Source organism: Vicugna pacos, chromosome 3 (genome assembly GCF_048564905.1).
Source record: "Vicugna pacos chromosome 3, VicPac4, whole genome shotgun sequence".
Classification (NCBI taxonomy): Eukaryota; Metazoa; Chordata; class Mammalia; order Artiodactyla; family Camelidae; genus Vicugna; species Vicugna pacos.
This window is the reverse complement of record NC_132989.1, coordinates 50,619,301-50,726,571: the sequence shown is the minus strand read 5'-3', so window position 1 is coordinate 50,726,571 and position 107,271 is coordinate 50,619,301. Positions and strand designations below refer to the sequence as shown.

General features: G+C 34.7%; 2 protein-coding genes across 19 annotated transcripts; one reads left to right on the top strand and one right to left on the bottom strand.

Moving 5' to 3' along the window:
* Positions 1-16,288: 16,288 nt before the first annotated feature.
* GIN1 (gypsy retrotransposon integrase 1) lies at positions 16,289-36,825 on the bottom strand. 8 transcript variants are annotated; one of them, XM_072958320.1, is made up of 9 exons: positions 36,499-36,545; positions 29,976-30,148; positions 29,741-29,886; positions 27,926-28,119; positions 26,409-26,714; positions 24,504-24,695; positions 24,232-24,408; positions 23,449-23,734; positions 16,289-16,993 (listed from the first exon to the last, which is right to left on the bottom strand). In XM_072958320.1, exons 3-9 carry the CDS (start codon positions 29,880-29,882, stop codon positions 16,719-16,721), a joined length of 1,572 nt encoding a protein of 523 aa, XP_072814421.1. In that variant the 5' UTR covers positions 29,883-29,886; positions 29,976-30,148; positions 36,499-36,545; the 3' UTR covers positions 16,289-16,718. The 8 variants fall into 8 exon arrangements, with proteins under 8 accessions (XP_072814421.1, XP_072814423.1, XP_072814416.1 ...); XM_072958322.1 differs by lacking the exon at positions 36,499-36,545 and adding an exon at positions 36,284-36,314; XM_072958315.1 differs by lacking the exon at positions 36,499-36,545 and adding an exon at positions 30,933-31,074.
* PPIP5K2 (diphosphoinositol pentakisphosphate kinase 2) lies at positions 36,769-107,040 on the top strand. Of its 11 annotated transcripts, none has more exons than XM_031673201.2 (31): positions 36,769-36,904; positions 44,654-45,040; positions 47,909-48,104; positions 50,721-50,811; positions 52,098-52,183; positions 53,211-53,365; positions 54,612-54,713; positions 55,581-55,742; positions 57,135-57,256; positions 58,464-58,565; positions 59,678-59,764; positions 60,277-60,352; positions 60,436-60,545; positions 61,391-61,476; positions 63,760-63,885; positions 64,031-64,149; positions 64,410-64,592; positions 69,162-69,303; positions 69,896-70,119; positions 78,023-78,150; positions 78,714-78,828; positions 84,155-84,262; positions 84,353-84,469; positions 86,996-87,163; positions 89,517-89,690; positions 91,018-91,090; positions 92,705-92,824; positions 93,705-93,767; positions 97,168-97,308; positions 100,584-100,709; positions 104,962-107,040. In XM_031673201.2, the coding sequence occupies exons 2-31, from the start codon at positions 44,927-44,929 to the stop codon at positions 105,072-105,074; spliced, it is 3,729 nt and encodes a 1,242-aa protein (XP_031529061.1). In that variant the 5' UTR covers positions 36,769-36,904; positions 44,654-44,926; the 3' UTR covers positions 105,075-107,040. The 11 variants fall into 11 exon arrangements, with proteins under 11 accessions (XP_031529061.1, XP_015097882.1, XP_031529063.1 ...); XM_015242396.3 differs by having other exon boundaries at positions 64,028-64,149; XM_031673203.2 differs by lacking the exon at positions 89,517-89,690 and having other exon boundaries at positions 64,028-64,149.
* Positions 107,041-107,271: the final 231 nt, after the last annotated feature.

Below are 107,271 nucleotides of genomic sequence, written 5' to 3'. Positions count from 1 at the left end.
AAAGAGAGACAGAGAACAAGAGAGAAAGGAGACAGAACGGATAGATTCCTTGTAATTATTGCTTCAGGGTAGTTATTCCCAGTACAGTGAATGGCTGACATCTGGTGGTAAAACTTAGCAAAAAATTTACATGGATTTGTGCACTTATAAAAGAGGGGCTATTTGGTGACAGATGGCTGTCTTCAAGAAGAATATTTAAAATGTTGCCGGTCATCCAATTTTTATGACAATATCATGCTGAATGGTCAGGCGCCTCAGGACGGGGTTTCCTTGCTCATTGTACATCCCACGTCTGACCAGTCCCTGCTCCACCTGTAACCCTACTCACACGAACGAGCTGCCCCCTGCCCCAGCTGGTGATGGTTCTAATCCTTAGGCCAGAATGGCTCCACCTACTAGTTTATTAAAGAGAAACATCTGCCCTGGTGATGGTCATTAACTTGAGGGGCTGGGGGCCATGCGCCCCGGCTGCTGGTTTCCCTGGTAACTGATGAGCCGACCTGATGTCAGTTCTCTTGGAAACAGTAGCCTCCTTTTCCCCAAGTGGTGAGGATTCCTGTCCTGTTCTGCAGTTGCGGTTGTCACACCACAACCTTGCTCTTTGGACACGTAACATTCCCTTGAACCAGTACACCACTGATGGCTCTGTTGCTGTGTCCAGGCTCTTACTTGGGTCTCGTGGCCGGGCAACTATCACAAGGCTCGCAGGCCTGCGCGGCGCAGCCCTACAGCAGGCAAACCCGAGAGGAGGTCGCCTGGGAACTCGGGAGAGCCGAGATGTCGGGAAATAAGGACGGGAACGAAAGCTGCAGGGAGTTATCTCGAGGTGGCTGCCCACCAGCATGTGCAGCCCTGGGGCAGCTCTCTTCCATGAGAGGTGTTTTTCTTGTCCGTTATGTGAATGAAACCTCAGTTTCTTTTAATTTTAGAAGGAATGGCCCCTCCCTCACGGCTCATCTGCTTCCACAGGGACAGCTGGTGAACGCAGACGGCACACAAGGACCCGAGTACTCACAGAATACAAGCATGCCCCCCACCCGTCACCCCCAAACAGCTACTGACACAGGCTTTAGGGATATTAACTCAAGGACAGGCTTGTGAATTTGATGCGGCCAGTTACCCAGAAGGGTCTGGCTGGCTCCTGTGGCAACAGCAGAATAATAAGAGCACCCTTGGGCTTCTGGTGCCAGCTGTGGAAGAGGGCAGAGCAGTGATATGTGATGGGACAACAGCTATGTGCGGTCACAGTGCCTTAGAGCAGGTGGAAGGAGTTACGAAAGGCCTACCCAAGTCATCTAGCAGCACAGAAAAAAGCCACTTTGGAGTCCAGAAGAGCTGTGTGTGACATACTCGACCCCCAAGGACATCTGCAGTGACCAAGGAACCCACTTTACCAGCCATGAGGTTCAGGAATGAGCTGTTAAAAATGCCAGACACTGGCATTTCCACCTGCCTTACGAACCCACTGCTGCTGGGTTAATGGACAGGATGACTGGATATTTAAACAATTGAGATGGAAACCTGCTCTCTCAACAGGAGGACCGGGAGGCTCACTCAAGCCCTACGAACTGTAACTGAACATACCAGGAGCAGTTGGCAGCATCTATGTCATGTTAACACGGAAGCAGCTAGTCAGCACCATCCGAGTTCAGCTGTTGACCCTGGAGGGCTGTTGCCAAGTCAGGACAATAACTCAGTTTTGTCCTTGCCAAGGATCTGCCCCCGGAGGACATATTGTAAAGCGGCCTTGGGACTGGCAGGTAAGTTCCAGGTACTTTGGTTATCCTGCCCTGTGGGGATAGGATTAGAAAGGAATTTACAAAATTTCACCTGTCTTCTACCTGCAATCCCCAACCCCTCCCGGAAACTAAAGTAATTAATCTGGGCCCGCGACTGCAGAAAGGCACCACTGGATTAACCGTGTGGTCTGCTACACCGCCTCTCCAGTGTCCGGCGCCAGCTGTGGGGACCGAGGGTGGACAGGCGGTGTGGTGCTGCAGGCCAGGACAAAAACCACAGGCAGGGGTTATGGTATCTCAGCCTGCTGTCACTGCGTCGTATTTCAGTCACGATCTTCTGTGTATTGTAGCTGTTAAACATCTTATGTTCCTAGTCCGAGTGGAGGAAATTGGTTCTGACTGGGCAACAACAGTGGCCTCTCTGAGAAATAAGTTTGATTGCTGGGTCTACAGTGAGATGCTGCTGTTGTCGTCTGAAATTCCATCAGAAATTGACCTGATAAGCGCCAGGCTCTGGAGTTTGCCCCAGCTCTTGGACTCTTGACACTGTTTAGCTGCTGTGGTCTGTATTTGGCTGCAGTGCACCTCCACATCCTGACTCCAGGGACACTGTGGAAAAGGGCTGGACCAAGATGGTAAGGGCTGTGCATGTTGTGTAGGGGTGGAGTGTATGATCAGGCCACTCAAGACGGCAGGTTCCTTGCTCATTGTACATCCTGCGTCTGACCAGTCCCTGCTCCACCTGTAACCCTACTCACACGAACGAGCTGCCCCCTGCCCCAGCTGGTGATGGTTCTAATCCTTAGGCCAGAATGGCTCTACCTACTAGTTTATTAAAGAGAAACATCTGCCCTGGTGATGGTCATTAACTTGAGGGGCTGTGAGCCACGCGCCCCGGCTGCTGGTTTCCCTGGTAACTGATGAGCCGACCTGATGTCAGTTCTCTTGGAAACAGTAGCCTCCTTTTCCCCAAGTGGTGAGGATTCCTGCCCTGTTCTGCAATTGCGGTTGTCACACCACGACCTTTTGCTTCGGACGTGTAAGATTCCCTTAAACCAGTACACCACTGATGGCTCTGTTGCTGTGTCCAGGCTCTTACTTGGGTCTCGTGGCTGGGCGACTATCACAAGGCTTACAGTCCTGCGCGGTGCAGCCGGACACGTGCGAAGCAGGTATCGGAAAATGCATGGACCACGAGGTGTCACGTAGATGTCGACAGTATCCATGTCTGCTTTGTAACAGACTCACTACTCTAACCAGAGAACAGAAAATCATAAAATTACTTAAATAGTTTTTCACTTAGGGAGGCAAAAGTAAACGTCTACTGCCATCTTAGGAAGTAAAGGTAACACGGTGGCAACGCCACGGCCCAGCCCCGCCTGGACCGTGAGTCGGATCTTAGGCGCACAAAGCAAACCTTTGTGCACTGGTAAGTAGGGGGAGGCATGGAGCAAGGAAATTGCTCTGAGGCCCAGGAGGACCTTGCAGCTCTGGAGAAAGATTACAAAGAGGTGGGCGTGGGCGCCGTGGAGGCAGAGGCAGCAGAAGGGGAGGGGTACTGAACACGGAGGGCAGCCGTAGCACGCGCGCCTCTGCTTGCTCCCTCCTGCCCCGTCTCTGCACGGCTGGTTTCAAGTTGTTGACAGTTAAAGTTTCCATATTAAATGACAAAAATCACAACTCTGAACACGATAAAAAAAAACATTGAATTTTCACCTTAAATGAGTGAATTGTATGGTATGTAAATTCGATCTCAAAGCTATTCAACCTTGTAGTAATCTGCAAGCCAGGGAAATCATTGTCCATCTGCAAGCCAGAAAACTCAGTCACAGCTGGGCCACGTAGAAATGCATTCAAGGCTTGCAAAACTGAGTCATGGCTCCTACAGATATGGAATCATTCCTACTCCTCCAGGGTCTGGCTAAGAAATTCCTCAGATTCACCCTGGTGAAAACAACTCAGGGGTCTATTTCGACCAGCTGTATACCCTTCCTCAAGGTGTCCTGCAAAAATGCCTTCTTTGCTTAGGGAGAGGCTCACAGATAGCGGGTCATTTTTGTTGTTCGGCAGTCTGTGTCCCAGAGCAGAGTCTCCCTGACTGGTGGTACCCACTTGCCTTGGACTAAACCCCCCGTCCCACTGTCAGGCAGATCTCCTTCCCAATTCAGCCTCGTCAGCTCAGGCAGCCATAGTTTGAGGTAAGAAGTCTGAAGGACAGCAGGTCCCCCGGTGCAGAGAGATGAAAAGCAAAAGACTAGCTGTTGGAAGAGCTAAGTAGGTGTGTGGGGAGAACAGAAAATACCCAGCTTCCTGCCTCTGTGCGGCCTCCCCTGCTCACTCTGTCTGCCTAGCTGTACAGGACCTTCCAGTCGTTCCTCCCAGGTCGCATCATAACACTGCTGGAGCCAAACACAGCGTCGTCTTCTGCGTGAAGGGCCATGCTGCTTCAGCAAAGCCCTGGATCCCAGTGACCTTGACAATGCAGGTCTTTTTAGTAAAATTAGGTACAGTGCTAAGACTTTTAGATTGTATTAGTCACCGAAGGAATTCAAAGAAATATTACAATTAAAGGTTAACAATAACTTCAAGTTTGTGAGGTGGTAAAAGAGATATTCCAAAGAATTTCTGATAGTTACTCTGGGAAAAACAGATTCTACAGTTTTCAAATGCACATTGGGGTGGAAATAGGAAAGGGATATGAAAACAATCTCAAACTCTGTATGTATTACATTGGACTGTAAATTCCTTAGTGAACATAAAGTAGTATGTGATTGTGAAATAAGTTGGTGCAGAAACTCGTGTTCTGCCTAATTCGGTTTCCACTGGCAGATGAGAATGAGATTCTTGAGAACTTGCCTGCTTTATTTGTAGTCCCTTAAATGTGGTGTTTGCATCAGCTCTATACATCCAAAGGGGGAAGAGGGCTGAATGCTCTGCTACCATCATTCATAAAGCTAGGAAACTTGATTAAGCACCTCTTTGCACTGCCAGGTAATAATGCCATGGACTATGTGTAATCAGTCACCAGATGCTTTGGATCTCAGCCTTAGTGATAATTAACGTGTGTGGCAGGTCAACAGCAAGTGCAGATCTCTGCAGCAAAGAGTGTCTTGGCCTCCCCAGAAGGACACATATTAATTAAAGTTTTATTTTGGAGAGTTCTGAGCTGTGCATTAATGAATGCTGAATTCCTCTCCCCCGAACCTCTCAGACTGTTACATCCAAATGTGTACCCAACAGATTCATTTTGAATGTGTATCTGAAACTCAGCATGTTCAAAACTGAACTTCTTTTCTTTCCCCAACCTGCTCCTCTTAGTCTTTCTCATCTCAGTTAGTGGCAACTCCATCCTGCTGATTACTCACTCCTCAAAAGTTTGCAGTCATCACAGACTCCTGTCTTCCTCTAAATGCCTATAATCAATGTCAGCCAATTCTGTGTAATCTAGCTTTAAAATATAACAGATACTAAGCATTTCTTGGCACGTTCATTGCTACCAATGCCATTTTTCTCTGTCACCTGAATTATTGCAACAGCCTCCTAACCAGGCCTCCATTGCCCTTTCTCATTCTAGCTTCCAGAGTGATTATCTACAAACTTGTCAGATCATGTCACTTTCCTCAGATGCTTTCAGTGAGTTACATATTATTCAGACTAGAAACAGATTCCATACCATGTCCTACAAGGCCTCCAACAGTTTATTGCACCCCCTTGCCTCTCTGATCTCCTGTTATACTCCTCCTTACTATTCCGCAAAACACTGAACCCAGAGTCACCACAGCACCTTTGCACTTGCTGTTTCTTTTCTCTGGATTGCTCTTCCCCCAGGAACACACGTGGCTCCTTTTCTCACTTTCTTCAAAACTTGGCCCAGTGGTCAGCTTCTTCTGTAAGATGATTTTTCTGCTCCCTATTGTGTTCCTGACTTCCTCCATGCCTTTTATGTACCTGTAGTTTTTTAATTTTCATTGCTATTTAGTATTCCATTGTATGAATATGCCACAATTCATTTATCCAGCCTACTGATAGATATCTATGTTATTTCCAGTGTTTTGCTGTTACAAAAATTCCTCCCATCAACATTCTTGAACATTGCTTTGGGTGCAGAATTGCTGCACTATAGGCTTGTTCATCTTCTGTTTTGCTATGTATGTAATGCTAAATTATTTTTCCAAAATAGTTAACTTATATACTCACCAATAATGTATAACTGTATTGTTTGCTCTCATCTTTACCAATAATTTTAGTTATTCCCAATCTGGTAGGTTTTAAATCATCTTTAATAATGGTTTTAATTTGCATTTTCTCTGGCTATTAATGAAGTTGAGCATCTTGGAATGTATATTTATTTATTCCAGCAGGGAACACATGACAAGTTAGGATAATCAAAGTGACTAAGCCCAGAGAAGGGAATGGGAATTAGGAGAAACCCAGGCTGTTAATAATAGAGCTGTTTCTACACCTAGATCCAAAAGGACAAGAGGAAAGAGGGGTTACTGGAAACCCAGGAGAACAGAGTTTTGTAAAGCAGGGACCTTTGGTTGAAAGAAGCAGCCAGAGTGAGGAAGGGAATAAGGAAAAGAAATATCTCAACTTCTTTCTCCTCCTTCCTCCTGATCTGCCAGGAATCCCCACTGGCCAAATCTACCTGGAAGTCAGTGGGAATGGGAACTCTGCTGATGCCAGGCTCCTGAACAGAGCACCAGGTGAAGAACAATGGGAAGCTGGGGCACAGGGGCAAATGAAAGATACTTGCAGGAGTCATTCACTTTTCTCTTCTATGAAATGCCTATTCAAGACCTTTACTGTTTTGATATTAGGTTATCTTTTTCATATTGATTTATATTAGTTCTTTATGTGGACAGTTATTTCTACTGCAAATAATATCAGTTTTCTTCTAATCCTTATGACTTTTCTTTCTTTTTTCTTACCTTCATGTGCTGGATAGAGCCTCTTGTACAGTGGCAGTAATACTTGGCTTGTTCATGATCTTGAAGAGAACACTTTTAATGTTTTCTTCATTCAGTATAAATGCTTACTATAGTTTTTTCTTGATAATATGCCCTTTATCGGGATAAGAAAATGCCTTTCTGAGTTTGCCAAGTTTTTCTTTTTTAATTTCAAATGGATGTTAATATTTAGCAAATATTTTTTCTGGATCTACTAGATCAGGTCTACAAACTACTACACCACAGGCCAAATCCAGTCTACTTTTTTTTTTTTGGCAAGCAAAATTTTATTGGATAATAGACCACACCAATTTGTTTAGTATGTATATACAGCTGTGTACACTACAATGGCAGAACTATGTAGTTCCAACAGAGAATGCGTGATCTGCAGAGCTGGAAATATTTACTCTTTAGCGAAGCCCTCTACAGAAATGTTTGCCAACCAGAAGACGACGTAACTTTTCTTTCTCACCACCGATCATGTGGTTTTGCTGGCTCTTCTGAAATTGCATGCCCAAATCCAGTCTCTGCCTTTTTCTGCTCTGTTTCAGGAGGCTGACCTTTACTGCTTGCATCCCCAAGCTCCCTTGCCACTGATTTCCCATGGGGGCTGACAGAGGAAAGGCCCTAGCAGGAGATGGAAGAATGGTACCCTCCGATGGTTGCAGTTTTGACAGTGGTTGTCACACTTGTCATGGTTTTGGCAGACGTTGTTTCCCTCTACGACTGCCACGACCGATGGTCAAACCCTCTTCCATAAACCATCTCTCACTAGGCATTTCCTCTCCTTGCCTCTTCAGTCCTAGAGGTTTCTGGTTATTGCTGGTTACCAGATGTCCCACCATCCCTCGTGGGTTCCATTAATCTTTCTTTAAACAGTTCTTTAAATTCTTTTCAGCTAAAACCATTTTGTGTGTTTCATCGCTTTTTTTGCCAGGTCTCTTAGAAAGGCAGTTAATTAAACCAACCTTGCACTTTGGGGACTCACTTAATTTGGTCATAATGCATATTGTTTTAGGTCACTGGATACAGTTTAGTAATTTTTTTAGGCCTTTGTTTTTGTGTTTATGAGAGAATAACTTGTTATTTCATTTTCTTATTCTGTCAATTTCAGATATTGATATCAAGATTATATACCCTCATGCCAAGCTTTAACATACTTCTATACCAAGAATAATTTGTGTAAGATTAAAATTATGTGCTCCTTACATTTTTTTTAAATAGTAAAATAAGCTGGTTTATTATTTCCTCTTGAACCACTTTTGCAGGTTAACTTTTTAAAAAACACATATCAATTTCATTAAGGTTTCAAATTAATTGGAATAAAGTTATATTATCATCTATATTTTAAATTATTTGCCCTATATGTGATTCTGACCTTTTTTATATCACAATTTTATTTATAAATTCTCTAGGTATATTTTAAAATTAGGGTTGCTAGATTTGTCTCAATTTATTAGTGTTTTCAAAGAAACGAATATTGGCCCTATTCATCCTGTTATTACAAGCTTATTTTCTGTTCCATTAATTTCTATTCTTCATGATTTCAAACCTTCTATTTTTTTAGGATTATTCACTCATTCTTTTTATACCACGTTAAACTGGATGCTTACTTAGGTCATTACTTTATAACCTTTACTTTTTCCAATATAAGCATGTAAGTCATAAATTTTCCTCTAAGCACAATTTGAGCTGCATCCCACAAAATTTTAAGAACAGTTTTATTGAGGTATAATTCATATACCATACAATTTACCCATTTAAAGTGAGTAACTCAATAGGTTTTGGTATATTACATGATTAATTTTTTAATTACATTAATTAATTTAATTTTTAATAGACTATATATAACATAAAGGTTGTCATTTCAGCTAATTAAAGTGTACAATTCAATGACATTAATTATATTCACAATGTTGTGCAACCATTAGCACTATTCCCAGAAGGTCTTCATTACTTCAAGCAGAAACTTTATAGTCATTAAACATTAACCCCCCATTTCTTCTCCTCTATCCCCTGGTAACCACTAATCTACTTTCTATCTCGATTAATTGCTTATTCTATATATTTCATGTAAGTGGAATCATACAGTATTTATCCTGTTATATCTGATATATTTCACTCAGCATAATAGCTTCAAGAATTAATTATGTTGTAGCATTATTCAGAACTTCATTCCTTTTGATGGCTGAATAATATTCCATTGCATGTATATACATTTTATCTATTCATTCATCTGTTGAGGGACACTTGAGTTGTTTCTACCTTTTGGCTATTGAGTAATGCTACAGTAAACACTGGCACACAGCTTTCTGTTCCAGTCACTGTTTTCAGTTCCTTTGGGTATGTATCTAAGAGTGGAATTGCTGAGTTGTATGGTAAGTCTATGTTTAGCTCTTTGAGGAACAGGCAAACTATTTCCCATAGTGGCTGCACCATTTTACATTCTTTCTAGCAGTGTGCAAATGTTCCAGTTTCTCCATATTCTCTTCAATACTTGTTATTTTGGGGGGTTTTTGTTTTAAATTTTTATAGCCATTCTAATGAGTGTGAAGTGGTATCTCATTTGTGTATCTTTGGAGAAGTGTGTAATCAAACCCTTTGCCCATTTTTAAATTGGGTTGTTGTCTTTTCATGTGTTGAGTTCTGGGAGTTTTTACATATTCTTGATTTTGTGCCTTTTCTCATTACATAACTTTAACCCATAACATATTGGCTACCTCAGGTAAAATTAGTGATTATTAAACATAGGTTGTGATTAATATGGCTTAATAGAGGATTTACTGTTAAGTCCTATTCTCAAAGTCTAGGCAGATTTATCACTGATTTGCTTCTAGCTATGACCAAGTTGCATAAACCACCACTATGATTATTTTATCACTGTTTATTTACCATGTAAAATTGAAAAATAAATAATACATGTATATTATTTGTAAGGATGGAATTTTAAATGACAAGTGAAAAAACCCATAATAAAAAATATTCCCCAGAAACCCAGAGACTGTAGATTATCTATTACAGTGCAATAGGAAAACTCATTGGAGAAATAGAGCCATTTCACTTAGTATTTTTCTCTGCAGCACTATTTGGAAAATGGTAAAGGAGGAGTGAAGTCAGACTTCCCTTTTCTTCAGTTTCTCCTCTATTCTCCACTTAGTTCCTGGGATCTCTTCTCTCAGAACTAACAGAGGCTTCACTGGGATGTAGGAGAGGGGAGTCAAGTTGTCACTGGCTATCTGGTCTCCTCCAGCTATCCACCAGGCCAAGGAAATGGCTCTCCTCCCTGTGTGATCTTCGCAAGGACCTACAAAGTTTGGACCTTGAGGTGTTCAGATAAGGGAAGTCCCCTGGACCCAGTCCCCTGGACTGTTAACCTCTAAACAAGTTGTGGTGGGGTACACAGAGAAAGTTGTGTTAATGAGGATGAGGAAGTAAGAAAGGGGGCAAGGAGGACACTGAGGGGTTAGAGGAAGCAGAAGAATCATTTGGTCTGGGCCTCATGCTCAGGGCAAGCTACCAATTTATATACTTTAAAATTTGATGGCATCAAATTGATCTTTGCTTCTTTAACATCAATTGTAACATTGCACAAAGCTGGCATTTCCCTCTCAATAATAAATGCATTTGTAGAAAACAAAAGTTTGGGGGAAAGAATTGCATCTTAAATGCTTATTTTGGTTTTTAATTACTAATCATAATGGTTAAAAACTCCAACCAGAAGTGGCCCAGTCCTTTTTAGAACTCTGAACAAAAAGATTGCTAGAACTTTCTACACAGTCAAAAAGTGAGTTGAAGATGCTTAAGGTAGGGATCCCAATAAGATGTCTGTGCAAAAGGCTGTCAATGAGAGTCTAAGATTGGGTATAAGTAAGGAAATGTTTTCATGAAGAACTACTGGTCACTATTTCACTTCCCTGTTGGAATGTAAGTCCTAGGAGGACAGAGATTTCTGTTTCTCACTGACACATCCTCAGTGCCAGGGCAGTACATGGAAATAGAAGACATTTAGTGCATACCTCGTTTTGAGCGAATGACTGAATTCCACAACAAAACATGTAGTAAGTTTTGTAGATCTTAGTGAGTTACTTTCAGATGGTGATATAAGAAAAATCTTGCACTTCAAATGTTAACCATGGTATTTAAAAACTTTTCAAACAAGGAAATTATTCTCATTCAAAATACTTTTCCTTTATTGTAGCTCGGCATTTACGTTTCCTTCTGTATCATGTTTTTAAGTGTTCATAAAAACACCACAAGGTGGCATACAAAACCTCATAAAGACATTTCTGGAAATTTTTGGTCAAAATTTTACTATATACGTAGAGAAAACCTCCCCTAAATCCAGGTAAAAGGGACCCCACTCTGGACCCTCTGCCTGAGGCTGGGCTCTGTTCCCCTTGAATGTATGTCCCTACCTGGAGGGTGAAAAGGCCGCAGGACCCAGGGACAGGTCCTTCCTCAGCTGGAGAACCGCTCCTTGCTGTGTTCCAAGGGGCTGGACAGACAGCGTAGAGAAAACCTCCCCTAAATCCAGGTAAAAGGGACCCCACTCTGGACCCTCTGCCTGAGGCTGGGCTCTGTTCCCCTTGAATGTATGTCCCTACCTGGAGGGTGAAAAGGCCGCAGGACCCAGGGACAGGTCCTTCCTCAGCTGGAGAACCGCTCCTTGCTGTGTTCCAAGGGGCTGGACAGACAGCTGGAGAGCACAGCCCAAGGCCTGGGCTGGTCAAAGGGCGCATCTGCAGGAGCAAGGGTTGGGGAGAGGGGCAGCGCGGCTTAGGGGAGGTGTGGGCTGTCCTTGCGAGATGCAGGGGTTGAGGCAAGGCTAGGACTGCTCTCTCTGCTTTGCCAGTCACTAACGTGAGGCTTGAGGAGTCCATGGATTCCTGGAAAATTAAGGCATATTTGCCAGGGTAAGAACAATTTATTAGCTCAATTTATAACTTCTGAATATTTAGGTGTGTGGTATATGGATCTCCATTTCCACTCTTGACGGGGCCCTGCAAATATTAGACAAGACTATGCATGTGTATATAATTTGTAGGTATTTTCTGTGTGTCTTTATTTACTTATAATCTGTATGTGGAATATCTACGTGAGAATTCTGAGATTTCAGTAATAAAATTGGATTTATAGTAGTTTTTTTAATTTAAAAAGTTTTAATACAATTTTTAGAGATTAGTTTCCGTTTAGTTATTACAAAACATTGGCTACTTTCCTCATGTTGTATGATACATCCTTGTAGCTTATCTTACACCCAGTAGTTTGTACCTCTCACTGCCCCAACTCTATATTGCTGCCCTCCCCTCAAAACTGGTAGCCACTAGTTTGTTCTCTATGTCTCTGAGTCTGCTGCTTTTTCGTTTTATTCACTAGTTTGTTGTATTTTTTAGATTCCACATAAGTGATACTATACAATATTTGTCTTTCTCTGACTTATTTCACTTGGTGTAATGCCCCCCAAGTCCACCTGTGTTGCTGCAAATGTCAAAATTTCACTTTTTTTACGGCTGAATATATATTCCAGTGTGTGTGTGTGTGTGTATATATATATATATATACACACACATATATAAATACCATATATATATAAATACCACATCTTCTTTATCCATTCTTCTGTTGATGGACACTTAAGTTGCTTCCATTGTCTTAGCAACCATAAATAATGCTGCTATGAACACTGACTGGGGTACATGTATCTTTTCAAATTAGTGTTTTTGTTTTTATCGAATATATACCCAGAAGTAGAATTGCTGGGTCATATGGTAGTTCTACTTCTAGTTTTTTTGAAAAAACTCCATACTGTTTCCCACTGTGGCTGTGCCAATTAACATTTCCACCAATAGTGTATGAGGGTTTCCTTTACTCCACATCCTCTCCAACATTTGTCATTAGTGGTCTTTTTGATGATAGCCATTCTGCCAGGAGTGAGGTGATACTTCATTGTGATTTTGATTTGCATTTCTCTGATGATTAGTGATGTTGAGCATCTTTGCATGTGCCTGTTGGCCATCTACATTTCCTCTTTGAAAAAATATCCATTCAGTTCTTCTGTCAATTTTTAATTGGGTTGTTTGTTTTTTGATGGTGAGTTATATGTGCTGTTTATTAATTATTACGTTGGATATTAATTCATTATTGTCTATTTCATTCACAAATATTTTCTCCCATTCAATAGGTTGTCTTTTAATTTTGTCAGTGGTTTCCTTTGCCTTGCAAAAGTGTTTAATTAGATCCTGTTTATTTTTGTTTTTATTTCCTTTACTTTAGGGTACAGATTCAAAAAAATACTGCTGTGATTTATGTCAAAGAGTGTTCTGCCTATTTTCCTCTACAAATATTATAGTATCTGGTCTTATAGTTAGATCTTTAATCCATTTTGAGTTTATTTTTGTATGTGGTGTTAGAGAATGTTCTGTTTTCATTTTTTTATATGTCGCTGTCCAGTTTTCCCAGCACCACTTATTGAAGAGACTGTCTTTTCTCAATTGCATATTCTTTTCTCTTTTGTTGTATATTAATTGACCATAAGTACGTGGGTTTATTTTTTGGCCTTCTATCCTGTTCCATTGATCTGTGTGTCTGTTTTTGTGCCAGGACCATATTGTTTTAATTACTGTAGCTTTGTAGTATAGTCTGAAGTCAGGGAGTGTGATTCCTCCAGCTCTATTCTTCTTTCTCAAGATTGTTTTGGCTATTCAGAGTCTTTTGTCTTTCCATACAAATTTTAAAATTGTTCTAATCCTGGGGTATTTTGGTATTTTGATATGGATTGCATTGAATCTGTAGATTGCCTTGAGTGGCATGGTCATTAACCATATTGATTCTTCCAATCCAAGATGGTATGTTTTTCCATCTGTTTATGTTATCTTAAATTTCTTTTGTCAGTGTCTTATAGTTTTCCAAATACAGGGTCTTTTGCCTCCTTAGGTAGGTTTATTCCTAGGCTTTTTTGTTTGTTTTGTTTTTTGATGCATTGGTAAGCGGCATTTTATTTGAATAGCTTACATTGTCAATTTATCAGGGAATAAAAATAACTTTCATCATAAATGGCCTTTACCAGAATTTGCAAACAAAGATGAGAATGGCAGCTATGTAGCTATCTACCAATAGTCTGGTCTTCCTCCTTCAAGGAATATAGTAAGATTATATTAGGCGTGGCTATGTGGCAAGTTTTTTTTTTTTTAACTTTGGTTTAGACTCTTTTTATAACAGTTTTGAGACATACGCATATAAAATTTACCCTTTTAAAGTATACAATTTGGTGGATTTTAGTATTTTCAGAGTTATGCAACATCACTATTAACTTTAGAACATTATTATCGCCACACACACACACACACACAAGCCATACCCATTAGCAGGGTGTGACTAAGTTTGACCATTGTAATCTGAACAGAAAGGATGTGCATAATTACACACCAAGTCTTTTCACAGCTAGTGCTCAGCTCACCATGTTCTCCCCTGGCCATGGTGATGAATGTATTCCAGAGGTGAGGTTTCCTGAGCCTGCATCTCAGTGAAATGCAGTGAGTGAGGATGAAAATGGAGCCTTAAGGAACCAAAAGGGTGATTAAGGAATAAAGCTCTGTTGTCTCAAGCCACTACGATTTTGAGGTGGTTTGTAAACATGGCAAGATGTAGCCCAACATGACCAAAGCACACAAGATAAAGGACTGCTTGGTCAGAAAGCATTTAGGGGAGGCAGAATTCTTTAAAACATGTTTAGAAATTGTGATTCTAAAATGACTCATTACTACTTACCCTTTTAAAAATGGAAAAAGAGTCAGATGATCATTGAAAAAAATTGACTTCATTTGAGCTAAGAAAAGGACACTTGATAACTTACACTTACCAAAGAGAGGGTTCAATATGACTCCATCATGAACTTTGTTTTTGCTATGGGAGCAAGATAGGTAGATATCACTGTTTGAGGTTTCTTTCTGGAATTCTACCTGGAATTTATTTGGACTGTGGTATAGGATGGGGTCCTTGATTTCTTTCCTCTAATCACTTATTCTTCAGCTTATTAAGCATAATGTAATCTTTCTTCTTAAATGAGTAATTCCAATACCTCAGGTCTCCATTTTCAATATTACTGTTTAGTGTGATAAAAAATTATGTGAGATATTCTGTAGATCTTAATTAATAGGCTCCATTCATTATTCTTGCTACCAGCACGGCTGAGGTTCCAATTATACATCGTCACTTCAAAATCTTACCATTTAATCCTCCATGCTTTTCCTCTCTCCTCCTGTAATCAATTCTATACTAGCTGCCAGATTAAACTTCCTAAAATGTAGTCCTGATCATGACACTTCCCTACACGAAGACCTAAAGTGGCTCTCAGAAAATATAAAATAATTTAGACAGGTATTTGTATTACTTTGCTAGGGCTGCTGTAACAAAGTGCCACTAACCAGGTGGCTTAAACAAAAGATAATTTCACAGGTCTGGAGGCGACAAATCTGAGATGAAGGTGTTGACAGGGTTGGTTCCTTCTGTGGCTGTGAGAAAGAACCTGTTTCATGCCTCTCCTTTAGTTTCTTGTGGTTTTTTGGTAATCTCTGGCACTCCTTGGCTTGTGGAAGAATCACCCCAATCTTTGTCTTCATCTTTACATGGCTTTCTCCTTGAGTCTGGGGCCAAATTTCCTCCCTGTATCAGGTATCAGTCCTATTGGATTAGGGCCGCACTCTACTCCGATATGACCTCATCTCAGCTAATGTTACTGCCTGCAATAACCTCATTTCCAAGTAAGACCACATTCTAACGTACTAGGGTTTAGGACTTCAGCATGTGAATTTGGAGGGAGGCAGACACAATTCAACTTATAACAGTATTGGAAGCCCCCTATAAGGTTTTCTATTTTCTACTTCTCTTTCAGCTTTATTTCCTCATACCTTACTACTTCACCTACACCTGAGGCAATGTAGACAACAAAAAGCCCTGCTTTTGTGGAAACACAATACTTTCCTGTCTCTGCATTTCTTTTCCTCTAGTTCTCTAAACCCTCTCATCAAATCCTATTCACTCTTCAGGGTCAAGCTCAAATCATCCTTCTTCCTGGAGCATAAACCTAAGTTTCCCATCCAGAAATAACTGCTTTCTTTTTTGCCTTCCTAAGTATATTACTTGCACTCTCTTATGGAATTTAGCATGTAACTTGTAACTTACGTTGTATGTGGCTTATAAGGTCTTTTTTCCTTACCTGACTGTAGGTCCCTTATGAGGATCAGGCACACACTAGTGTTATTTTCCCCAGTGTTCTTCAAAGTGCTTTACGACAAATACTTATTGATCAAAGTTATAACTATCATAGAAATTACAGTTTAAAATCTTTATCAGTTATTTTATCATTATTATTTACTTAAGACGGGAAAAAATGTTACTAATGGAAGCTTTTGACTTCAATATACATTATGGAAACACACATATTTTCAATCCAGTCCATAGTTTTAGATCCTAATCCTGAGCCTGTCTAACAAGGTGAAATTACCAGAATCCAGTAAGAGCCCATTAAACAACTCTAAACTTTTTCCTTTAATACTGTTTTTAGAAGTTTCAATGACACAGAAAGAAGTTTCACTTAATACATTATTATGGTTGAATAAATATTTATTAATCCCATTCTAGGTAGTTCAAACTTATTTTTTTAAAAGGGGAGAACATTCCAAAAAAAATTAAAACTAAAGACATCGTACCAATACCAGACAAATATTTGAGTGTTCTGAGCTAGAATTTAGTTTACTTCCTAAAAAGCAAGCATGCTTTGCCTGTTCCTTTTTTCAGAAGAAAAAGTGAATTCTATATATTATATGCTTCCTTCACCTTTATATATATATGCACTGACATTCAAATGAGGTACAACTTTAGATAAATAAATAGTTATAAAATAAATCTTCTGAATTTAGTCATTGAGAGTGTCAAGACACTTTTTCTATGTAACATTTTTGAATGGAAAAGATACCAAGATTCAAGGAGATATACTTTCTAAACAAGCACTTAAAATAAATGTTGGCATTTACTAACTTAAGTACTCAAGGACTTGGTTTGAAGAGTCCAATAGACTAAAAGTCTGCTTTTCAAGAGTACTATGATCGCCTATCAATGGAGAGATTTTGGCATTTCTGTATTCTAACAGTTCACGATCCTTGCTTGATGTCAGTAGTTCATTATCGACTACTCCAATAGTTGCATCTTCTACCAGAATATTTGCTTGGTATGCTCCAACTGGAATTTCAGGCAATCCAATGTAGTCATGATCTGCCACTACTGAACCTTGTAAGAGATAAAGACTGTCTGAAAGAAGAAACATTACAATTTAGCCTTTTAGAATTACAATTAAATATCATTTTAAAATTAAACAATGTTAAATGAGGAACAAAATCCCAAGTAATAAAAATTAACTATCAAGATTAATTTCAGGTGAGTTCTCCTGTCTACCAAATAAATCCACATGTTGAAAAAGGAATAAAATGAGATACAAATTTGGCAGTTCATATATACAGAATTCAGGAGAGACCAAGAAATTAAAAAGATCCAAGCTTTCCTGTTCTCTTGACCTGTCTTTGGTAGGTGTGGGTGAGGGGGTGGAAGAGGCTGAGAATTATGGTACAGGTTAAAAACAAAAGTTATAAAACTGTATTTTTGATGTTCATGATATCCTTAAATACTTCTGCAAAGCATCTCTGGTGAATTATAATGGGGTCTTGAAAGATATTTTGACAAACAGAATTGTTAAATCCATACATTTTCAATTTTAAGTAATTTGCTATTCTTTATAGAGTCCATATTAGGACAATGATATCAAATTGTTATAATATGAAGTTATAAACTAAAATGAAGATAAAGTTCCTAGAATCAGGCTATGTGATAGGAATGTGAAAGTAGAAAGGCTACAATGAATCACATTAAAAAGTTTAGCTTACCTAAGTGTAACTTAATACCAAAATCCTCATGAACTCTTAAGGTGTAGCTAAATCCATACGGAAATATTGACAAAAAATTTTCCTTGTCAGCATTTTATTTTATTTTGGGCAAATTTGTCATCACTATCAAAAAAGGAAAATGCTTCAAATGGATGTTAAACTGATGGCAAAGCAGCAGCATCTTTATAAATAAAAGGTTAATGTATATGAAAGAATTCCTCCTTACTTGATATTTTAATTCATTACAACAAGGAACTCTTCCACCACAGCTGATTAACTTCCTGAAATCCTGCCGTCTCTTTCTGGATTTTCTCCCAAAACATTAACGGTCTTTTAAAGATTTTAATAGCTTAGTCCTCAAATTTTAAGTTCAAGAAATAGCAAAAGGAACATTAATTGCCCATTCAGATTAGAGATCCATGAAAGTTTCTCAAAAAAGATAAATTTGCTAACATATCCTAGAACATGATTCCAACCTACCCATGCTCATACTAATACGTGAAAAGCTCATGAGCCTATTCAACCCCAGAAGTTACAAACTTAAGAATTTTAAATTTACAGACATCAAAAGATCAAACAAAGCTATGCTTTATCCCAAGATACGGCCTAAGTGGACTTGAGTTTGTATGGGCATTGAGTTCTGCCCATTTAGTTCTTCATCAGTCAAAGTGTACTCGGTATTTTAGTTTTGAGAAGTTTTCCAAGTTTAATCCCACCAATTCTTATTAATGCAGAAGTAGTAATTAGATTAAAAATGCTGTTAAAAAGATACACATGTAAATAAAAGTATAGATAACTGACGGTAGTAAGAAAATGCTTTTTGTACATCCATTGGTAGGGGATGAATTGCTGGACAAGAGAACAATTCTTAAAGATAAATAAATCATGCTACCCGTGAGGAGTGCTCTGTTCAACAGCAGCAAAAAAAGAGAAAAGATGATCAGTGAAACTGAAACACTTTTAGGATGTGTTGCTAGAGGTTTAACAACAAAGTTTGCTATTCGCCTGTGAACAGTGGAGAGGGCGAGGTAGTAATTTAAAGGAGACCTGAAAAAGGCTAAGTGTGGTAAAAAGCATTGCTAATATGCTAAAATATTTCTAATAATCTGTGGAGCATTTGATAGGTAGGTTCGGGGTCCGCACGGTGCTGTGAAGTACTAATGACAGCGGCTGCTGCAGCACTTCAGGTATATCCAAATGTCTTTGCAGAGATCATCGATGAAGGAAATTTTTTTTTTTAAGCAAGGAAATTTTCTATCTCAAAAATTTTTTCCCATACAAATGAAGCAGGTCTATTTTAGAAGAGTATGTCCAGTAAACATGTATCAACAGGGGAAATACAGATAGATGTAAAGCTCTTAGAAGTTATCACTTTTATTTCCTAGAAATGCATTTAAAGACCTGGAGCTTAAGCACCTCCAAGTTACTTGAAGAAACAAATGGACTTTACCAACCTCACTTGTTTGTAAGAGGAGAGCGTCTTCATGTAAGTAAGCGAAAGCAATATATATCTTAATACACACACACAGTTTTTCTTTTAAATAAGTGAAACTTTAAAGTAACTTACTGTAATATAACTGTAGAGAATAAGGATTATACTCAGCACATTCTACACAAATCACATTATATGTAATGGAAAACTACTCTGGAGATTTTAAGCCTTGTTTGTGTAGGAAAAAAACCCAAAATACTCATTCATTTGGAAAGGTCAGGTATGTTTCAACTCCTACTATGCTCTAAATCTAGTGGAGCCAACAGAAATGCTCTTTAACTTCAAAAAAGATTACCAAAGATTGCCAGAAAGAGACTTTTGAGGCCTTGTATACATGTTGAAATCGTACTATATTAGATATGTTGGGTTATAAAATCTATTATTAGAACTATCTTCACCTGCTTCTTTGTACCTTTTTAACATGGCCACTAGAGATTTTAGATTACACATTACATAGTTTTTGCATTATATATCCACTGGCCAATGCTAATCTAGAATAATCCTGAGTTACGGCTATAGAAAGGAACACGGTAAGTTTTTGCTCCCAAGATACAGAGAGAGGTGAACACACCATACTAAAGGATCTTTTCTACTCAGTCACACTACATGATAAACTTTGCTTAAGTATTTTTATTTTCTCATTCTATTGATTTAGTTACAATTATGACATGTTTGATGGAAGCATTATTTCAGTTTTGATGAGACTGAATAATAAAGTCTTTAGTTTCTTAGAAGCAGAGGTATTTTCAAGACATTTCAGGAAGGTGTCACCAGCAGTTTTGACATACTTTTCCTTATATAGTTTTAAGGAGTGAAAAATGAGATTAAGAAATAAATTTAAAAATTTCCCTAAGGAGAAAAAGAAGTTAAAATCAAAGCCTGAGAAAGGTCTGAGTGATTTGGATTAATTTATTGCTCCAAATAGAAAGAAAAGTGCAAGGTTTCCAGAATGCTTAATTGTTTTTATTCTGAAGAGAGGTGACTAAACTAATCCTATATATGGCCTGATACTCTAAAGCTACTACAATGTGTTGCCATATTAGTACATCTTTTCTCATGATAAAATAACAACAAATAGCTATAATTTGATACAAATAATAGTCAATTATAATAGATAACCAATTCTAACACAGAGAACTAAGGGGCCAAAGGGAGGTGCTTTGCAAAAACTACAGCTGGCACTCCTTACTTCAAGGTTTGCATCCGAGGCTGGGTGAACCTGCAGTTGGTGGAAGCTGTGAGTGCAGGGGCTGAGACGGGGGGGGGGGGGGGCAAGGGGCTAGGGGAGGACTGTCCTATGCCATTTTGTATCAGGGACCTCAGCATGAGAAGGTTTCGGTATTCGTGGGGATCCTGGAACCGATCCTCTGTGGATACAAATGCAGATACTACATATTTATAAGAAAGTCAAGCTCACGGGCTTGATAACATAGAAACTAAGCTTTGTTTTGTTTTGTGAGTGTAGCCTGTAACTGTGGTAGGCAGAATAACAGGCCCCTAAAGATATTCGTGTACTAACTCCTGAAACTTGTGAAAACCTTAACTTACATGGCAAAGGAGAATTAAAACAGTGATGGAATTAAGGTTACTAACCAGTTGACCTTAAAATAGGGAGGTAATCCTGGATTATCAGAGTGGGCCCAACGATAAGGGTTCTTAAATGTGGAGGGGGAAGGAAAAAGAGGAGGGTGGAGTTCTGAAATATGAGAACTCTACCTCTATTGCTGGTTCTGAAGACAGAAGAGGACAACCAGCCAAGCACTGTGGGTAGGCTGCAGAAAGTGGAGAAGGCACAGAACAGATCCCCTTCTAGAGCTTCCCGAAAGGAACTAAGCCCCACCAACACTTTGATTTTAGCCCCATGAGACCTATGTTGGACTTGTAAGTATAGAATTGTAACTAATAAGCTTGTGTTGTTTTAAGCCACTAAATTTGTGGTAATTGGTTATGGCAGCAATAGGAAACTTATAAAATAATGAAAACCAATTCACAAACTATGAAGAGCAATCAGACCAAAACCTCTGGTGGAGTTGGGGGAGGCAGACACAAATTTATCACAGTAATTCTCACTCAAAACAAAACAAACATAAAACTCCTCAAAATCTATGTCAGACAGAATAGTGGGTCAGTAACAGTTTTCCTTTCAAAGGGAAACATTATGATCACAAAGAAACAGTATGGTATGTCGTAAAGTTTCTTGTTAATTAGTTTTGAATTAACACGTAGTTTTGAAAAGGTGCCTGGTATTGAACTAGACAAAAAGGCAAGTAGGCCTGCTTAAAATAGCAATGAGGAATATTGTTGACCAAGTACTGAATGTGCTCCCTTTACGTTATATTCTAGATAAGAATGGATAAGCAGTTGGCAACAGAAGTGTATCTGCTTTGGACAGTGAGCTTTAACAGTTATGAAATCTCAAGGCTGGGAAGAGCAGCAATGCAGATAGACAAATTCATAGTTCTTTAGGCTACACTGTGTTCAAATCTATGTCAAATAAAAGAATGGGATGACTACTCAAAGACATTCTGTTTGCTTTAAATTTAGTTCTAAGACTCTTTAAAATCAGCTTTTGAGGTGACAATTTTCAGGGAAAAAAATACGTGGTACCATAGAAAAAGATGATAGGAATCACATTTGTTTTGAATTTCTACAAATAAGAGAAACACAAAACAAGACCAAATAGTAAACAAGAACAAGACTCCAGGATAGCCAGATCAGCCTTTGATTAACAAAAACAAAACAAAACAAAACAAAACAATTTTATCCATCAATCTCAGGTTCTTTATATGTACACTAGTACTAATACTTCAGTTTCCTTTATTTTACTGGAAAAAGTATCTGCAGAGAATTCAACCATGAAGCAAAAATGATACTGCCTCTGTTCAGAAACCGTTCTAGTCAATCGGATTCTGAAATACTCCACAGTAGCAAAAAGTCTGGCCTCCTCAAGAAATTCTTTGGCAAGAGCAAGTTGCAAAATGTTGAAACGGATCCGGACATGGCAACACTTTATGCATAAATTTTGTATTAATTAAAGAAGGTAGCAAATGCTGAAAGCCAAAGATTAAGGGGAAACTCATGCTGAAGAAGAAAGGACAACCTGTACCTGTATAATCTTTTGTTCCCACTTAACTTGCAGAACGGAGAAATCATAAAGGGTAGCTCAGAACCGAGAAGAGGCACAAGGAATGAAAGTGCTCATCTCCTAACTAAGGGAATGAAGGTACTACGAGCTTTGTGAATTAGAACAGTGCAAGATACGTTTATTACTAGAGCACAACTGTTCTGTCATACGCAGAAAGAAAGGTACTAAGAGCTTTTAACGTGAGAGCTGTGACCCGGATGAGAAGCAGAGCTGAGCTGTTACAGAGCCGCCCCACGGGCTTCATATCCAGAGAAAGAGCATTATCTATTGTTGTTCTTACAATAATTTCCTTAAGACTGTTAAATAACTCAGTTGTTTACGTCGTTCAAAAGTGTACTAAATTATATCTTCCATTAATTGTTACATTCGAATAATATTCATGCTTTACCTTTCTTTATAGAAAAAAATTAACTGGCTAAGGTACCAGTTCACTCCCTCTCAGTTACCCACTCCAGAGAAACTCTAGGGAACAGATACGACAGGACAAAATAAAAGTCTGAATGAAGTGCAATTTAATCTGAAAGCCATGTCAGTTAGTTCTAGTCTATGAAAAATGGGATTAGAGAGATCAGGGTATCTTGAATATTCAGAAGCTTACTTGGGGGCACATATCACTTTGTATAGGATGCTACCACCTCCTCTTACAGTGCTTTTTAGCATTCTGAATACCTCCTTCTCTTTGTATCCCCCATGATGTGCCTATGATGTAACATTAAAAATTAATCACATTTTTAAAGTCCCCTAATATGTTTTATCTCACAATAGAATTCAAGACAGTATGTTTGTTTCTGGCATTATTTTAGTTGTTATCTTTTCATGCTTTGTTTTTTGGCATTATTTTAGTTGTTATCTTTTCATGCTAAAAGTGACAAAATATTCTGAAAATGAAAACAGAGAAGATAGAATTCTTCCTTCTGTGAAACACATTCAGTGTCTCCCATATGAACAGTGGGAAAGTGTATGGAAAGCACATTAGAAATCAAAATAAAATCTCTTAGGAGTCTGACGGTTTCAGGACGCTAATAAAAAAGACTGCCTGGGAACTAGAACTGTACCAAATTTTATAAAAAATGAGAAGAGAAAACCTAACCAAAGAGGGAGGAAGGGAGGGAGATTTCTTATATTTTTAACTTTTCTCCTCATTCAAAGAAAGTAAAAATGTCAAGAAGTAAAAATATCAGATAATTACCTTGCTCACTGGACTCTCTTACATAGGGCTTGAGGTGGGACATTTTGATAGGTCTTTTAAGTCGGGTCCCAGTGTTGTCTCTCAGAACAGCACATCCATTCTCTGTAATGTAGTCTATGACACAAGGACCAACCCATTCAGACTGGAAACGACCATCCTTCCACCAATTTTTCCTTTGTCTTAAAACTTCATGACCCACTTTTAGATGAAATGGATTTAATTGCTTTGGTTTCTTTTTAACAATGACTTTGTTTTTATTTAGTTCTTTGAAATTGTTGTTCTCCATCTGCAAATGTAAAAGAAGAGAAAACAAAGAAATGAAAGAGCTACAGTTTCTTTAAGATAAATGCAGATATTAATAATATAACAATGGTTATTTATTGAGGTGCTACTAAAAGGTAGACAAGAATCTCATTTAATTCTTAAAACAGCATTTCAAGGTCAGTGTTATTACCCCAACTTTATAAAGAAAATAAAGTAATATGAGATAAAGTAATATGCCCACGTCAAACAACTGGAAAGCAAGAGCAGGGATCTGAATTCAGTTCTACCTTGATTCCAAAAATACATGGTATTGCCATTAATGTCTGTTTGAATTTCATAGCTAATAAGCACACTGTTTAACCAAGACAAGCAGAATTCAGTAGAAAAAATTTGGTTTAAGGGTATATCATATCTATGTCTGTGCGTGTATGTGGATCGTGGGTGTGTATATGCTGAAATTTTTTTTTAAATCACTTCACAGATTTTTTTAGATAGTTTTTTTCTATTAAATAGAATCACCTGTCCTGCTGAAGTTGTCTTATTCGCCATTATTTTATCAGCTTCTTTAACTGCACCTAGAATTTTGGCAAACATACTTGTACTATCACCATCCACTTCACGAAGAATATCTGAAGTCTCAGGCATGTAAGGATTTCGATTAAACATTTGAAAATATGGTGTATTTTTAGTAGGCTCCTATTTTAAGGAAAATAAACAACAATTTGTATTAAAACATGTAGCCAAGAAAATCGTCATAACTCAAAAGTATGGAATTCTCAAAAGGCACCTACCAAGTGAGTAGCGTTGAAGGCAAATGAAACAGCTGACAGGTGATCATCCCAGTTGTTCGGGTAATCAGCACAATGCTTGGAAAGAAACGTTCTGATCGTGCTAGGTGTACTTTCAGTGGGAGTAACAGTTTGGGAGGCATGAGAAATTACAATCTGCTTTGTGCCAAACAATTCATACAGTTCAACATTGATCTGAAAAATACATAAAAAATAAAGCTGATCTGGAAATTTCTATTTGATTTTTCATTTGTTTAAATTTATTAAATAATCTTTCTCTAACTCAATGTATATGTGGTATCAGCTCTATCATTTTAAACATGGTTACCAAAACCTGTGCCAAGAGGCCCCCTTAATGCCTGTTGGACACCCTGAAAACTACTAGCTTAAGGCAGTTTATGATTTCAACCTTATATAAGGCTACATTCCTTTTGATGATGTTTTATCTTTACAGAACTGGTATTTTTGATAGGTGCTATGATAAAGCAACTACTGTGTAAAAATCAACGTGAAACAGGAAGTGAGGATGGCAGTATCCAGTCTGATTCCAAGGTTTCAGAAGCTGAGCAGTGTTCAACAGGTACACACATCTCATTAAGTAATTGTGGCTTTTTAAGAATGAAATGAAAATTGGTTTTCTTTCAATTTATGAGTTTTTTTTTAAATGGCTAAGTGGTTAGGTCATAAATATTAAGTTGTTTGGACCTGTGCAGAAAAAGAGTTAACACAGCAGAACTGAGGCTTCTATCCTTTGAAAGACCTGCTTACAAGGCTGGCCCCTGGCTGGTGTGTAGGAACTTGGATTTTGTGAGGGTTTCCGCCATTCCCTAATAAGGGTGGCTCACAGTGCCTACACTGTTGATACAAACAAGATGGTTTATGCTGAACACCTTCTTTTCTTTGAGTATCTAGAATTTTTGGTACATGACAGGTAGAGGGTGTCTATGTACCAGCTTCCAATAAAAATCCTAGGACCCAGTCTCTAATGAGCTTCCTTGCTAAACAACATTTTACATGTGTTGCTACAACTCCTTGCTGGGAGAATTAAACATGTCCTGTGTGATTCCACTGGAAGAGGACGTCTTAGAAGCCTGTACCTAACAAGGATAGGTCCTCTGGACCTATCCCTATGAGCCTTTTCTCTGATGATTTTGCTTTGTAGTCTTTCATTGTAATAAATCTTAGCCATGAGTATGCTGTTCTGCTGAGTTCTCCTAGTGAATTAGAAAACCTGGAGATAACCTTAGGGACATCCCTGGCACAAGACCTAACTACTTGCTAAGTATAACTTTAGGTGTTTCTTTTGGACTGAGATATCAAAGGTGATGTCAACCTAGACAGTTTGGCTATCTTCTTATCCCAGTACCCTGTCAATTATCAAAATTTAAAAATATGCCTCAAGTGTAGTAGTTATATTCCTGTTTTTGAATTTTCACATATATTCCTGCCTGCTTATTCTTTCAGGTTAACTTTAATCTGGATAAAGGCCAGGGCAAGGGGAAAAGCTCCCTCCTTTAATGCTGATTAAATTCGTTAATTTTATAAATTAATTTTGATTTTGGAAAAATTGATGTTTTTCAATATTGAATAGTCTCATTCAAGAACATGATATATTTCTCCCTCTACATTTCAATCACAGAATTTTTAAGCTAGAAGCAAAAAAAGACTATTTGATCCAACCTCCCCATTGTAGTTTGCAGAAACCTGAAGATAGGTTTTCAATTACTTAGTGGCACAGTAGGTACTAAAATCCTGGTCTCTTAACTCCAGTTCAATTACTATACAATATTTAACTTCTATATCTGTAGGAATTTATCTAAACTTACTAAACACCAGATAATAAGGTGTGCTGGGCACTGAAACGTGAGTAAAAGATGCTCCTGGATCTAAGTAGTTTATTTGTCTTACCTGATGAATGAACTCATCTCTTTGGTCCATTATTATTTTCTGAGGAGGTCCATATAAGAAAAATATATTGATAATAGCTTTAGAAATTTCTGATGCTGAAACATCACACAGAGGCAAAATCACAACCCATTTTGTGAACAAATCTGTCATGATTATAGCATATACATGACTTCTGTTGCTTGTATGATATGGGCCCATCAGATCAACAGTAACTATACTCCATGGACTCTCCACCTTGAGATGGTGCTGTTTAGGTGCTAGAATAACTGTATTTTTTGCCACTTGGCAATGCTGACAAGCATACACCTATAAAACAGGCACACAATAAAGAAAAGATACACAAATGTTAATGTGTTCAACATAATAAAAGCAGCTGTATAAATCTGAACTTTAAAATGGTTGATAGGTACTTTGTGTTTTGAAGGAGAATCTTCTGGACTATTCTCAATAAAATAAACCCTTCTACTCAGAATGATCAGCAAATATCACTTGCTACTACTATTCAATGACCATCTTAAGGGGTCTTATTCATATGGAACAGAATTCTGGTTTACAATCAATAAATATTAATTGAATAGACCTTAAAACAAGTTTGCTGTAAGTTTAAATCAGTATGTGAGTATATAATTTCTGTAAGAAAGATTTTTTTATTTTAAAGTTACCACTCTAATAAGTTCATTCATCTACTGAATAATATTTAAAACATAATTTTACTCAAAAAATATTTATAGATGCCAGAAACTCCTCTAGGTCCTGGGAGAATAGATACACAAAAACAAAGCACAGGCTGTCATGGTACTTTCATTTGAGTGAGATGAGAAGAGGGCAACCGATCAACTATGGATGGTGCCACTCACTGTTCAACATATTTCTGGAATTCCACTTTGGAAACTACTTTCAAGCCAACTCCTGAACAAAGTTTTTTAAATGATCTTATTGTACTATAGTTAGTTTTGATCAAAATTTTTATTTTCTAACTTAATCCTAATGGGTTATAAAGTTATAAAACTCAGACTAATTTCATTATCTTCAAAACTTGATTTTGCATTTGGCTGGTTTTAGATTTCTGCCATATTTGATATTTTCTACATCAAAATGATACAGGCACAAAAGATGAGAGCACATACTAGGCCTGACTTCTTTGAACATATGCTCCTCTCCAAAAAAGACTGCCATTAGAGAGGTAATGATTTATTTTTAGTCAAAAGAATTTCAGCCCCATTTAAATTCTGCCTACACAAAGTAGTTCAGTGATGAAAATTTGGTCTAAATAATCTCCTATCTATAGTATTTTCAAATGTTTAAATAATACTTTGTTCTAGTTCAAATTATACTTTAGTGACTTTAAAGTCTGAAAGGAGAAAAAAAAAACTCCCTTTCAATGTCTTTGTGCAAAAACTATCCACACAAAAAATACCTAATGAAAAGTGATATCTAGGTTAATCTGGAGCAATAATGAATTTTAGATATATACTACAAAGAAATTATTCAAAATATTCTAAATACAGAAGCCATACCCACTGTTTGACATCATTGGTCACAGAAGTCCAATAGTAACTGGATTCCACTAGAGTAAGGGTTCTGGATATGCCATGATGGGCTCCAGTATCATTTTCATGGCATTCTCTTAGGACTTTCTTTTTTTCTTCTTCTGAAACAATTACCAAACGATTTTGTTTTCTGTCTTTTCCAACATAAAACAGCTTTTTTTCTGGAATAAATAATACCAAAAAGATATAACTGCAGTTTTTAGAGATCTATATAGTTTTAAGATAATCATAGCCTATTGTCAAACCATGAGGGTATTTTTGTTAAGTCTTTTTCTCTCTAAGACAGAATATTTGTAATAATGTTACCATACAATCTGAAAGGGCCTCAGCTGTTACACTTAATAGAAAAGTAGGAGAACTAACTGCTGTGTTTTGTAGCTGTCAATACAAGCAGTGCTAGCTGTTCATCAAAGCACATGATAAATATGAAAGTGTGAAATAATCTTTCTATGGGAGTACTCAATCTAGAGAATAGAGTGCTTGCAGCAGCACCTCCTAAAAATGGCATGAATTAGCAAAGAAATTATGTACAGATAAGCAACTTCTGGAATAGAATTTTCCAAAACAGCATTTTATCATCACTGTAGTTTTGTAAGCAACTACCTCTCAAGTTTTTCTGGATTTGAGTAGGAGGTAGAGTTGGTAAAGCCAAGAAAGTGGGAGGACCTTAATCCTCAGGACAGTTCTCTGTTTCCCTCTGGAGACTTCTGAGAAGGTTCTATGGCTGGGAAGCAACCAGGGCAGGGAGAGAACCGCCACCTCTCCAGTGTTGATAAGTAAATATTCAAACTCCAAAATACATCATTAACCTACTAATGTGTTTAATTAGGAACATGCTGAGTGGAACATTCCTTACCTGAGTTAGAAAGTAAGCAACTAAGGGCAGGAGCCTTATCTATCTTATTCATCAACTATCCTCAAGGCCTAAAATGTGACTAGCACATAGTAGGACCTCTGTAAACATTGTTGCATAGATGATTAAATGAATGAATGAATGAAAGAATCCTCTCTTCAGCCTCGGATGTAATAGGTGTGCCTGTACTTAAGTTTAAGGGAGTTATCAGAAGAGGTATACATAGGGAGAAATGAGCAGGTGTTTATTTATTATCTTAGAATTTTCTTGACCTGCTTTGAGAGAAGTCCGATTCTGTACCTATAGGTGAAACTCTCATTAATAACACCAACATTCATTTAGTCATCTGGTGACTGTACTTCTTGTTTATCTTATTCCACACTTCTCTTCTCCTTTGGAGGAGGAGGAGAAAGAGGGGGAAATTATCATACTCTTTCACGATAAACAGTCTACCTTTCAAATATTTAATTCTTTCAGAGGAATTAGGAGTTCAAATATAAATATGATTCTGAGACTACTTAATAGCAGTGGGAGGGAGAAACTACAGAAATAAGTATAGTAAGCAAGTTAACTTTGTCATCACTTCCATGTTACGGATCAAATAAGTTCTTCATTGAGAGTGACATGAGCACTTGAAAGTGCACCAATAGAGTAGGACCTACCTGAGGACAAAAGCAGGAGAGGTTAATTTAGTTATTTTGTCTTTTCATGTTATCATCTATGACTTAAGATGCCCTTTTCAGGCTTACAGGCCTTCAGTCAGCTTCAATGTGATTTTCATTTTGCTCTAGACTGAGTGGCATTATCAATTCAACTGGTAATTGTTAAGCAACAACCAATTACTACAGAAATTCCCGGGATTCCACAAAGTACACGTATGGAGAAGCACTCATATAACCCCTATACTAAAACTTGGGGGCATTAGCTACCTTTGAAGAGAAATTTTTTTGCTGCTCTTCTTATGCCACTTCTCTCACTCGGCAGTGTAGATGGATGATATTCACCAGTTCGTTTGTAATATGCAATCTGTTTAAGATGAAGGTCACCATTTTTTCCATTACGAACCATCATGAACCTAGGTAAAAGGTATTTAAAGATATAATTTGAATGATAAACTAAGTCAGTTGCTATTTAAGTTCAAGCCTCTGTCATATTTCTGCTTACGTGTGAATTGAACATTCCCGGAATGTTATCTGTGACAGAGATAATTGTAGTACAGAAAAGGAACTGTGTGATGTATATGAACTAAAATATTCAAATGCTATTTTTGAGATAAAACATGACACATTATCTTGTCTCTTCCCATGTGAAAAGAATGACTGAAAATTTTCCACATTCTGTGAAAAAAGGAAATGAACAAGTACACGTCAAAAAGTTTTGCTTAAAGTCTCTCATTACCATCAGTTGAAATGTTACTTACATGGGCTGATTATTCTAAGTTTAATTCACTTTCAATTAAATATATAATTTTTTCATTTTATGATAAATGGTTATATGCCCAAATCAAACAAATGCACCTTATCACAGTTTTTAAAACATCTCAAAAATGAATGGGTCAGATTTTAAGACTATCTATAAAACTACTGTAAATAAGACAGTATTGGCATGAAGATAGACAAATAGGTCACTGAAACAGAACAGGGAGTCCAGAATTAAATTCACATGCATGTAGTCAATTAATTTACAACAAAGGTGTTAATACAATCGAGGAAGAGATGGTATTTTCAATAAATGATGCTGAAGCAATTGGATTTCTGTATCAAAAAATGAGTATAAGCTACCTACCTACCTAAATCTTCCACAAAATTAATTCCGGGTAAATTACAAACCTAAATGTGGAAAGTAAACTATAAAGCTTCTGGAAGAAAACATTATAGAAGTTCTTCAAAACCTTGGGATAAGCAAAGATTTCTTAAACAGGACACAAAAAGCACTATTCAAAAAGAAAAATTATACCAAATTGGATTTCATTAAAACCAAACCTGTTCATCAAAAGACATTATTAAAAAAAAGCGGAAAGGCAATCCACAGACTAGGAGAACATATCTCTAAAATACACATTTAACAAAGGTCTCATACCCAACATATATAACAAATCAAAAAGAAAAGGATAAAACTCACCTTAAAAAATGTGGGGAAAATCTTACATGACATTTCAAAAAGGAGAATACCCAAATGGTTAATAAGCAAGTAAAAACGTGCTCAACACCATTAGCTCCTTGGGGCAATGCAAATTAAAGCCACGATGATTTATAACTACTCACTGTCAAAAAAGCTAAAAATTAAAAACATAGACAACACTATGTTGTGTTGTGAGGACAGGTAACTGAAACTCTCACACATTGCAGAAGTGTAAAATGCTAGAACTACCTTGGATAGTTTCTTAAGCTAAACAAATGTCTACTCTAAGAACTTGGCAATTCTATTTTTAAGTTTATATGCCAGTGAAATTAGTGTATGGCAATCAAAAGATGTGTACAAAAATGTTCAAAGATGCTTTATAGTCATAACCCCTAACAGCAAATAGTAAAGTCATCAAGAGGTTATTCAAGTCCTTGTTCCGTAGACACTTCTGTTTTCCAGTTCCATGTTGCTCTAAATCTTGGTGTTATTTGAACCAACTATGGTGAAGCACGAGTTCTCCCCAACCCTAATCTGGCACATAAGACCCCGTGATGCCTTTGTTTTCATGCCATCCTATCTACAGCCTTTCCCTCTGCCAAAGGATTCTCTGGCAAACTTCCACCCTTCATCAATTTTCAATTTAGGAAGGCTTGTGTGGTTTCAAGTGGGGAATATAGACTGCCGGACTACCTATCCATTCGCCTGCCTGTCACTCTAGCTCTGTATTAATTCTCCTTAACTTTTAAAAAGGCAACCAACAAACAAGCAAAAATCACTCTATTTTATTTTCATCTCTAGGATACACTGACACAAGCTCTTCCAAGTCCAAGAGACAGACTTGCCTTTCCTCAGTTTAGATTAATTCATTATGGTCTATATTCTGTAAAATTTATAATATATATGACCCCAAATTATTTTTTTCTCTTAATGGCTTTGGGGACTACCAGTGTTCTAAATCATCTAAAAGAAAACTTTAAAACATCCCATCTTAGCCACTGGAAGCATAGTATCTGAAGGAAGACAAGGTTTATTTTAAGAAAAAGATAAAATCTTTTGTTGCCTCTTTTCCAAGGACCAGCAAAGGTTGAAAAATCTCGTGCAAGACATTAAAAAGAAAAGTGGAGAAGCCTTTTCAAGCCTCTAAAAACCCTTCAGGAGCAAAAGACCAAACACTCACACCTCAAAGGAAGTACACGTCCCAAAGCACAGAGGGGTGGTTAACTGTAACTAGTAGAAAAAAAACTGACCACTGGAAAACATCAGTGTCTTCATAAACCACAGCGATGTCTATACTTTACCCTTATACTTAAAAACATCTCTCTTCTAAGTTCCCACAGCAACCCTCCCTGCAGTTTCCCTTCTCTGGGGTCTTAGTCCATTTAGTCTGCTCTAATAATACCATAGGCTGTGTTGCTTATTAACACCAAACATTTATTTCTTACAGGTCTGGAGGCTGGGAAGTTCAAGAGCAAGATGGTGGATTCGGTATCTGGCGAAAGCTTGCCTACTGTTCACAAATGGTATTTTTGCTACGTCCTCACATGGTAGAAGGGGCTCGGGAGCTCTCTGAACTCTCCTAATTTTATAAGGGCACTTATTCCATTCCTGAGGGTTCTACCCCATGAACTAATTGCCTACCAAAGGCCTCACCTCCTAATACCATCACATTGAGGGTTAAGACTTCAACATACGAATTTTGAGGGAACACGAGCATTCAGTCTATAGCACTGAGGTAACTATAGTTACTTACTAATGGCATGCATGCACCTCTGGTCAGTGTACAACTTCTCAAACTTTGGAATTAGATTAGACACTGCCACCCCCATTTCCTTTTCCATACTGATTTTTATGCAGTATTTGCATTATTATTTCCCCAAACCTACTTTTGCAAAGATATGAAGAAAGGAATGCAGTGTGACATAATGATGAAAATGTGAACTACTTCAAACTTACAGTCCACACGGGATATGATAGATGTTAAATTAAGTACAGTTCTGTTTCCTTTGAAAATTTAAAATGTTCCATGGCATCCTATGAATGCACTATGATGTTCTGGGAAGCCTTGGCATATAGTTTGAAAATTGTGAGTTAAGGCATTTAACAAGTAAATACAAACTAGATTTATTAAGTTAAACTTTTGCATGTTAAGAAAAGTTTGTAGACTGATAACACTGATGTTTATAAATTATAGGTCACTCAAGAGGTACAGACAAATTTTTTGGCAATCTTTTAACTGGAACCAAAATAACCTAGCAGATAACAATGTTAAGTTCTCTAAGTGTATAACAAAAAGCACTTATCAGGTCAATTCCTTATATTTCTTTTCTAAGCACTGCCTAAACAAAGAAAAAAAGGCAAGAAGTAATTTCACAGAAGAATTAGGTTTCCTACTTCAATTTCTCTTTGTAAAGTTAATTTTTATACTTTTTAAAACATGCATATCATTCTTGACAATGTATATTTCTAGCTTCTAAAAAGTTTAGGAAATAAGACTTTCTAATATGGAAGACCAACTGTTACTAACAGGAGATTTAGTTTATTTCATTGTTTCTATTCTTTGGCATCTTTCACACAAATATAATATAGCAAAGGATATTAAAAATATATTAAGTGGGGAGGATATAGCTCAGGGGTGGAGTGTGTACTTAGCATACATAAGGTCCTGGGTTCAATCCCCAGTATCTCTATTAAAACAAACAAACAAACAAACCTAATTACCTCCCCCCATATATATATTTAATCTTCAAGAAGTAGGGATGTATGAACAGCTTTTTGAAAAATTAAATATACTGAAAAATTAGATCTTGACTAAAGAACAAATGAATATAGTAACGCTGAAAGGAGGCCCAGAGATTATAATTCAGTCTCCCACTTCCCAGATAAGAAAAAAGACTTCAAGTGGTGAATTTAGATTGAAATTGACTGGTAAATTATAATACTCAACAATGGAAGTAAATTACTCCTTTCTGAAATAGCATTTAAAAATTCCCATGTAGGCTTCTGTCTAGAACATAGAGAGCTGGAAAAAGAGTAATTCCCGCCCTAACAATGAGAAAAAAAAAAAACTGGATAAACTCACTAAGATACCAGTTCTCCCCAAATTGGATCTATAGAATCAATGCAATGCAACAAGAAACCGGGTTTCAAGACTTCCTTATATGCTCTAGTAATCAAGACTGTGTTGTGTTGGCAAAATGACAGCCATCAATCCACGGAACAGAACAGTGTCCAGAAACAGCCACACAGAAACAGTGAACTGATTTTTGACATAGGTGCCAAGATAATTTAATAGAGGAAGGATAATATTTACAACAAATGATGCTGGAGCAACTAACCAAATATCCATATGAAAAAAGATGAATCTGAACTCATACTTTACACCTTCTGTAGAAATTAAAATTAATCACCATGAGTTAGACCTAAATGTAAAACCTAAAGCTAAAGAACTTCTAAAAGACAACAAAAAAACTTTGTGAGCTTGAGTTAGGCAATGACTTCCAGATAGCACCAACAGAAAGAACCATACATAACAGAAAGATGAAAACTTCTTGGTCTTTTGAAGATACTGCTAAGAAAACAGAGAAATCACAGCCAGGAGAAAATATATGCAGTACACATATATATTAAATAACTTGGGTCCAGAATTTATAAAGAACTCTCAAAGCTCAATAATAAGGAAAAAAATCCAATTTTTAAAATAGGCAAAAGATGTGAACAGACACTTCATCAAAGAAGATATGGTTAGCAAATAAACACATGGAAGATGTTCAGCACCATTAGACAATGAAAAATGCAAATTAAAACCACAACAAGATATCACAATACATCCAACAAAATAGCAAAAACAACAAAAACAAAATAAAACCTGGCAATACTCAATACTACTAAGGATGTAAAGCACTGCTGGTAAAAATAAAAAAATGGTGTAAATATGGCAGAAAACAGCTTTAACCCAAAAGAAATGAAAGTATATGTCCACATAAAAATCTGTATATGAATATTTCTAGAAGCTTTATTCATAGTATTGAACCCAGGACTTCCATTAGAAAAACAAAAGTCTAAAGAAAAAAAAAAAGTTTCCTGCTAATGTTTGGTATTTACATACAGGAATAACTTAAAGAACTAGTAGTTTTTTCCTTTTCAAAAGTACATTCGCTATTTGATCCCGAGAAACCGCCCATGAGTAGTCAATATGAGAAAATGGCTTTAAGCTGGAATATTCGGAATAAACATAAATATCTTCTTATACTCAAAATATTATTAAACAAAGGTATCATTTATAAGGGAGAATTAAGTGGTTTGAGTTGTAAAAATGAAGTCTACATTACACCTTCTTTGGATATGCTCATATTTTCAAGTATTCTTTTAAAATAATTACTCATGTATTAAAATATGTAGAAATAAGCATAGGTAGGAAAAGTCACTGATAACAACTCCTAATTTTGCAAGAGAAACTGTCAGGGTTAAAGTTGGTTGAGCTTTTTACACTATGGCCCTGACACAACATTAAATGAATTCAATAAATACTTGTGTAAATACTTATTACTTAATTTCTTAAATAATTTTATCTTGTTTGTACAAAAAAGGTAGTTAAGATCACTTTACATAAAATCAGGATTTAACCGTGTTTCACCAAGGGCAAAACCTAATCAAGACAACCAATTTAAGCCTCTAAAAGGTCACAATATGCTTGTGTTCCAACTTTAAAACTAAAAATCTGTAATATTTTAATAAATATGTTTATTTGGGCTCATTAATTTTACTTCTGAGTTATTCTTTCTAATCTCTGAAAAATGGAAGAGCACAATTTTATGTCACGATAAAAGACTGGGAAATCTAATTACACGAGACACTTCGCTATAATCTGCTTGACTTCAACGTACAAATTCACTTAACAAAAATGCCTTCATCTCCATATGCATACACATGAAGCCACATAAATGGATTTCCACTGTAAAAAATATTTCTCTAATTTGGCTTAGACAAGTTTATTTAAAGAAAACCCACACCCGAGATTGTCATTTTCCTTTAAAACTACAGGACAAAATTCTCCCTTAAATTCACGTTTCTCCCCACCACAGCAGATTTTAATTGGGGGCGAAGATGTAATAGTTCAGATTAACTGACAACTTTGATAAAGTAAGGGGGAGAATTCTTTACTGTCAGCCAAGTGCCTCACTCAACTTTTGAACTTGCTGGGAATCTTGGATGCTACGTTAAGTGAAGCAGCATTTCTAGAGCGTTTTGGCTACTCGTTAACCAATTCTGAAGGGAAAGGTCTAGCTAAACTTAGCATAAACAGGAAAACAACCAGTAAGTAAAACTCGGTTACACCGAGTGGGCCTCACCCCAGGCCCGACAACGGAACTCGCCGCTTTACGGCTCAGCTGGCGCGGGCTTAACGTCCGAACAAGGCCCTCCCGCCCAAGGCGCCTGCGCAATCTCTACGCAGTCAATTAAAGCTTTCCTTAAACCAGTTGACGCGATTGGTTTGGAAATTAATGTCAGGTTACGTCTTGTTTTAATAATCATCAAGTGTGAGCATACAAGAACGACCACTCACCGAAGTGGCCCTAAACGCAAGCGTCAAGATTTGAGCTTCCTCTCGCGACTTATCTGGTGCTGCCGGAAGCGGAACTACCCGAGTGGTTAAGAGGGGAGCCTCGGTCGGAAAAGGTGAGGGAGGATTATTTAGCTCTTGCCGGAAATTGTTCCGGCCGGAGAAGTTTCTATGTGAGACCAGAGGCAGGCAGGGAAGAGGCGTGACCAGGTTTCGAGAGGAATAGTAGTGCCGTGCAGTACCTCTGTGTGGCCCTTCAGCTGCAATTGAAGAGAGCAGGACCCACTTTCAAGCTAGCAGCTGGAGTCTCTTGACACCTCACTCCTGCCCCCAGGATTAAAGGGGAAACCGAGACCTGAATGGGCTCGGTCATCTCCAGCAGCTCGCGTGGCGACCGCAGCCGTAGCAGGTGAGGGCCCCGAGACCCAGGAAGAATGGAGATATGGAACCTGGTCCCCCGAGGTTTGCGCCGCTGCTGGGCAGTCGCTTTGTCTCCTGCTGCGCTCTGCGGAGCCAGAGCACACTGCTCCTAGGGGCTTGTGCCAGAGTGAAAGGCAGCATGGGCACGTAGGAATGACAGTACGGCCCTAGGGGGTCCTTTCATTTATTAATTTCTCCTCCTTCTCTTCTTCTATTGCTTCCCTTTTCCATTTTTTGGGTTTGAGATATGGGAGGTTTCATCTTAGCTGGAAGAGAACTGCTGAGCTCTGGCTGGCACGCCAGGCTGCAGTCTCGCTCCGCCAAAGTAGGCGGTCTCGAATTTGGGGACTTCTATGGGTAGAGATGGTTCTTTTCATTCCTCAGCCTTTATCCCTCTACTTCTTGGCTCCTCCAGGGAGATCAAAAGCCCCGTCCGTTGCAGCATTCCAGATAAGGAAGGAGGCTGCAGGTTAATGCCGCACCTAATCGGTTGGAGAGTGTTGCATTCTCGCACGCTCCGAAGGAGAAGGGGTGAGGGTGGTGACCATTGGGTCTTATTTACCAGGTTCGACTTCCTGGAAGTTTGCGACCTTTGGAGGCCCATGGGTAATGCTTGTCTGGGCTTTAGCGTGCTGGAAAGCTCAGCTGTGCAAGTAGGAAGCTTCCTGGATGACTAGCACCTAGCGTCCTTGCTATACATAGGGATAGGGTTTTGTTTTGCCTCTGAAAATTCTTCATGAGTAATATAGTTTTTGTTTCAAGCAGATAAAAAAAAAACACGATAGCTGCCATTAACTGAGTTCTTATGTGTGCCATGTCCTTTACGTATTTTCTCATATCGCTCAACAATTCTATGAGGTGTATTAAATTAGGTTTATCATTTGACAGAGGTGGGAACTAAAGCTTAGAGAGGTCACTTAACTACCCTAATAAACTTTTGCTACTAGTAAATGTTTGAATCTGTGTTAGAAACCAGATTTTTCAGACTTCAAAATCCATGTTCTTAACTATTACACTCCCATTGTCCTACCATTATGCTTCATCGCTTTCAGTTTCTTCACTAACATTTTCAGGGGCTTGAAAGTATTCATTTAAAAATATTTGGTATGCTTACTTAGGTGTCTCACAACAGACGCATGTGATCTCTGTCTTCATGCAGCTTCAGTATTTGAATTCAGAATTAAATAGTTCAGAAACCAAAATACTTAAAGTTGTGTGGGCTGGTAATTAAACTGATGGGCAGAAGGTGTACGTTGTACAATCAAAGCTTGCTGTTTAAGTTTTAAACTCATGGCTTGCAGAGTAGTTGTTGTGAGGTTATTAAATTTAACAATTGGTGAAACATTTTATTCATCACTCAAATTAGTGCTATGCATCAATAAAATACTGGGACTATATTGATGAGATTCTTGTTCTTCAGAAGTTCCCATACAACTATGTATAAAGGTGGAACTATTGATTTTCTTAAGTGGAAATGATATTGTGGATATGTAAGAGCATGACCTTATTTTTAGGAGATGGATACTAAAGTATTAAGAGATGCCATGCATTGATGTCTACAACTTACTTTCAGGTTGTACAGCAAATATATATGTATATGTGTGTGCAGAGAGAGAAGGTAAATATGGCAAAATGTTAGCAGTTGTTAAGTCTAGTGGTGGGTTTATGGGTGTTTATAGTAAACTCTTTTAGGAATATTTCTGAATATTTGAAAATTTTTATAAGAAAAAGTTGGGAAGAAGACCCTAACTCAAATGGAAACAGAGTTTTGTAAAGATAGATTCAAACTGCTCTGGAGCACAGAGGATGGGAAAGAGTGTTGATGTGTATGTGGGGGTTGGCAGAGGCGTGATAGTTGTCAAAAAAAAAAAAGCATTCATTGAGGACTTTGCAGTTGGTTATTGAAGGAGAAATTGGGACTTTCAAGGAGAATAATGAGTACCAGATAAAAGAAAAGGCAGTCTCAGCAAAAATGTGTTGCATAAATGTTTGAAGAAGGAAAAAAATCAATGTGAAGATAGTGAGGACCTTGGTATGAGCTTTTTTTGCATAAATAATCTTAAAAATGACATTTGGTTGCTTTTGCCAGCCTGCAGAAGCCTATTTATGTAGCTGAGTTAACGATGCTCTGGAAGAGAGTCACCATTTTTACCAATGTTTCCATGGAAAATGGTCTTAGAATTTCAAGAAAGCTAGTTAGGTGTCTGTGATCAGGCTCAGCAATGGGGGCTGGGACTCCCATTTTCTCTGATTTTGGGAGTAGAGATTTACTCCCAGATATATAGCTGGGCTCCTGAGGAACCTGTAGAAAGGGCTACACTGATGGCTGGAAAGATTTTAAGCCAAGTCAGGGGCTATTTCTAAATACTATATGGAACTGATGGATGATCCACAGTGTCATTTTAAGGGTTAAATAGCTTTAACCATGACCAGTAAAGATGTGAAGGAGATGACTGTTTATTCCAGACAGTGGCATTCATGATAGTCTCAAGTAGTGTGGTCAGACTGGAAAAGAGGTAATGAGGTCTCCAGTAGCAGCAGTAGCAAAGAGGAGTCTCTATGGCTTCATTACAAGGAGGGAAAATTGGTACATTCTAAATTAAATTATTTGTATTTGTTCTGTACCAGTTAAGTTTAGATCAGCAATCTCTGTCTTAATTACAACAACTGCTGAGAAGGTATTTAAACAGCTAACGTTTACTGAATATTTATCATGTGCTCATTGCTGTGATGTTGCTTCGTCATTCAGTCTTCAATCTATGAGATTTATCATCCCATTTTACAGCTGGTGGCTAGAGAGTTTCAATAACTTAAGGACACAGAACTGAGCAACTATCAAAAAAGCTTTCTAATCCCATATTGTCAAAGTCTACAGCAGTGGTTCTCAAGGTGTAATTTCCAGACCAGAAGCATCAGCAAACATTATCTTGGAACTTTTGAAAAAGCCAACTATAAGGCTCCTACCCAGAGACTTCTTAGTTTAGTGGTTTAACAAACCCTCCATTCCAGGTGATTTCTCACATTCTACAGTTTGAGAACCGCTGCACTGAATGTGGATCTTTGGTAGCATGGTACTGATTTCAAAATCAGAAGTCAAGGTAAAGAGGTCTTTGTCTTTTGAACAAATTTAAACAGATTCCCAAATGTGGCTGCATGTGCATTTGTTAAAATATAAATTATCTAGTTAAGAAAATGCTGAACTTTAGAAAATTTGTGAAAGGTCTAGTAACTGAATTATTATTACAGGTACCTCAGATAATTGTGATGTAACCAGTCCATTATGGGACTACTACTATAGAAAGAATGTTAAAAATAAGAAAGGCTCAGCTCTGATATTTGAATAATGTAATATTTTTAAGGGCAAACAGTTGCACATTTTGGAATTCATGATGGAGGATGTAGGTTGATTGAAATGCTGAATAATGTGGAAGAGTGTAAGTCATATTTGGTTTAATGTCAGAGGTTCATGTGAAATAGCAGTCCATTTAGAATGTCCTGGATCTCCTTTCGTGTGCATGAGATTTCGTCTTGTACCACACTGTATGTATCCCACATGGCAAGAGGGGAACAAAACCGGATTTATTTCACACTTTCAGTTTTCTAAGAATTTATTAAATATATGTAATGCTGTGATAAGGACTGTGGAGTCCAGATTTTTGCTCTTAAGTGATCATGAAGGCCTTGGGCTGAAACAGACCTGGATTTGAGTTCTATTTGCAACTTGACTTGGCTGTGTGATTATGGTCACATTTCTTGAACTTTCTGAGCTTCAAGTCCTTGTTTGTAATCAAGTGATGGAGATTTATCCATATACTTCAAACATTTATAAAATAAGGCAAATAACCCTAATCTCAGGATTTCTGTGAGAGTAATTGTTAAATCACCAAGTCGTAACTGCTTCCCGACTTTCCACATGTTAGAGCATGCATAGAAGATGATAGTATTTGTACAGAATTTACAGAAGAAACTGGAGAGAGTGCTGCTGGAGACAACTGGCCAGGGGGTTCCAGCTGCCAGAAGGCTGAGGCAATCTTTTGGTGTACTTACAGTACTCGTTCATGACTAGGCAGCATGTTGGGATCCAGGTTAACAAATTAAGTACTTACCAGGTAGCAATATTTAATAAATATTCATCCTTTTGAAGCTTATCATGTTTTGAAGGGATATACATAGCCAAAACAGTTAAACAGTGCCAAGGTTGTAGGTGTCCAAAGGTCAAAATGAACGATTCAGAGAAGAAGAAATCTTGGAAATTGTTAAGGAAAATTTTATGGAGGAGTATTTTTTGTGCCAACCATCAAGAAGATGAAGGCTCTGCTTTATCAGTTTTATCTCCTTTTTCTCAGGTCGCTAGATCCCCTGTAACAATAGCATACTTTCATAACGATAGCAAGCATATATGTTTTGCTTACCGTGTGCTTCTACTGTTCTACATTCCCCCTCCTCCTCTGTTTGAGTGGTTCACTGGTTCTCAGACTTGGCTGCATGTTGGAATCTTTGAAGCCTTAAAAATAGTTGGGCCCTACTCCCAAATATTCTGATATGATTGGTATGGAGTGTGGCCTAAACAGTGAGATGTAAGCTCTTTTTTATATATCATCTTATTTAATCCGTAAAGCAAGTTGTAAGATAGGTACAGTTTACTGAGGCCCTGAGGGGTCAAGATCACACAGCTGCTGGACCTAAGATTCAACACCAAGTATTTCTAGCTTCAGAATCCATGCTGTGAACACCAGGCTGTTCAGTCCTTTTATAGTATCTGCAAGTATCTCTTATAAATTAAAAGAAAAAACAAAGAAAGAAAGCCTTTGCCTTCCTTTATAACAAAGCCCTTCAAAAGAATTGTCATATCTTGTCCCTACATTGTCTTCTGTTCTCTTAAGTGCAATCCAGTCACATTTAATAAAATTGAAAACTGGTAAACATTTTCTTCCCCATCCTCTGTATGCATCTTAGCTACTTCCCCGACTTTATTTTCTACCATTCTTTCTTTGCTTGCTTGCTCTGCTCCAGCTGCAGTGGCCTCCTTTCCATTCCCTAAACATGGGAAATATATGCTTATCTGCTTTAGGGCCTGTATCGTTTGTTTCTTCTCTGGAATGCCCCTACCATATAACCCCATGGCTGATTTCCTCATTTAATTTAAATTTTTGCTCAATGTCACCATATCAGAGAGGTCTTACTAACATATTTGTTTGTGATTGGTCTATTGTCTCTCTCCAAGTGAGTGAATGGGACATGGTTTCAGACCTTAACATAACCAGATGGGGGACATATATCTGTACTTCAGGCAGCATTGAAACATGAAACAAAATTTGACTAAGTGAATAAGAATGGGACAGATCAGTCATTAACTTACACTCCTGAAAATGTACAGGATACACATTTTTTTTCAAAAGCTGATTTCTTCTCACACATAATGCATGTGTAAAGTAGCTCAAAAATGTGAAAGAATATATAGTAAAAGGACTAGTAAGAAATAAAACTCAACAATTCCACAACCAAGGACCGTAACTAGTAGTTTTGCCGCTGGATTGTGGCATTATTGATTTTTTAAATTTCATTTTTATGCATTTTAGATTTTTCATGATGGACACTCTGAAATAACAAAGTTCTAAAAAATTACTATTTAGCTCTGTGACTAGAACAGAATTATTGTCACTTTCGTTAGAACACCTCAATTAGAAGGAAGTCCAATTTTAAAATAATGCCATAAAGTGTATACATCTGTGTACATATAAGCATAGATATATTGATACATGCACTGATTTACATCTTTCGTTGTTTCTGTTCTGTAGTGAATAGTGCGATGCATTATTGCATATTTCTATTATCAGTTTTGTTGGTGCATTTATCACCCTAAAAGGGAAAATGTTAATTTACTTGGCTGTCTTCCTCCTAGACCATAAGCTCCTTAAGAAAAAGGGTCATGTTTACTTTGACTTTCTATTGCCAACACCTAATACTGTGCCTTCTTATATAATGGGTGAAAGTATTTGTTGAATAAATAGATTTATTTCAACAAATATTGAACAATATTCATTCTATTAGATTTGCATGTTATTGTTAATAGGGAGCTTGGTTTACAGAGTGCCTATAGGGGCTAAGGTTTATCAAGTGTTTAGTATATGGCAAACACTTAATGTTACTTAGTCCTCACAAAGTTACAGGGTTTTATGATACTCCCTTTTTATAGTGAAGAAACTGAGACTTAAAGAAACTTGTGTAAGTTGCTTGTTATGTACTCACAGATTTAGATAAGTATATCTGACTCTAAAACATATACTCTTTGTATGAATAAATATTAGGTTGGTTTTAGGTGGATGGGAGGAGTGAAAACATGAAACCAAAGATGTTTGCCTTTTGATACAAAACAGAAGAACTGAGATCAACTTAGTACATACTATCAAGTTTTACAAAAATTCAAAACTTTCTTTTGTTCTTTTTTAGCAAATATCTTTTATATATAAAACAGTACAAAGAGAATAGGGATAAAAAGCATTGATATATAAAGTGAATTATTCTGGCTTTTATTCTTTAATCACAAACTGTTTTAAATTTAGTAACACTGTAATTTTAATATTAAAGATGGATAAAGTCAAGCCTGGCTAGGTAAGCTAGTTTTAATGTTTCATGGGAGCCACCAATTAAACTGGATCTTTAGAAATAGGGCTTTTGTTTTTACACTTTGCAGTTCTAGCTAGTATTATCAGTCACCTCTTAAGAATATTTGATCAAGTAATTACTTATATTACTAGTAATGAAATGAAGTGTTTGATACGTGGTTTCAACTTGGTAACTATAGTTTTAATATGACCAGGGAACCAAGTACATGTAAACAGCTTTAGTAAAGAATATTTTGAGATTATATCACTGTTATATGATAGTTCTTAAACTGATCATGGGCATCAGTTTATGTGAAAAGTTTAGATGTCAGTCAGTCACATAAAATTACATGCAGAATTTAATGTACATGTGCATATGTCTGCGAGGGGAGGATTGATAGATTTTATTGGATCTACCAAATAGATTTTTCTTTTCTTTTTTTTTTTTGGCTTTATTTTTCTTTAAAAAATTTTTTATTGAAGTATAGTTGGTATACAATATTGTATAAGTTACAGGTGTACAATATAGTGATTCACACTATAAAATTTTACCAAAGGGTTTTTGACTCTAAAAGTTTGAGAGCTACTTTTACAATGAAATCTTTCTTTCATTCTAACCTTGTTTTGTCAACTTATATATGAGACCAAAATACAGAATGGTTATATTCCATTAAAAAAACCTGTTTACAAATTGAACTTTTACAAATGAAGCCTTTAAAAAATTGATTTTATGTAATTTCAAATTGGTGTATAATTGTCAGTGGTTTTTAAACCCAAGTTATATTTTATCTATTCTTTTGCATTCTGTTCAGGTATTACTGAACTTTGTGCAGAGGGATTTAGCTTTTAATGTAATTTTGTATTAATTTGAATAATTTTCTCTCAATTTGTTAGCTATTAAGACTTGACGAATTTAGTATGTAGTCTTTTTGTTACTTTGTATCAGTTTGCCAAATTGCCAACATGTGTGTTATTGAAGGTCAGAGTCTTACTTTCTTAAATTTATGGGAGAAAGTATCTTTTTATTCGAAGGTTATTGGTAACGATTTTTACAAGTGTCATTTAAGATTGTTTTTACCTGAATGTTTTTGAAGTACAGTCTCCAAAATTAATTTTTTTTTACTGCATTTTAGGTAAAAAGATGGTTGCATCAACTCACTAAAGCAATAGCCTTACTATCTTTGTTTTTTAAACTGCACCAACAATGGAGCAATGATATCTGAGAACAAATGAACATTTGCCAACTAACTGTCATCACAATTTCAAGTGATTGTATAAGCAGAAGCAAGCTGCGACAGACCTATGCGTCAACCGGTATAGAGAGAATGCTTCTTTCTGGTGCTGTTTATTTAGAAACAGTTTTAATATAGCACATTTAAATTCTGTCTATATCAAATGAAATAAAAATGAGTGAAGCCCCCAGATTCTTTGTTGGGCCTGAAGATACAGAAATAAACCCGGGAAATTATCGGCATTTCTTCCACCACGCAGATGAAGATGAGGAGGAGGAGGATGAGTCTGTAAGTTGTTGTTTGTTTATTTGGTGAGAGAAGTCCCAAACAGGCTCAGCTTTTTACTGATCACTGTGAAGGGAAACTGATACTACTATCTTAAATTGTGGAGACATTTTTTTCATAGAAATTTGTTTGAAAGTTTTTAAACTGAAAAAGCATATTGTGTTTCATTAGTGACATCATTGAATCTATGGTGCTTCAAGAAATACAATCAGGGGTCACATTTCTAAGTGGTTTAATGATGCCTATCTTAGTATCTTTCATTGATACACCTAGCATAACACAGGGTTGGGTAGAAAAAGTGACAAGGAGAAAGCGTAATTAGGGTCATAAATCAAAAGGATTTCTTGTATGTAGAAAAACACAACAAAACATTAAGATAAAGAATTTTAAAAGTACTGATTTTGAAGGACAGCTTTAATAAGTTTGTCATGTTGTCAACACAAGTGATGGCTGACCTGAAGATAATGCTATTTATTAATATTCAGAAGTCTGCAAACTGTGTGACTAGAAGTTACCTCAAATATCTTTGGGGGAGGTGGGGTGTGTGTATGTCTATTTCTCTTTCTGATCTGACCTATTAGAAAGTATATCCATACTGGATCTTTAGGAAAAACACGCATATGTTTATTTTGCTGTAGTTATGTTAACTTAGTATGTTTATTCCTCATCTTTATTTTCCCTTTACAAATAAAGATTGCTTTACTCTGAGAACTGATTTAAAATACAAACTTAAAGTATGTTTGTTTTTCTTACATTTCCAGTTGAAAAGAGAATTTTGTTTGAAAACAAAAATCTGTTATACTTCATGAAATTAGTAAAAACAAACCCCAAATGTCTATTAGATGACTCTTCAAATCCTTTTTCATAGTTATTTAACAACACCCTTCACAGTGCAGTTACACTTACCTGAAATGCAAATCATATTGTCACTCATTAAAAACCACACCCCACCTCAGCTCAGAAAAAAAAATGATTTTCACGCTTTTCATACCAGCCAGAACTTTCCTTCCTCTGAGGTCTTATGCGGAAGTCCCGTAAGTAAAACATAAAAGCAGAGCTTCTCCGGCTGCTGTAGACCAGGCAGTAGCACTGCTTCGGCCTCTGCTGCCCGTACCACTTCTCTCTGGAGTTCTGAACACACTGTGAACACCACTGAGAGCCCAAGTGCAGTCTTCTTCCATATAAGGACTTTTATCTTTCCTCTGTGTCTAGAACTGTGCTTGTCTCTGTACCTTCTCCCTTTCATGTTTTAGCAATATCAGATTTTTATTTCCCACGTATTCCATGTTGCACCATGCCTCTTTGCTATTGTGAGTACTCCTTTATCTCTCTGAAAAGCCCTTCCTTGTTGGATACCTTGTGAATTATTTTTCCTTCTTCAAAACCTTTCTCACATTTCATGTTGTCCACTCTTCCCTCTCTCCTTGCTCTTGTCCTTCTGAGAAACTTGAACATTTCTTCCTCAACACCGTTTCTGTACCTTGACATACGTAGTTCTTTTTTGTGTATCATGTACTGTTACTACTGTGTTCCCTGTTAGACTCAACATATCTGAGGACAGGCAGTTTCTGTATTTCTAACTCTTCAGTGCTTAGTGTAATCCTTGGAGTATTGGTACTAATTACATTGAGTTTACATTCACGATGCATAGTTGTCACTTTTGAGAAATTTGATTTGGTTCATTTGACCTATAGCTTAATAAAATGATTTGTTCCAGATCATTCTCCTGTTTTTAAGAGTTCAAAGACGTTGAGTTGAATACGCTTGTTGTCTGGGGAAATCTACTTTAGGAACATCATAATGCCTTATGTCCAGGCTTTTAATCAGGAAAGAATAGAATAAGGGAACATAAGAGTGGATCATCAGAGGGGGAAAGACAGCAGATCCCAGGAAGGTTAGGATTTAGAACCTTTGATTTACCATCAAATCTAATAACAGTTTGAACTCTAAATTTCATATGAGTTTAGAGGAGGCAATAAAGAAATAAAATTCTAGGCATAAAGAAGAATAACAATTCTGTTGTTATCCAGTTTTGTTTTTTGACTTATATAGTAAGAGAAAGTCTAATAAAACACTTTTGGGCCCAGATTATGATGTGATATGACTTACATAAAATATCATGAAAGAGTAAAGAATTGAAAATGGAAAACTGGATACAGCTTTATAATTGATGAAACTCTAAATACCTGGATGCAAAGACCTCACAGTGAATCTTGAGTAACTTTATAAATCTGTGAGCAACTCATAAATTATTTTTATATCCTGCTTTTTAAATTTCAGACTGAATCTTTGCCTTTGAACTGTAGCAAGGGAGCCAGAGATGAGCAACACTGTAAAATAGGAATGTTGATATGAAGACTGGGGTGTCAAAGAGCACTAACACATTTAGCAATGTGGCTTTCTCCAAAATTTCCTTCCAAGTTGTCATTGGTGACCAACTCATATTCACGCTCAATCTACTAAAATAGCTTAATACTGTATAGCTTTGTAGTGAGAATTCTTTATCTCACTCTCATTGGCCTTTTTACTTAGATTAGGTAGATTTTAGCCCTTATTCCCCGCCTTACTGGTGTGAGGAAGGCAAATAAATGTTAGAGACAATTAAAGAAGTTTTTCATTTTGAAATCTGAATGAAAATTGTAACAGTGATCTGAAACTTTAAAAAAAATTTTCACAGACCTTTGTAGAAAACTATCATTTTTAAGTATTTTATTATAACAACAGTATAATTTTGAAAAATGCCTTTTTGGTTATTGTGTCACTTTTATTGATTCATCACATGCCTTCTCTAGTTCTGAGGAAGATTTAGGATCACTGTAATTTGCAGTTCATATTAAGTCAACCTGATTTTTTGTTTTCTTTTTGTTTCAGCCCCCAGAAAGGCAGATTGTGGTTGGAATATGTTCCATGGCAAAGAAATCCAAATCCAAACCAATGAAGGAAATTCTTGAACGGATCTCCTTATTTAAATATATCACAGTGGTAGTATTTGAAGAGGATGTTATTTTGAATGAACCAGTGGAAAACTGGCCTTTATGTGATTGTCTGATTTCTTTCCATTCTAAAGGTATTAAAGAACACAGGTGGAAACCCCTTTATCCTCTCTGACTATAAAACTAATATATATTAACTGTAAAATACTACATAAAATAGAAAAAATTTAAACTCACCTCGTGTCACAGATAAGTGATAGTAACATTTTGATACATTTCTTTACAGTTTTTTCCTGTGTGTATTTTTAAAAACAAATTTAGTGTCGTGTATATGTAATCTTATATTTAATTTTTTACTAATTATATAGGAGGTTTTTCTTCTCCATATCATGCTTCAAAAATCTGATTTTTAATGGCATCATAGTGTGTCATCCTGTGAATGTACTATAACATACTTAGCCAGTATCCTAACAGTTAGATGGTTTCCAGTTTTCACTATTAAAAGTAAGGTTGTGATGAACTTTTGGACTGCATATCTTTGTTTGCAACTCTAGGTTTCTTAGAGTAAATTATTGAATTCTTGAATGTTTTAAGCCCTTACATCTTACCACATAGAAAATGATCTATCATTGCTCATATGCATGTTCATACTTTATTTTTTAAGAACTTAATATTTGAGTTTTATTTTTCCTTTCAGTTTTATGAATCAAACTGAAATATCAATTAAGCTTAAGTATTACTTCATAGTAAACTCCATAATCACATTATTAAGTGTACATCTGAAAATTTATAACCTAAGAATTTGTGAATTAAGTGAGTTTTCACTAAGAACTCTAAAAGATACGCATTCAGTTATAAACATATTCATATTAAAACATTTTTTATTACCAACGTATGTAGTCTCCAGCTGTGTTACGGTCTCACTTTAATTAGGTGCTTAAAGAGCATCCCCTTCAGCAAGTAGGGGATGGAGCATGGTTGGTACTTTTTGTGCTCCCATAGGCTGTTGATCTCCATTATTTTATAGAGAAGCCAAGGCCCTGGTCGTCTTTACAGACTGAAGTCCCTCATTTCAGAGAATCTTAAAATTTGCTTATCCTTGAGAGTAAGATGTTCTTCCTTTGCTATCAAATGGTTCTTCCTATTTCTTAAATAAAAGCTAGTTATTTGTTTGTAAAAACTAGGTACTGCCTAAGATCATATCTTAGACAGCATATGAGTATGCTGTCTCTTGGTGAGGACAAAATTCCTTTTTAATGACAACAGAAGCAGGGTAATGACTGTATAGGGGTTTCTTATTTGCTGAATTTTGTTAGGAGGCTTGAAACCATAGATAATGAGACATTTTTACAGTAAGTGATGAATTCTGAGAGTCTATAACAGAAGGGTTTGTAATTTGTTGCCAAGTGATTCTTGATACAGAATACTCCTATTTAAATGCTAAAAGCTATGTGGAATTTAGGAAAAAGTCTTCCTTTAACTGACCATAGCTTTTTGTTGTTTCAACTTTAGTATGCTTTAACACTTCCTTCCTCTACCAACTATTCTGATAATGTTACAAAATACAGTGTCTTCACAGGTATACTGTGGTATGCTATAGTTAAATGCTGTAGTTGTGCATGTTTGCTAATTGTTAACGTTTTCCTGAGATACCTATTAAAATACTGTCATTTAGGGACAACTAATAATAGTTAATAATAGTTAACATTTATTGAGCACTTAGTATGCCTAGTATTGTGTTAAATGTTTTATATACATTCTTTTATTTAATTTTTCAAAAACCATACTAAATAAGATTGTTATAATACCCCTTTACAGCTGTGAATCAGAGGCTTAATGATGATAAATAAATTTGCCCAAGATTACATAGCTAATGAAAGATGGAGTTAGGATCTGAACCTTAGTTTATGCTCTTAACCTCTGTGGTAACTTCCTCTCTTAATAATATGTGTTGCTAGAGTCTTTTAATGCCAATACAGAGGGTGAATTACAATCATTAAAATTCTTTAGATGTATTTTTAGACCTCTTCTTACTGTATCTGCCATTTCATTTGTTTTCATTGTAATTAGTAATTTTACCAAAGTCTAGAAATTTTAGGGAGTTAATTTCTGATGTGTTAATATTGATCTAGTAACAACAGGCATGATCCTGCTTATATATTTTATATTTTGAACATATCTGTTTTATGTGAATTAATTTTTCTTCTGCTATTTTTAAAGTTGCATAAGTTCTTTGAATTATTATCTAACTTATATGTGTAAACATCAAAGTATCTTAAGTGAGAAGGAGTTAGATAAATTTTTAAAAAATCACCAGTTGATTGTGATATACTTATGTTACTTATATATAGATTTCTGTTTCTATGTGAGGTAATCTTACCTTCTGTTAGGTGACTTTCAATAATCAGACATCAACTAAAATGTCAGTGGTCTAAATTTGGTTATATAACCACTGGGTTCCTGTACCTTATGAGTCAGGTTAACTGTGCCTTATAAAACAAATTAACAAAGAAAAAACAAGATTTATTATTATCAATATTCTTATTAACCAAGTAAAAACAAGATTTATTTAATAGCACTTAATAGTATAAGATAAAACAAGTTTTATGTATTCATTATTCCATGCCTTTTATAGAAAGCAGTTATATGAATAATGAAATTAATCTTTTATGGAAAGTGGCATAAATTCAAGTTAAGATGTCAACTTGCTTTCGGATTGTACAGAATATGTTAATAACATGTGTTCTTAGGATTTCCACTGGACAAAGCAGTTGCCTATGCAAAACTCAGGAATCCATTTGTAATCAATGACTTGAATATGCAGTATCTCATACAAGATAGGTGAGTGGTGAAGTTGGCTGAATTAAGGAGGGAAAATTAACATTTATTTAGTATCTCCTTTAAGCTGACATGGAATCAGGTGTTTATATATATTAATTCATGGTATCCTTGAAATAATACTTAGAAATAGGTATTTATAACCAGTTTTACAGATGAAGAAATGTGAGAATCAGAGAGATTAACTATTTGACCAAAGTCACAAGTAGTTCCTTAGGTAGTGGGACAAGGACTTAAACCAAATTTGTTTAATTTCTGGAGCCTACTAAACCACTGAAAATTTTGAACAATTTTTCTATTATGTGACTGATGATGAAATTAGGGCTTTATCCATTGTAACTAGATTTTTTAATGGTAAAGTATAACCATTTTGAGAAATATTTTACTGTATATCTTAGCAACTCATAACAGATCAAAAGCATAGGTATCTAAGAAATTGTAAAATACAAATGCATTTATATATTGCATTTAATTGATGTTTCACCTTAATGGCTACCATTATAATTTCACCAGCCTTCTGTTTTTCTTTTGTGTTAGCATTACTATATGAAATTATATACATTAAACTGCCGTATGAAGTATAAGGCCCTATAGTTTTTTATTTTTCTATTTTTGTTTTTTCCCCATTCTTCCAGATAGTAACATTATTAATATAGAATGTTTTATAACATTAATATATAATGTTTTGTGACATTCTTCCTTGGTTTACATATTAATACATGTTTATATATTATAAATATAAACATATGCATGTGTATATGCATATTTATTTTAAGAAATTTAGAAAATAAAATCATAAAGAAAGGCATTTAACCCTGACACTACATCTGCCACATTTTCCCAAAGAAAGGAGTACATATATGCACTCAGATTTTACAAAATTAGGATTACTTTTCTCTTAAAATACCATGAACATTCTTCCATGTCACTAAATATTCTCTGAGTATAAGGTTTTTAATACTTAGATAATATTCTGTCATTGTGATATAGTAACTTTTTTTAACCATTACTTTTTATACATTTACATTCCCAATTTTAAAAAATTAGTGTTTTAATGTGCCACAAAAAGTATTAAGCATATACTTTTTCAATATTGCTTAAAATGCATTTATAATATTTCCTTAGAATACATTTTTAAATGACATACATTTATTTAAAAAATAAAGCACTTTGATATACATGCCTTTTTTAGTGGTAGAACAATAATAGTGTATTTTATGAACAGTACAGTAGTATACTCAGTGTGAAATAGAGCGATAAATTATAAGGATATTTTCTTTTTTCTTCAGGAGAGAAGTGTATAGCATTCTTCAAGCTGAAGGAATTTTGCTTCCTCGTTATGCAATTTTGAACCGTGACCCAAATAATCCCAAAGGTAAGAAGAAGATTTAAGCAAGCTACTTTTTGTCACTTAGTATACTTCTGAGCCACTCTCTTCTATAATCAAATGGAAAGAATTTAAAGAACTTACGGTATTCTATTCATTTTTTTAATGATCCTAACGAGCAGTTATATTCAGTTAAAATGTGACACTGAGCTAGGAGGCCAACTAATAATTCAGGAATTGTATATCCTACATTTCTTTGGCCTACATTTGATGTATCTATGAGAATCATACAGAAGAATTTTTAAATTGCATGCTTAATAAATTTGTATTGATTGGGGTGAACGAGTGACTCATCTATGACTATCGAACTAAGTATTAGAAACTTCATGCTCAGATGCTACAATTTAAACTTCGGATGACTAGGAATCTTGCAGTGTTAATATTAATATTTTAAAGCATGCTTTGCTTCATTTTCCTGGTTATCTAAAATGTAGCATGTAAGTTATACATAACAATATTAATATTAACATTCTAATGTTTGGGGAATTTTGATGGCTTTATTGTACATTAGAGCAACTTTTATTAAAAACTAGATATAGTATTTATTATCTTTTGACAGGGAACTTTTTTTATTTGTCTAGAGGTGAAAATTCCTAATTGGATTTCTTGCTTACTCTGTATATAAGTTACTTTTCTTGCTTAAATATTTCATGTTTTATGATATCTGTGATAGGAATGATTTCATACATATTTCAGAAGATGATAGCATTATAGAGTTACTTCTCAATCTGTCTTGTGCATCATTTTATATCTAACTTTGAATTCTGTGGGATGGATAGGGTAAAATGGCAGGTCCATTAGATTTCTGAAGAACAATTATAGTTCCTAATGTCATAGATCATAAATGTTGGTATTTGTTTGCATAAATATTTTCAATTAAAATCAGATCAGTAGACTATGTCCAAAGTTATTTTTCTTTGTAATATCTATTCTAGTAAAAAACAAAAAGTCCTCGATATTACATCTATATAATATACAATATATAGTTTTTCTTGCTAATCTGTTTGATTCATAGAATGCAGTCTAATCGAAGGGGAAGATCATGTAGAAGTAAATGGAGAAGTTTTCCAAAAGCCATTTGTAGAAAAGCCAGTCAGTGCAGAAGATCACAATGTTTACATTTATTATCCAACCTCTGCTGGTGGTGGAAGTCAAAGACTCTTTCGAAAGGTAAACCTTTGTTATCTTAGTAAATACTCTTCTCTATACACTGTTGTATAAGTTTTACTAAAAGTAATCAAGTATGTAATAGAACTATGATTAAGTGTATCATTTAGAGATAAGTTAATAAAACTGGTGTCATACTTTGTTAGAAAAGCAAGGCATCATTTTAGTTATTTAATGTTTTTTATGCAAAATTCTACCTATAGAATACCTTAGAAAGTTATTTGGTTTTCTTTCTACCTTCCATTTATGTATCTGTCATACGAGAAATTCAGGTAAAGATCAGCAGTCTTTTTGAAAATTGACCCTCAAAATGGTTAGTTCATAGAAAGAGTAACATGAATTAACTCTTAGATACATGAAAGTATGCTCAAGATTGCACCCATAATAAAATAAATGTAAGTCTAAAAGATAATGCCATTGAATTACCTTTTGGATTGGCAAAGTTCAAAAAGATTGAGGTAGCTGGAAAATAAGCACAAGCCGAAATGTTGTTGACAGGAATGCAAATTAGCATAGCCTTTTAGCAGCATAATTTAGCAATATCTCAGGATTAAAAATTCATATATAGTCATAAACAGCATGGAAAATGCAAAGTAGGAAAACAATGAGGTACTGTTTCACATCCATTAAGAGTGGCAAATATTAAGGAGTCTGAGTACCAACCATGGATAAGGATGTACATCAGTGGGAACTCATATGTTGCTGGAGAGATCTATAAATTGTTTAAACTGTTTATAAAAGATTTTGGCATTGTCTTTGTAAGTTGAATATGAACATATTCTATCACCTAACAATCCCACTTCTAGTGTATGCCTTAGAAACACTCTTGCACGTGTGTGCTGTGGGGATACTTACAAGAATGTTCAAAGCAACATTCTTCTATAAGCTAAAACTTAGAAAACAACCTAAACATATGTTGATAGGATAATGAATGACTAATGGAATAGTTATACTGTGGACAATTCTATAGTAGTAAACATGAACAGAGTAGAGTTATATGTAGCAATATGGTTGAATCTTAGAAACACTATTCATAGTGTTCATTGTATTTTTATGCTGTTTAACTTAAGTGTAAATTATAACAAAAGATAATATAATGTCAGCTACGTAAGTAAGTGTTCTTAAATATCTGTGGACTTAAAATCTTTTTAGAAATGTCTAAGATGGAAACAGATGGTAAAAAAGGTTATTTTGTAAAAATGAGGAGAATAATATAGTTTTTATATTGATGGGCTTCTTCTGTTTTCAGATTGGCAGTAGAAGTAGTGTTTATTCCCCTGAAAGCAGTGTACGAAAAACAGGTTCTTATATATACGAAGAGTTTATGCCCACAGATGGTACTGATGTTAAGGTAGGATTGATTAAATATGTTTTAATTTTGTATTTTGAGTTTACCAATGATCTCAGAAAAAGAAATTACCCTTTAATTAACTACATCTAACATCTATTCTGTATTTCTTTCTTTTTGACTAGTGATTTTTACTCTGTTTTGTATTATGAATGCTGCTGCTAGTCTGAAGCCTGTGGACCCTTTTTTTAGAATAATGTTCTTAAATACTTGAAGTAAACCATACAGGATTACAAAGGAGACAAACTTTATTGAAATATAGCTATCAAAATATTTAAAGAACCAACTATGTGATATAATAATGTATAGTTGTGTATTCTTCTTTAAAAGGACATTAAATAATAAAATATGGTGTTTTGGGGTCATGTAACGACCACAGTTTCCAAGCACTAATTAGTGTAAACAGTGTTTTTGGGATCTTTGACAACTGTAATATGATAAAAGAAAAAAATAGGTGTGATTTTTGTTGGTGGCTTACAAGTTCTTAATTGCTTTACCTTCAGCCAGTCTATATCTAACTAGAGATTTCTTTCTTAGGTATAAACCTGATCAGGAACCTCTTTTTAAAAATTCTCTTGTGGATCCTTATTGACCATAAGATAGTAATCAGATTCAAAAGACTGGCATACACGATATTTCACAGTCTGCCCTCTTTCCTACAAACCTTACTTCTTGTGGAATAAATCATGCAAAATAACTTACTCTTACCTGAATACATCATGCTGTTTCATGCATCTGCGCTTTGTGTTTATTACCTTTGCTTCGAGTGCCTTTCCCTCTCTTGTCTGTTATCAAATTCATGCTGTTTTTCATCTGCCACCTCCTTTTTAATCTTTTAAATAAAATATGTATTTTTAACATTCATGAAAGGTTTATACAGTGGGTCCAGATTATGCCCATGCCGAAGCTCGAAAATCTCCTGCACTTGATGGCAAGGTGGAACGAGACAGTGAAGGAAAAGAAGTAAGATACCCTGTCATTCTCAATGCACGAGAGAAATTAATTGCTTGGAAAGTCTGCCTTGCATTTAAGGTAAGATGTTATGCAGGCCATACAGGCCCTTTTAAAAATTCTGATCGTCTGTTTTGAGATGTTATTTAAGCTTACAGATGGGGAAGTCAGCTGAGAAAAAGTGGTACATTTAAATGGTTTGTGTACTTTTCAAGAGATTCTTTTTGTGCCGCTAATAAAAACATATAATAAGTGAAGGCCTTTGTTTCTGTCTATACTTTCTGTATTATATAAAAGGAAAGTTTATCAATGTTTTCAAAAATTAAAATTACAGAGGAAAACTTAACTGAAACAATAGAGTTAACGAGTGTTTTAACATGTTAAAAACAAAACTGATTACAAGTATTTACTCATAGAATTGACAAATTATTTTTTTTTAAATAAAAGGTCCTCAGTAGTCTCCTAGCCTTGGCAGTAGGCAGTTGGCCTATTATATATGATAAATTATGTTCATGAAAGCAATACTAACACACATTTCTTAAAGCAATACTAACACACATTTCTTAAAGAAAACTTATGACATTTGACTAGTTCTCTCCATGATATATATTATTAGTCTTTTATTATTGTACAGTAAAGGTTTAAAGAGAAGTAGGACAACTTGTATCTAATAAAGGGTAAACTTTTCCTTGTTGAAACCTTGCCTTGGATATGTAACTTAAAGACTAGTGTGTATTGCTGGTTATCAAATGATAAATAAATAAATTGTTTTTATCTTAATAATTTGAAGTCTCTTTCATGGAAGGAAATTAGCCCATAAATATATTTTAATAGCTTTATATAAATTGTTTTAATTTTATAATACCAGGATTCTAAAAGGAGTGACTTAAAATCGTATTATATTAATACATGATTTTGAATATAGAATGTAGAAGATCAGAAAATTCCTGGAGCCTAAGCTGAAAATTCATACCTTTCAGCTCCTTTCTTCCAAATAAAGTAAATTTATTTCAAGTGCCCACAAGTATATGGTTGTCAGGGTTTAAAAGATTCATTGGCATAGTTGGACATTTCCTCTTGGATATGTGTTCAAAGCTATTTTTCCTTTTTTTTTTTGATTAAAGTGATATAATTTTGGCTAACAAAATTTATCAAAGCCTCTAAAATTTTTTACTTTAAAAAAAAATTAAATGTCAGTTGAAAACCGTCTTGATTTTTTTGGCCTCATCAGTTCTTTGAGCATTATTTAGTTCTACACCTACTTCATGGTAAAACCTTAAATAATTGTATGTCATGTGTTCTATATTTTCAGAGTATTCATATTAAAAAAATGTAATTTAAACTATGAAGTAAACTATTAAACAGTAAATATACATTTAGACATTTATAAAAATTGTTGTATTCTAATAAGACTGGAAAACTATGAATCTTAATTCAAATGGAACTTTAAAGTTTATGATTTATTTTAAATAGCAAACAGTTTGTGGCTTTGATTTGTTACGGGCCAATGGACAGTCTTACGTCTGTGATGTCAATGGCTTCAGTTTTGTGAAAAATTCCATGAAGTATTATGATGATTGTGCAAAAATACTTGGGTAAGATTTCTTTGCTTTATATTTCTTCCTCTTTACCTTTGTTATAACTAACGCATACTAGCTTTTCAGAAACCAAATTAATTGTAAACATCACATGATCAGGGTTTTGTAAACACTCTATAGAGTAAAAAAATCAGTGCTCATAAAATGACATCCCCAAAGAACATGCAAAATCTTGAATTATACTTTGAATTATCAAAGACAGATTAATTTATGACCAGTGTAGATAAAGGCTAAATGGTATTTAACTTCATTTGTTTAGAAATGCTTTAACAGTGATTTATACAGTGATTATTAGTCAAGACATCTAATTTATTAGATTACTTTGTCTCTCAAGTGTTTGATGCATAATTACAGTACTTAATGACACAAAATTAACATTCATGAAATAACCATAGTAAAATAGGAATGTTTGGAATTCAGAATTCTTTTGAATGACTCTACTTTCTACAAGTATAGGTGTTACTTAAAGATAATCTCATGAGATTATCTAGTGAATGTAAAGGAAATTGCATATAAAAATGCCTTTTTATATTCTTTGACTATATATAACAAAGCCATAAGAAACTTACACTTTAAAATATATTTTAACAGTTGGGTGTAGCTTTTATAGTATAGTTCAGAGATTTGTGAAATTACTTTTAAAGTGAAATTTGGGGGAGCTCACTACATTTTAGCATGAATAAATGATAAATTTAAATGAAACAAAAAATATTTTACTATTATTTAAACATATTTTCATTGTTAACCCTATTAGCAAAAGGTAATAGAAATTTGTTAAAAATGAGCAGTAGTATTTAAAATAGCTTTTACTAATCATTTAAAATGATCAGTAATGATCAGTAAAAGCTGATAAGGAATGATCTGTGGCCACAAAGAAGAGATAATCTTGGATTTCAGAATCTGTGTAAGTAGATATAGTTACAGCGGTTTACTTGAATCCAATATGATTTATATTTTAAAAAATGGAAGTGCGTAAGTAATTCTGAATTCATGACATCCCATTAATGTGTTCCATACAGCAGTTTAGAACTGCTAATCTAAATTTTCTCGATCAGGATTGATTTTTTGAGGTTACTTTTGATGTACTGTAATCACGTAATCACTAGATAGTTTGACGTTAACTCCTGTGATTATTATTTGTCACTAAGTACCTAGGTTTGTCTTAAAATGAACTCATTTAATTTTTTTTCTTTTTGTCTCAAAGCAATATTGTAATGAGAGAGCTTGCTCCACAGTTTCATATCCCCTGGTCAATACCCTTAGAAGCTGAAGATATCCCAATTGTACCAACTACATCTGGAACTATGTAAGTTTGAATATTTTCATTTAGACACTCCTTGGGTTTTCTCCATTGGTCTGTGCTGTTACAATAAAGGTTACATTTCTGAATAATTATTAGATACTTTGCTGTGTGTGTTTTCATATGATTTACTTTGCAGATGGAGAAACAGATTGTATGCTTTTGTAAGGGTCCACTTAGACTAAAAATCTCTTAAATTGTTACAAATAAAATCCTGAAAAATGCTTGGATAATTATAGATGTATTGAATTAAGCCTTAAAAAATAAAAGAGGTACCAAAAGGTATGTTACTTAAAGGTTCATAGTCAGTGGTCATACAACTTTGGTGCTCTCAGCATGTAAAGTAAAAATATACAGTTATTACTTGAGGTAAATTAATTAGACCAACATTGCCAAAGTGTTTCATAACTCTCTAGTCAAAGATACTGCTTGAAATTCACCTGTTACTCAGGTGAGTTGACCAAATGATTCATGTTCACAGTTCAGAGATTTATGTTAGCATATTAAGTCTTCTGAGAAGTCTTAATTCAGATGGACGGTAGGACAAAAAGTATTTGATTTTGTTTTCAAACCAATATTTCCAAACATATTTAACACAAAACGCTTTGGGGGGTACCTTATTAAACCCTACAAGGTTGCAATCTGTGTCTCACAGTTTGGCAAATGCTAAATTATACCCTACCAGTCTTCCTAAGACAGTTTTATATTCCGGTAATTTGAGTTTGAAATACTTGTTCTTCTGACCTGGGCAGAATAAATATAGCAGCTTTATTTTGTTTGATTTAATGAACTCTCAAGTCTATAATAACCTGCACTGCAAGAAACGTATTTACTAAAGTTACAGGATTGCAATACATTTACTTTTTCCCACAGTTAGCTTGGTCACCTCTAGAGAGGAAACAGATATTACATAGTTTAATATTACTCCCCCTCCAGCTTCTTAAATTCTTTTTAGGATTTGATTTGATAAAATTAAGACTGGTTTTTACAAGCGCTATTCTTCACATGGATGATCTTGAAATGGTCAAAGATGGTTCTAAATAAATGGATGTATTAATCTAAATTATATAACACAAATCTTTGTTAGAAAGTTGAGAACATTATTTCTTTTCTTTCAGGATGGAACTCAGATGTGTCATAGCTGTCATACGCCATGGGGATCGAACACCAAAGCAAAAAATGAAAATGGAAGTGAGACATCAAAAGTATGTTTTAAGGGAAGAATGTGATACTCAGGAGATAATTTAAGATTTCTGATAAGTGATTAGTTGTCTTGATTAATGCATTGTATAGAAAAACTGTTTACCACTGTTTCTTGGCCATTAATATTTAAACCACTGGGAACATATAAAACCAAACAAAATCCATTTTAAATTGTGTATATCAGCATCTGAAAAATGTTGTGACAATATCCATAAATGATCATCAGCCTTACCAGGCTTTTATTTATTGTTGTATGGGAGAACTTCTAAAAATAATCTAGTAATTATTAGTTTTATATGATTTAGGAAAATACTACGTTTTCTCAAGCAGAGTACAGGAGCAGCATGGTATAGGGAAAGGGGACACACAGTATTTGAAATTCATACACCCTGAGTTCCATATCTGTCTTTTATTGTTCTAGTCCTATATCTATCATTTATTATAATTAGTTTATTTTAATATATGGTGGTAATATTGTTGCAAATGCCTAACAGTGCTCTGTCTTTTTTATAAGATTTTTTGATCTTTTTGAAAAGTGTGATGGATATAAATCTGGGAAATTAAAACTCAAAAAACCAAAACAGTTACAGGCAAGTGCATTTGATTTCTTGTCGAGTTTTAGATGGCTAATGGCAAAATTGCACCAAAATTCAATTCTTTATTTATTTCACAGGAAGTGCTAGATATTGCACGACAACTTCTTATGGAGCTAGGGCAAAATAATGATTCTGAAATTGAAGAAAACAAGTCAAAACTTGAGCAACTTAAGACCGTGTTAGAAATGTAAGTATCTTTCTGAAACCCTTAATTTTGATAACTGCTTGTAATACTCTTTTTTCCTTAATTTTGATAACTGCTTGTAATACTCTTTTTTTTTAGTGTGTGACTGTTCATGTTAACTTCCTTCACAGTTTGATCTTTTTGCTCTGTCACTATAACTAAGGGGAAATTAGTGAAAGTCTAATGAGAATTAGTGGTTACTGTTTTACTTTTAATTTTGGTAAGATCAAAAAAGGACATCAAATTTGGATCTTCTATGAAGTACTACTTAGGGTGAAGGCCATATTGCTTAACCACAGATTCAGTGCTGTTTAAATAAAAAATAATTTTGAACTATTTTAATCAAGTGAAATTGGTACCACCAGTATTGCTATTAAAAGGTTTACTTATTTGACCAATTAATATCTTATTTTCTTTTTTTTTTGAAGACACATACATTTACATTTTTATATGTTTATATGCTTTATTGTAAATTATCCATTTTGGGGGAAGGGTGTAGCTCGAATGGTAGAGCATGTACTTAACATACAGAAGGTCCTGGGTTCAATCTCCAGTACTTCCTCTAAAAATAAATAAATAAGTTAACCTAACTACCCTGCCCCCCCCCAAATTGTCTCTTCGCAGAGAAACTTTTTGGTATTTTTTTTACATGTGGTTAGAATGACTACCTATGGTACAGATTTTGTGCTAGGATATTTTGAAGAATTCAAGAAGGTAATTACAAATAGAAGGGGACATAGATTTAGTTTTTCTCTAGGCGGATTTTAATTTTCTTTTGCATTTCTTTAGGAAATTGCATGGAATGCTTACTGAATGTTGTCCATTCTGTTTGCCATTTTATTTCTCAGGTATGGCCATTTTTCTGGAATAAATCGTAAGGTCCAATTAACCTATCTCCCTCATGGTTGTCCGAAGACATCTAGTGAAGAGGAAGGTATGTCATTATTAATGCCGGTTGCATTTTTGTTGTATGCAAGGATTTAATACTCACTGTTGATTGCCTTTGTAATCTTCTAATAGTTGAAGGACTGGCATGCTGAACTGAGGAAAAATAAAGCAGCGTTTGTTAATAGTGCCTTCAAGCCTTTAAGTAAAAATTGGTTTGTTTTTTATCCTTTAACTAAAGGATAGGTTTTATTATTTTGAAAACTGCTTAGGACTTCCCTTTTACTCTGGGGTTGTTTCAGAAAGCTTATTTATTTATAACTACACGTTACTTGACGGGTCCCTTCTCCATATAGGGTGTACAAGAAAAAAGTTCAAAGAGTATGAAAAGGCTGTTGGAAAAAGTACACAATCAACATTTTTCTAAAACAGATATTTTTCTCAACCCATTAAATAAGAAGAAGCATTTAAGATTAGTCTCCTAAGAGCAGTCAACACAAAAATCCTGTAAATTCATTTATAAAAGAAACACAGGCAGGATTTGAAGAAGCCATTCTGTGGAGAAATGCACATGCCCAATAAAATAATTATAATAATATAAATAATCTTGCTTATCATACTGATAAAGTGTCTTTTTTATTTTATTCATTTTTCAAATAGTAATAAAGAATGCAGATGAGAATACAGTGTGACAGGATTTCAATTTACTGGTAGTATTATAAATTAATATAACTGTTTGAAAAGTAATTTGGCAAGAGATATCAAAATCTTCACACATTTTTTGTAAATTTTTCTTATGCTTTGGCCTTAATTCTACTTGTAAGAATCTATCCCAAGGGAGTAATTAGACATTGAGGAAAAGATTGGTCTATAGTAATATTCACACTGGCATTATTTATAGAGGCAAAAATTGAAGTAGTGATTATGTTAATTTATTTATTTATGGGTTTTGGGGGGAGGGGTGATTAGGTTTGTTTGTTTATTTATTTTATGAATGTACTGGGGATTGAACCCAGGACCTCATGCATGCCAGGCATGTACTCTACCATTGAGCTGTACCTTCCTACTGATTATTTTAAGTGCAAACACAAATATATGCTAAATTTTGATATATTGCTCTTGTTGCACTTTGTGATTAAAGCAACATAGATTAATCTCCTATTCTTAATGTTTATATTAAAACATTCTATAAACTACTGTAAGAAAAAAAGTCAGTTAATTATTATCTGTCTATAAATTAATAATGGCTTGCAGGGTAAAGCACATATAACTACTAATGAGCCCCAGGTTGAATGAATCATCAAATTCTTCAGTGCTTATAGTGCTTATTTCTTAATGAAATTGTTTCTGGAACCCAACACAGATCTAAGGACATGACAAAGAGAAGGTGAAAATTAAGTATATTTTCCGCTCTCCCACCTTTAATGATTACCAGGGGAAAAGGGATTGGAAGGGATAAATTTGGGTGTTGAAGATTTGCAAATATTAGCCACTATATATAAAAGTAGATTTAAAAAATTTCTTCTGTATAGCACAGGGGACTATGTTCAATCTTGTAATAACCTTTAATGCAAAAAAATATGGAAACGAATATATGTATGTATATGTGTGACTGGGACATTGTGCTATACACCAGAAATTGACACATTGTAACTGACTATACTTCAATTAAAAAAAAAATTAAGTATAAAAACTCAGGCCTCTCCTATGTCTGAGAAAATACTTTGTTCTGGGACATACAGACTTGACAACTCCCAACTTAAAAAGCTGCTCTTGGCTACATTTTGTTGTATATTTCACTCATAAACTTAAGTTATAATAAATATTTAGCTCTATCCTCTCATGTCTTCCTAAAAATTACATGAATCACTGATTGCTAATTATAAAAGCATGTGTATCTTCTTCACTTCAGCTAACTTTACCTTTTATGTGACAGCACTGCAGGAGGCTCTTAATCTGAATCTTGTCATCAAGGAGATCTTAATGTAACATACCTAGCACAATTGAATACCATGGGTAAATACCAGTGCTCTTAGACCGCTGTGAGAGCAGAAAAGGGAGAGAAGCAGTACTTCCTTTCAGAAAACTGAGAAAGAGCCTTCTTTCTAGAGTATGGAAGAGGTTTTGAAATTTTCGTAAGACTTTAACAGGTAGAGCAAAGAGTATTCCTAACAGAAGCAACAGTCTACAAAGATAGTATGTTTAAGGAACAAAATAATTTGCCTAAGGGCCATATTTCAGTGCAGAAGAGATACAAAGAAAAATTCTTGAAATATATCTGTTTAAAAGAAACACACTTGACATTTGCTTTATTCATTCACATGTATTTTAGACAGCCGAAGAGAAGAACCATCTTTACTTTTGGTTCTTAAGTGGGGAGGAGAACTAACCCCTGCAGGCAGGGTCCAGGCTGAAGAACTTGGAAGAGCTTTCCGGTGTATGTATCCTGGAGGTCAAGGTAAATCTTGGAGTTTCTTTAAATTGGTTAAAGTCATACACTATGGTTTCAAATCCTCATTTATTATGAGATGTTATTAAATATTTATAGAAATACAGTGAGATAAAAATATAGCTTAAGTGATTTGAGGATTTATTTTCAGGAGATTATGCAGGATTTCCTGGTTGTGGTTTACTTAGATTACATAGTACCTACCGACATGACCTCAAAATATATGCTTCTGATGAAGGACGAGTCCAGATGACTGCAGCTGCTTTTGCAAAGGTATAAATGATTTTTAGAATTACTAGAATTTTCATCTAATAATGTATTTTAAAAGGTTTTTAGTAGGCAGTGTTTTAAAATTCTAAATTTGAAACTTCCAACTAAAGCCCTGAAATGGCAATGTCAATTTGTATTATTAATAAATTTATTTAGCTTATACCTTATGAAATTCAGCATGTAACAAAATAATTATTATGATACTTCCTCTTATTTTACATACTAATTCTTAAATTTGTGTTGGCTTTATTTAATGTGTCTAGGGACTACTGGCTCTAGAAGGAGAGCTTACACCCATTCTTGTTCAGATGGTAAAAAGTGCGAACATGAATGGTCTTTTGGACAGTGATAGTGACTCTTTGAGCAGTTGTCAGCAACGTGTGAAAGCAAGACTTCATGAAATACTTCAGAAGGACAGAGATTTTACTGCTGAAGATTATGAAAAGGTGGGTCTTAGCGAACCCTTACATTGTGAAATATTATGTGTACACACCCTAAGTACATAAAACATAAACTTAAAGCTTACTGTATTAGAAAGTATATACTCATGTAATCGTTATACAGGTAGAGAAACAACATTGGAACAACTCTGGCCTCTTCCCTGTTGCAGCCCCTCCCCTTCCTGCTAGAAATAACCACTATTCTAACTCTTTATAGTCTTACATCCAGAATACTATTTGGGTAGATATGCATCTGTAACTACATAGTCTCAGTTTCAACTATTTTTTATACTTCATATAATAGAATGTTTTCTTTTATGTCTGGCTTTTTTTCCTCAATATTATGTTTGTGAAATTCACCCTTTTTTTTAGAATTTCCATAGTTAATTAATAATCATTTCTGTGTAGTATTGTTTTCAGAGGTTGGCAAACTTTTTCTGTGAAAGAACAGGTAGTAAATATTTAAGGCTTTACAGGTCACAAATGGTCACGTGTTGCGTATTTTTTTAACCACTTTAAAAAAATGTAAAAACCATTCTTAGCTCATGGGCTGTTATTACAGGTCATGTTTGGCCTGCAGGCCATGTTTGTTGATCCATACTCTATTTTATGAATATACTAGAATTTATATATGCTTTCAAACACATACTTTCGGGCTGTTGGGATTAATACTGCCGTAAATATATAGCCTCCTAGTGCATGTGAGTATGTTTCTTTTCAGTATATTCTAACAGTGGAAGTGTTGTGACCCACAGTATGCTTGTATTTCAGTATTAACAGATGATGTCAAACTGTTTTCCAAAGTCACTGAGGCAATTTATACTCGCACCAGACGTCCATGAGAATTGTCGCTGCTCTGTATAGTCTCTGTTCTTGGTATTCTCAGACTGATCAATTTTGGCTATTCTGAAGATGAATATTTAGTAATACATCATTGTGGCCTTAATGTTCATTGACCATTTAGAAATCTTCTTTTATAAGGCCTTCTCTTCAAGTCTTGTCCTTTATTCCTGCTAGTTGCCTGTATTTTTTTTTTTTATTGAGTGGTAAAACTTCTTTGTGTATTTGTATGAGCTCTTATATATGTTTTAAATACTACCATCTATTCTAAGCCTTAATGATTCCCTTTAATAAGCAGAAATTGTTATTTTTCATGAATTCCAAGTTTATTTTTTCCTTTATTATCAGTGAATTTTAATCTGTTTTTTATAATACCTTTTTCTAACCAAGGGTCATAAGATATTCTTATATGTGATCTTCTGTAAGCTTTACAGTTTTTCCCTTCATATTTGTCTGCTGTCTAGCTTAAAATTGACTTTTGTGTGTACTATTAGGTAAGGATGTCAAAATTGATGTTTCCCCCCCAACCATATGTACATCCAGATACCTCAGGACCACATGCTGAAAAGACCATCGTTTCCCACTACTTTGTAGTACCAGCTTTATCATTTGTGTGTAGTCTGCTTCTAGAATGTATTCTTCTGTTGACCCTTGTCTCATTGAATAAGATCTCCCAAATCCTACATGGTTCCTTCCTCAGTTTTACTTGGCTTCTCTTGTATTTCCACATAAATATCATAATAAGCTGGCCAAAAAATCCTGCTAATATCTTGATTTAGACTATAATAGCTCTGTAGTTTGTGAAAACATTCATCTTTTAAAAAATGTTTGTGCAGTTGTAAATGGTACCTCTAAGAATGTTATTCTCTGTTACTATGTACAAATAGTTTTTTAATATTGGCTTTATATGCATCAACCTTATTGAACTCATTTATTAGTTTATCTGTAGATTTTATCTTCTCATCATATCCACAGGTTTTTTTCTTCCTTTCCAATCCTTACATTTTTTTTCTTTTTCTTGCATTACTTCAATAGTTAGCCCCTTCAAAGCAATATTAAATAGACGTGGCTTCTCTTGTTTTTGTTCATGTTCTCAAAGAGACAGCTTTTTAACACTTTCCCATTAAGCATGATGCTTGCTGTAGTTTTTTTTATAGCCACTGTTTTTCAAAATAAGGAAATTACATTCTGTTCCTATTTTGCTAAGAGTTTTTACCATGACATGTTCTTTAATTTTACATTTTCTTTTCATCTATTATATCATATGGTTTATGGGAGTTATGAGACTACCTTGGTTCCTAGGATAAACTCATTTAAAATATATATATATATCTGTCTGGTTTTGGTTTACTGATATTTTTGGTTAGGAGTTTTATGTCTATGTTCATGAGTCAAATTTACTTTTAAATTCTTGTTATCTTTGTGCTTTCAACACCAGGATTATACTGGTCTCATAAAATTAGTTAGGGAGTCCTGTTTGGGAGGTATAAGTTCTGCATATATGTTTCATTAGATGTTTCATAAAATCTACTGGTAAATTCTGTGGTAAATCCTATGGGCATTTTCTTTATGGGAAAGCTTGTAATTATGGCTTCCAGAGTAATTTAGTAGTTTCCATTTATTATGTCTTGTGTTTATATTAAGTTACATTCTTTTAGAATTTTGTTTATACTTTCATCTTCAAGTTCTTTGTAATGTCTGCAGGATCAGTAGAGATACTCTTTTTTTATTTCATAACATAGTTTCCATCTTTTTTTTTTCTTGATTAGTTTTGTCATGGTTGATCAGCTTTCTTAGTCCTTTGAAAGAACCCTTTTGTGGATTTTTTGGTTCACTGAATTATGCACCTGCTTTCCATTTTATTAATTTTTATTTAATATTTTATTCCTTCTACTTCTATAGTTTCATTTTACTCTTTTTCTGTTTCTTAAAACTAATGTCACTAGATGGATGTTTATCAACTCATGAATGTTCAATCTTTTCTAAAATACACACACTAGACCACAAATTTCCCTTTATACACTGTTTTAAGTGTATTCATAAATTGAGGTTTATGCAAGTTGGGACATTTTCTAATTTCTGTTGTGATTTCTTTGATCATAGGTCATTTAGAAGTGTACTTTTAAAATTTCCAAATCTATGCCTTTTTAAGTTGTATTTTCTTGTCTTCGTAGTCTCTTAATCCTTGCTTTATGTGTTTTGATGTCATGCTGTTAGATGCATCCAAATTAAGAATTTGTGTATTTCAGTCGATTTTTTTAGCTCAAAATTTGCTTTTTCTAGGATTAATTAACTACTATAGATTTTTTTCTTTCATTTGGTGTTTGCATAGTATCTCTTAGCTCTTTCAGTCTTTCTGAAACTATATTTTTAGATGTGTCTGTTAAAATCTGCATTTAGTTGGAATTTTTGAATTTATTATGTGAATCTTTGTTTAGACAATTATTTATCTTATAAACTACTCATAAATTTAGTGTATGAATCTATTATCCCTTCAAGTGCTTTATATTTGTATTGCCTATTTTTATTTTTCTCTCCTTTCTTGCTTCATTGAAATTGGTACTTTTTATTTATTTCCCTGATGGTTTGAAAATTGTATTTGACTTTACTGTTTGTTTTGTTGTTACCCCAGAGATAATAATAAGCTTCTGTGATGTCTCAGAGTTGAATGTTGACATCATGCTTTTACTCTCTTCCTGAACATTGCAAGGACTCCAGAGCTAGAGTGCTTTTCAAACTTCAATTTGCATAAGAGTTATCTGTGGAGTCTTACTAAAAATGCAGATTCCAACTAATCACTATTTTGAATCCTAAATGCAGAGAGTTTACCAGAGTTCCACCTTTAGGAACCCTGGACTTCACTTTTGTCGCCTTAGTCTTAAAGGGTATTGCAGCTCTTTTCGGCTTTTTTGCTGTCTATTCAGGATCAACAAACATCTCCAATGCAAAAGCAGCCTTAAATGCCAGAATCACTCTCTGGATCTATGACCTATAAGTTTTTCTTCCATAATTTTTTACTATCTTCTCTCTCAAATACCTTTAAGCAAAAGTATAGAAGTTCTTTGCCCAGGATTTTTACTAATCTTCATTGATTAGATTGGCCCAAACTACCTAGTTCACCATAATAAGAAGTGAAATTCCACTTTATATTTTTTATGTTAGAGAAACTTATTTAGTGGGGTTAAATTACTTGCCAAGCAAAGTGTCAGCATTGCAATTTGAAACTATATTGTCATTAATGGCTTTTGTTGACTTGAGGAAAATCTCATCACAAAGGTATTAACATGGTGGTTTAAGAGCACCAGCTCTTCAGCCAGGCTACCAGCCTTTTTATCCCACTCTTTACATATTAGTGGTTTGATCATGGGCAACAGAGTTTGAGTACCTTATCTGGAAGAAGATGATAATAATAGTCTCAGGGTTATTACATGCAGGTATATGTCAAATGGTTAAATCACATTTGCACATACTAAGTGAGTCAGCAAAATGTCATTGTAAGTTAGAGTGCTTCTGCAAGATTTTCTCTGTGGATAATCTAATGTTAGCTAAGGTTTAGTAAATTTTTAACATGAATTTGTGAGATTTTTACTTCCTCTTTGATCTTATTACTGAATTTTGGGGGTTGTCATAATTTGGGATTTGGGATTGTTCTCCAGCTACTGGAAGATTTTATATACTGTTCTCATGGACAGTTGGGAATAACTAGATGTAAAATACGTACTTTACTCATTGTAGCTTACTCCATCTGGAAGCATTTCTCTTATCAAATCAATGCATTTAATTAAAAATCCTGTGAAGACCTGTGACAAAGTTTATTCCTTGATACAAAGTTTGACTTCTCAAATCAGACATCGAATGGAAGATCCCAAATCATCAGGTAAATATTATATTTCTCTTAGATCAGAAAACAAATAAAATCACTGTCCAATTGCTATAAACATTTTTAAATAAGATGCACCAATCATAAGAAATGAAGCCTCTAATACTATATCTAGGTGTGTAATATGAGTTAATATATATCCAACAAAAGAATAATAGCTAAGTGATACTTGCTTTTATCCATGATAGCATGAAAGAGATAATAAAACATTTTCATTTGATTAATTATGTAGCATTGCCATATAGTTAAGCAGCAAATAGGCAGCATAAGAAGCAGCAGCACACAGCGGGAAGGTGCTACATGCTCTGGCTCTGAGACTACCGTGGTTAGTAACTTGGCTAATAACTGATATATGTAGTACATGGAGAGGGCTTTTGTAAACCCAGTTCCTAACCCACGTGTTTATACCTTTATTCAAGTCTACAAACTGTATGGTTGCTAATATTATATTACCTATGATGACATTTCCTAGCTTGTTAAACAATTTTGCCTTTTGACATTTAAAAAAGTTTCTAATTATGAACTTTTTAATATATATTCTTTACCTGATTTTTAAGTTTAATGTAATAAAAATGTTATGTTGTTTTAGATATTCAGCTTTATCATAGTGAAACGTTAGAGCTCATGCTACGTAGATGGTCCAAGTTGGAGAAAGACTTTAAAACAAAGAATGGAAGATATGACATTAGTAAAATCCCTGACATATATGACTGTATAAAATATGATGTCCAGCATAATGGTTCCTTGAAATTAGAAAACACAATGGAACTATATAGGCTTTCGAAGGCATTAGCAGATATTGTTATCCCTCAGGTAGGTAATTCCTGTGAATCAATTCTCTTGTACTGTTATATAAATACTTTTAAGATGTTTGTCAGTGGACAAAAGATGGTTGATTTTCATCTCATAGTAAACCTATAATGTTAAAAAGAAACGTAAGTAATTATGAACTTATATTTTAAGTTTCTTGTTATATTAGATCATTCTTGATTTTTTAATAGTTTGTAGTGACTTCTTGAAATTGAAGAATTGATACTCTTAAAGAATAATAATATATTAAAAACAAATCAGACAACTTAAAACAGGATGGAATAAATCACTTTAAGTATTTATGGGGCACCTGTTGTGCATCTGCCAGCTGTATGCTGTGGAAATGTATGCAGAGTGAGAGAAAAAGGTAGTTGTGGCCCTATATAAATTTTACAGGTCTACTTTATGTGAAAGTATTTTGAAAGTAATATTTAGAGGTCAAGATGTTTAGTGTTTATTTGTAGTGGTGGTGGAGGTGGTTGAGTCTTCATTATAGGAAATAAAAATAAAGGTATAACCAATATTCAAATAACTGAAATATAATTAAACAGAATCAGATTGATAATAACGAGGTAAGTGACAAGTTGAGATACAGAATTTGTTAAAAAAAAATAATTTCAGATGTCATTTGAGGACCTTTTTGCAACTTAATTACTTGAAGATTATTTGGATATTATAAAGGGGAGATTGGAATAGATCAGACATTCCAACTGTGAACCAGAGTTAAAAAACAGGAAAAGTGAAATTTGGTTGATCCTTCAACAATGTAGGTTTGAACTGTGTGAATCTGTTTATGTGGAGTTTTTCAGCAGTATTACAGTACTGCCTGATCTGCAGTTATTGAATCTGCTGTGCATGCAAAACCACAGATAAGTTATACTCAGATTTTCAGTGGCATGGAGGATTGGTGCACCTAACCTCCACATTGTTTAAGGGTCAACTATATATGAGAAGTACAAAGATTGTATATCAAAGTAGCCTCACTTAAAAGATATATAGAAAACAGTAGGGAGGTTTCTTAATAACTTAAAATAGAGCTACCATATGATCCAGCAATCCCATTCCCATATATCTGCAAGAGATGAAAACTCTAATTTGAAAAAATACATAGGCCCTAGTGTTCATGGCAGCACTATTTACAATAGCCAAGACATGGAAACAACCCAAGTGCCCAACAACAGGTGATTGGTTTAAAAAGATGTGGTGTATGCGCGTGCGCGCACACACACACACAGTGGAATGTTACTCAGCCATAAGAAAGAACAAAATATAGGATGGACTTAAAGAACATCATACTAAGTGAAGGTAGAAAAAGACAAATATCATAGCACTTACATATGAAATCTAAAAATAATACCAATGAATCTATATAAAAAACAGAAACAGAATCACAGATATAGAGAACAAATTTAAGGTTACCAATGGGGAAAGAGAAATTAGGAGTAAGGGATTAATAGATACAAACTACTATGCATAAAATAGATAAGCAACAAGGATTTACCATATAGCACAGGAAACTATATTCAATATCTCATAATAACCTATGGTAGAGACTAATCTGAAAATACATATAACTGAATCACTTTGCTATACACCTGAAACTAACACATTATAAATCAACTATATTTCGGTAAAAATACTCATAAAATAAAAATGGTTAAAATAATATCAGTATCCCTTTCCTAATGCATTGTCTAGGAAAAATGAGAGACTTTGAAAATTCAGACTGCCCAACATACTTAAAATTATTTGTGAAATACATGTTAAATTTTAGCTTATTCTTTCAATGTGAAAGAGCTACTATTTGTTTGATCAGTATATACAAGGTCGATCATTTTAAGTATGCTGTATAAATAGTGATAGAGATACGATTTGCAGACGAATTTTTTTTTAAAAGAGAGGATAAAAATACTTCATACTTCAAAAACATGTCTTTGGGCTTCATTTTAAGAAATATTGATTTAGAAAACAAGGACTTAATCTCTGAAAACTTCATTTACCAAATAGAAGAGAAGTTTTATTCTACAAAAGAGAAATTTTATTTTGCACAGTAAAAAGTCTTATTTTTATAACAGATAAGATATTTTAAGGTTAATGTCAAAATAAATATACTAAATTGTGCAGAGCTCAGTTTTAGCTACGTGATATTGGGTAGATGATTGTAGAACTGATTTGATTAGATCTCATTTAGTAAAGTTACTAAATCAGCATCCATCTTTGTTATGAAATTTAAGATAGAGAATTCTTTTAAATTTTACTTACTAATAAATCTGAGGAGAATGGTTACTGTTAATTCCGGTAAGCATTATGATTAGTTTGCATTGGAAGCATAAATAAGACCGTGTTTTTTTTTTTTTATTGTTAATTGGATTTCTTTGACATTAGTCCAGGCTCAGTGCATTCTGGGTGTACTTATTCTTACAATGAAGGTTATTTTAAAGTATACTTTTAATAGGTAAGCTGTAAATATGGGACCCTCTGAAATATTTATTGTAGCTGTATGCATTTTTCATTGTAGGATTTCATTATACCTAAATGTTTCACCTACTTAATGGCTAAATAAATACACTAATGATTTATTATCATAATCACGCCTGTGCCGTTACATGGCTTATTTAACCTCCTGCCTCTTCTTTCTCAGTTATGTATACTAAACATTCTGTGTTTCTAAGAATTGGGCTTAAAGGAATACTTATGTGTTAATGAGTCTTAGATGATGATTTTTCCTTCTAACATTGTAGATTGATTTTAGGTACATTACTTATATAGCTAAAGAAATCTCTCACCATCTCCTTGTAACTTAAATATTTATAATGTTTTTTAAGCATTGTAATTAGAAGAAATACTGACGATTAGAATGGTTAGGAAATGATTTGAGACATTCGTAGTGTTAAAGTTCTTTCTCATGCTCAGCTGTTCTCAATCTCTATTATAGTATAGTAATTGTCATGATGCAGTTAGGTTAGATTTTTCTCAACAGTCTGACAATTTATTTTAAGACATATCCAAAAGTATTTATCTTGGACAAATTATTTATCTTTGAAATCTTAGGCCTCTTTGGGCAACATTATGCCCAAGCTTCCAGTAATCAATCTTGTTTTTGTTAAATTCATAATTAAATTTTGGTAATTTTATAACTTTAAAAGCAGAGGTGTTTTTATATACTTTCCTGGAGTTCTGAGATTATAAATTGAGGAGAGGACAACTTAGGATTTATCTCCCCAACTTTTCAGTTTGATATTCCTTATTGTGGCAAAAACTTGGGATTTCTTTTTTAATGGACTTTTGAATTCAGTTCGGTAAATATTTTGCTTTGTTACTCACATCTACATAAATCCAAAATCATGGACAGGATGCAAGCATTTTCAGTCACTGAACAAGTAACTAAAATTGCAAAAATACTTATTGTAATGAAACTGATTTATAATGGAAAAAATGAGAAATTTGTATATTTACTTCACAAAGACTATTTCAAGGTTAGAGACTTGATGACTTAGTCAAATGTACTATTTTGACTAATTTAGGTTAAGAGAGTGTCACTAATCTGTACAAGAAAAATGTATATGTGTTCTGATATATTTCAGTGGTGCTGAGCCTCTTAAAAATCCATTTCCACTCCTACATGGCATTAATTAATTCTTATATCTGTGCTGTGTGAATTACATAATTCTAATCATGTCTAAGCTTTACTATGATAAGCATAATTTATTACGTTTAGTTACTTTAACAGTTAAACTGATTTTACTTATGGTAGATATTTTTGCTGTCATATAATCAACTTTTCAGTTTTTAATCAGTCTCAGTCCTCAGAAAATAGAGGCCCTGGTTTAAAGTAGATACTTAAGAATAGTCACAGTGGGATGTGAAGTCAGCATCACGGGCAGTGTGACATGCTCACGTTGTCTCTCCCCTTCAGTCTACAACCAGTAAGATGTACGTAACTCAACAAAAATGCCTCTGCTTACCATACCAGGATGCTAGAAATCTCCATACATCTGTATACCTAAAAGTGGATGGACTGAAACACATAGAGGAAGTGGAACTAGGAGAACGTAGAGGCTGTACCTTTGATCAGAGACTTCCAGTCAGGGTCGGCTGAGCCTGCGGCCTCAGAGAACCCAGCAGCTTCGGGGGCAGTGGCACATAGGATTGCAGCCTCTCAGCTGCAGTAGCATCCATGGCCAGAAGGAACCGGCATTGGTGGCAGTGGGGCCTGTGACACCATCCTTCCAGCCATGTAGGTGCCTGTAGCCCTTGCCACACCATCCCCCACCCTACCCCACCCCTGCCAACAATTGCCCACAATGACAGTACTCATGGGCCCTACAACTCTGGACACGGCAGAGATACCTGTAACACCGGCTCCCTCCACCCACCCTACTTCTCCCCCTGCAGTGACAGAGCCTGAAACCTAGGAGACCCTGGACACAAAGGAGGCACCAGCTATCCCAGTGCCTTAGGCAGTGACACCAGCAACACTGGTGGCAACAAGGCACCAATGACCCTGGAGGCACAATAATGACAATGAGGACATCTGGTGACAACTCTAGATTTGGTGAAGTGTCAAAAGTATCAGTTCTCAAACATGACCAGAGGTAACTCATGTAAGAAAACCCAAAGCTATGCTGTGGTGCCACCGACTGGAACACAAAGAAAGACCTCTAAATACTGACCTGTTGAATTTTCAGAACCAAATTTTTTAAAAAAAGGAAAAACTTTACCTAAAGAAGAAAACTTTACTTCTTCAAATGTGCCAGCAGAGGAACAACTCATCGGGCACCATAAAGAACCCCAGTAACACAGTATCACCCCCCCAAAAAAGTGACAGTTCTCTGGAAACCAAACTTAAAGTCATACAATATTACAGTCTAAACAGTAGAGAATTCAAAATAGTGATCATTTAACAAAAAATTAGCTTAGATGAAGAAATCCAGTGAGCTTCAAGAAAACTCGCCTAAATATATAAAGCAATGACTAACAGATTTAACATGAGAAGCTGACAGCAACGTATTAACAGTAGGGGGCTTTAACACCCCACTTACATCAACATCATTCAAACGAAGTCCATGAGGTAACAACAGCCTTAAATGAAACATTAGACCAGATGGACTTTATATAGAACATTCTATCCAAAAAGCAGCAGGATATGCATTCTTCTCAGATGTACACGAAACATTCTCAAGGACAGACCATATGTTGGAACAAAAAACAATTCTCAATAAATTTAAGAATATTAAACTCATATCAGGGAGGGGCTTCAAGGTGGTGGAATAGAAGGATGTGGAGCTCACCTCTTACCACAGATACATCAAAAATACATCTATATGTGGAATGGTTTTCACAGAGTACCTAGTGAACTCTGGCAGAAGATCTTATGCTAGCATGGTTACAAAAGGAATCTCCGTGGAAAGAATTGCGACAGGACCTGCACCCCAGGGAAGGAGCGGTGAAAGAGGAAAAGTTCCCCCAACTTGGGAAGCCCCTTCACCAGCAAGGAGACCAGCTGAGACAAAGGGTGCTTCAGGGGCTTGGAACACAGCACAGCAGCCGCTCTGAAACAGGCAGAACCGAGAGAAACTGGTGCCGAGGATCCAGGACACCTCTCTGGTCTCCCCAGGCTAAGATGTGAGCCTGCTGATGTGTGCAGGGGCTGGACACTGAGGCTCAGGCTTCAGAGGACAGACTCAGGGAGAGGACTGGGGTTGGTGGCACAGAGATGGCCTGGAGAATCTGGAGTTGTCTGTGGGCTGAGCCTGGGACTGTGTGCGAGAAAGCCCAGGTCGTCTGCCATAGAGTCCACCATTGTTGGCATAATGTGTGTGCCCGAGGGGAGGGGTTGGACTATACTGTAGTTTATACAGAAGTTGAAACATAATGTATGCATGAAACTTACAATGTTAAAAACTGTTACCTCAGTAAGTTAAATAGTAAAATAGTCTCAATGATGCGATGGTAGATAAGAACATCTAAAGATAAAATTTGGTATTAAGATTCTCTTAATTGAGATGGCAGACATTTATAGAAGTTTGAAGATCATTTCTTTGGTTATTTGTAGATTATGAAATGCAGAAGATTCTTTATAATAGCATTTTCAGTATAAAGTCCAATGACACTCATTAAATATCACCACTGAATAAACTTTCAAATTTCTTCACCTGTTATTTTAATCAGTTCTTCTTATGGCAGCAGTATTACAATTATATGAGAACTTGGATATCTAATAATTATTTAGTCCTAGTTGGTTGTGGCAACTTGCTTTTTCAGCTATACAAAATACGTCACTGTGTTGAAGGGAAAGATTTCTTTATTATGAAAATAATATATCTTTGTTGTAAAATTAGAAAATATAAATACAGCCCCCCCAAATCACTATGGCATTACCAGCTAGAGCAAAACATTTCACTGTTGTGGAAAACTCTAAAAGACCTTTCCCTTTAAAGTCATGGATATGTAATTTTTTTCATAAATTCACATCTGTAACAAATGTATCTGCAAAACTAGAACCAGGAAAAGCATAGAATTTTACAACTTGTTTTTTTTTTTCTTGGCATCAAAAACTTTCCAAATCAGTAAAGCTAAATATACTTCATTATCCCTAATGGCTGAACAGTATGATGTAATAATAACAACTATTTAACCAGTTTCTCGTATTTGGAAATCTGGATTCTTTTAATTTCTTTCCTTCTCCTTATACATATGTCTTTACATGCACTCAAGACTATTTTGTAGCTCCAGAACTCTTACTAGTTTTCTTCCAGCCCAGCAATGTATGAGAGTGCCTGTTTCCTCACATCTTGCTAATAACAACAACAAAATTTCCTCTGATGATTTTTAATTTCAGCATTTTTCTTTTGTTTACACACACATACACAATTACATGCACATTTCTTTTTTTCGTACCCAAATCACAGTCATCTATGTTGGTGAGATGATTAAACCAACTAAGCCATAGTATTTAAGGTAAATGACTCAAGAGGTTCCATTTTCATATAATACATCAACCTTTTCTTTCTTAGGCAGTTTTGAGATTCCTTATCCGTACTAACGTTTTGCCATCTGGGAAGTACCTGGTAGCAGGAAGTAGCCTTTAAATTCAAGTATCCTAGAATGAACTTGGAGAGAAAGAGTGTGCCATTTCTTCCCTCCTTCTGTCTTGCTTCTTACCCTCTGATCTCCCCTTGACCCCACTTTCTGCCCTCTTCCTCTTGTACCCTCTCTTCCCATCTGCACACACATCATAGATTTTTGTCTTCTTAAATCAAGTCATTTTCTAAATTACCCCTTTGAACTGCAATTTTTGTTGCAATTAACTATGTTTTTTAACACTTCAGATTGTAATTCCTCATAAATTTAATTAACTCATAATGGTTATAGAGCCCATTAAATTTGGTAATTTCGTTGCATTTTTGGCTAACTCCTAGTTAAAACTTTAAAAGTATTGGCCAAAGGCTTTTAAATAATTTGTTAGCCTTTTTTAATCTTTGACATTCAAACAGATAAAAATTTCATATTTTCAATTTATATTTCTTTCCATATGTTTACTGACTATTTGTTCTGTGCCTTAGTATTTGTGTCCTTAACCTATCTTTCTTTTACGGTTTTATCTACATTTAAAACCTGATTGAGTTGAGCTACTGTTCATAAAGATTACATTTATCTGTGTGTCCTCTTTTTGGAAATCACTTGCTTTTTCAGTTCCACCATAAAAATCCTTCTAATTACACTTAATAGTTTGGGGAATAGTATACTTAACGTTGCAGAAATGTACTAGGAATTTTATAACATTCAAAAAAGTCTTAGTAAATATATTGGTCTCTCACTGAAATTCTTAAATTTGACATGGCATTTGTTGAAGCTCTTTATCATTATTATACATTTTTTCTAATATTGTGTATTTTCTGCTCAGGAGTATGGTATAACTAAAGCTGAAAAACTGGAGATTGCCAAAGGCTACTGTACTCCTCTAGTTAGAAAAATTCGCTCAGACCTTCAGAGGACCCAAGATGATGACACTGTAAATAAACTCCATCCTGTGTAAGAGACTGCACTGGTATTTAAATCTCTAGGCATATGTTTTTGCATACTTCAAATCTAAATTGCTGATTAATGTTCCTATGACTGTATCAGAAGTGTATCAGTTGGCACACTGTGGAAATAAAGATTACCTAGGTAATCCTAATAGTTAATTTCCAACCAAAGTTCCTTTTGGCTCCAAACTGGGGAAAAAAACTGAGGTGAATAGGGAAAGAGGGTCTGTATCATCATTCACATGTGGTCATCAGTGATCATCCCCATTCAACAGCAGTAACATCTGTGAGCTTCTTAAGGGCTATGACCTCTTCCATTGCTAACAAAGGAGCTTAATATTAATTATTCTTAGAGTAATCTCAGAGGTCCCAGTGAGTTCCAGTTATCTTCATACTAGAAGGATGTCTAAGGTAACGCCTCCATTGTGATCCGAAGACTGATAGATTTACGTGTTTACTTATTTTCTTTCACTTCTAGTAAGGTTAAATTCCATTTTACAAAATAATTTCAATACTTACTCAGTTTTAACTGTATGGTTATGTTTTGACATTGTCTGCTCCTAATTTTAGATATTCCAGAGGTGTTCTGTCTCCTGAACGTCATGTTCGTACCAGATTGTATTTCACCAGTGAAAGTCATGTACATTCTTTACTGTCTATTCTTCGCTATGGTGCCTTATGCAATGTAAGTAGAATAAGTTATATCAATCAGCTTAACAAATATGTTTTATTGAATTTGTAATCAAATCACTAACACCATTTTTTGCTGTGTTATTTTTAATAACTCATCATTTGCCATTATTGGTCAAGGGCCTGCTATATATCAAGTAACTGCTAGATGTTGTAGATAATGACATGTTCTCTTCCCTTTGGAGAAGATCCATTTAAGTAAACAGTAATATAAAATATTTTAGGTGATGTTACAGGCTGGTGGCAGTGAGATAAAGAAAAGCTGCATTATTTAGGGGTTAGAATTGACAGACAGCACATGGTGTTTGGTTGGACAGTGTGACTCTTATTTACGGTTATGTGATAAATCAGACCAAAGCTGAATGGCTCAAAATAACCACAGTCATTTTATTTTTCTCCGTCATAGTTTAAGGGGTTGACCATAATCATTTAGGCAGTTTTGCATTGGATCTTTCATGAGGATGCAGACAGTGACTGATACTCATATCATCTCAAAGCTTTCTTCTCTTGGCTGATGCTTGATGCTGGCTGTCAGCTAGAACCTCTGCTGGGGTTGTTGACCAGAATACCTACAATGAACCCTTCATGTGACCTGCTTCCTTTTCCCAAGAGAACAGGGAGCAAGTGCAAAGCATTTTTATGACTTAATTTAAGAAATTATTTAGTATCACTTTTGCTGAGTTTTTTGGTTGAGACAGTCACAGAGCTTTATCCGGGTTCAAGGGAAGGGGAAATAGACCTACATTACTAGATTAGTGGAGTATTGCTGTCATATTGTAAGAGGGGTATTTTGGATTGGGTATATTTTGGTGGCCACCTTTGGAAAACAGAGTTTATCACAGTATGTCTGTTGGCCACACATGCACATTTCTCCCATGTGGAAAATTCACTTAATCTCTCCTCCATATTCCTCCATGCTTATCTATTACAGTGTAAACTTGACATGTGGGATCTCTGTCTAAATCAGGTGCAGGTATCAATTGAGCACAACTCCTTCAGTGCTCAAGAGTACTCAACCTCAATTGAAAGACCTGTGAACTGAAAAGACCAATTAACTATCCTTCAAACACTCAACATACATTGGTGGGATAGGCATAGGATAAATGCTGTAGATAACCTTTTCAAAAGAAGGGAAACAGAAGGTACACCATAGTCACTAGTCCACAGCAACTTTGAAATCTACATAGGTATTATTGCCCATTCCTTAATTAGGGCTCTGTCATACTGCCAGGGAGTTGTTTATAATGGCTCATGGCTTCATCCTTTGGGTTCTTGATTACTTCATCTGGGTCATCCTAACTTTTCCATAAAAAGTAGTTCATGCTTGCAGCTAAGGAGCTTTCTTTAAACTACTTCCTGCCCAGGGAAATTTAGAGATCAAGAGGTCTTTGACTTTTAGTTCGAGATGGTATGATTTTTAGAAACATAACAAAAATGAGTAATTTATAATATACTTCATTAAACAGTTCACATCCACAAATCTTAAGAATAAGCCTGCAACTGAGGGACAACCTCAGCAATCCTTATTGCTTAATAGTGAATATCTGAGAGACATGCTGGTAAGACCCTGAGAAAATCTTTCATGTCTTTAAAAGGTTTGTGAGCCTTAAACCTTTTTGAGGTCTTAGCAGGTGTTTTTACGATCATATCCATGTTTTCATGACAGATTCCTGTGTTTCCGTTTTTCCTGGAAGCCACTTTTTAACTATAGTATTGTTTACTCTCTGGAGAGGCTGGGAATGAGAAATAGTTTTAGTTTTGAACCCCGCAAGTCTTGTAATTGGCAATTTCCCTGTAGCTTATTTCCCTCCCCTCATAGTCTATCGTAGGCAATGAGGAGAACCTTGGTGGCATTTTCAGAACTGTTCCTGAAACTCTTCATAGCTTACTCATCGAGTTTCACTGTCTACAGTCTGTAGTATTTCTACACTCTATGCCACTACATAACAATGGCTCTTTTTCTTATAGCTTCCAATGACATTTTTCTTACCTTCCGATAATCCCTCACCAACAACCTCCTCAATGCCCTTGAGGCTTTCACTAACACTCTGTTCTGGAGGCATTTTAACTTTCACCAGCACTGTCTCCTTAAGGCCCTTTCTTTGCATACAGGTATGAAGGGTAAGAAAGAATAGAGAGTCAAGAAAGATTCCCATATTTCTAATATAGGACCATCTATAAAATTACACATCATTCACTGAGATAAGTAACACTTGGAGGAATATAGGATATTAGAAGGAAATTAGTAAGTTCAGTTTGGGATGGATGGTAGACTAGTCAAGTGTATATGTAAGGCTAGAGGTTTGGGTTACAGGTATAGAGTTGGGAAGCCAACATATTAATGATCGTTAAGGCAGTGGCTGTTAATAAGATTCCCCAGAAGTATGAATTAGAAAAGATAAAGCAAGTGACATTGTAGAGATTGGCAGTGGAAGTGATAACCAAACAGACTTAGAAATGTTAATATCCCCTTTCTCAGCACTCTCAAACCATAGATTATCTAGAATACAGCATCACTTCTATTGTATATCAAAAATATCTTTTCAGCCATCTCTGAACTAGGAAAAAGTACGAATTAAAAAAAATATTTTCTGTGTATATATTGGTGTACACATTTATGTACATCTATTCAAAAAGTGATCTCTAAAAGAAAATGAATTCAACTTTGTTTTCTTTTGAACTTTCTAAATAAAGGACAGTGAAATGTCTAATCTAGATTGGGTATATGTCTCTTGATTCTTTATCTATCTTATTATTGGGTTTTGATGAAAGCTTATTATCAAAGTTACCCCAAGTCTTTATCACTGTTTTGTTTCCATCAAGTTTTCTACTTCATATTTCTTTCCTCTTGTTTTCATTTCTTTTTTATCTCATTAAGAATAAGAAAGTGACATCCTTTGCATGCCTATGCAGATTAGTGGAGTTTTAATAAAAGAAATAGTGAAAAAGATGACCCCTAATTAGCAAGGCAAGAGCTTATATAGCCAGTAGTAGTGATGGACTTGTTCTGGGGGAGGAGAGATACATCTCTTATGTGGTCACCTTTTGACCCTCTTGTACTTACTTACAAGGTGGAAAGGACATAGGGGATGTAGGAACAGATAGAAGGCTTGTGTTCGGAGCATAGTAGTGAGTGATGGATAAAATGGCAGCAGATAAGGTTGGAGAGGCATGCCTTGGAGATCCTCAGGGGATTGGGAAGCCATTGAAAGGTTTTAAGCAGGCCAGTGAATGGCTTTGGTTGTTTTGTAGACAATACATAAGAGTAGATATGAGGAAACTAGTTAGGAGCCTATCACAGTGACCTAGAGAAAGACTGTATAGTTTACATGTAGGGTGGTGGCAGTAGAACTAGAGCTTGATGAGTATATATTGCATTTGACTACATTTTTAAAACAAAAGCTGAACAACTCATTCTTAGAAAAATCTGTGGTTCTGGGATAAAAAAAAATTACGTATATTTACTAAAGTGAAAATTAAAGTCTGTACCAAAATGATACCCTGTTTTCTGATTTAAATTTTTTTTAATTTATTTCAGCTATAATTCATTATCTTAATAAGACCCTGTAGCTAATACACTTAAAACCTTGTTTGGTCTCTTAAAGTTTAGTTAAGGAAATAAGATTTTAAACAAAATTTCAAGGAATATATTTAATAGTCTTTATTTTTAAAAAAGATTTTTATGAATTCTTAAATTTTAATTATAGATCCTACAAAATATTTAATTGTATCTGTTCATTGGAGCAGACCTGACAAAATCTGTAACTGCAAGAGAAGACTGAGTTAGATATTAGGCAGTGTTCTTATTAATAAGTATCACAGAGTGGATTTTGTTCTTAAGTGTCCCAGTAGATCTGATGACATTTGTTGGCTTGAGGTCTGATTTTTACCCCCTACTAATAGATTTAATGCTGAAAACTGCAGAAATTTTTATGAAACAAAGCCTAGGAAAATGAAACCTATAGATTGAATAGTAATCTAAATTAATCCTAGTGTGTTTGATAGAGGAGGGAAAATTTTGGTGCATAATTTCTCTCTTCCTAGTATTGGACTTAAATCAGTTGAAAGTATTTCTGTACCACAATTTAAGCTGCAATAAAAGTTTGCTTAATTAAGAAAAAAACACCTCATTCTTATAAAAATCTGTGCTAATGGATTTAAAAAAAGATCTTTTCAACTATTGAAAAATTTTAATACTTAATTTAAATCCATCATTTACAATAATTCACATCTAGTGAAACTCAGTAACACTATGCTAATTTATATTTTTCCTTATGAATTTTGAAAAAATGTATATACATCTTTGCACTTAATCCCTCCTCACACACAGACACAGGCAGACACACATAAACATAACAGATGAATTTTCTCTCTGGAGTGTTGCTTAAATTGATAGCAACTGCTCATTTAGAGGTATGACTAGCCATTTGTTGAAATGAAGCTAAGAATACATGTAATCACACAAATTACACTTTACCCTTCTACAAACTTCACAAGTGGAATACTTCCTCAATACAATGTCTAAATTTCAAAAGGACATATATGCTGAATTAAAAAAAATAATTAGAATGTAGTCTTATTTTATGATATATGAGATGAAGGAAGTTGTCTCCGATGTACATTAAGTCTAAGTGTACCCCGTCGACTATTGACTGTCGACCCTGAACTTTGTGTAGTTTTACTTTTTCAGATAGAATTTTCTGCTTTGAATGCTTGTAAGACGTGTTCTCTAAAATCCCTTTCAGTTCCGATGCTGATTACATGTTTAAAGACCAATGATTCTCTAAATGAAGGTGAAGGAGATGGTTTAAAGAATCTACCTATGCCTCCTTCTGCTGATTGTTTTAAGATATCACTACGGAGTAATGAGGAATATTTACTGATGGGCATGTAATGCATATGTGAGCTATATCATGGTGGGAAAAATAGCAATACTTTTATGAGATAGTCTGCTTATGAAGTATGACACTATGTTAGGTATTTTGAGACTTAAGATTAAAAATTGTCTCTTACCCTAAGAATTCAATTGTAGGTGTCATAGTTAAGAGCTTCTTTATTTTTACTTCCTATGAGTTATTTTTTAAAAGTTACCACTGGAGTTTCTATTGCTACTGTTAAGAAATTTTTTAAATAATTTATTTATGCTTAAATAATTTATTAAGACTTAAATAAGTGGAGTTATTTGAAAAGATTGTACATATAAGTATTCAATTTATTTGTGTGGTATCAGTCAGGATTCAACAACAAATTACCATAACAAAAATAAAGTGATTTTCAAGTAATATAATACTAGAAAATGCTTATCATATACCTTTGTTCAGGAGTCAAAGGATGAACAGTGGAAACGAGCTATGGATTATTTAAATGTTGTCAATGAACTCAACTACATGACTCAGATTGTTATCATGCTTTATGAAGATCCTAACAAGGTAACAGAGTTCTCGATTTATTTGTGTTACCAGTGGTAAATAAATGGTTTGAAGTTTCTCGTTCTGAAAATGTTCTATAATATTCTTTAGGATCTTTCCTCTGAGGAACGCTTTCATGTTGAATTACACTTCAGTCCAGGAGCCAAAGGATGTGAAGAAGACAAAAATTTACCATCTGGCTATGGATATAGACCAGCTTCAAGGGAGGTAATGAAGATGAAATTCTCAGTGCTTACTGCAGTTCTAGATTTTCATGAGGTTTCTTTAAGAATTTTCTATAATGTACCGTGATTCTTAATCCAACTACTAAGTAGCAAGATAGTTTAGTCTTCTTGAAGTATGATTTGTATAGACAGCATTTTTAGGCACATTAGAATTTTATGTTTTTTCTAGATTTTCTCAGTTTTCAAGATCAGTATTTAGAATGAATAACTATAACTTTATTTTTGGTTTTGGTTGTTGTTTTATTGAAGGACTAGTTCATGCTTTACCATGCTAAGTACTTGGCATGAATTATTGCCTTTTAATCCTTAAAATAATCCTACAAGGTTAAATATGTACTCAGTTTAAAACTTTTTTACTGAACTATAATGCATGTTTGTAAACATACCTAAATCATACATGTACAGTTTAATAACATATCACAAAATAAACACAGTTGTGAAAAAACTAGCCAGGTCGTAGAATAATATCACCATTTCAGAAGAATCACTTTTGTCACCTCTGTATCACAATGTCCTTGCCTTCTCCCCCGAGATGCCTAACTCTCGTGACTTCTGACACCATAGATTAATTTTGTCTATTTTTGAATTTTATATAAATGAAATCACAAGATATGTGCTTTAGGCTTTGCTTCTTTCTTTCATTATTGCTTCAGATTCATCTATTCTGTTCTTCATTTTTGTAGCCATATGGGTTTCCTTAAATAAATACAAGTGTAACTTGTTAATTCATTTTACTGTGATGATCATTTTATTTGTTTTCAGGGTTTGAAGATGGATGCTTATATAAAAATTCTTCTACAGGTCTTTTTCTGAACGTATTTATACACTTCTTTTGGATATACATCTAGGTGTAAAGTTGATGAATTATAGTGTATGCATATGTTCAGCTTTTTAAAATACAGTCAATTAGCTTTTCAAAGATATTACCAGATCCTTATCAGCGCTTGGTATGATTAATGTTTTTAATGTAGCTATTTTGGGGGTTATGTGGTGATATCTCATTGTGATTTAAATTTACATTATTCTCACAACCAATAAGGATTAGCACCTTTTTTTATATTCATTAGCCGTTTGAATATGCTTTTGGTGAAGTGCTACTGGCTAAGACCAGTATGATATTGAAAAGAAGTGTTTATACTAAGCATCCTCATTCATTCCCAAACTAAAGTGAAAGGTAAGGTTTCAAAGAGAATTTGGGATTTTGATTGAGATTACATAAATGATGCAGATCAGTTTTGAGAGAAATATGTTTACAGAATTGTATCTAATCCAAGGGCTTGGTATATCTCTGAATTTATTTAGCTATTCTTTTTACCTTTTTGATAAAATTAAGACTTTTTTACTGTTTTGTATTACCTTTGTTGTATTAATTCCAAAGTTCTTTGTGTTTTTGATGTTATCATAAACGGCTTATTTAAATTTCATTTTCTGTTTACTATTTTCATATTGAATTTTAACTCATTTTTGTGTAAAGATTTTATAACTAACAACCTACTACATGCTATTTTTTCATTCTGATAATTTATCCATAGAGTCATTTGGATTTTCTATGTATGTGATCATACCTGAATAGTGACCTACCAAAATGTTGAATAGGCCTAGTGATGATGACATTCTTGTCTTTCAATGATTTATTATTATCTGTGATGATTGTCCCAAGTTTTTAGATATACATTACCTAGTTAAAGAGGTTTTTTATTTTATTTTATTTTATTTTCTATACCCCTTGGTTTGATGAAGGTTTTCATATACTTCTACTTGGCTTCTTTTGACTGATGTGTTTGTGAGATTCATTGATGTAATTGTATTTAGTCTTAGTTTGTCCATTCTTATTGCTTTAAAATATGTGTTTTGCTATATGACCATGCCCCATTTTACCTATTCTATGACATAAGGATGATTAGTATAAATTTTTTTTATCATGTCTGTTTCCCATACTATACCGTGAGATTCTTACAATTTGGAACTGTGTCTTATTAATCTGTATCTTGGCACGTGGTATGTGCCCAGTAAATATTTAGTGAGTCATTGAATGATTGTTAAGTATGCAGTCATCACATTTGGGGAAATATTTGGAATAGAATTTAAATTTTCTAAAATTTATAAATTCAGGTGCTATTTTAGTTTGTGCTTGGTTTGATGACATTACTGATAACAAAACTGATCTCTGTTCTTTCTTACTGTCATCTATTATTATTGCTTATTTATTTGGGCATTTGATGAAACTTAATTAAGCACTTTGTTTTATATGGATTTTTATTGTTACTTTATTGTTTAATTTCTCCATAGAGTATATATGTTTCTTGAAGTCAGGAACTCTGTTATGTGTCTTTCAATACCCAGAATAATACTAGGATGTTATAAGAATTCAATTAATACTAATTCACTTGAATAAATTAACTTATATATGTACTTCAAGTGACTAAGCCACTCGGTGGTTGAGTTTGTTCATCTGAAGAGGCTGATTTGTTTTATCTGAATTTTATTATGTTGTATGCTTTGCACACAGAATGAAGGGAGGAGATCTTTTAAAATCGATAATGATGACGAACCACATACTTCTAAAAAAGATGAGGTTGATCGAGCTGTGATATTGTTTAAACCTATAGTATCAGAGCCAATTCATATACACAGGAAGTCTCCACTTCCAAGATCTAGGAAGATGGCCACAAATGAGGTAAGTATATGTGTCAGAGCATGTTTTTTATAAGGTAAACTAACTATATTTTAATAAAACAGAAAAGAAAATACAGCTTTAATTATGAAGCTTGGGAACCTAACAGATTTTTAATTGTTAACTTTATCTATTTTTCAAATAAATTTTTAAAAATAAAGAGGCAGTTAGAAAATATAAAGATTCATTTTAGAATCTGGAGCTTTATGTATAGTTTTCATAACAAAATTGACTAGAAATAGTAAAATAAGGCCTTTGTTAGCACTGATCCATTTTTTTTGTCTTGTCACTTAGGTTATTCTAAGAAGAACTTTTTTAAAAGTCTGATTTAATGAGTTAGGGATAATTTTTGGTTAAAAGTAGTGAGGAATTTCTGTAGCTGCTTCAGTCAACTGATTCCAATGATGCTGTAGATTAAGAGGTGAAATTCTAAACTGTTAACTTGATTGCAAAAGTCAGTATAGGAATTTGAAAATTTGATGCTATAATTGAAAAATTTACCTTTGTATTAGGATCTATAATTAAATAACTTAGGCTAATTATTATACTCACTAATAAAATAACATTTAAATAACTACTAAAACAACTTTTAAATTTAAACTGAACAGTTGGAATGACGCTTAAGTAAATCTTTAACATCTGTAAACAATTTATACTTCAAATACCTTTATTTTGGGTTATTTATATTCTCTATACAATCATTCTCCCAGCACTGATTTGAGATTAGTAGTGCTGCTGATAAATGTTTTCTAAATGCTTGAGTAAAAGCAGAAAGCAAGAATTTAAGATAAGAGGAACCATCAAATTTTAAGGTAGAAAAATATTTTTTGTTATTGATTAAATATGCCAACTTTTAAGGGTTAGATACATTGTCTAGAAGTTGGTGAGTAAGAAAAACACCAACAAAAAAGAATTATGCTCATTTTTGCAGCCCCAAATTATATAAACATAAGTGCTTTCTAATTCTCAAATTTCAGGTACATGTGTCCCAATTTGACAGTTATGTATAGGAAAAATATCCATCAATAACACAGACTGTTATAATTTTATAATGGAAATTATATACTGGTTAGGGTTCCCTTGAATGTGGTATTTTTAGTTAATTTTAAAAAAGAATGATTAACAATTACAGAATTTGGGATTATTTGTTCTATTATAGCTTAATTTAAGAATGAGAAAACTGGGATTATGTCTAGGCATCTTTAATTTTAGAAAATTGGAAAATGACCTATGTTAATATAATCTAAACTACCATTTGTGTGAGGGCAGTGATTTTGATGTTGAACAAGCGATCTGCATTGTATCAGATTGTTCAGAATTGTACCATTAAACCGTTTTCTGCACTCCAAAAAAAAGCCCATAACACTGATACAGTCAAATGTATTCTGAGCCCTTCATTTCGCAACTCATTTGTAAAATCTTCAACAAAATCACTGCCCTTTGTTAACTCTTAAAATACAGAACACATTGATAAACCTTTTTCTCATAAATACTTAAATAGTTGCTTTCAAGAGATTATTTCTATGCCATGCTAAACTTTTACTTCCATAAGGTAAATTATTCAAGTAAAACCTTGAAGACTTTTTCCAGCGTCCACCATCTTCATGGATATCAGAAGTTTGTACTTCCAAAAGACACACAGAGAAAAAGACTATTCTCTTCATTTTGTGCAAGTAGATTTTATTCTGTCCTCACTGTCTGAAATCTGAACATGCAAACATGTAAAATGAGAATGTTTGCTGCATGTTTTGCCTACTGAACTCTATAAATAATCTTTGGAGGGGATAAACAAGTAGATAGCTTGAAAGTGTAAACAAGTGCAGTTTGAATCCTCCATCTCATGATCTCTAATTTTTTTTTGTCTGGCAGGCAGATCTTCTTTTATACTTTACATAAATTGAAGTCTCTTTAACCCTCTGCAGGCTTCTTTAGTTATTTGGGTAGAAAAGTTTACCCAATGTAGCACAAAATCTCTTAAATATCTAAAATTAAGCAGAATACTTTCATATTTTTCAAATTGCTAAGATTAAAAATTGTTAAAAATCTTTCCAGTTCTAAGAGGGAAGGGACAACTATTAAACAGTATAAATATTTTGTGTATTTAAGATAATAAGGTAATTCTCATCGTTATCACCTGCAATTAGCTTTATAAGTGATTCCTATCAATTTCTCAAATATTGAAATATTTGGCTCCCAAATTACTGTTTCATAGTCTTTTAAAAATTGATAAGCAAATGCAAACAAACTGTATTTTTTTTTCTTTCTGATCATTTGGCTCTGTTGTATCTAACTTTGCATGCTCTGCTTTTTTTTTTTTTTTTTTTTTTTTTTTTTTTGCCCCTTTTCTCACTTCCAGGAAGAGAGCCCCCTGAGTGTGTCTAGCCCAGAGGGTACTGGTACCTGGCTGCATTACACCAGTGGTGTGGGTACTGGGCGTCGAAGACGCAGATCAGGGGAACAAATCACTTCTTCCCCTGTCTCCCCCAAATCATTGGCTTTCACATCCAGTATTTTTGGCTCATGGCAACAGGTTTTTAAACTTTACTTCATTAAACATTTTTCCTCCCCGCATTCAGAGCAACAAACAGCTGTCTTTGAGGACATCTAATCCCTTGTATTTTACATCAGAGTAAATCCTTCTGTTTTTTCACTTTGAGTTTATTTAAAAATTCTTGGGATATTGAATAATATTTGAGGGAAAGAAACCGCTTACATTGCATACGTTTAGCATCTTTACTGGGACGGTTTTAAATATCCAGGATTTAAAAATTAGTAAATAAATTTTGTACTCCTGGAACCTTGTTAATAAAAAAATTTTTTAAAGGAAAAAAAATCTTTCTTTGACTTTTTTTTTGACTTTATTGTCCTTTAAAGCATTCAGAAATGAAATTACATAGTTTGATGGTAAAAAAAATTTAATAACCTTTTACCCCATAATTGAAAACTAGATTCTATTTGAATTTTGCTGAGAATGTGAACATTTTTTTAAATATCAAAATTTATGTGGCCCCGTATTAATTAGCAGGATACATCTAATACTGACGGTTCTCTCCCTCTGTTATCTGGAAGTATCTAATTTAATTACATAGAGTATGTTTTTTTTTTCTTTTTTTAGTATATAACATTTTAATGCTCTCTTTAAGATAAAAGGGAGCAATATATATGTGCCCATTAACAATATGCCCTTACAAAAGGGGTCAAAATAAAATGATTTCAGAAGGACTTTCTGTGATGACTTTAGGAAACTTAAAATATTGTGTTGTTTTATTTTGGTTTTTGTTTTTGTTTTTTTTTAACAATGGAAGGTCTGCTGTTACACATGACTTTTCCGAGAATTTCAACAATTTCCTTTTGGAAATACAATGCATTTGATTATAGGAAAAGGGATTATGGTATCCATTAAGGCTGTGATTATTTAAAGGTTACTCTGATAAAGCCTGTGCATGGATCAGTAATTGTATGGTGATCTCAACAGTCTCTGTCTGTCTTTTCTTTTGTTTGTGATTGTTTTTTCCCCCTTCAAATACAGGAGCTGTTTAAGAGTGGGGCATTTGGCTTCTTTTAAGAGAGAGTGAAATTATATCAGTCTATTAATTGTTTCTTTTCATCTGTCTTGTTTCATACATGATATTTAATTCTGAATGCCTGCTTCGCACCACTTCATTGCAAGGACCTCATATGAAATGGACTCCCTTCAGAAGGGGATCTTGCATGATCTTTCATATTTTATGTATTTCTACTAATATTTATCATACAGCTTATTAACCTGTGTCTGTCTGGAACAGGCTGCAAATGAAGTATGGACTTTTTAATTTATTTTACTGTTTTACCTCATTTATTTTGTTTTCCTCGTGCAGGTTGTATCTGAAAATGCTAATTACTTGCGAACACCAAGAACTCTTGTGGAACAGAAGCAGAACCCTACTGTAGGTATGTGGTCTACAGGAAATTGTATTCCAAACCTTCTTAAACTCACTACTTCGCACACATGTAAAACTCTTCAGTTGTGAAAGCATGACCAAATGCTATGCTTTAGTTTTAATTTAACATAGACTAATTCAGAAATGTTGCGTTTTAAACTTGAAATATACAATAAGGTTTTGATAAAAATAAACAAGAAATAGCATTTAATTTTGTTTTATAACCCTTGGAATGCCCGTAATGTAAACTACTTAGTCCAGTTGCCAATGCTTGTTTTTAATACTGTGTTCTTTAAGTTAGAATCTCAACATTTTTTAATTTAGGAAGGAAACTTCATTTTTGTCATTGATAAAGATGAAAATATGCCATCGCATGCAAAAAAACCTTCTATTTTTCTGATTAAAAAAATGTTTAAATGGGGAGTGTTTCAAACCCTATCTGAATGTACTGATTTTCCCTTCTGATCACCTCTTAAGGAAAACCAAAGCAAAGCTAATGCACAGTGGCAATGTTACTCTTTATTGACCTATAGAACATAATTAGTTCTTTGCTAACACTCAAGCAAAGCGACATTTTAAAAGACCTTTCTAAGCTTATTTTGGTTTTAGATCATTGTTGATAAATTATATGAATTACTGATATACTATTTTCTGTAAATAGTTGCTAATTGGTTTAACAACAGCAGAAATAAATTTCAGTATACGTTTCAACATGTATGTACCATGGTCTCTACACTAAGTATATGAAGTGCCCATTGATGCCAACATACTTGAAACAAATCTTTCTTTTATTACATGTATCTTATGTTGATAACTTTTAATATTCCCACAGTATCTTGCCAGATATATATATGTATATATCTACATCTGGATACATACACACACACATATATATTACTTCTTTCTTTATGTATTATAACGTATTTTATAGAACTTTACTTAATCTTTACCCAGTGGTAAAAGTTTTACTTGGATGTAAAGACTTTTGCTACAAATTAAGCATCAGTTTATACTGGCTATGTTTTATTTGCTCATAACGTGTTTCACTGGGGTCTTATTAATTAAAATCTTAAGTCATTTGTATTTGAAATTTAAAGTGATTTAGGCCTCAGTGACCACCTAAAAGGAATTGTTTCCACCTGATCTCACAAATAAGGAAGCTTTGATTTGCTTTATTTCATAACAGATGTTGATAACTCCAATTCAGGGACATCAGAAAAAGTTCTTCATTTACATACATTCAGGAATATTAATTTAATATGATTTAATTTGTGCTAGGAGAGGTTTTTTTAATATGGCCTGCTCAGGCAAATTGACAGAATTTCTTATCCTAGATTAATTTTTATGGTAGTATTTTCAATACTTATCATATGTATATGTTTAATTATTTTGTGGACATATGTCCTCAAAGAACATTTTCTCCAGTGTAAAATACCTCCAATTGTACATATGGTAAATGGTGGTAGTGACTGTATTAAAAGTTGACATTGTAAGTGAATTGTGAGCCTGTTCAAGGCACTGCGAAGTATTTGTGGTAAGAGCCGTGTTACTGCATGCTGCATGAATTCCCAATGTGAATGGAAGAACACCCGTTGTTGTATGTATTTTCTCTAACTCCCATCAGGGTCTCACTGTGCGGGCCTGTTTAGCACCTCGGTGCTCGGGGGTTCTTCAAGCGCACCTAACCTACAGGATTATGCTCGTACTCATCGTAAAAAGCTGACCTCTTCTGGCTGCATAGATGGTATGTGCACACATGCACACACAGATTCATACCTGCACCCACGCACACACCCATGGGCATACGCTGTTTCCCCAAGGCAAGCCTAAGGCGCTGACTGACTGAAGTGGAACCCTAGCACCTTTTGTCTAAGTGCCTATCAGTGTTCTGTTATCTGCTATTTGGATCCACGTCTCATCAGTTAATTGTAGTTAGACTTCCAGTACTTGCTCAATGAGCAGTTTGTGAAATTTAGAACTGCATCATGTGTATTCTTCTTTTAGACAGTTGGTAAGCCATATTATAAAGAAAAAATCTTGGTTTGATCTTTTAAATGTCTTTTGATTGTTAACCTTTATTTTGCTTACTGATACTGATCTAAATAAAGTGAATGGAATGTTTATAAGTAGAAGAAAATATCACATTGGCAATATCTTTATTTCAATAAACATATGATGAGTATATTTTAAAATCCCCAGTTGAAGAAAATCCTCACAGTTGTTAAATACACCTTAAATTTTAATATTCAGAATGCCTCTTGAGACTGATGGAAATTTGTTCCTTTTGTTAATAAGAGTATTTATTAGCCCTTTCAGGATTAGCTTTATTTAAAACTTTTTCTCGTGTATCCACAAACTTATTTTAGTCAGTAAAACATTGATTTACCAGAATTGCCAGCTCATCCTGCTTTTCTTTCTTTTGTATACTTCATTAAACACTAGGCCTCTATCATCAAGCCATTTTTCTTCTTTTAACCAGTATTTGGCTTATTACCCTCTCTCATTGTGCCTTCTGCATGTCACCTAATTCTAACCTCCTTGTATATTTGTTTTTCCCCCTCTTTTTTCAAGTGTTCTTTTGGTAGCTGTTACGAATTTCAGGTACCTGTTTTTCTCTTTCTCAGACGCCACACGTGGTTCTGCTGTTAAAAGGTTTTCTATCTCATTTGCTCGACACCCAACCAATGGTACGTTTTGCTTTTATTTTAAAAGATACTCCCCTGCTTCATCCTTTTTAATTTTTCTTTTTATTTCAAAGTGTGGGGTATACAGTATCATTCATTTCTCAGTCCTTAATTTCAATTGGCATACAATTCTAACTCAGTATTCACCCAAAATATTGATACTGTCTAGCTCCCTTTTTCAGCTGTAATTTATACAATAATTTAATACCGTTCATCAAACTTTTAAATGACCACATTGATGATGAGTTTTAATACTTAATTAGCACCTAAAAATTCCTTCTGATTTCTCAAGTGATTAGTCTACATAATTAAAAAAATACAATTAGTATTATTTATTTTCTTCTTAATTCTCAACAGTTTTAATTTTTTTTTTCTTCCTAACTTCTTTTCTGATCATATGGTTGTTTTGTTGAGCTATTTAACAAAAATACAAAGCTACATTTGTCAAATAGCTAAATGAGATGTGTCTTTGATAAGTTCTTGGGAACCAGGGGATACAGGTTTCACTGTGTAACATCATTTACCCCTGACTGTCTAAAGCAAAACCCAACTTGGTCTGGAGCGCTCTGATAACTTAATTTAGCATTCGCCTTGTCCTCATGTGGCAATGTGGTTTGCTGCTGTCAAACAAAATTGTTTTCTGTTAAAATTTGGAGGACTCTTGTTAAGAAGACTAAGCTAAAAATCTAGAAAGCCAAATTCAATTAAATTTAATTTTTGAGGTTGAATAAGAAGGTGTTTTGTGGCCATTATTTATAAACTGAATTCCTGCAGTCTTACAGCTTTCTTACACGGAGCTTTTTCTTGTGGGGCAAGAGGGAGTATTTACTGATCATTTTCAAATAATTCAGGATCAAAGAATTTAAAGGAAAACACACAGGTTTTTACCTTTATTCGGAATGAAGGCAGTTTTATCCCTGCAACTTTTTTAGCTTTTCTTTTTAACTGCAAATAAGTCTTTCAAAAACTCAAGTCATATCTTTCAAAAACTTTTGTGGAGCTAAAGGATTGAACACAAGTTCATGGTCATTCTGCCCCTTCTGGATCCTTTAACAGCACATCTAAATAACAGTGCACTAATACTTCTTGGAGTAAGAAGCTCTGATCCTCAACAACTAAAACTTTAGCCTTAAAGCTTAATGTGCTTTCCCTCCATTGAAGTTGTTTCAATGCTTCTTTTTGAAGGAAAAAAAAAATCCTTATTTGATACACCTGCAGCTTCTAAAGAACCCACATGCATAAGAACTTCTTAGAAGAAAAACTGACGTCACAAGAAAAACAAGTCACAAAATTCTAAGAAGAGACATTGCAGGTTTAAAAACGACTATAGCTTTTGTGCAGAATGCTTATGTGTTCATAGCCAGTATTGCAAGTTTTATATAGGAGAAATCTGTATTTACCAAAGCTTGGGGGAGGAAAAAAAACAACTTTTGTTAAGTTTAACAGAAAATAGAGTAGTTTTGTATTCCTTTGGTTTAGGCTTTTTAAAAAATGGCTTTTCCACACATTGTGCAACTAGATGCGTATAAAATGCATCCCTTTCAACTTCTTTGGGGTTTTCAAATTTTTTTTTTCTTTTTTTATGCTGTGTTGTCATATCTGTCTTATAAATTGTCATTTGATTCTTTCTTTTACTTTTATTTCCCTTAACTTTCATGTTATTTCCATTTTAACACATATCATGGACTTACCCCTCCCCTTCATCTTTAGTTCAAGGAACATGGTGAAACAAGTATCTTCTGACAGTGCTTTACCTTATTTTCTGGGCCTCTGTGCAGAACACCTACACCTCTATAGGTGCTGGTCCGTTTCCTCTGTGGAATTTCTAGGCTCCAGTGGTATGTGTTCATAGCTTCTAAACATGACAGCAGGGTGGCTTTTTAAATTGCTGCGTTAACCCTTTCATTGTGCCTTAAAGAGAAAGTTTGCTAAAGATAAATGGAAAAGTAGTCCAGAGGGACTTCACTGTATTGTCATTTGCCTGTTATAAAATCTAACAGGCAAATGCAAGAAAATAGTTGTTACAAAAGACTTTCTGAGAAAGGATTAAAAAAAAAAACAACATAATGTCAAGTTTAGCTTAATGCAAAGAAGGGGTTTGCGCTTATTTGCATGAATCTTGTACTTAAAATATAATACTTGTGCCAGCCTAATTTCTTTAGTGCTTAACTTAGGCGCTTTAGCTGCTATTATGGTATTATAGTTTGTTTGTTTGTTTGTTTTTAAGTATATATTATGTTCTGTCATGCTTTGGTTTGCATCAGTTTTGTAAATCGTTTAGTGATTTTCACTGGAAGATTAGATTCTCTTTAGTCCAGCTAAGATTTAGACAGTTCTTGGATCATTGTTTTCTTGCTAAATTAAGTAAACATCAGTCAGTATTAAAATAAGCACATGTCTATTGAAGCAGAGGGTTTTCCAGTCTGAGTTTAGTTAACTTTTAAGTTAACAATATTAGACTTTATATAAGACCTATTAAAGTATTTTCTTTGCAAAAAAATTAGTTTGAAGTTTTCAAAGAGTAGATGCAGAAAGAGTTGATATTTTTAGTTATATATAAAAGCAATTTTAAAAGCCATTCATTTGAATAAAGTTGAAGTAAACACATTTTTTTTAAAGGGAATAACCTATATCCTATTTGTTTTTAAAAAACTGTGTATATAAGTACTTTTGTTTCACTGGTGGTATTAATACATATCTGCATGGTTTGTTTCATGAAATTTTTGTATTTCTGTGCCATTGTTGAATACAGACATGTTTGTATTTTGTATTGTTTTTTACTTGGCCTGACTTTAGCTAGTAATTTTCAACCATTAGAATTACTGTGTTAATTCAATAAAGGTAGGTGAAACGTGTTTTGGAATTTTAATGTCAGTGTAAATGAAGAATGTTGTTTGGGGGTCACACTAGAGAATCTTGATGGCCTTGGTATGACTAGAGAAGTATTTAAAATCACTCTTCACAAGAAATCACATAATTGTTTTTCAACAAGAAGTTACCTTTAGCATCCTGGCATCAGGGACACATCATGGCATCAGCTTACTCACCTATCAAATAGACCTAATTTTAAAAAGTAAAACTGAAAAAAAAATTTTTTTCCTGTTTTTTTACCCCAGGTTTTTTTCTTTAAGTATTATTCTTAGATTTTACCAAAATACAGAATGAAATTGTGTGCATGCTATATACTATGTGGTTATGTTTAAAATGAAATCTTGTCACATCTTGTTCCAGCCCCATATTGCATAGCATCTGGTGTCATGACTTCAGAGATCTCGTGTGTTTGCATGTGATAGATTGAAAAGACCTAAACTGTCCAGTTCTAAGCAGTGGTCCTCTTCCTTTTTAATTAGTGATTTTTAAAATATCCAACTTTTTGTTTGTTTGTTTTGTTTTTTTTCCTCAGGCTTTGAATTGTATTCCATGGTGCCATCTATTTGTCCTCTAGAAACTCTTCACAATGCCCTGTCTTTAAAGCAGGTGGATGACTTTCTTGCTTCCATTGCTTCTCCATCAAGTGAAGTTCCACGGAAGACCCCTGAAATCTGTAGGAAATTATTACTATTATTTGATATTTAGGCAGTAGATGTTATCTGAATATAAAAAGCTTTCTTTCTTTTTGTTTTTTGTTTTGTTTTTGCTTTTTTTTTTGTTGTTTTGGGGGGGACGGGAGGGAGCGGTAATTAGGTTATTTATCTACTTATTTTTACAGGAGGTACTGGAGATTGAACCCAGGAATTTGTACATGCTAAGCAGGCACTCTACCACTTGAGCTATACGCTCCCCCCGAATATAAAAAGAATTATTAAAACAAATTCAAGTAGTGATCATAGAATAGAATAACATAAATAGAATTTTAGGAAAGGGGTGTAAAAGAAGATTATTTGGAATTTCTTGGTATAATATGCAATGTACCACTTTTCTTGACCCTTCCCAAAAATCTTTTTTCTTCCAAAAAAAGGGGGGAAATTAGGACAACAGTTTTTCAAATTGTGTCATCAGAAAATATTCGAAGAGGTTAATTTGTGTATATGAAGAAAAAGGGTTAATGGCTAAGTAAGTCTTAGAAACTGTTCGTCATATCCTGCCTGCCTTTGGAGAGGTGTAGTACATCAGCATAGAAACAGCTAAGGTTCTTCTATAAAGAAAGCTATACACCCACATTTTCCAAAGCTTACTTTTTGAGAAAACGCTTTTTTGGTAACACATTTAAACGTCATGTGGAACTAGTCTGAGGGACATCAGTTTGGGAAATGTTCAGGGCTACCTTTCTAGGTGTGAGGAGTCTGCTAGCTGTTGTCATAGTCAGCTCTGTAGGATCCTTTGACACATTGGAACTTACAGTTAAGAGGCGTTTGACTTGGGAGAGAGTGCTCCACTTAGAGCAAGAGTTGCTAGTCCTAGTCATATCTTAGAAAAGCTACAAACTTTCTGTGTATACGGGCACCTTTTTGTAAGAAGAATGCTGTGAATATGTTTCTCCCAAGAATAAAATTAGAGGTCTTGGAATGAAAGCCACTTTAATGTCTTGCTTCCCTTTCTGGGGTAACGACATTGTATTATTCTGGAGAGCTCTGTTCACATTCTATTCTGTCCAATGGTGCCTCTGCATTTCTTCAGTGTAGTGGCCTTTCCCTTTTCTTCCACTTCCGGTGGTAGAAGCCTGCTTTCAATCATTAATGGTAATGGAAAGGTATCTTGCTATAAATCTGCTAAAATATTTCACTTTAGGAATGGTTTGGGGAAGTAGGTTTCGGTTTTAAATTTGCACATGAATGTGTCTAATTCTGAGAATTGATAGTACTCCAAATGAAAAAACCTCTAGGCTGTAAAGTCAAAGTCAGGAAATTGGAGGGTGTTTATCTCCTTTTATGTTCTCTGTTAGCTGACAGAATGGACAATGTTGCTCCTCAGAACACAGTAGAGAATCTGAATAAATTCTCATTTTCCCTTTACCCCTCTTTATACTTAATGTTTCACTGCTTCCCTGGCTCAGGGATTACAAACCTTAAAATAGAGATTAAAGAAAGATTATAATTAGTAAGTAAGAATTTAGAGTGTATAGCAATGCTGTTTTGAATTTAGAAGATCTTCAGTAAATGTCTTAAAGGTAAAGCAGCAATAATGACATCTGTTTTCAAGAGAACTTTGGTGGAATATTTACAAAAAGATAATCTTTGAAGGCTTATGCTATGACACTGCTATTTTATGATGGCTTTATTTCTGTGATTAGTGAATTCATTTCCTCAGAGTATATTATTGAGGCATATTAATGAAATGAAGGATATTAAATTCCTTTTCCAGTTCTAATTTACTCTTCTCTATATTGTGGATATGGGTTGTACCCCAATCCCTCCAGCTTTCTTAAAATTTCATACCGTTACTTACTAAGGGAACTAGATGAGAAAGTAAGTGTAATTAATGCAGTTGGTAGAACTGGATAAACCTTGCAGTTAATCTAGTTCACTGGTCTTCAGACTGTATTCCCAAGAGCTTTTGGAAGTTACGCAAGGAAGAGAAAGATGCTAAATGGTTAGACCTTGTGTCTTCCATGGCTGCTTCAACCAGAGTATCTGCTTTGATCCATTTTATTTAAGATTTCACTTGAGAAAAGTTTACTGTTTTGTTATTGTTGTTGTTTGGTTTTTGTCGGGCAGGGGAGGTAAATTAGGTTTGCATATTTATTTATTTTTAGAGGAGGTGCTGGGGATTGAACCCAGGACCTTGTGTATGCTAGGCATGTGCTCTACAGCTTGAGCTATATCCTCCCCCCTGAGAAAAGTTTACTGTTTTAAGGAGAAAACTTAGAAAGACACCATAGGGTAAATAACCTAGTTAGTGGCCAATCAAGACTAAAAGCCAGATCTCCTAAATATATGGTTTTTTCATTCTTTTTGAATATTAAAGAAAGTAAGGTGCCAATTATGATGGAAGTATCTGAATCCTGTATTTTATCATACAACTGTAGAATTACTTTTTAGTAATCACAATATATTTACATTATTTATACTTAATTCCATGATTGCCGAGGAAGTAACATCATAATATAGAACTACACTGATTTTGTGGTGTTTATAACAAGGGAGAAGACATTATTAACATCTGTCATTAAAATCTTTTTTTCCTCACCTAGGACACAGTTATTCCATTTTGTGGTAACTGATAGATAGCTTACATCGGGGCACTGATAATATCAGATTGGGGGAAAAAGTGTGAGAATTGGATAAGTTAGAGGTGGAAGTTACAATAGGATAAAAAATGCAGGCAGGAAGGAGCTAAGTAATGATGTGTTGCTTTTTATGATGTCTTAGAGACTTTTTAATCACTTACATATTATTTTATTAGTGGCTACATTGATCTTCTGCCAGTGGAATTTATATCCATTTAATGTACGTATCAACTGCCTAAGGCACATTTACCATAATTGGCCCACATATTGATTTTTCAGAGACACACTGTTTATTGCTATCAGGTCCTCTTCCAAAACTGTAAAAATAGGCAAATCTGTTTTTTGTTATATCCTCACCGCCCTTGTTTAGGAACCCAGAAGATCATTCCAGTGGTCCTCCACTCCTCCCTGGTTTTTCCCAGAGGACCTCATGCTTAAGAATTATCCCTACTTTTCCATTTCACACCTCTCAATCCCCCCACCTTGTAGAAAGGGAAAAAAACCCTCTAAAATTCCCTTGCATGAAGATGAACCTCAGCTGGGTAATATGGAAGACAGTCTGATTTCTTTAATAACTTGTAATCTAGTTAGTTTAGATTTGATAAAATTGTCAGGAAATTATTGAATTACTATATTGGTTTTGTTTTTTCCAGCCTCTGCAGCTTCACGTTCCAGTCCAGTAATGAGAAGAAAAATATCTTTAAATACATACACACCTGCAAAGATCCTCCCGACGCCACCAGCTACCTTAAAGAGTACTAAAGCAAGCAGCAAACCAGGTTAGGAGTGTGTGGGAATCTGTGGGTTCCATATAGCAGAGGAGTAATGATAGCTTGCTTTGTGGGAATAAAACCTGTTTTTAAGAAGGATCACTATGCTCTAGGAAATCTGTTATTGTAGACTGTCGATCTGTTTGTACATTTTTCCTCTGTTAATTGTCTCTTCCTCCCCTCACATACGTTAATAAAATATATTTCATACTCATACTTTTCTCTAAACTAATTTATAAGCTATCTTCTTTTGCTTTTCTGCTGAGCTAAGGCATCATTTTAGTCATTTTATTTGAAAGATTTTTTTTCTCTTTCTGAGAGTGTTTAAATCTCTCCATTCTTAATCCGATGATATAATTACCAAATTCAGCTCTATCTTTTGTCAGCTTTTTTCTCTTTTTATTTGACACATTTGATTGTGTTGTTGCCCGTTACACATGAAGAAAGTTGCAGAAAGGCTGTGGCTTGTCCCTGTTGATGTAGCTGGTGGTCAGCAGACCTAAGATTTGAATACTCTTTGAATCCTGGTACCTTGTTGTTCTCTATGTTTTAGACACATAATAAATGCATTATTTCATATACATTTTAAAATAATAAAGGTGAAATGGTGTTACATTTGACTTTTCAAATATAACATGAGTCAGTAGAAGCCAGTCTTCCATTCATGATGTATGATATTTTTAATGTGTATTGCTGGACTCATTTTGATGGTGAGGAGTTTTGCACTTGCATTTGTAGATGTTACTGGTCTGTAGTTTTCTTTTTCTTGTAATGTCTTTCAGGTTTTGGTATCAGGGTAATGCTGGCCTCATAAAATAATTTGGGAAGTATCTTCTCCTCTTACATTTTCTGAATCATTTTATTGTAAGATAAGGAGATCTTTTGAAAGATTTCTTCCTGAAATTTTGGTAGAATTAATTTTCTGTTTCATTTTTGTGGTGGTTTTGGTAACTTATATTTTCAAGGAATTTGTTCATTTTATCCAAGTTGTCAACTTTGTTTCTTTATTATCCTTTTAATGAATGTGATAGTAACCACTGGTATTCATGATACTGATAATTTGTATACTGCTTTTTTTCTCGATCGTTCTTACCCATTTTGTTGGTCTTTTTAAGGAACCGGATTTTGACTCTTTGTTTTTCTTTTTGTTTTGTATTTTACTGATTTCTTCTCTTTATTATTTTCCTCCTGCTACTTACTTTGAGTTTACTTTTATTCTCTATTTCTAGTTTCTAAAGCTACTGATTGCTAGATATTTCATCTTGTTATAAAAACATTTAAAGCTCTAAGTGCTTCTTTAGCTACATCTCACAAAAGTTATAATGTATTTTCATTCTCATTTAAAGTATTTTCCAATTCATTTTGTGATTTCCTTTTTGAATCATGGGGTATTTAGAACACATTGGTTAATTTTCGTATATTTAGGGTGGGGATGAGGTTTGGTTATCTTGTTACCAATTTCTTATTTAATTCCATTGCAGTTACAAAACATATACTATATAATTTCAGTCTTTTGAATGTGAGACTTCCTTAAGGCTTAACATTTGGATTTGGTATATCCCAAGTCCACTAAAAGAGAATTTTTATTCCATAGTTTATTGATGCCATGTTCTATAAGTATCCATTAGGTCAAGGTTGTTGATAATGTTTTTCTTCTCTGTCTTTACCATTTTGGAGGGTGGTGACACATGCAAGGGAGAGGTTCTAGAAGTTGCTTAGACAGTAGTTTCCATTCATAGTTGTGAAATTGTCTAGTTTCCTCTTTAGTTCAGTCCATTTTTACTTTGTTTTGAAACTCTGTTATTAGGTGCATACATATTTGATTGTTATGTCTTCCTAATGTATTGACCCATTGGTCATCGTGAAATTTTCCTCCTTGATTTCTAGTAATGCTTTGTCTTAAAGTTTAATTCATCTAATGTGAATTTAGCTACTTTGGATTTCTTATGCTTCCTGTATGCATAGTATGTTTTTTAACTGATTTGTCTTCATATCTAAGATGATCTTTTTAAGATAGCATATAAAAAAGCCATCCTAACTATTATCTGCCTTATAGTTAGTGTTTATAGTCCATTAACATTTAATGTAATTATTGACACAGTTGAATTAGGTCTACTCTTTAATTAAATTTTTTATTTATTCCTTCTGATTATTATTCTTTTACTCTTCCTGCCTTGTTTTTTTATTAATTTGGTATTTTTTTAGAATTTAATTTTAACTTATCAATTGACTTTTTAGCTATACCTTTTTGCATTATTGGTTATCTTTTATTGGTAGCAGTAAATTTACATCTCTAACTTTTCAAGGTCTACTTAGAGTTAATTTTGTACCACTTAAAGTAAAATGTAGAAATCTAAACAATCGTTTAGGTATATTTACCTTCCCCTCCTCTCATCTTTTACACATACTTACCCAGATGTGTTACTTCCATGTGTATTATGAAGGCTACAATACAATGTTTGTGATACTTGCTTTAAATAGTCATATGTATTTTGAAGAAATTAAGAGAAAAAATATTTTATTTAACCACATATTTGCCATTTTTAATGCTCTTCATTCCTTCTCTTCTAAATCCTTGTCTCCATCTGGTTTCATTTGCCTTCATCCTGAATCTTTTTTACCATTTCTAATACTTAGATCTGCTATTATATCTGAAAAAGTCTTTACCTTCATTCTTGAAAGGTAGTTTTGCTGAAAAGAGAATTCTGGGATGGAAGTTTTTTTTCTTTCAGCATTTTAAAGATGTTGTTCCACTATCTTCTTATACTCTTTGTTTCTGATGAAAAGTCTTTGTTAGTTTGAATTGTTGTTCTGACGTATGCAGTGAGTCAGTGGATTATTCTCTGCCTGCTTTCAGTATTTTCCCTTTATCTTTGGTTCCCAGCAGTTTGACTATGGCATGCTTAAGACTGGTTTGTTTGTTTGTTTTTTTGGGGTTTTTTTGTAATAAAACCCTGGTTGATATTCACTTCTAACTGTCAGCTCTTTCTGCTGTTAAACTCATCTAGTGAATTTTTATTTTAGGTATTTATTCTTCAGTTTTAGACATTGTTTTGTTCTTGAGCATAGTTAGAATAGTGGCTTTAAAATTCTTGTCTATTAATCCGGCTGATCTCAGGATTGGTCTCTTATCAGTTTATCCATTCCCAAGAAGAAAATTTTTTTCATGTATGTACTGAGTAATTTTGGATTGTATCCTAGACTTTATGAATGAAAAGTTGTGGAAACTCTGGGCTCTGTTATTTCTATTACGGTTCTCCAAAGGATATTGGATGGTTTTGTGGTTTTTTTTAAAGCAAAGAGTTAACCTTGGCTGAACTCATATTGCAAAGTTGTGTGCCCTGAAGTGGCTGATAGCTCAGATTTCACTTCACTTCTTTTATCCTGAGTTGGACTTCTTTGGAGCTTATTCCTACTCAAGTCATAAATTTGACCAGAGTTTATGCAAAGAATTGGGGCTCTCCCTTTCTAGGAATCCCCGTCAGGCTTTCCAGCAGCTGTTGTTGCCCTAATACTTGTCTCCTGGTTCATCATGCTAGTAACACTGAGTTTTATGTTGTAGTTTTAGCCATTTCACATGGTACAGACTGGATCCTGTCCTTAGGCCAAAAGTTTTTCATAAGGGGGGACTAATTCCATGTTGTTCCCTTCTTCCAAGTATTGATTCTTTTCTAGTACATGCCTGCTTTTGTTAACCCTTCAGTGTCTTCAGGAGTTATTTTTCCATATTTTATCCAGAGTAATCTGCAAGAGGATTGGTCTGACAGGAGCTTACCCACCCATACTAGAAGGGTAACTTGGCTAAGAGCAACTTTTTAATGACTCACTGGGGCTTGATGTTGGTTTGACTATAGAAGGATGAGTCCTAAGTCAAGAATGTTTCTAGTGGCCTAACCTTTTAGCCTTTTAGATAGTGGTGAGATAGAGATACAGAAGAAAATAGCTGTTTATGGGGAAATGATGAGTTCAGTTTTAAACATGTTAAATTTATGTTTCCTGTCACATATCTCTTAGAGATTTCAGGTAGGATATACAGATCTTGAGGTAAGGCAAAAGGCCTAGGACAGAAGTATAAATTTGAAGGTCGTTGGCAAAATAGACGGTAGTTTAAAATGATGGAATAAATGAGTTTCCCAGGAAGAAAGTAGGAAGAAAAGAAAAATTTGTTTTCTGTTATTTGAACTTCTGTTAATTGTTCTGTATTATTTGAACTTGGATTGCTTGTGAAAATCTAAGCAGTAGTTTTTATGTTTTCGTATAGCTACCAGCGGACCTTCTAGTGCAGTTGTTCCTAATACCTCATCTCGGAGAAAGGGTATGACTAGCAAAACAGAAATGCATGAGCACAAAAAAAGCACTGGGAAAAAGAAATGAAATCTTCTTAGCAGAAGCTGGAACTCATAAAAATCACATGTTCAGTAGAGAAGGACATGTAAGAAACCTTGACTGAAAGTGTCAAAGCAAGTGATGTGTATCCCCTTGAACATCTCTGTATTCATTTAAAACATACATTAACTATAGAGAATTCTTTGTATATATTCAGGTAAGGAACTTTTGTCATGATCTGGAAATGTTTAAAACAATGTTTATTGGTGTTTTATGAGTAGCAAAACTTACGGTGATAAAGGTTTGTGGTTCTCAATGTGATGTTTACTATGTGCCCGTGGTAAAGAAAAGGAATGTAAAAGCCTGGCTGGCCTGTACCAGTGTCACACAGTGATGCTGTTTACTAAAGAATCTGTGAGGTAGCCTCTGTACACATTTTCATTTTCATGGTATTGCATTTGGCTGTAGAAACCTGTAGCTTATAGCCTGGGTTGACATTTGATGGCCAGGGTTACACACTGTGGACTTTTAAAGTATATTTCCAAAGAGATTTCATTGATCATTTAGATTAGAAACTTTTTTTTCCCCAATTGTTACAATTACATATATGCTGCAATATTTAATAACTGGAGTATTAGCATATGGGTTATTTTTTCATTCTGTACTTTGAATTTTCTATTATGTGTTATTTAAAATATTACATATACAGCTGGGATGACTACACCTTTACACATATAAATTTGTATATTAATTTGTAGAAAATATTTTCTTTATATATTCTTTACCATAAGGTGCTTTTTGTTCATCAGGAAAATTTGCTTTGTGCATTGGCGGCAAAGACACATTGAGAATTTCTTTTTAGGAGAAATGATTGACAAGTTTATAAATACTGCAGTGATTTTCAGAGTTCTTTTTAGATCTAGGAAAATGAGTTCAGAATTGGAAACCATCGCGGTAAGATGGAAGAATATCTGAATTCCGTAGTTAGTAGATACTATGTACACCACACCTGTGTTTCCCATTTCCATTCTTATCTCTAGTATATCAGTTGTTCTCATTAAGATAACTTAAAGATTGAGCGTTTGAAATAAATGCTCATTTCAAATAATTACATTTTGAAGGGAAATTGAGATCATTATGTTGTGATTTCATTTACGTCGTGAAAAAATATTTATTATCCTTGGTGCTTATTTTGCCCTGATGCGCAAATGATTGTAAGCCACTTGAAATGACTTAAACTGTAAACCAAATAGTACAGCCTGATAAGAATTCCATCTGTGGCCAGTCAGATAACTTAAGTTGCTACAGCTTTAGTTTGAGGCTTATGCTTAGAAAAATTACTGAATTCTCATATGAATCGCTATTCAGATCCTCAGAAGAGACTCTCCTAACCTTAAATCATTATATATGAACTTACGTTAGAAAATAAGCATATTACGTGTTAGTTTTAGGAGGTACCAGATGCGAAAGTCACAAAAATACACAATTATAGAAGTTCATATTCTTGACATGAATGTAAATGTATTATAAGGAGACATGTCTTGTAAAAGTTGAATGTACCTAACCGTTCTGTATGTGAAAATGTGGTTAATGTGCTCACTGTTGGAGTGAAGAAACTACTTTTATTTTTTAAGTGGAACTGAATTAAAATGTTTTATTTCTAGAATCACAGGGTGACTTAAATGGCAAATTATTTTTTGTTTATTTTCTTTGTCCCTTTCCTTTTAGCTTTCAAAGTAGAAAGAATGAGGAAAGCTATTTTAATAATAAACATGCTTATCTTGGATATAAGATAAAATGTCTTAGTATTGGCCATACCTATTGCAATGTATTCTCTAGACATAAACTAGAAAGTTCAGTACAACTCACATTTTTCCACTGCTATCAAGAACTGTGATTTTAACTGTGGTCACCAAACTTGATAATATTGCTGTGTAGATAGGACGGTTTTATTTGCAAGAATGTTAGATTCATTTTCTAAAGCAAATAAAGTATTTCCTTTCAGAGCAAGAAATTATAGTTATCACTATTTAGTGGAAGTTTGAAGCATCTATTTCTCACTTGATTCTGTCCCTGGAAGGTATGGTTTTTGTTTACTTTCAATAATAGAAGATATTTCTTCTTGCAGCCTAATCCTCCAACCAGCAAAGAGATGGGAAGGCCCAGCTTGAGGAACTGCCCAATTATCCTGGGATGTTAGTCTTCATAGTACATTATTCCTTCTTTTCACCACTAAAAATCCTAC

Bases quoted from the DNA above. Each gene is read 5' to 3' on its own strand.
- GIN1 (XM_072958315.1), bottom strand. From the start codon at position 30,965: ATGTCATGTAAGATTTTCCCCACATTTTTTAAG. The intron at 30,149-30,932 runs GTGAGTTTTATC...CTTTTTTCACAG, and splicing joins TTTTCCCCACATTTTTTAAG to AATGTGGAAAATTTTCAGTC. The intron at 23,735-24,231 runs GTGATTCTATTT...TTACATTTGCAG, and splicing joins AGACAACTTCAGCAGGACAG to ATGGAGAACAACAATTTCAA.
- PPIP5K2 (XM_015242396.3), top strand. From the start codon at position 44,927: ATGAGTGAAGCCCCCAGATTCTTTGTTGGGCCTGAAGATACAGAAATA. The intron at 61,477-63,759 runs GTATGTCATTAT...CATGTATTTTAG, and splicing joins GACATCTAGTGAAGAGGAAG to ACAGCCGAAGAGAAGAACCA. The intron at 70,120-78,022 runs GTAGGTAATTCC...TTTTCTGCTCAG, and splicing joins CAGATATTGTTATCCCTCAG to GAGTATGGTATAACTAAAGC.